The sequence below is a fragment of the Syzygium oleosum genome, unplaced genomic scaffold, assembly GCF_021117445.2.
Source record: "Syzygium oleosum isolate NSW1041296 unplaced genomic scaffold, Sole_v2.1 Sole_v2.01, whole genome shotgun sequence".
NCBI lineage: Eukaryota > Viridiplantae > Streptophyta > Magnoliopsida > Myrtales > Myrtaceae > Syzygium > Syzygium oleosum.
The window spans coordinates 23004461-23137320 of record NW_026607485.1 but is presented as its reverse complement, the minus strand read 5'-3'; the positions used below and the strand labels follow the sequence as shown (position 1 = coordinate 23137320).

The following is a 132860-nucleotide window of genomic DNA, read 5'->3' as shown; positions in this document are numbered from 1 at the left end:
ACATTCCGTCGCTACTAGGTCGTCGCAAAATTTTGCGACGGAAAATTTAAAAGTTCGTCGCAAAATTCGTCGCAAAATTAGTCGCAAATTAGCCACGAATACCATCCGTCGCAAATATTTCGTCGCAAATTTGCGACGAACGCTATCCGTCGCAAAATTCGTCGCAAATTTCGTCGCAATTTCGTTGCAAATTTCGTCGCAAATTCGTCGCAAAATTTCGTCGCAAATTCGTCGCAGATTCGTCGCAAAATTTCGTCGCAAATTTCGTCGCAAATTTCATCGCAAAATTAGTCGCAAATTAGCCACGAATACAATCCGTCGCAAATATTTCGTCGCAAATTTGCGACGAACCGTCGCAAAATTCGTCGCAAATTTCGTCGCAATTTCGTCGCAAATTTCGTCGCAAATTTCATCGCAAAATTCGTTGCAAAATGTATTCGTCGCAAATTAGCGACGAACTGTAATGATCGCAAAATTCGGCTTAAAATATTCGTCGCTATTTTTACATCATTTCGGCCATAAATTCTTGTCCATATCAAACAAAGGAGACAATGACATATAATTGAAACAGAAAAACGAACAAACCATAGATTCTGACAAACAAGCCACAATGACATATAATTGAAACAAATAACTGAAGGAAAGTTACCGAGTCTGACATGATGCTATTTGATATCCAATCTTACAATACATTCAAAACATGAACTAAGAGACGGGACAACCATAGAAGACGCAGAAAAACCATACACAAGAAGACGCAGCTTTGGTACGATGGCAGGACACCAAAAGTAGTCACTTTTGTCGAGACCTGAGGAAATGTCGATACATAAATCAGTCCAGAATATAAAAGAAGCGTTTATGCATGGATGTGGAACTAGGTGTAAAATAACAAGAGGGTTAACAAAAATACGTTTCAGGACGAACATAAATGTTCTTACATATGAATATGAGTGAAATTATGAAAAACCAAGATTATGAAGCAAGCTTACCCCCGATTTTGAGAATTTTAACTAGAAAGTCTGGAGAAAATCATCATCATCATCATCATCATCATCAGCATTCTCGGCATCAATGTGTTGGTCATCATTGTGCCCATCACCTATTGGATTGGCTAGAGGTACAGGAGGATCGTCATAGCGATTGAGGTTAAGGTGTCGCATAACGAGTATCATTTGTTGTTCCAAGTTATTTATTTGTTCGTCCTTCTGAACAAGTAAATTATTCAGACGATGCACTTCTTGGGTCAATTGCTCGTCTTGTTGTGACTTCCTTCGACCAGTCGCAGTGGATGATGAACTTCCAGGATTATTCGGCATGTACATCCTTGACAATGATCCCATCCCAAATATTTTCCCTTTTTTCACCCCACCCGTTGCCTCCATCCATAATGCCATATTATCAACTGATGGCCCGGACTCAGGACAATCATCACTACCACTAGCACTGCTCATTAAAAATTCATCATATTTTTCCTACATTAACAATGTAGATGAAAATAAAATCACTATATATATATATATATATATCTACCATAAATATTGAAAGCATTCACGGTTTTCATTATAGTTTACATATAAGCCAAAGTATAACCTTACATACCTTAACAGCTTTTGCTCGATCGCCAGTCCATGTCTTATCTTTCTTTTGAAATGTGCGTTCAAATGTAGCTGCAAATGTCGGTTCCGTCCCCAATTCTTGTGCCTACAAAATGTAAACATGAGTAATTGAATTAAATTAACTTATAACTCATTTAACAGACTTACCAGTCGTTTGCGATGCTCCGCAATGTTGATAGAGCCCCCAGCATATGTGGCTGACCCATCACTAGAGCTAGAAGATCGATTCTTCTTATTCTGCTCACAGAGTTGCCGACTCTGTTCAGATGCCCAAAATCTGTTAATTGCCGCCCAATTGTCAGCTGTAAAGAAAGACGGCTTCACTTGCTTGATCTTCGCTCTATTCATGACATTTCGCATAAAATCACCATTTTTCTTATCGAAAATTCTTCTCACTTCATTGTCTTCCGCTTCCTCCCACTTGAACTTCCGCTGCAATGAATAAAAACACAAATTGAAAGTTATTATGATGATCACATATCCATAACCATGCACCAGACAAATATAGACAAATTTTGTAAAGTTCATATCGGGGAAAATATCTGGTCCTTTAGATATCGAAAACTACAGAGTTGTTCTGGTCTCTTTACATCATTCTTGACCATCAATATACTACACCAAACTTAATTGGTGAGAAAATAAAATATGTAAAACTTATCTTGAACTCATTCCACTATATTTCTTTCACTTCTTGTGGAACACTTCTGTGAGTAATATACTCTCCCATCCAAAAGTTTCTTACTATTTTGTTCAATTCCCTCACAACAGACGGAGCATCCGTGAATCTGCAATCATACGGATATTGTGCAACATCGACAATTCAGTTGACATCAATATCTAAAGCCCTAAATATTACATATACTAAAATAAAAATGAAGTACTTACGAATCTCCAAATGGGCATATGAAGAATTGGTTATCTTCTTGACCTGTGTTTCCGTCAATATTCGATTGTTCTGCCGAATAATGGGGTGGAATGGAAGGAGAGGGAGCTAAAGGAGATTGAACTGGAGGAGATTCAGTTCGCATGTGGCCAAGTCCCGTAACATGTTGTTGAGTGTTGGAGGAAGGGCCAACGTGTCCATATTGTGACGGACCATATTGTGGTTGAGGGTTAGATGACGGGACAGGGGAAGAGGAAAGGGCCGGGGACGAGGACGAGGAAGAGGCTTGTCTTCTATACAAATGACCTCCACGTTTATACTGACAAGTAGGAAGGTTATGCAAATATGTAAAGAACTATTGACACGTATTACGGACACATAATGATGTACATGACGAAGCTTACCATTTTGATGGAAAGACTGAGAAAATGTTTCCTTGAAATGAGCCAATGTCGAGTGCTTATGACGTGCAATTTCCTACGAACAAATATACTATGAATCCCATTCATTTTGATATGAAACATCAATATATGAGCACGATATGGGTGGCCACAGGTATCAAACATCACTATATGAATCGCATTCATTTTGAATAAATTTTTTTTGACCACGTACAAAAATTTAAATTTCACTGAAAGTGGGTGGCCACAGGTATTCTAAGTCATTCTGTAAAGTTTTGAAAGAGAAAAATTGTTATTATTGTTAAATTTTTTTTGGGACCTAAAAAAAAAATTTCACTAAAAGTTGGTGGCCACCGATATTCTAAGACATTCTGTAAAGTTTTGAAATTTAAAATTTTTTAGAATTTTTAAATTATTATTTTTTAATATAAAATTTTTTCCGTGAAATAAAAAAAATTTCCATACTAAAATTGGGTGGCCACAGGTAGTCTAAGCTAATAGGTAAAGTTTCCAAATTTTTTTTTTTTGATGACCCAGGGAACCCCCGCACGGCCGACAGCCGGGAGGTAAACCCTGGGGGCGAATTTTTGTCCTTCTTTATTTTAATAATTTTTAGGGCACGTTAAAAAAATTAAATATAACTAAAAGTGGGTGGCCACAGGTATTATAAGCCATTCCGTGAAGTTTTGAAAATTTTTAAATTCTAATTTTTTTTGGCAACCTAAAAATATTTAAATTTCACTGCAAGTTAATGGCCACATGTTTTCTAGGCAATTCTATGCAGTTTTGAAATTTTTTATTTTTTTAATTTTTTTTTCGCCCAAACAAAATAAAAATTTCCCTCACAATGGGTGACCACATTTATTTTAAGCCATTTTATAAGGTTATGAAAAATTTTAATATTTTAATATTTTTTGTCCCGGAACATTAAAAAATCTAAATTTCACTAAAAATGGGTGGTCACTATTAATTTTTGTCATTTTGTGATATTATGAAATTTTAGTTTTTTAAAAATTTTAAAAAACTTTTACGGTCAAATTTCATATTTGTTGCCAACATATACCGTTTTTTTATTTTCCGTAATTTTTCATGATTTTTTATAGAATTGTTCAGTTTTCAAGCATTTCTGTGAAAACGCTTAATCAATCACCCTATCGTCATTTAACGCTTAATCATCCACATAATAGACAAATTAACCAGTCGATCATCGATCAAAGCCACATGCAATCCTGAAATCGACCCGTAACTTAGCCAACGAAAAGTGATCCTAAATAATCCCTAAACAAGTCCGACTAATTACCTAATTATACTAACTAGGGTTTAGGGAGTTGCTTACTTGGTTCAAGACAACAAAAACCGACCGATCGAACAGTGACGGTCCCGGCGCGGGCGTGGGCCAAAATGGTGACTACTCGGCCAGGCGTTCGGCCACGACCGTGCGAACGCAGCGGAGCTCGGCGGCGACGGTGTCGGTCGCCGGCGCGGGCATGGGCCCAAATGGTGACTAGTCGGCCAGGTGCTCAGCCACGACCGGGCGAACAACGGCGGAGCTCGGCGGCGACGGCGTCGGGCGGCGGCTCGGCAGGCCACGGCGTCGGCCGGCGACTAGGAGGTAGGTGGCCGGCGGCGGCGGCACGGCGGCGCCCGCTGCGGCCGGGCGGCGGCGGCGACGGTGACGACGCGCCGTCGGCGGCCGGGCCGGTGGCGGCGGTGGGCGTGCTCCCTGGCGAGGGTGGCAACGGGCGGAGGGTCACGCTCCGGCGAGAGCCTCGGCCGGGCAGCCGGCAGCGGCACGGCGGCTGGTCGCGCGGCGACGGTGGCTGTGCTCCGGGCAGGGCGGCAACGGGCGGGGGTGCTGCTCCGGCAAGAGCCTCGGCCGGCCGATGGTGGGCGACGACGATGACGGCGGCGCCGCCGGCCGACGGCGTGGGGCGGCTCCCTGGAGGGCGGCGAGGCGGCGAGGCCGGGCGGTGACGGGCGCTTGGTCTCGGCTGGTCGGGGGCGGCGAGACTTCGGGCCGCTGCTCTGGACGGCGAGGGCGGCGAGGCGGGGGCGGGCGAGGGCGCGACCGGCGGGGGCGGGCGACGGGCGGGAGGCTACGGGGGTGGGCTGCCCGCGATCGCGACGGGCGGGGGCCTCGCGAGGCGACCGGCGACGGCGGGGGAGCTCGCGGGCGGGCTGCGAGGCCGGGCGGCGACGGCGACGACGGCGAGGGCGCACGGCGGGGGGCTCTGCGAGGCGACCGGCGACGGGGCGGAGCTGCGGGGCAGTGCGAGGCCGGGCGGCGACGGCGACGGGCCGCGAAGGCGACGGCGGCGGGGGAGCTGCACAGATCGAGCTTGAGCGGCGTCGAGGAAGGGGGGAGGAGGAGGAGGGGGTAATAATGTCGCAAATTTGCGACGGACCTAATGTCCGTCGCAAATTTGTGACGGAACTTAAAGAGTCCGTCGCAAATTTGCGACGGACTTTCTATATCCGTCGCAAATTTGCGACGGAACTCCACTTTCCGTTGTAATTTTGCAACGGACTTTCTATGTCCGTCGAAAATTTTCGACCGACAAAAAATTTCCGACGGAAATAAAAATCTGTCGCAAATTTGCGACGTAAAAAAAATCCGTTGCAAATTTGCGACGGAAATAAAAATCCATCGCAAATTTGCGACGGATTAAATTATCCGTCGCAAATTTCGAGCGGTAAAAATTCCCTCGCAAAATTTGCGACGGACCACTATAGTCCGTCGCAAATTTGTGACGGATTAAATTATGTCCGTCGCAAATTTTCGACCGACAAAAAATTTCCGACGGAAATAAAAATCCGTCGCAAATTTGCGACGTAAAAAAAAATCCGTGGCAAATTTGCCACGAATTAAATTATCCGTCGCAAATTTCGAACGGTAAAATTTACCTCGCAAAATTTGCGACGGACCACTATAGTCCGTCGCAAATTTGCGACGGACAGGTTGAGTCCTTCGCAAATTTGCGACGGACAGGTTGAGGCCGTCGCCAATTTGCGACGGACTATACTGGTCCGTCGCAAATCTGCGACGGACTCCACTTTCCGTTGCAGATTTGCGACGGAACTCCACTTTCCGTCGCAAATTTGCAATGGACTTTCTATGTCCGTTGCAAAATTTTGACCGACAAAAAATTCCCGACGGAAATAAAAATCCGTCTTAAATTTGCGCCGTAAAAAAAAATCCGTTGCAAATTTGTGACGGACAGGTTGAGTCCGTCGCATCGCAAATATGGACATACTACATGATCGTTGTAAATTTGTGACGTCTTTTTTTCGGTCAAAAATTTAGCATCTCATTTATTTGGGTCCTAAATTTGCTACGTCTTTTTTTCAGTCCAAAATTTTGGCATCTCAAATTTTGCAATGGAAATTAGAATTTCGAAAATGTTAGGGCACGTTAATAATATTTGACTTGTCGGCATTTAGGGACAAAATTTCGGACGATCAATTAAAATAAAAAGAATAATCGACAATAACAATAATAAAAAAGCACAATAACAATAATAACAAGAACAATAATGATAACAACCAAAATAGCACTTGTAGCATTAATAATTACACATATGTAGTGTTTTGTGACAAAAATTTTAATCTTCATCTTCGTCTTCGTCTCGTCTTCGTCATCTGTCTGAAAATCAGATTCTGAACATTCTTGTACATTTAATTCGCAAATTTCAGTTGGATCCACATCTATCATTGCTCCACACGGATCTCGTAAAGTTGGTATGTTATATTCCTTAATTTCAACCGTGTTACACACTTCCTCTTGTTGGTAGGCTCTATCCTTCCAGTGTTCCTCGATTTTCCTCCGTGCTTTGATTTTACATACAGCCCACCAATCAGCTTTGTCACGTTTCAAACTAGGATATGATGCATAACATACTTGAATTGCTTGTTGTGCCAAGACAAATGGTTCATACTTTATATACCTTTTCTTGTGATTTATTTCAACCAAATTGAACTTCGTATGCACCTTCATTCCTTTGACGGGGTCGAACCATGTGCACTTAAATAACACAACCCGCATCATTAATGGTCCAGGGTACTCTATCTCTATGATTTCATCCAACAAGCCATAAAAATCATCTTCTGAACTGCCACCATTGGATGACCGAATAGACACACCACTATTCATTGTGGATTTTCCCATTCCATATTCTTGAGTATGAAAATTATATCCATTTATGAAATATACTGGCCAACTTCGAACTCTTAACTGTGGAACCCATGACAGATGATATAGCAATCATTGCCCTCCAATTTTATCATAATTACTGTGAACCTAAGGTTACACATACAAAGTCAATAATATATATTATACTAAATGATGTATATAATTTTAATAACTTGGTTTTGGTCCATAGGCAACTTACATATGTCTTGAACCATGCTGCAAATTGATCATCGCACAAATGGTCAAACTCATTTGGTTGTAGTCCAAATATTGAAGTTTGGAAAATCCTAATATTAAAAACCATATAAATATTAGCAAATATTTGACACACAAAACATATATTTGCAAATTTACACTTACTTGAAGTATGGCTCGACTTCTGGGCAGTTCAGTAAAATATAAGTACGGGATGCATGAAATTCTTCGCCTGATAAGTAACGAAACTGACATGCGCCGCTTGGTCGACCCAGATAATTGAAAATAGAGAATGCTGTGCAATTGGGATCAATGGGATCCTCATCATTTCTGCCTGCTCTCCCCCTCTTGCACTGAACGTGCGGCTCAAAATAGTATGATGCAAATATTGTCACTTCTTCCACAATATATGCATTACAAATTGAAGCTTCTACACGTGCCTTATTCTTCACTTTTTTCTTCAAATGATATAAGAATCTAGTTGAAATAGAAAGAAGCTTATCGGAACATATTATATGATAAACTAATTTGAACTGTATTTTAAAAAAAACATTACCTCTCAAATGGATACATCCATCGAAATTGGACGGGACCTGCAACTTTGGCCTCATAAGGCAAGTGAACTAAGAGATGCTCCATCGAATCAAAAAACGCCGGAGGAAATATCCTTTCTAAGTTGCAAAGAATAATTGGAATATCTCTCTCTAGTTTTTCCATGTGTGATGCTTTTAACACTGTCGAGCAAATATCATGGAGGAAATTGCTTAACTCTGTAATGGCGCCCCATACAAAGTTCGGTAGAACTTCCTTCAAAGCTATTGGAATTAGTCTTTCCATCAGGATGTGACAATCATGACTCTTCAAACCTGTGAACTTGCATTCATTCAAATCAACACATCTCCCGAGGTTCGAAGCATATCCATCAGGAAACCGCACAGATTTCAACCATTGACAAACAACTCGCCTCTGCTCCTTATCCAATGTATAAACTGCTTTCGGTTTTGGTCCCCTGCTGCTTGCATCCACAGCTAGTATTGGCCGATCACAAATATCTCTCATATCTTTTCTTGCGTTCAAGTTGTCTTTTGTTTTTCTAGCGATATCCATCACAGTATTTATGACATTATCGAAAACATTCTTTCCTATGTGCATGACGTCAAGATTATGATGAATAAGATGGGCCTTCCAATATGGTAGATCCCAAAATATACTGCGTTTTGTCCACTTATGTGTACTTCCGTACGCAAAAGTCGTGCCGTGCGGGTTCTCAACAACAGTTGGAAAGTCCTGCACACGCTCCCAAATTTGATCGCCGGTCAACCTCAATGGTGGACGCGTTCTTTCAGTCCTATTCTTGGTGAACTCTTTCTTATTCCTTCTGAAAGGATGACTTGGCGGTAAAAATTGTTTGTGATAGTCAAAATAGCTGGGCTTCTTTCCATGTTTTAATCTAAATGACTTTGACCTCTCCAAACATATTGGACATCCTAAGATCCCAGCTGTACTTCATCCAGATAACATTCCGTAAACTGGAAAGTCATTTATCGTCCAAAAAAGGGCAGCCTTCGTTACAAATGTTTGATCGGTAGAAACGTCATACGTAGGGACACCTTCAACCCATAGCCGTTGTAACTCCTCAATCAATGGTTGCATATAAACATCTATCAACTTTTTCGGATTTTGCGGCCCTGTCACGATCAATGTCAAAAACATATAAGCTGTCTTCATGCACATACCAGGTGGAAGATTGTACGGCGTTAAGATAACTGGCCAACATGAATAACTTTTTCCTGTTTTCCCAAATGGAGCAAATCCATCGGCACAGAGACCTAACCTGATGTTCCGAGGCTCCATCGCAAACTCAGGGTATGTTCTATCAAAATGTTGCCATTCCTCCGCATCTGAAGGATGACACATTAGACTCTCTTCTATTTCATGATTTGCATGCCAAGTCATGTGTTCAGCAGTGGCTTTAGACGCATAAAGCCTTTGCAATCTGGGGATTAAGGACAGATAAAACATTTGCTTGCATGGTCTACACTTCTGATTACGACCCGGCCTCCTGTTAATCTTGTACCTAGGTTGGCTAGAGAATTTGCAAGATTCTGCATTTTCATCATCTCTCCAATATATCATACAACCCCTACTACATACATCAATCCTTACAACCGGAAGACCTAAGTTATCCACTAGCTTTTTCATATCATAAAAATCACTTGGCATGATGTTATCACGAGGCAATGATTCCCGCATTACTTCAACAAAAGAGTTGAAGCAATCCGCAGACACATTATGCTCTGCCTTGATATTTAATAGTCGGGCTGTCACCGATAACTTAGTGTGGTCCTCACAACCTGCCCATAAAGGTTCATCTGCTGCTTTCAACACATCCCAGAACTGATTAGATTGAAAAGTTTCATTATAGACATTCTCATCAAAACCCGTTACTCCTATATCTTCCAATTGTAAAGCATGACTAGTACCCACTTGTTCATGTGTAGGAGTAAAACTAGTACTTGCATGATTTGATTCTGTGACAAAATTATAACTAGCTGCATCAATCACCATCCTCTCGTATGGGTTCAATTGCTCATAATAGCCACATTCTTCCCTAACTGAAAATTGGTCACTTCTTCCATATCCTTCATCAGATATAAATGGTTCACCATGAGAAGTCCAATTATAATAGTTCGGACTAAACCCAAATCTAGTAAGGTGTTCTCTAACTTGATCACACACAAGAAATTTACCATTACCACACTTTTTTACACGGATACCTTAACTTATTTCCATCCAAGAACTCATATTTACTACTAGCAAAGTCTAAAAATAGTTCCAACCCAGTACGAAACTCATCTGTCAATCCTTGACGTCCAGGTAAGTTCTTATTATCCATCCAAGCCCTTTCTCTTTGCATTGTGTATGTATTAAAATAAAAAATTCTGGTAAAATATTTAAAATATCATATCTATTGTTCTTAATTAAAACCATAAAATTTTGGAAATTATAATTTTTGTTATTCACGCAACAATTAATATGAAATTGCAAAAATAGAAAAAATTACCATGTAAAGAAGACTTACCCAAATATTTGACTGAAATATTGGTAGGAGAAAGTGGTCAATTTGATGAGAATTGCAACGTCCACTTGGATTGCGAGACCTTCAATTAGACACATACCCAAAAAGAATAATCACTTAAGAATCATTTTTTAATAATTTTTAATGTGCGATGGAAACGGAATTCATCCCTCGCAAATTTGCGACGCATCCTTGATTCCGTCGCAAAATTGCGACGGATCCTTCATTCCGTCGCAAATTTGCGACGGAAAGTTAATTCTGACGCAAATTTGCGACGGAATTTTCATTTATTCGTCGCAAATTTGCGACGGAAACTATTTCCGTCGCAAAACGGCGTGGCCGTTCGGCCTCATCCAAAGGCCGGCGAGGTGTCGCCGGTCGCCGGTCGTTAAACCGGTGATGCAGATACGAAAAAAAAAACAAACATAAACATATATAAAATAAAAGAAATTACAATTCAACGATGAATGGTCACGAAGCTAGCTATGATACTTACCGGTACAAAAGCTTCACCGAGATTAATATGTGCGTGCGCGGATTTTGCTGATTTCAGACATATGAATGAGGGAGAAAAGCGAGAGAGAGCGAGAGAGAGAGATAGGGTTGGAATATCACGGGCTGATAAACTACAAATTTGCGACGGACGTTCGTTTTCGTCGCAAATTTGCGACGGATTTGGCGACGGTTTTTTTTTTCCGTAGGAAATTTGCGACGAACTTTTTGCGACGGATTTATTTTCCGTTGCAAATTTGCGACGAACTTCTTTCCGTCGCACATTTGCGACGGATTTTGCGACGGTTTTTTTTTCCGTCGGAAATTTGAGACGAACTTTTTTCCGTCGCAAATTTGCGACGGAATTAGCGACGGTTTTTTATTTCCGTCGCAAATTTACGACGGAATTTGCGACGGATAAAAATTCCGTCGCAAATTTGCGACGGAAAATATAATCCGTCGCAAATTACGTGTTTTTTTGTAGTGAAATATCACATAAACATGCCCAAATTTCAACTAAATCAATTCAGCCCAGCCTTTCACAAACAATTCCGAATTTCCTTTATTTAATCTATAAATCGACACGTACATTTTTCAATCAACACATCAATGATCACAGCTCATAAACACACATATAAAAACCACAATCGCGAGTACTTTCAGTCACAAGGACCCTCACGATTCAGCCACGACCTCACACAACAATCCAACACATATACACCACAAATCAAGCCATAAACACATTATTCCAAACCACAAATTCCCGCATGTATACTTCTCGTAGGCAACCCTTACTTACTCTCTAAATAACCCTCAAACCATCATAATTCCAGCCATAATTTCACCCAAGGTGAACTCAATAAATTCGTCCATGAAACAAACCCCAAAATTTGCCGAACACTAGTCCGTTAATACCGAAATTGTTATTTTTCTTCCACCAAACGACGCCAAATCGATTCCGATCCTTCACGGGACTTTCTCACCATAAATTCTCGGTTCTAAAAATCCAACTTGCGTCCCGATCGACCCATCACGGCCCCATGAACAGTAGACCACAGCCACTGTTATTTTTGAATTTCCAATAAATATTGCCCGAATTAAATCCTAAGGCCCGCCATAAAATTTCCACTCCCTATTCATGCAATTCCGCACCTAACTTTTACCAGATTTTGCCCAAAAATCGCCAGTCGATACCCGACGTCCTAAGTTGGGTTTAGAGCGCGACTTACCCGCGTTCTAGGCTATCGCGGCTAGAACGGAAAGCGGCGGCACTTAATCGGGAACGGCGGCGACGACGTACGGCTCCCGGGTGGCAGCGATCGACTTGGGTGGCGACGGCGCGGCTTGGGCGGTGGCCGGTGAGGCTCACGGCCAAAGGGGGACCGAGAGAGAGAAAGAAAGAACGGCGGCTTGGGGGGGGGGGGTGAGGCTCGGCGGTGGCGCGGCGGCGATCCGGCAGGCGTGACCGGCGGCGGTGATGGCGCGGCGACGACGGCAAAAGGGAGAGAGAGAGAGAGAGAGAGAGAGAGTACACGGTGGAGGGGGCTTCACGGCAAGGGGGGATTTCACGGGGAGAGGGGAGAAAAGAAGAGAGAGAGGAGAGAGAGAAAGGGGGTCAAGGGCTTATCATCTAATTTTGACCACATTTTTGGCAATTTACCAAAATGCCATTTACCCTTAAAGCTTGTCCTTTAATAAATCCTAGGGGTATTTTGGTCACTTTCTCCGTTTCTTGTCCAAATCGAATTTTTCCGAAGGAATTGAGCGCACCAAAAATTCATACATGTCACGTGCAACGTCGTCCTAACATTCCGGCGTGACTTCCTAATTTTCCGGTGTCCAATTTGGGCTGAATTAAATAATTCAATTTTATTAAACGTAACTCGAGCGTTTCTCAAACTAACGGGTGGCTTGTTGGGGAAATTCGCTTATTCGACCCGTGACTGACACTAAATCGAGTCACGTGCAATTTATTCAGACCGTCACGACTTCGGTTGTCAATAAAATCACGAGGATCAATTACTAGATCCGCGGGGCACGATCGTTTGGTATAGGTTCAGGATCGTTCGTCAATTCATTTCGTGGTCCAGCGGTATCACCCGCGATCCACTACTGTGACAGTGGCGAACTGACCCCTGACTATCCTTAGATCGGCTAACAGTGGCTCAAAATATCACCTCGGCGATTTAATGGTCGAAAGTCAATCCACGATCGAATTTTCTTTAGTCGTACGAATTTAACTCCCCGATTAGCCTTTCCCTAATGGTTAGCATCCCAGGAATGATCAGTTCCGGGCGAGAACTAACTACGAGCACATTCATAAAACTCAGTATTTTATAAATCCCAAATGGACTATTTTTCAGGATGTCACAATTCACGCAAAATGGAATCCCAAATTTTAGATAGACCCAACTGCCCATGATGTCTCTGCAGCATCTTCACGTAATAGTTAAACAGACATTCAAGCTGATAACTGTTACTTCTTCTCTTTGGACAGAAGGAAAACGAATATCCTATTAACATATAAACTAAAATGAAAAACTAAACCACCATAAAAAGTTAAATCCAAGGATGGAACATGATAAACACATTTGTGTCATGCCTAATTTCGAGCCAAAACACGGTAGATATTTGTGCCTCCATCCTCTATCACAGTTGTTTGCAGTAGGATAACTAAGTCAAACACCATTTACACCAAAAAATGATGATTTCAATGCTTTTAATGCAGATAGATATAAACATAATGATGCCCGCACCCTAAGCCCATATCACATAATTCTAGCTTTATCTTAACCAAAGGCTTTTAAAAGCTGGCTGATGCAATACAGAGAGTCAACTGCTTCTGTCCATTGTTCAATAACATCAATGAGTGTAAACACGCAAACGCTTAAATGCCATTCTCCACAATGGAACAGAACTTACTCGTGAAATTCGATCGTTACCATGAATGTCCTTCATGTACAATTACGCAGATGCTCATGATCACGAGAAATAATAAGCTCAGCAGCATCGATTATTTGGAGAAAGCTCTACTAAATAAATGACACCGAGCTTTTGGGTTACTGAAAAACCACTTTTCAATACGGATAGTTTGTTAGATCATGTGGACTCTCTCTCTCTCTCTCTCTCTCTCTCTCTCTCTCTCTCTCTCTCTCTCTCTCTCTCTCTATGTAACTTTTGTATACGGGGGCACCCCCTTGTGTACCTTTCGTGTATAAATTTTCCTTTTAATCTCTCCCCCGCCCTCCCCCTACAAAAAAAAAAAAAAAAGTTACCTGGAAGCACCATTGAAAGAGCTAGATCTAAAACCTCTATACCTGTTGCCCATCCACTAGTCAACTCCTCAAACAAAGCAGCTGAAGATGCAAGAGCAACAGACTGATCGTTCACGGAACCACACGACCCTGCTGAATGTATTGTTCTCAATCTCTCTCTAAACCCCTGGCGCGCTCTAAGCAGTTGCATCTGTGATGGTTGGCATTTGAATGAGCTGTACGCTACACCACTCGCTAGGCAACACAAAATATGCATTGCGCGAAATGACTCTTGATCATTGATATGATTGCCGCAAAGCTCTACTTCAGCATACCAGAAATATAACAGTGGAGCATCATACTGTCGTTCCTGATCAAAAGCAGGTGAAAATTCAGTGGCAAATAATAATTCATGTACTATTTTCTTCGGATAAATAATTCACGCACAAAGAGAGCGAAAATTCTTTCATAAAGTTTCTAGCAATTCCAAAAATAGAAATAGAGACATGCTTCTACCAGAAAGTGGAGCTATAGATTACCCACCAAAAAAAAGGTAAAGAAAAGAGGCAAAATCACAAGACTCGTTTGGCAGACAGGATGGCCAAATCAGCCCTGGACAATGCACTTCAGAATATTAATAAAATTCCAGCGCTTTTCACTGGCATAACCGAGGTGCAAAACAAGTTATGCTCTCAATTTTAAGCAGACACAATGTTCAGAAGATGTAAGGACCTCGGCCCCACCATGCTTCCGCTGCGTCACTCCTTGTGTAATATTGTCCGCTTTGCACACTAAGTCCTCACGAGCAATGCAATCCCCTCGCCATCGGCGAATTCTGCCGGGAGCCGCTCCTTGTCCGAGCCCTCTCTGGCTCCGGCGATCACTCCCTGCTCTGGTCGGACTGGGTCGTCCGCTCCTTGTCCGAGCCCTCTCTGGCTCCGGCGATCACTCCCTGCTCTCGTCGAACTGGGTCGTTACATTCTCCCCTCCTTCGAGCACAGCGTCCTCGCTGTGGCCCCACACGCGGTCGGGAGTCGGCTCTGATACCATTTGTAAGGACCTCGGCCCCACCACGCTTCCGCTGCGCCACTCCTTGTGTAATATTGTCCGCTTTGGACACTAAGTCCTCACGGTTTTAAAACGCGTTACACAAGGGTTAGGGGCCAAACCTTATAAACTCACCAAGATCTCACTCCCTAAGCAATGTGGGACAAGAGCAATGCAATCCCCTCGCCATCCGCGAATTCTGCCGGGAGCCGCTCCTTGTCCGAGCCCTCTCTGGCTCCAGCGATCACTCCCTGCCCTCGTCGGACCGGGTCGTTACAGAAGACCAATAGCACGACTTTCTGATGTAAAAGCATGAGTCAAGCTGCTTTGTTCGGGATCTATATCTGATACTAAAGGAAACTTCAGAAACCACTGGAAGGATGTGGAAGGAGACCGAAACCTTACCGGAAGAAGCGCTTTGGTAGATAACAATGCCATGTCGAACACTTTTCTTGCGAGATCAATATTCCCAGAAACAGCTTCTCTCCGTGCATAAACTCCGCAGAGTAATATATCCTACAACACCAACAAAGCAAAAACCAGTAACACTCGAATACAGTCTTTGGTCAAACCATGAAAATATAAATAGACATACTGTAGACGAGTGGCCCCATAAGAACAGCATGCGCACGGATATCAGGTTCACATCCCTTAGCTTGAGCCATTAGACATCTAAAGCCAATCCTGATTCACGTATTGATTTTCATATTCCAAAACCTTCCACTTTTCTGAAAAGCAAGTACTTGGAAAAGATATTTATGCATAATTTCTTATTACAATGAAAAGCCTGTATACGGGGATTTCAGAAGTCCTAAGACTACCAATCTTGCACCATCAAGTTCTCCTTTAGATTTATTTTTCTTCTCAACAAGTCAAAGATTTCCTAACATTCTATATAAAGCAAGACTGCTGATCTCTGCATAAAAATCGCTTTTTTCCATCCCCATCCAAGGTTTGAGGTCAAAATCCTTAATCCCCTTCCAAACAAGGGAGATGCCACAGATGCACATGATCCTCATAGATTGCTTAGCAAGAAACATGTAATGAGCCTATTCTCTCTTCTCTATTCACTTCAAAATATCGATTATTGATTAGTGCATTATCAAAAGCGTCTAAATGTACACCGGAATTAATACCTGAAGATCCCATTTTAAGAGGCTCTTTGCAAGTACTCGACATGGTGTTCCGGGATAGCTAAGAGAACTCATTTTCGTAACGGAAAGCTCTTCAGCAATGAGTGCTGCTTCTTCCAAGACATAGTGTGACATTCCGAATTTTGGTCCATAGTTGGGATTTATAAAACGTGTAATTCGTCAGTGTGCTTATAGGAAAATCTCGCCCGGGAACTGATCACTCTCGGTTATTATTTTTAAATTAGAGATTTCGCTAGAATCGCACTCGATCGAATTTGGCCGTTATTTAGAGTCCAAACTTTGGTGTCGAATTTCTCGGAGTTCCAGGACGAATTTAATTGGACGGTGTCAATATTATTGTGGCCAGCGTCGCTATTGCCAGGAATATGTGAAAAGTGAATTTTTGACCGGGTGCCGATTTGGACTAGTAAACCTTTCTCGTAGTGTGTTTTGGGTTATTTTCTTTTGGCCTTTTTTTCTATATTATTAATTAAGATTTTCGTGGGCCGTTAGATCGTTTTCGAGCTCGAACGTGGACCGTTGGATCGCGATCATTAGGTTTGACTTTGTGGCTCTCTCTCTCTCTCTCTCTCTCTCTCTCTCTCTCTCTCTCTCTCCGGTCACCTGCCCTGCGCACGTCTATCCCTTCCCCTGTCAGACCCATCTACTCCTCTCTCTTTCCTTCTTTCTCTTTTTCTTCTTCGTTCTTTCTTCTTCTTCTTCCTCCTCCTTCGCCGCTCGATCGTTTCTGCTTCTGCTCGCACCAGCCGACGCCGACCGAGCTCGCCTCCACCCCCGTCGCCGTCGCCGCCGTCGCCCAACCGAGCTGTGCCGCCGCTCGTCGCCCGCGACCGCCGCTCGTCGGCCCTGTCCGCCTGTCGCCGGCCCTGTCCTCGCTGCACGCGAGCAGCAGCTTGCCGTTGCGTCCGCCGCGGTCCGGTGTTGCCCAGCAATCCACCGGCCTGTCCTCCGTCGCCCGGCCGCCCGTGACGCCGCCGTGCCGCCTCCGGCCGCCGCGCGACCCGCTCTCCCCCTGTTTTTTTCTCTTCCCCGGCGCCTTCCCCTGTTTCGACCCCTGGCTTATCCGCCGTCGCGAGCCGCCGTTCCGGCCGCTGCCGCTCCGCCTCCACTACCCAGTCTCTCCCCTCAGCCACCTCCGCTGATCTGCCGCTTTCCCCCCGGCCGCCACCACCTCCCCTTTCCCCTGTTTTTCATCCTCCCCGACGCCTCCCCTGTTTTGGGCTCTCCCCGACGCCGCCTCGACCAACCACCGCGCGCCGCCGTTCCGGTCGCCGCCGCTGCTCCGTCCGTCACCACCCGGCCCCCGGCGACCTTGCCCAGCCACTTGCAGCAGCTGTGCTTGCCAAGACCAGTCCAACCGCCGTCGTTGTCGTCGTCGCCCGAGCGTCCCGAGCCGTGGCCGAGCTCGCCTAGCCGCTGCCCAGCCAGCCCGAGCGTGCCCAGGCAGTGGCCGAACTGCCCTGGGCCGTGGCCGAGCTCCGATCGTCACTGTTCATCCGCCCGTACTGTTCATCCGCCTGTTACTGTTCATCCGGCGTACTGATCATCCGGCCCGTTTACTGTTCATCCGCCTGTTTTGAGCCCGTGCGGGTTTTTCCCGAGCCATATTGAAGTAAGTGACTTTCTAAACCCTATTTAGTACTTTGAGTATTTTATGACTTGTCTCGGGTTTAGAACGGTTAAAGCGTGATTTAATTTAATTATATTATGATATAATTGTGCTAATTGGATTGGATAAAATAATGTGTATGAATCGGGTGATCGTACGTGGCCGACTTGAACGTCGGGTTTGTGGATTGACGTGGCGAATTGTGAATTGGATTGAGTTGTGAATATGGATGGTTTAATGCAATTGGCGTGAAATTGATTGAATTGAATGGCGTGTGCATGCCTGTCGATTATAAGCCCGGATTGATCGGAGGGCTACGGACTTGGGACATGTTGACGGCGGTCCGTGTGAAGGCATGAATGGCCGGTGTGCCAAATGGATGCGGGCTTGAGACGTGTTGACGGTGGCCCGTTAGAGGTGTGTTGGACCGGGACGTATTTACGTCGGCCATTGGAAATTGAGCCCGGATTGATCGGAGGGCTACGGACTTGGGACGTGTTGACGGCGGTCCGTGTGAAAGCATGAATGGCCGGTGTGCCAAGTGGGCCTGAGGCGCAGTGGGCGCAGCAAGGAGAATGGACCCGAGCGCAGGGCGCGGGTCGTGAGAAAGATGTTCGGCCACGCATGCGAATTGAGTGTGAATGAATTGGCTGGTTGAATTAGTTGGATTGATTGAGTGCAAGTGTGGTTGGTGTTTGAGCGATTGTGATGTGTTATTTAATTACTATTATTGTATTATCACGTTGTGATTAACGTGTAGAGTTGGCATGGGCTTGATGACGAGGTAAGTATAATGATGCGAATTTTATATGTTATGGGGTAGATTGCATGTACGACTTGTCTGGGTACGCATTGGCCTACGTGGGGTATAGGGGGTTGCTTATTGAGACTCGTTCTCACGCTTATTATATAACCATTTCAGATCCGCGACCGTGATCGATTCGGAGATGCCGCCAGAGCACCACAGGGATTGAAAGATAGATCATTTACCCTGTCTTTTGAGTACCTTTTGTAGAGGAGATAAGTTTGTCAACCACCGCCCCCTTTTGAAAATTGTGGTTTTAAATTTGGTAGACTGGGTTATCGTTTTGTAATAGTGACTGCTTTATGATGTTAAGCAATTACTGTTGCGTGCTATCTCTTTGTTATTATTTATTGTCTGGGTTAATTAATTTCGCTTCCGCTTGCCTTTATTGTTGGGTGTTTCGTTTGGGTCGGCGACGCGTCCTGGGACGTCGCGTTCAATACGACCGTGGAAGGGGTGTCGCGAGCCCGTTGAGGTTCGGAGCGTGACACATAGTTTCTCGAAAAAGCAGTGAGACAAAGTAGGATAGCATTCCGCAGAAAAGTCATCATGGGGCCCTTTCCAGAAATGTCATTGTTGCAGCTTAGAAGGTTCCATACTGCAACTGTTTGAAGTACTGTCCACTTTCTTTAATGTATTGTGGACTCTTCTAAACCAATGTAATAAAGCACCAGGCAATTCTTCAAGGCTCAGGATTTTCTCCAACCAGCTTGAGTTGTTTGTGCAAATCCTAAGACAGAGCCAGTATTATTATGAAGTGACAACATAATGAATGCATGCAAAGGTGCTATCACTCATCCAAATGTATGGCAAAGACAAAAGATGATCGACACAGTATCGCTACACCACTCAAAATTAAGCAAAGAACTTGAATTTGATTCTAAAAAGCTAGAGATCAGCACATGTTTGAGATGCCGCATACCCCAAATTCCTAATGAAGTAGAAAAGGTAATCAAGTTTCAACAGAAAAGCCCATGATTCTACATGATAAGCAACCGGTTGGTATGAATTTATGTATTAGAAGGAGGTTTCCACTGATAAAAAAGCCAGTTCGACTAAAGAATCATCTTCCATTTCAATTGAATATGAATCCAAATAAAGATAAATCAAGCCATGTCATAAACACAAAAGCTAGCATCCTCAGAAAACTAGACTTCAGCTATGTTCTAATCAAATACAGTCAAATTAATTTCTCTAACTATGATCCCTACTTTTCTTATTTGTGAACAGAGTTGCATCCGTTACTAAAATCAGTTAGCATCAGGAGCACCTTGCTGCCTAAACATACCGATGTCTCTGTTTCGATATCTAATATAGCCAAATCAGTTACACATCAAACAACTACCAAGAATTTCAACGGATGCCCTGAAGATCATCCGAACTTCCTGCACAAGGATTGACAGACTACTGCCCAATCTTTAATCACATGGGAGCTCCTACAAGTTCTTAAGCATCCTCTGAATGAGAAGTACTGAATTGGTTGAAAAATGCCAAGGGATGCACTAAAGTGGACATGACATTTCCAAATATGACCCAAATGACCAACCCCAAGCAATGATCTCGTTCAACGCATATTAATAATGACTAAAGTTGGCAGTAAATTATGTATCACTTGATATCATTGCCATTAGGAGATATGAAATATGATGCAATTTAATGCAAAGAAGAGGACAAAATTGTCATGCATTGCTAATCTAGTGCAACCTACCTCTGAGATATATTTCCACCAAAAAATTCAACGAACTGTGTCACTAAGAACAATCGGCTCTCTTCTGAGCACAGCGAGAACAAGTATTCACAAACATCCTCATACAGAATGACCCCAAAAAGATCTTCATCCTCCTCTTCTTTGTCACTATCCTCATTAGTACTAGACTTCCCTGCTGTTTCAGAGTAAAAACTCCTTTTAGTATCAAATGGGAAAAAAAAACCAAAGCATGAAAGCTTATTCCTGCTGGACCGGAACCTAGCATCTAAACTGAAAAAAAAAAATTCAAAGAGAGCATTCATTAAGAAATAAGAGAATTATAAGCAAATCATGTCGCGGAGTACCGTCGGCTTGTCGCATCTCTGTCCCCATCAGTGTCCTTTGATCAGGCAATGAGAATTGGCCGATTCTTCACGCTTGGTCACCGCTCGCACGCGCACATCTTCGCGCCGCCAATGCCCTCGTACGTCCGCCGGCCTTGCCCTTTTGCCACCTTCATTCTCTTTCTTTCTTTCTTTCTTTTTTGGCCTTATTAGAGAATGTTTAGATTTAGAAAAATTTATATTTAGACCACAATGAAGACGTTTTAGCCCTATCAATCATGTTTTAACCAAGTCGGTGCCACGTTAGAGAGAAAAAATGGCATAAAGAAAAAAGCCATGTTGGCATTTTCCGTTAGCCAAATTTGATGGAGTTAACAGAAGGACTCAAGGGTACTAATTAGACAAGTTTTCGGACTTGATTGTGCTATTTATAAGTTTTAAGACTCGATTGCATTTTACTTTTAGGACTCAATTGTACATTCGTGATAAGTTTAAGCGTAATTATCATTTTCTCTCTCTTTTTTTTTTTTTTGCTTGATGAGATTGGAGTGCGGCTCTTTACAAAGGACTTTATCTATCCTATAACTCATCGTACTGGTTTTGCTATCGGACAGATTTGAGAGCTTTGGATACTACCTAAGTACATAATTAATCCTCCAGCGACTTAATATGTCATCTGCCATTAGGCATTCAAGTTCGCTATAATCGCCTCCTCCTCCTTTGACATGCTCTCTATTTTATCCAAAAAGTCCTAAACACATTTTTCGGCGATCAATTCAATCCTTAAATTAGCCGGAAATCGCCAACATTAGTATAACACTTTTAAAATTATAACATCATTAGTCATAGATAACATAATTACATCATTTATACTCGAACCAGTACATTGTTATTAAATAATCATATACAAAGAAGTAGCATTCTGGACATTACGTTACACAGTGAAACCGCACAAGATATTGGCTCGAACCAAATTAAACCGCTTCAAACCAAAAAGCCCAAAACTATTTGTAAGGACCCGGGGTCTATACTGTGTAATATTGTCCGCTTTGGGCCCACTGACCCTCACGGCTTTAAAACGCGTTACACAGAGTAGAGAACCCAAGCCTTATAAACTAGCCCAGGACTCCCCCCCTAAGCGATGTGGGACAAGAGACATGCCCCCCATTGCCATCCTAGAAGCCTGCCAGGTAATGTAACGACCCGGTCCGACGAGGGCGGGGAGTGGTCGCCGGGGCCAGAGGGCCTGGACAAGGAGCGGCTCCTGGCAGGCTTCTAGGATGGCAATGGGGGGCATGTCTCTTGTCCCACATCGCTTAGGGGGGGAGTCATGGGCTAGTTTATAAGACTTGGGTTCTCTACTCTGTGTAACGCGTTTTAAAGCCGTGAGGGTCAGTGGGCCCAAAGCGGACAATATTACACAGTGTAGACCCGGGTCCATTGGGTCTATACTGTGTAATATTGTCCGCTTTGGGGATCACACACCCCTCAAGGCTTTGTTCTCAGAGCCGACTCCCGACCGCGTATGGGGCCACAGCGAGGACGCTGTGCTCGAAGGAGGGGAGAATGTAACGACCCGGTCCGACGAGGGCGGGGAGTGGTCGCCGGGGTTCAAGGACCTGGACAAGGAGCGGCTCCTGGCAGGCTTCTAGGATGGCAAAGGGGGCATCTCTCTGTCCCACATCGCTTAGGGGGGAGTCCTGGGGTTGCTTATAAGGCCTGGGTGGCCTATCCTGTGTAACGCGTTTTAAAGCCGTGAGGGTCAGTGGGCCCAAAGCGGACAATATTACACAGTGTAGACCCGGGGTGTTACACTATTCTTCTTTTTTATTTTATTTCAGATTTTGTGCATTAACATTTTGTTATTATGTTATGCTAGGAAACGAGAGAATTGGCTTGAATTATAAGCAAATTATGTCGCGGAGTACTGACGGTTTGTTGCATCTCTGGCCCCATCAGCGTTCGACTAAGCACGAAACTTCAAATATGAGCAAGAAGAATGACGAATTCCATGAGACCAAGTGAATTGGTATGAATAACAGACATAGACGATGCCAAGGCAAGGAACAAATTCATAACTCATATCAGTCATAATTCTTCATTAACTCAAATTAAGTCTGGCCTTATTCTCAAAATTTGGAGTGTAGACATAACAGCATTATTTGGAGAAATCTGGTAGCTCAGGCCTCGTGCCAGGTAACAGTCTCTTTTACGGTGGAGTCCAAGGACAAACAACATCTCCGCGTGAATCAAACAGGTCAAGAACGCATCGATCTTCGACGCTCTCATCCGGTGTCGAGTTTTACAACCTATCTATGCAAGGCAGTCGTGTCATGGTCTCTTTGTTGGTTGTTTAAGTGGATCGCAGTGCCTGAACGATCATTCATAAGCTATATATGAAGTGGAAGAAGTAGAAGCAGGCTAAGCACGTCCTGAATGAGGACACAATGTTCTTCCCATTCCTGTCATGACCGCGTTGTACTAGTTAGCTTTGGGCTCAAGTCCAACAAACAGCACTGAGATAATTGCAAATTACTGATCACACTTATATAAAAGAATTTGTTAAGATTATAAATTGACATCAAATTACGGGGTTTTGGCCGAAATTGTGGCATGCCCATTTGATAATTAGGTGGGTAGTCAGGTGCCTTCGAGTTGAAGAAATTGTTAACTGGGTGTATTCAAGTTTTGCCTGTTGGCGTTTCATAGTGGTCCCGGTCTTCCATTGACGAGAGTTGGAAATTCCTCATCTTTTTCGCTGAAAGGACTTGCAATGTTTTGATAATGCTCCGTGACGAAATTGAAGAACAAACACGAGAAAGGGGAAAGTTGTCCAAAAAGTCCTAAAATTATTATACTTTTACCAATTCAATTTTAAACTTTTTCAATTTTGCCAATGAAGTCCTAAACATTCTCACCCCTTTTTGCCGATTGAGTCAATTTTGGCCGGATATCACTGAAGTTGACGCCGGCCATCCTGCGTGGTGCGGTTGGCACTGGCCGTGCCACGTAAGACAGCTGGCCTCCACGTCAGCGATTTCCGATTAATATTAGCCAGATCAACTCATTTGATATAATACGAAAATGTTTAGGACTCAATTGGCACAATTAAAATATTTAGGACTGAATTAGCAAAAGTGCAATCGATTTAGGACTTTTTGGACAATTTTTACACTAATTTAGTCTTAAACCTTTTTGACGATTTGCCAATATAATCTTTCTGGGCAATTTTGACAAGCAATCGTTGACGTGAATGATGGCCGTCCCACTCCCACGTGGCATGGCCGATGCTGATGTGGACAATTGTTATAATTTTTAAAAAAAATTCTGAATTTTCCTCTTCTTCTTTTTTTTGGGTAAAATGTAAGTACTATAAAACCAATGAAGTACAGCAACTTATGGGCATTCCCCAGCATTACAAATAGAGCTAATGATTCGAAAATATTGAGGTAGGAAGTCTCCATATAGTAACCAATACAATATTTGATTGGGAAGGTCTAATTTTTTTTATAGAGCGAGGCTCTACCTCTTACATTTTTACGCACATTTGCCAAAACGATATGACTGTCAGTAGACTTGTTTTGAAATCGTCTTCTATTACGTTCCATCCAAATGGAATAGATGGTTGCTAGAAAGGACACTTTGACGAGTCTTGTCGCCAAGTCTTTGCCCTTTGTTGCTCTAATCATCCATTGAAGTTCCTCACTCCATCCTCCTAAAGGACGCCTAATCCCTTGTTGTGCAAGGATACTACGTCATATGATGCCTGTCCACTCACACTGGAAGAACAAATGTGTTTTGTCTTCTGCACTGGCCCTACAGAAATGACATTGGATATCAATGGAAGACATCCATTGGGAGATGATCTCTACTGTCGGTAATCTGTTTCTGCAAACTAGCCAACCAATAAAATTGTATTTGCTAATGTCGTTGTACCAAATTAGGTTATACCACTCCACAGCTGGTCCCACATACCTGAGTTCGTCATATACATCACGGCAACAGTAACTTGAGATAGGGATAATCGGGGTTAGAACGGGTTGCAATTTCAGGAGGTAGCGCCAACTCCATGCCATATTGCCCTTAATGTTGACCTGCATAATTGGAGTGCTTCTGCATTTGGTGCTATAAACCCATATACTCCAAAGCGAAGAGGATGGACGATTGATAAGGTTCCACATCATGCGGCCCAACAATACTTCGTTCCATTTGTTCAAATTTGGTAAACTCAATCCTCCTTCCCTTTTAGGTGAGCAAACTACTTGCCATGCAACCTTGTGTGATCTATGATCTACTGCATTACCGGCCCATAAGAATTGTCGAATCCTCTTTTCAACCTCGTAGATAGTTTGTTTTGGAAGTAAGAACATTTGCATCGAATAAGTGCATATGGAGATGAGAACTGATTTGGCTAGCTGCAAACGCCTTGCATAACTTATGTGCTTCATGCCCCAGCATTCAATTTTCTTAAAGATCTTGTTAATAAGACTCTTACAGTCAGTGTGAGTGAGTCTTCTGGTAACTAGGGGGACACCCAAGTATCGAATAGGAAGAGTACCTATGGAAAAAGGCATGTGGTCCAGTATAAGGTGCTTCTCATCCTCATTCAACCCAGAGAAAAAGATTTGGCATTTATCAGGGTTAAACCACAGTCCAGTGAGAGCTGCAAATTCGTCAAAGGCATCAACAAGGCAAATGACTGAATTTACATCTCCATGAGCAAATAAGAACAAGTCATCTGCGAAGCATAAGTGCGCAATATGTTGCGTTTTGCAATGCCAGTGATACTTGAAAGTAGAGGCAGCAACTTTCATACTAACAATTCGATTAAGAATTTCCATAACCAGGACAAACAAGTATGGAGAAAGAGGGTCACCTTGCCGCAGTCCATTAGTACTGTCAAAATAGCCAACCTGTTCGCCATTGAAATTAACTGAAAACCTCGGAGTAGTTATGCACTCGGTTATCAGATCCACTAAGTACTGGGGTGTATTTATAGCTTTGAGAACCCCGAGGACTGCATCCCATCTTACCATATCATAAGCTTTCATGAGATCTATCTTTATTGCCACGCGTTTACCTTTCACGCGCTTGTGATAGTTGTGTAATAGATCTTGGCACAATAGAATATTCTCTGATATTTGTCGTCCAGTAATGAAAGCAGTGTGATTTAGCCCGACGATCAACAGAAGTATGCAACTTATTCGTATTGCAAGTAGCTTAGATATGATCTTGTATAGGACATTGCAGCATCAAATGGATCTGAACTCCTTGAGGTAGGATGGATTGTGGAACTTCGGTACAAGGCAAATCAATGTGGAATTTATAGACTTCAACATTCTTTTGGACGAGAAAAAGTCCATGACAGCTTCCTCAATGTCTTTGCCTATGATGGGCCAGGTGCATTTATAGAATAGACAGTTATATCCATCTAGACCTGGAGCTTTGAAATCATTGAAGCCCTTTAAAACTCTGAGGATTTCTGATCTTTGAAACGTAGGAAATGTAACCAGAGCATTAACATCTTCATGAAATAAAGAAGCATATCTATCGGAAGGAGTCCTATTTCGATCGGAGTTACCAAGAAGGTGCCGATAATATGATATAATTGTATTCTTCTTCTTTTTTTACTTTTTTACTTTTTTCCCTTTTTCCTTTTTTGGATTTCTGACCGGCAAATCCTTTGGACGGCTGGCCATAGCCCTCGCGAGATCTGATGAGGGGATCCTCACCCAAGCAAGGCAAGGCGACCTTGCTTGGGGTTAGCGAGGACTACCCTCGCCAGATCAGAGGAGGGGACCCTTTGCGCAAATGAGGACAACCCTTTGGTTCACCTCAACATGTTATATGATCCCATGTAATCAATGGGTCTTATCTCAAAAATATAATAGTACAAAAAAATAAGAATTCTGGCTCCCTTTGTTTCAGAAAAAATTGTCCAAAAAGTCATAAATCTATTATACGACGGCCAATTCAGTCCTAAACTTTTTAATTTTGCCAATTCAATACTAAACATTTTTAAAAATTACCAATTCAGTCATAAACCTTTCAATTGTGCCAATTTAGTCCTAAACCTATTGACTATTTGTCAATTTAGTCCTCAACCTTTTAACAAATTGCCAATTTAGTCATTCCGACTAATTTTGGCCGGAAATCGCTGTCGTCGGCGCTAGTCGTCCTACATGACACTAACGTGGATAATTTTTTTTTTTTTTTAAAACAACAAAGACTTCTTTGATCAGAGCCTGGATGAAATAAAGCTTCTCAAGTACGTCAACAAGCATGATCCTGCCGACAAGTACCACATCCTCTGTTTGTCTGATTATGTTTAGTACCGAGTAAGTGGAATTTTCTGCTTAACTTTGTGTTTCGTCCTTGTGGAAAAAGAGATTTTTTCTTTTTCAGAAATTGTGCTTGATTACTTTGTTGGTGCTGGAGGAATTTTCTTCTTAAGTGATACCGTTTAATATATTATTCTCTACCAAGTCGAATTTTTAGTTGGTTCGTAGGTTTAGCGTCAAACATTCCTGGAGACAGTGCCACACGGGGGGGGGGGGTGAGGGGGGGCGCGGGGGGCGGTGTTGTGGTTGCCGAGGCGGTGGCGCGCGGAAGTTTCTAGTGTACGTGCTTTGGAACTAACATGGCTCCGATCTTGGTCAAGCACATATGAGATTCTTGTTTTAAGCTGTCGACTATTACACATTGCACCAAGACTGGCGTAGATGAATAATATAGTGGGGTTGGTGTTCCCTGGGAACTATCGGCCTTGATGTTTTTGTCATTCATGATTTGTCTGTTGAGTTGCTATTATTTTCTGCACGGTAACTTGAGGCTGTAGCTGCCTGATACAGTATCTGTCATGTAGAAGTAAGACAAGTTTGGTAGCAATATTCTAGTCCTAGGATGAAGATGTTTGTTTCTCAATGAACGTCAATTTGAGGATGTGTTTCCACTGTAACCGTATCTCTCATGATGCATTTGAGGGTACGTGGGAATAATAAGCGAGTGGCTGAATATTGTTCCTTCTTTATGGTAATTCAAATAGGCGATTATTAGTGGCAAAAAAAAAAAAAACAAACAAAAGAGAAGAAAGTCAATTATCGATTGGAGCAGCTACTAAAATTTTAAGCTGCCTATTTTTTCCGTGTAATACATAAGTTCCTTTGCTGCACAAGATCCGTGTTTTGTAGAGCTATTGCTTTGCTTCTAATTAGTTCCTCATGCTAGTTACCAGCTTACTTACTGCTTGAAGGTCACAGTCCAGCTGCAGTTGGTCGTACTTGCATCATGCATGCTTGTTAGAAAATTTCACTACTGGCTCTTCAATGCTATTTAAGCACTAAGCAGCTTATTGCTCGTTGGTGTTCTTACCTGAGGGTAACTATGCATATTTTGTTGTGCAAGATTTTGGTGGTTTTATTAGATCATAGCAAAGATTTGCTGCGTTGCCTTGGTCATATTTGACCTGCTTGCTATTAATCCGAAGGCTCCTTAATGTAATAAGCTTGCTTGCTTTGCAGGAGCACCTGTTGATAGTATGCGAACTACTTAAAGCAAACTTATACGAGTTTCACAAATTCAATAGAGAGTCTGGAGGGGAAGTTTACTTCACTATGCCTAGATTGCAGCTTGGGCAGTTTGCTATTTCATTTCGAAGCATGTTTTGTTTCAAATGTGGACACCTAATGTTATGTTGTAATGATCTGTCCATTCAATAACTATTCAGTGTTTGGAAGCACTTCAATTCTTTCATGGCCTTGGCCTCATCCACTGTGACCTCAAGCCTGAGAATATATTGGTAAAAAGCTACAGTAGATGCGAAGTGAAGGTCATTGATCTTGGGAGTAGTTATGCTCCTATGTTCAGTCGCGATCTTATCGGGCTCCAGAAGTTATTCTGGGACTGCCATACGACAAGAAGATCGACATATGGTCACTTGGCTGCATACTGGCAGAACTTTGCACTGGAATTGTAAGTTCTTATAAATGTGAAGAATGAGGATATAGATTCTCCTTTGGAGTGGCTAAAGTGATGGAAACTTCTTTAATCCGTTATTAAAATTTGTCTACGTGTACTGCTGCAATTTCTCATGTTGGGGAGTACTATTGAGATTACTGTTGGGATGCAGTGACAATTTTTTATTCTTCTCTCTTCTTTTTCGTTACCTTTTCTTTTTTTCTTTTTTTTTCCTTTTCCACGGGATAGAGTTGAAAGGCTTCAATAGAAACTGGCTACTGCAGATATCTCTTGAGGATTGGCTGTGGAGTTATAAGTATCAAGTTAACGTGGATTACCAAAATAATCTGTTTCGTTTACAGGTTTGTTATTCCTTGCAAATCATTATGCTTGATCGATTCACTTGGGATAATTCACCTGTTATGGTGACTGGTGAGTGCCATGAAAGTGAAGTCCTTAGCTGCAGTTTACCCGTTATCTTAATAATCAGTGAAGCAATTTGTTTATTTGCCTTGTATCGGCTAGTGAACCAAGTAAAAAAGAGTACTTATTATTAAAATTCAGCTTTAGTATTGTTTTTACGATAAACAGTCTTTCTTGTGTAAATATTGCTTCATTCCACTGCTGGTTTGAGAACTGAGATCTTATTGATTAGTCCTCATCGCGTGCAGGATTCGGCATGCGTTGGTGGGATTGGGTACAAACAGAATGACATAGGTCATACGCTTAAAATGAGCATGCCAAGGAGTGAGAGGCACTGCTTTACATTAGTTCCCTTCGTTTTGTTACTTGTAACGTGTCAGCTAAATGAAGGTTTGCGATCTTGCCAAGAGTTTTACATTATCTGTTCTGTTGCATTTCCCCCCATTGTTTGCGAGGAAATATATGACAGGCAAGTGTGCAGAGAGATGCAACTGAATATCTTAATCCTGATGAATAATCTTACAACTGATAAGATCAAATAGTGCTTCAACATTGAGCTAGATGATAGGTATACAATTGCCTTATGTAAACACCTAATTTGGTTGCTTTCATGAGAGAGGTCACTGTAAGGACCTTGCATTCTCATATGCTGCAACACCAATATGATCGAAGGCTCTCCATGAAAAGCAAGACTCTCATGCATGAATGGTTTTTTCAGCATAGTTAGTGACCATGGTAAGTGGAGAGCATGCTCATGCTTGTGCTTTACACTCCTTTTCCTTTTGAGAACATTCTCGGCAAGTGCATCCAGCCATGGACATTTCTGAAAGTGCGATTTGCATTTCTTGGAAGTGGACACAATAAAGATGGAGAAGCTTTTGGGTTTTTGAGTTTCTGTTATGACCGTATACGTTTAGCCGGCGGAGTGAATAGGTTTCATCCCCCAATGCCAAGATGGAATTATAGCAGAGAGTAGAAAGACTACTTGCTGATATTCATATAAGGTAGACAGCAATTTGTTAAGTTATGCTTCTAGTGTTGTAATTACGCAATCGTTCCAACTCTAATGAATGATAATCAACACCATTTGCTCATTGATATTTGTCACTTGAAATGTATAGAGATTCATTTTTTCTCCCGCTACCAAAGTATTGTAGAATTCTTTTTGTGGTTTATGGGTCAAATGTAAGCCTAATGCTAAGAAAGGAAGTAAAGTAGTTGACGAAACTTGAGAAATCAATACATTTTCATCTCTTCATTGTTTCTTCCTTGTTCAAAGTTCTAACACTATGTTTTGCCTTCCCTCTACCTTCGGTAGAACAGACGTTATATCATGTAAGGCAGCAGACAAAACAACCCAAAGTAGACACATAGACAGCTATAGCAAAAGTTTGTCCTTATTAGGTATAAAATGTGAAGCATCGAAAGCACAAATTCAGATTTGACGAACTTAACAATATGGGCACCATACATGTGAAGCAAGCAAGAGTTATGTACGTCAAGGAATTTACTCAAATTGGGAAGCTTAATAATATGGTTGCGGCTAGACCTATTAAATGGGTGAGTCGGGTCGGGTCAGGTTTGGGTCGGGTCATAAATAGTCTAACCCAAATTGACCCATTAACCCGTTCATAACCCATTTATTTGTAATGTAAATATCCCGACCCATACTAGACCAGACCCGACCCGACCCATATTACTAAAACACTTCTATATTTAACTCAATATAGGAAAACTTATTTCTTATGACTTTTTTTAAAAATTATACTACTAAAACATTTTCATACAATACAATTTTTAATTATTTTTTTTATTTTATTAATTTTAATATTTTTTTAAATCCAATTTTTAATTTTATTTTTATTTTAAATTTTTTAAATTTTTCCTTTATTTTTGGCTGGTGGCTGGCCACGACGGTGGTCGGCATCCAACCACCGGCCACAGGCGAGGACGAGCTTGCCGGAGGCCGGCGAAGCTCAAGTTACCTGATCTAACAAGGCCGAGGCTTCGCCGGCCTCAGGCGAGGCCTCGGGCTCACCGGATTCGGCGAGGTCGAGCTCGCCCAAGGCCAGCAAGCTCGAGTCTTGCCGAATCGGCGAGCCTGAGGCCTCGCCAACCTGTGGCGAGGTCGTTCCTCCCCTGTGGCCTATGGCCGGCCGTCGCAGTGGCCGGCCACCAGCAGAAAAGAGAAAGAGAAAAAAATAAAAGAAAGAAAAGAAAAGAAAAATAAAAAATAAAAAATTTTGATTTTTAAAAAATATATTTTTATAAAAAGATGGTGGGTTTAACGAGTGTGTTGGAAATGGGTTCCACACTCAACCCATTAAAACCCATTTATGATAGGCTTAAAACTTTGAGACACATTTAAGATGGGCTCTTCAAAGTTGTATTGACCCATTTATTTTTTGAAATGTGTTATATATGGATTTTAAGACTCATTTAACAGGTCTAGTTGCGGCCCAACATGGGATTCTTCAGCATGTGGAGTTCCCCCTCTCTACCCATCGTCAACATCCAACCTCGTGAATAGAAGCATTTCTTCCCCTTTGCTTCGGGCAAGAGCACTTTGTGAACCGGGTGGCATGAGAGGCAAAAACAAGCACCACAGTGTCCCCTTTTTGTCCGCGAGCATCAACCACGGGACATTGCACCTCTCTTCAGCCGCAGCAAATTGCCGCGAGTGGCATATTGCTCGAAACGCCGACCAATCCTTCGGACAAAGGCGTTCCAAGCATAGTCCTGGCAACTCTTGTGGGAGATTTCCAGTTTCTCGCCGTTCTCAATTTTATCGAATTGAAATTAAGCAGAATTTCACAAGGGGAGATAGAAGGTAACCACTCGTTTATTGAGAAAAGTGTCAAAAAAATCCTAAACCTTTTGCATTAGTGCCAATTTAGTCCTAAACCTTTTTTTAGTGACAATTCAGTCATAAACCTTTTGCATTTGTTCCAATTTAATCCTAGACCTTTTTTTGGTGCTAATTCGGTCCTTCCGGTTAATAGCTATTCACGTATCGAAGAATTGAATTGGCACCGATACAAAAGGTTTAAAACTGAATTGGAATCAAAAAAAGGTTTAGGACTACATTAGCACAAATGCAAAAGGTTTAAGACTGAATTGGCACAAATAAAAAAGTTTAGAACTAAATTGGCATAAAAAAAAGTTTAGAAACCCACCTGTGCATGGCCGAGTTGGTAGGTGTTTTCTTTCCCTCTCCAGAGGTTTTGGGTTCGAATCTCCGCTCGGTTCCGTAATTTAAGTGGGGGGCCCTGGCGGTGGGTTGCCGAGCTAGTCTCCCCTAAGGTATAGGCGCCCCGATTACCCGTGTGGGCTTGTCCCCGGGGAATGGTGGCGGATCCTCGGTTACAAAAAAAAAGTTTAGGACTAAATTGGCACCAATGTAAAAGATTTAGGACTTTTTTGACAATTTTCCCCTCGTTTATTTGATAATTGATAATAACCTAAATTCTCACTTTAAATAGGAATCCCAATTCTAAGGAGAGGAAACAAAGTGACCGTTATGTTTATCGGACTAGAGTTATATTAATAAACAAGTGGGGAATATTCATCTAGTCAAAAGAGGAAACAAAATTAGTTCGAATTTTGTCCGATTTTGGTGTGACAAAGTAAAGAAGACATGGCCACGGTTGGTCACGTCTATCGATTAAGAAGACATGGCCACGGTTCAGGAACCGCCGGTTCCGGTTCGTGGCCATGTATGAACCGGAACCGCATTTGCGGTTCCGGTTCGTAATTTAAAAATTAATAAAATAAATTATAAAATAAAAATTGTCCTCCGTCGGTCATCGCTCGGGCTTCGCGGCCTTGGCCACGGTGGCGGAGGAGGGATTCAAGGCGGCGAGGAGATGAAGCGGGAGACGGGGGCGGCGGCGGCGGGGGGGAGAAGGAGGGGGCCGGGAGGGGGACGGGGATGGGGACGGGGAGGAGGAGCGGGGGGTCCTCCTCCTTCGGGGGCTGGGCGGGGTCGGGAGGAGGGGAGGAGGAGGGGGCGTCGGCGTCAGCAGCTGCGGCCATGGGCGGCGGCGGCGGCGGCGGGGGTCAGATCTGGGGAGACGGGGGGCGGGCAGAGGAGAAAAGGGGAGGAGGCGCAGGGTAGCAAGGGGGGAGGAGGAGGGGGCGTCGGCATCGGCGGCTGCGGCCATGGGCGGGGGCGGGGGCGACGGCGGCGACGGCGGCGGGGGTCAGATCTGGGAAGACGGGGGGCGGGCGAAGGAGAAAAGGGGAGGACCAGAGGAGACGCAGGGAAGAGGGGGGAAGGAGGGATTTGGAGGAGGACCGGAGGAAGTGGGCGTGGGTGGGGGTGGGAACGTGGGGATGCAAACTCCAACTTCCCAGAAAAAAGCTCTTGGAAAATTCAAACAGAATGAATAAATAAAGCAGAGCGAGGAAGATGAAGAAGCCATGGAAGAGGAGGAAACAGCTCCATTTACTTGTCCGAAAATCCCCACTTCTTTTCATTGCATGTGTGATGGGGACGTGAAGATGCAGACCAGTTGCAGATAATCCCTTTTCGACTTTTTTCCTGCGGTACAAAAGGGTGTCGAAAAGTAGGGCATTACCTGCAGCAGCAGTTTTTTTTTTTTTTTGAACCGGTTTCGGTTCCGAACCGTAGGCCCGGTCAACAGACCGGTCCCGGATTTGACCCGGGCCGGTTCCGGGCCAAAACCGGGCCCAAAATTATTGGAACCGGAACCGGGCCCGTAGGCCACGGGCCGGTTCCGAACCGCAGGCCCGGTCAACGGGTCAGTCCCGGGTTTGACCCGAGCCGGTTCCGGGCCAAAATCGACCCGTGGCCATGTCATTAAGCAATTGATTCACACACTGCCGGTGCATCTCATTGACGATGTGACGGGTACTCCTGTTGCATATACGTGCATATGCGGGTGCTTCCAACTATTTAGGAGAATTAACTAAAGGAAGGGTATGGCCAATTGAAAAAAAAAAAAAACTAATGGAGGGTGTATTAAATACCGAAAATTGAGGAAATAAAGATTTTCAAAAGTGGAAGGGCAATTGCACTACCTGGAGATTTAAATTTTGTTTCCTCTTTTTTGGTCAACAAAAATAAAACTTGCTTGGAAAAATCCGCATACGGTATGACCTAATTCTCTAAAAAAGCACAAGCTTTAACTCGTATGTCAATTTTGATTGAAACTTTTCGTTTTATCATATGAAAAGTCGTCAGTTTTATCTTGGTCTCAATTCTGATAATGCTACTCAATATCTTAGTCCAAATTATTCGCAAATAGTTCATCTCGATTTAATTTCTAATTTCATATAATTGACTTGTGTTTTTTCGGTAGACATCGAGTTCCGGGTATGTTGACGCTTGTCTTTACCGTGGTTGGATGCTATGTATGAGGCGATTCCTCTCAAGCCGACACCCATTGCTTCGGATCATCTGGTCATCATGATTGTTGAATGGACAGAACAACGCAAGAAAAGAGGAGTTCCTCTTCCATTAATGGTTGCACATAGGAAATCCATACAGCCTTAGTAATTTCTTTGTCATTTTCCTTTTTCCACTTGGTTTTTTCTTTTTCTGCTATCGGTCGGGGTATAGTTATTTCGATTGACATTATTTATTTTTCAAATCCTCGTTTTCCTCTCCTTTATTCCCTTTAATTTTTGGTGTTGGGCGGTTTTCGCAATTTTCCAATGGGCCTAACCTAGACATTTTCAATTGATCGTGAGACTTGGGCAACGTGATTTTCTTTTAAGTCTCAGGGCCCAACCCAGCCCGATTTCTATCGATTGGACCTTTTGTAGAAACTTTTATTTAGTAGTGGGCTTAGATGATGTATTTAAGTGAAAATACCAAATTGATAATAAGTTCAGATGAACTTGTGTTTGAAAACTCAATTACATGATTGGGGTTGATTGGGGTATAGTCGGATGACTAACCAAGCTACAACATTTCGCAATGACAACAGTTGGCCTAACTTTAAATCCAAAATTTGATGCGTAACACAAATTAAAAGACATAGAAAAAGAGAATAGTCGATAACGAAGGAGTAATGACTATAGCAATGACAGCAATTACATGGCATGATAATAATATCGACAAGGCCGTCACGATCTTTAAAAAATATGGTGCTCTTTAGTAAAACACTAGGAATGCCCCATCTCACCTAAATTGAGTGAATGCTCACCTGGTTCATCCTAAATCGGGTGAATTTTGAATAGGTATTCGCCCGGTTCACTCGAGTCAGGGTAAACCTTTGCCCCGTTCAATCTTAACCGGCTAAATCGAACATAACATACTACGACCGGTCTATATGAATGGATGACATCTCATGGTTAATCCCACACGTGTTGTCGAGCTACTCGATTGAGATCGTCTTGGTATCTTCCCGAGGTTTGGGCCGATTTGGCTGGACAAGACCAACTCAAGGATTCTGGAAATTTACTTCTCCAAGCCCAATTATCGAACCAGCCCTAAGTTGAAGTGGGTTTTTTCTCCATTTCAACTCCATAATGTAATTCCATTGCCTTGCGTACTCAAAGTAGTAATTATCTATAAAATAAAGGAAATTTTTTTCTCAATTTATATTGAAATAATTTATTTGGCCATTGTCCTACATCACTTAATTTAAAGTCACAAGATGAGATATTGACTAAACAAGGAATCTCCTAAATAAATAAAAAGAGTAATAGCGAACAAAATAAAGGAAACTAAATATTCCTTATTATAAATATTTAGAATTAAAGATTCTCTATCTAAACAAGACAACTGTACATTTGGTAATCAAGAAATGTATTGTGACATTCAATTCAATGATAGAATACTTCTATCTTTAATTAAGGCGCAATCTATGACTTGCCCCTTTAGTATCATTGCGATTGCTCCGCTTTAGCAAATTATCATGTTACTCCTCAAAATGCACTTTTAAGTTTATTTAGAGATCCTATTAGAGTGGCGCGGCCTTTTCTCTCTGAGAAAGCAAAAAGATCCTATTTGTTTACTCATATAACTAAAAATTTCCTTAAGAAACTAATTATCTAAAATAGGCGAACCAATTGATAAAATTTCGCTGCATGAAAAACATCGAATCTCTTCTTTTTTATAAAATGTGTCAACTTATTTGATCAAAATTAAATCTATTTCTTTTATAGATTGAAAAGCATATTATATCAAAAAAATTACTAAAACGGTCGTATTTTCCATAATTTTCTCGCTTTTACTCAAAACTTCACTATACATGTCCGCCTGTTTGCAATTTTCTCCACTTTATGATACCAAAACCGGACAAAAATTACATTATTTGATTTTCTCTTTTGGCTCGACCATATATTCCTCACTTGTCTATTTTAGCAATTTATATCTCGAAAGATAGTTGTGATGTCATAAGCATAATTCAAACGAGCACTCTCTTTCCTTTTTCTTTTTGATAAAGAATTTGGATTCCTATTTGGTGGTATCAGTATATCTTATATTCTCTCCCCTTGTGGAATTCTGCACCATATAAATCCTCCTCCTCTCTTTCTTTCTCGCACAACCCCCCAATTTCTGCTTTCTCTCAATCTGTGAATCACAACAATGGCGGCGAGTTGGGCCGATCTTCCCCCAGAGCTGCTAGAACTGTGCTCAAGACAACTTCTTCTAGAGGACTGGTTTGCATTCCGTTCCGTGTGCTCGACATGGCGTGCTGCCGCATTCAAAGAGAGGTTCGATTTCCCGTGGCTGATGCTCGCGGATGAGGACAAGAGCGCCGAGAGCAGGTGGGCCGAGTTCCGCTGCCTCTTCACCTTGCGAATTCACAGAGTTCTATTGCCGGAAGCGAAGAGCTGCCTCTCTTCGCGGGGTTGGATCTTGACTATCGGCAAAGACTCAGAAATGCACATGCTCAATCCCCTGTCTCGTGCCGCCACTCGCTACCGCGACGACATCATTGTTCTCCCTAGTGTGAACAAAATCTCCGGCTCGGATTATGATGAGGGCTCGGATTATGATGAGCTAGTCGTAAAATTTATCTTGTCTGCAAGCCCAGCTTCATCTCCAAACTATACGGTCATGGTCATTTACTGGCCCTCCGGACCATTATGCTATTGGAAACCCGGCAATGAGGAGTGGAAACTGTTGACTCTCCCGGACCCGCTCGATCCTGTTCTTGAAAATGTTCTTGATGTCATACATTATCAGGGCCAATTTATTGGAGTTAATTCATTCGGTAGTATATTAAGGTTTGATCCGGATGGACCAGATCCAATAGAAGTTCTACTGGAGAGGCCTCAGGAATTTCGTGATCTCATAAAATTTTGCGTGGATCTTTATTTGGTGGAGTCGGCGGGCCGTCTGTTGCTGGTCTCGCACTTCAGACTACTAGAAGATTCAAAAGATTATACCACCGGTTTCAAGGTTTTCGCCGTCGATTTAGATACTAGACAGTGGACGGAGCTTGAGAGCATAGGGAACGCGTGCCTCTTCGTGGGTTTTAACTCTTCCTTCTCAGTACATGTTGATGAGAACCAGCACAGTATCAAGCCGAACTGTATTTACTTTACCGGCTGCTGTGACATGGGAACATACTACATGGAAGACGGAAGAATTGAGTTTGATAAAAAAGCTGATTATAATCCTCATCCGCCCCTATGGATTGATTCTCCGCCTCTATGGATTGAACCAAGTTTTTGATGTAGCACTATATCAATTGTCCCTCATGTTCAAGTAGTATCGTTGCTAGACATTTAGAAGCATCTTTCTATTAGTAATTATTTGTGGTAAGATTTGCTTATATTAAGTTGCTATAGGGCTTGTTTTTTCAGTTGGTCATGGAAATTTACATATTTTGTTTATCTTTCTGTGTAGTGTATGACAAGTGGAAAGTGTTGCTTTTGAGATTGCACATGGTATGTAGAGATTGTGTTCTTGACATGCTCGGTAGGTTATGAAAATATTATCTGAATTATATTCAAGTCAACTCGATAAAGCTTATTACTTTAGTTCGATTCCACTCGAACATCTCAACACTCAACTCAAGACTCGAGCTTGATTGAACTTTGTCAACATTTATTTGGACTTTGCCACGATATTTGTATAGTATCAGATTGAATTAGATTAGATATGCAACAAAGGAAGAACCATACTAGAAGAGAAAACACGGACCAGTGCAAGTGGGGAGATAGTAAGCGGGTCAGGAAATCCGTAACACTCTTGCATCGGTTGTAGATCAATGAAACATCAGTTGCTGTTAATAAGGGTAATGAAGTGAGCGCAAGTATATAACGTGGCGGGGACGTGCTTACGAAGACACCAGAAATTTGGCCACTGAAGCAGACCATTTGTCCTTAATTACTACAGTAAAACTTGTATGCAGTGGAGGTAGTTTCTTTTGTTTTGCTTTCTTTTAGATGTTGGAAAAAATAAAAGTATGCAATATCATCCCTGAAATACGGTCTCTGAACTTTAGCTCAATATGCAATATCATCTATAAACTTTTAATTTATTCAGTTTGGTACACGAACTTTTGGTATATATATAATTCAGTCCATGGGCTACATAAAAGTGTTCAATGTTGTTTTTCCATTAATTTAACTTAACGAAATTTGCTGATTTGGATTTCAATCCAGTAAATTCGAATGATGCACAAAAAAGAAATTAAAAAAAATTCACATGTTGATTATCCACGTAGGATATTCAACTCATATTAGAATTTAATCATCATTTTAATTTTTTTAATTTAGAAAAATGATTATCCATGTTATTCGATGATTGTATGCTGAATTTGAGTTGAATGTCTTATGTGGATATCCACATGCACCGTTTTGTTTTTGTCCATAGCTCAAACTTTACCGGGTTGGAAACCAAGTTAAGAAATTCCATTAGCTTGAGTTAATGGAAGGAAAATATTGGATATTTTCACATAGTTTAGGAACCAGATTGAACATTTACCGAGAGTTCAGGGACTGCATAGTACAGAATAAAAATTCGAGGACAACTTAGAAATTGGGCCAAAATTTAGGAACCGTTTGTGTAATTATCCCAAAATAGAATACTAACAGTGCACAAGGCACAATGGAATTGCATGAGAAGAGGTCAATCATGTAGTTTGGGTCCAAAAGAAGTTTTTTTTGTTTATTGGGTGTGAAGAAATGGAAAAAAAGAAAAAGAAAAAAGAAAGTAGATATGTTAACGAAAGTAGTTTTTTAAGTTTTGGTCAATTTGGGAAGATGAATTCCAACTTTTGTGAGATAATAAGGATATTAATTTAAAAAAGATAAGAAAGATTTATTTAAGCAATAGAAAGTGATGGGGGTTAATGAAATCGTGATTTCAAATGTTAGGATTCAGTTTACTTTTGAATTAATAATGTTCTGTCCCTAGTTTGAAATTACATAGGGAAAAGTTTGAGATGATCTTTAGGATAATAATAATAATAATAATAAAAAGAGAAAAGAATAGTGATATAGTCATGGAGCCTTGGACAGGTCTACTGTTGGTATAATTCTTTTTCCATTTTTTAATGAGTGTTGTACAATTTGTGAAGAACTGCTTATATATCCGCTGAGCATATCCGCTGAGCGTGACCAAACAAAATTTGGACGTCTCAAAAATCATAAATCTATTATACGGATGCCATACTTATTATATAAATGCCAATTTAATCATAAAACTTTTAATTTAGTTAATTTAATCCTAAACATTTTGATAATTTATCAATTTAGTCTTTTCGGCCAACAATTTTAGGCAATTAATTTTCCAATGCCTTATTTTATAACAATTCAAATAATTTAAAAAATATTTCATCCTTTAATTCATTTGAATTATAAAAACTAGACTACTACAATTTTGCAAAAATCCCACACCTATCAGCTCCCTAAGAACGCGGGGAATCGATCTCCCCACCTCCCTTGCAAATGACAAAAATGATGCAATGAGATTTTAGCATTTGATTTTGTTTATTTTTCCATTTAATTTTTTTCTCTAATTTGGATATTTTAAAAATTTTGAAAAAAAAGAAGCTTTTTCCAGGCCTACTTTCGGCCTGCAAACACCTCATAATTAAACTTGAAAAATGAGAAGTTAAATGTATAAATTTAGATAATAAATAAATAAAAAGTTCGGATGATTTTTTTAGCAGTAAATGCTAGGATCCAGATCGTGTGCACTTGAGTAGCTCGTGCATCTGGTTTTTGAGAGAAACAAGCGACAGCATGATTATGCCCTATGATCTGCGCTAGTTGGATCGAGCATTGATCCGACGGTTGGCGTGAAATTTCCGTTCCACCGTGGAGCCTCGGTTTTTTATTTTATTTTTCCCTTTCTTTTTATATTTACAGCCGATTTGGCTTTATGATTTGGTTTTAAAAATTTTAATCCTTAGCTTTGGAATTATTAGAACCGTATATTTCACTCGGGGTTCTTCATCGTTGGCCAATCGAAAAGGAGATGGTCAGCTCATTTCAGTCCAAAACATTGCAACAGTTTGACCTGAATATTAGAGTCGACCCTCGCTCGATGCCGGCGAGGGCAGCCCTCGCCCAACCCCAACACCGGCGAGGGCCGCCCTCACCGACTTCCCTCCGCCATGGCTAACGGAAGGAAGAGAGAAGAAAGGAAAAAAAATAGAAAAAGAAAAAAGACGAAAATGTCCAAGGAGAAAGTATTATGAGGTAAATGTGTCACAAGTGGTATAATTTGGGGTTTTTCGTGTTACAAAAAAAAGTTCGGAGTAAATTTGTCATAGGTGGCATAGTTTAGAGTTTTTGATAATTTTTTCCCAAAAGCATCCCGAGTATTTGTTAAAAATAACCAGTTAATGATTTAATTGGTCAAAGCTGGTCAATTTGATTGGTCAATGGTCATGTGACCAACCTCTTCTTTTATTTGCTTTTCTTCCTTCTCCAGTATATTTATACATAAGATATCAAGTGTATATATATACAAGAGCACGCGCACCTGTACACACACATAGCAGTTAGAACTTTGTAATGAGAAAAGAATCCAACCGCAAAATCTTCATTGAATCAAATAAATAAACATACCTATTAATCATGAGAGATTGACAGTTCCTTATTAAGGATAAACATATTTATTTATTTCACTGATCATAATGATTTTCTTTTATTGTTTACACAAAAATGTTGTGTAGTGTACAAGTTCAAGTAACACTATATCCTTCTCCTCTCATGCGACCAAGGTTCTTGTAGTGAAAAGCCTAATGTTGAAAACAGAAGAGAAGTAGTTGACCCCGCTTAAGGAATCAATATAATTCCAACTCTTCGTTGTTTCTTCTTCCATGGACGAATTACAAACACACTAATTTCGCGTTTGCGTATAAGAGACCTTAAAGACATGTAAGGCAGCAGATAAGACAATAGAAAGCAAATACGCAGGCAGCTATTACGAAAGGTTCGTCATTGTTAAGTGTAAAATTTGAAGCGTCGAAAGCACAAATTCAAATATAACATTTAACCCTTGGGGACCAAGCCGTCAATAACATGGTTGTGGCGCGACATCGGACTCTTCAGCACGTGGACTTCCCAATCTTCGCCGAGGGTCAACACCCTCACCTTCACTTCCAGCAGGAGCACTTTGTGAACCCGTTGACATGGGAGGCAGAGAAACTATAGCGCCACAATGTCCCCCTATTATCCGCAAGCATCAACCCGGGGACATAGCGCCAGTCTCGGACCACAGAGGAGGATTGCCACGACCAGCACACTGCTCGGAATGCCGACAAATCCTTCAGACACAGAAGGTGTTGGGAGCGTGGTTCTTGCAAGTTGCAACATTGACATTGTAGCAGATCTACCCAGTTTTTTGTCATTCTTAATTTTATAAATTCGTATGAAGCATAATTTCACAGGGGGAGATAGATAATCAATTTCTATTATGTTAATTAGTGACCACAAAAGCTGTGTATATGTATATAGAACTTTCTTATTTGCTAATCGATAATGAGCTATACTCTCGGTCCAAATAGGAACCTAAATTTGAATGGGAAAAGAAAACAAAGTGCTCGTATGTATTATGCATATTATTACAATTATCTTCCAGAAACACAATTGCTAAAATAAGCATGCAAGGAATATTTCATCGTGCCAAAAGAGGAAACAAAATAATGTGAGTTTTGTCTGATTTTGGTGCGATAAAGTGGAGAAAGTTGCTAGTAGACCAACATGTATCCTGCATGTTTTAGTAAAAGTGACAATATTATACATGTATGTATACAGATGTAAAGGCCAAGGGAAAAATAGAAAGGGTGAACTAAAACTTTTGTTTTAGGAATTTTTTTTCAAATAATATGCTTCCAAAATTCATAAATAGAATGATTCTATCATGAATAGATAGATTGATATATTTTACCAAAAATAGATTTTAACATTAGCCGATGGTCGGCCTTTTTTTTAAGAAACAGTTAGTTATTTTAAGGAAATTTTTAATTGTCTGATGGTGGACTTTATAAATTTGTCACGCCTATGTAATAAGTATTCCCAGATGAGATTTAACCTTCTTGTCTGTAGCTGACAAGCGGTTCGCGTTGATTCTGCTGACGATGTGAATGAGTTTGCACTGAAAGCGGCGCCTTTGTGGAAACCAAGCTGCTGGTGACAGGGAGAAGATGTGCAACTAGAGTGGGGCTCTTGAAGATTTATGAATTAGAGATCTATGTTTTGTTCAAATCTGTTGTGAGGTTGGGATTGTGCAACTATGGTGGGGCTATTGAAGATGCAAAAGATGCCTCAACATCAGCTCCTCGGCACACTGTGGTCAGTGAGTTTCTACTTCAGATAAAAATTGATTGACATGATTGAAGCATTTGTAACCTTAATTTTTCTAAACATGGATCATTTCCCATGAGGGGCACACAAAAGAGGCAGGCTTTAGGAGCAGCCTAGGTCTCCCTGCAAGGGACGCAATTTAGAAAGTAGAGAAAGGGGAAGGAGACGGGGCAATTGCTGTTTATGTAGCGAGATTCAAATAATCTAATGCAGTCACGTGATTTTACGATATACATTTTGTTAGGGAAGGGTCTATTTGGACCTGCATGTCGAGCAATCAGAACACACTCATCTTCAAATTTTCTAATTACTCTACCATTAGACGTTGCCCCATGGTTTCAACAACTAAGAGAATTCTCTTTGGTTAAAATTGGATAACTCCATCAGTATCTAACCTTAAAATCATCGAATTATATGTTTTAGATATTAGAGACCACGCCACATCCTTACATCAGTGGTGCGGACCAGAAATAGAGAGGGAGAGAGAGAGCCTTGTATTGGTGAGAATTTTGGCTGATATTGTGTTTCTAAAGCAGATGTTCTTTCCTTGTTCCAGGATTACTTATGTCAGGGCGATGCTCTCATGTCAATGGAATATTTTGATGAAGCTGAAAAGTCCTATTCCATTCCACGTCCTTACAGATAGATCCCTCCATTCATCGGTCCAGATCTTTCAAGGTATGCTTTATTTTCTAAGTTTGATCAGTGCAGTTATTCTCCGGTCTTTGATAATGCTGGTTTATCGGTGTCAAATTCTTGTGAGCTCTATTCTATTGTCTATGCTGTGAGTGGACATCTACTTGAAGGGTGTATTTCTGTTTTTAAGGTTCATCTTTTGATGATATGTATGAGTTGTATTCCTTAGAGGTTCTTCTATTCTTTCATCATTGATGATACGAGTACTGGTGATAGTTTTTATGCTTATGTGTGTATCCTTTAACAGTTTTCAGTTGACATGAATGCATTGAATAGAAATTTACTTGTAGAAGCTGTATTTATAATTTCGGCAGTGATAAGTCCCTCAAAATACAGGTAAAAGGTAGCGGAATGCTTATGTAGTAAAGTGGAAAACATATGTTTTTGTCTTATTTGGATGTGTTTTATCAAATTCTGGTTTACTTAAAAGAAACATTTACTGTAAGCATGTCTGTAAGGATCCTTTTAGGTGCAAATATTTAATTTGAGCATTGATAATTCTGCTCTAGATAACCTTTAACTGACTTTGTGTCTTAGAAAATATGTTCTTCATTGACGTTATGAGGTGAAGGTGCAGTTGTAGCAAATTAGGCCGCATCTACCCAATAAGACTTGGGCATCTATGACTGTTCTAAGGGAAGATACACTTCTTTCCTTTTATCTCTCTCTCAAGTCATGCCTTCAACTTTTGTTGTTGACGTTTAATATCTTTAGGCCAAACCACAAGACTGAGGGGAAGCTGATGAAGTTTTGCTTCTTTAAAATGTGAAGAATTGAGGATAAGTTTCTCCTTTGGAGTGGCTAAAGCGATGGAAACTTCTTTAATCCGTCATTAAAAATTTATCTGCGTGTGCTGCTGCAATATCTCATGTTGGGGAGTACTATTGAGGTTACTGTTGGGATGCAGTGACAACTTTCGATTCTTCTCTCTTCTTTTTCGTTACCCTTTTTCTTCCTTTTTCCCCAGGATAGAGTTCGAAGGCTTCAACAGAAACTAGCCGCTGCAGATATCTCTTGAGGATTGGCTGTGGAGTTATAAGAATCAAGTTAACGTGGATTACCAAAATAATCTGTTTTGTTTACAGGTCTGTTATTCCTCGCAAATCATTATGCTTGATCGGTTCACTTGGGATAACTCACCTGTTACGGTGACTGGTGAGTGCCATGAAAGTGAAGTCCTTACCCGCAGTTTACCGGCTATATTAACAATCAGTGAAGCAATTTGTTTGTTTGCCTTATCTCGGCTAGTGAACCAAGTAAATATGTTTGTGATTTAAGACGAGGCGTAAGTACATTAACCCAATGTCGTATCACCCAAAAATACAGTACCCGTGGTGCTGCCGAACAGGGAATGGGGTACTAGAAATATGTAAGAAATGCATGAATGTTCGGTACCAGGAAGCGCAGAACCGCAGACAAGATGACATACTGCTCATAAATCCATCGAGAGAACGATGAACATATGGCACGAACTCAACATCTTCCGGACACAGATTTATTCTAGCATTTAGATAGAGAATAAAAGACCATGCGAACGCCTTTCCCAGGGAACTCTTTTGATTATTGCACCAGGAGAAAGCAAAAACAGAGTTCCAACAGGAGCACATCCTTTTCAAGACGGTAATTAGCTCGAATAAAAAAGACAGCATTGAACATATGTATGCTAGGGTATACATCTTCCCAGAGAAAAATTCATAGTACTGGAAACAAATGACACCGGAACAAAAGTATAGTATATCAACAGGACAACAAAACAAAATCTCCCGACGTTCTGGTGGAGAGAGCAGTTCACCTATGAATGTATTCGATATGCCTCTCACCTGGAAGGGCCTTTAAATAAGGGAATACTGACAGGCCCGAAGCTGAATTTCCCCTGCCAAAGAAGTTTCCCTGCAAAAGAGTGCGTTGAAACAGAAGTCATACCTATTGTTGCAACTCCATGAAAAACCGACCGTGCCCAGAAGCATAAAGTTTGATTACACATTTACTCTCTCTCTCTCACATGTTTTTCCCCTTTCTGATCATAAAGTACTTACCATATAGAATGCCTTCCGATAATAAAACAGAAACATCTGCCTAAGCCACTGTATGTTTACTTACACATCTATATCTCCAACAAAGGAGAACAGAAGTTGACCTTTTAAACATCATTCCACCAGCACATTACTTTAATGTCAGTTGGGTAATTGTGCCATTAAGCAAAATTTCATAGACAACTTTCTTTTTATATCTGTCTATTTGATCTATTCACCAATCGTCTAAAGATATACACATTAGTTCAAATAATTATTCGATATATCTGAGGTCTGCTGACTTAGATGTCAACAGTCAGAAAGCTATGGGATGCCAATTTCAGTCACTGTATGCAGTTATTGGTGTCATATATGGACACAGTGCCAATCGATCAAACTTCCACATTTTATTACAGAAGGTTACAGAAGAATATGAACTACCACGAAGATAAAGCAAAAAAGTCTACAAGTTACGCAAGACGTGGACATCGAACTAATGAAGAAGTTGTAGGCTGACACTTGCACTCTAGAAGTGTCCTTGACCCTAATTGACTCCTTCAACAAAAGTTCTCCAAAGTGTTGATATGCCGTGATCACATTCTTTGTTGAAAATTAAGACTAAACTATATGCTAAGAAAAGAAGAAACAGTGGAAATCAACATAAAACTATGTGAGTATGGACCAACGCAGAACGTCGATACAAGAAGACTATAAGAGAAACCACAATAAATAAAATACCTACAATCAGAGTATCCCCTGAAAATGAAAGCAAGTAGAAAGAAGACTAGCATACTCAATTGCCTCCCTCCCAGAAAGGGGCAGCACATAGTTGCGAGATAATTAGCATGCGAGGTATAGAAGGCCTGAGCTGAGACAACTTAATAGGACAGCTGGAGGAACCATAGCAAGATAAGCACAGAAAATATAAAGATTCTGGTGCTAAAGGAACCACACCAAGCCTAACTTCTTTGATAACTATCTCAATTACTGAGAAGAAGATGCTGGGAGAAGATATACCTTAAAGCTACGAACAAGAAAATAATTGGAAACAAGTAAGAAATAGTCAAAGTATAGGGCTAGATGTGAAGCACTAACACAAACTAATACTAGACGCAAATAAAAATCACAATAATTCATTCTAATGATCTAACCATGTTCGCCAGCCTTATGATTTACTCTGGTAACAAAACCAGTAAAAACAAATATCAACTGTCGCAAAGTCGAAAGCAAAGAGACAGTGGCAGAATTCTTTGGCTCACTAATCTGGATCTGCGGATACAGGAGGAATACACAATATTGCTTGTGAAATGGAAAACTGATCATGAATATTTTTCTATAGATGTCAACTAAACACATAAAGTACCAATTCTCTCTCTTAAAATTGTCTACAATAAGGCATTGAAGCCCCCCATCCCACCATTTTACATTGTGGAAAAGCTACATATACATGACAAAGGAACATGTGCCGCCATATACATATGTATGCATAGTTATACATGTTTATATAAATAATAGACTCTAGTAGTGTGATAGCATCTTCTGCTGACAGCAGTCTAACTTAATCAGTACATCTACAGAGTGAAAAGGCCCGCCGACTATGTTCTGGACACAAGAGACCTATATTTCTCCAGCACCACATAGAGTCTCTTGGAGGAAAAAACAATGCAAGAATTGTCACATCTTTTCCAGAAAACATGAGGCAAGTGCCCAAAGTAGACAATACAAAAGCTGCCTATCATCTTCCCCACAACTTCTCTCGATCCTACAATTCTGCCACTTCCAGTCTTCCCTATAGTTCAGTTTGTGTTAAGCTTTTTTAATAAACTCTTTCCCTCAAAAATTTGGGCAAAAACACAAGGATTTAGTGTATTACTACTTCTAGAACATCATATTCCATCATGCATTAGAATGCCATTGACCTACCAAACCACTAGCTCCCAATGTTGTTCTTTTTTTTATCTTTTAGCTCCCCACTTTAAATAGTCCTTTAATCCACTCTGTGGAAAGGATACTAGCTTGATAAGTCTTAAAAAGCAAGAGCCATTTGCAAACTGGAGCACCACATGGAACAGAGACAGCAATTGAAATAAAGAAGGAGCTTATTCTTTTCTCAAGGTTTCTCAATGAGAGATTTTTTTTTTTTTTGGGTCAAATGATGAGAGACTATTAGACAGTTCGGTGGAGCCTTCATTTAGTCACGGGCATGATGATTGTGCCTATATGAGATATTATCACCTACACCTCTACTTCATATGTCAGCGACAAGAATTTTCGCTACATTTCAGAGTTCTTTCCATGAAATCCTTCATCCACCAAAAGCAAAAACTCTAATTCATCCTCCATTAAACATGCTTTCTTCCCAGCCTCTCTTTTTCTCCCGAGTAAGAAGTTACAACTAGAATATCAAGTCTCGACACATATAAAATGTTAAATCTGCTGTAAGAACATCCTTTGATTAACTAATACATCATAGTAGTCAACCAAGCCTATTGAGTATTCTGAATCCTCTCTTTTGACAACTAGACTATTGTGTATCCCTGTCCTAGATGAAGAAATAACTACTCTAACCTGCACTTGTGCTAATTGATATTATCACCTACACTCTACTTAAGTTTAGAGGACAAAAGCAGGAATAAGACGAACCAAACAAATTGAAAACACAACTCACTCGTTCCATGATGACAAGCGCCACAATTCCTCAATCAAGATCTTCCTGTCTGGTTTCCGATTCAAAGTTCCGATTTACACCACCATCCCCAGCATTTGAATTCCCATCGTTGTTCCCGTTATTGTTACCACTCCCACTGCCACTATCACTTGTCTCTGCAGGAGAGCCAAATGCCCTAAACGGCCAGGGGAAAGGCAACGAAATCCTGAATCGCCGCTCCATTGTTTGTGGATTGTCTCCAGACACGGGAGCACCGGACGAGTCACTAGACCCATCAGATTGCATCCGATTATCAGAATCTTGCTGGGCCTGGAGACCCCTATTCCTTTGCTCGTAATCAGGATCATCAGTGGGTAATTCATATCTACAAACAGGGCAAGAATTGTGCAATTCCAACCAGGGCAAAATGCAATCAGAATGGTATATATGCTTACAAGGCATTTGCTTTGCCTCCTCACCAAGCTCAAACGTGTCCTTACAGACCGCGCACTGCGAATTGTCTGAGGCGAGCAATTCCTCGGTGATCTTGATGACCGGAAGCCCATTAATTGCGGACTTCGACGCGGGGGGCGTGCCGTAGCGATTGGGATCGTTCTCTGCGAGCTGCTGGATTAGTTGCTCGAGATTGGAGCCAATAAAGTAGTCGCCGAGGTTGATGTTCCCCGGGATGCGGAAGGAGCCGCCCTCGCCGGTATTGTTGTCAATGACGAACTGAATGTTGGCGCCACCGGCTCTTAGGGTTTGGAAGTAGTTGTGGAGGAAGATGAGGGGGTTGAACGCGTCGGGACTGCTGCTGTTGCCGTCGTCGAAGGCGGAGGCGCCCCCGAGGAGCGCCGCGAATTCATCCATCCCTCCCATCCCTCCGCCCAGGCCGCCGCCGCCGCCGCCCGCCGCGGAGGAGGACGTGAAGACCAAGGGAAATCCGGCGCCGGAGCCGAAACTCACGCCGCCGCTCGAGCCGGCGGAGCCCCCGCCGAAGGAGTCGAAGGGGAAGAAGGGGTTGAGCATGCGGCTGACGTCGGGGCCCTCGACCTCCTCCAGGAAACCGCCGTTGCAGACCGGGCAGGCGAGATCGGAGGCCGGGGAGGGCCTGATCGAGACCGTGCGGTTGCACTCGTGACAGAAATAGAGCTGCGGAGGACCCCCGCCGCCGGTCCTGCCGCCCGACGATGCCATGGGGGGAGAGAGATTGTAGAGAGAGAAAGGGCGGCTGTTTCGGGCGGAGAGGGATAAATATCGAAGAGAGAGAGAGAGAGAGAGAATCAGTGGACGATGACGCGCCGGTGAACAGGTACGATGAGGGGGGGGGGGGGGGGGGGGAGGTGGGATTGGCTTTCGTTGGTGCCGGACTAGAATGTCCCAACGCTCGCCCCATGTTCAAAACGACAAGGCCCCCCATAATTTTTTATTTTATTAGGAATGATTCTCTTAATAATAATAATAATAATAAAAGGAGATATTAGGCAATTAGCAACTCCTCCAACTTTAAAAAATTTAAGAAAATAGAAGAAGAGATTTTTATTTCTATCCGTTGGCAATTTACTTGATAAAGACTTTGATTTTGGATACATTCCATATGGAGACGGAGTCGAGTTTAATTAATTAGATCGAGTTTTTTCTGTTATCGGATCATCCGTTTAAAGGTATTGATAATTTGTACTGGATATATAATTTAAAAAAAGAAGGATTGGTTTCTTTTTTTTTTTTACGGATAAGACTCTTTTGCATAAATCGGTTTGATTATGACTTTACGAGAAAGACACTCGTACGATGGATAATCTCACCATTTATCACTTCTTTTTTTCTAAACGAACACGGAGAGAATAACTTCTTCTTTTTATCCCAAAGTTTGTGTTTATTCTGTTTATTTATGTTCAGCATTGGACGAACTTAATTGTAGGTTAGCACTTAGTATAAACTTCGTGTTCCTTAGTAGACTTATTAATGGTTTTCTGTATAGTGGAAACAAATCAAAGTTCCATATTTAAGTTGATTTGTAACTAAACTTGTTGATATATATATATGGAAAAAATTGTCCATAGTTGGTGTAAGTTGAAAAAGTCTCCAAATATAACCAAAGCCATAAGAAGGGTAGCTGTACTCTACTCCTATATGATTTTCATTTGTTTAGGAATTATTTTCATGGTTGAATTCGCGCTATAATATAATATTTAAATTTAATTAAATGTGCATGAAGTATTGTCAAGCGGGGATAGCTCAGTTGGGAGAGCGTCAGACTGAAGATCTGAAGGTCGCGTGTTCGATCCACGCTCACCGCACTTTCCATTTTTTAATATTTTATTTTCCCAAAATCTCTCGATCTATTTATTTTTTTGGTTGTTCTGTCACAATTATTCATATCTTCATAGGTTCTTCCATGCTATTATCCGCGAAAGAATTCTGAATTCCGCTTAACGAGTGCTTTCATGATAACGAGAAATCAAAAGTTTAGGACATATGGATTCTTGGTATATAGAGGATCGGTAAAATCATGACATCAAAACCAACTATGTTAATTGTTTGGCATGTACATAAGGACGCGTTTTATTATCTGGATTATTTGATTGGATGCGATATGATGGAATCTATATGAGATTGAACATCGTGTTTTATGATCACTCGATCACTGACTCATTTAGGTAACCACCGCTATCGATGATGAATCCAAGGAGGGCTAGCTGACTCCCTCTTTCCGAGCTGTCAAGTAAACACTTGTTATATCTTAAAACTTGGCATTTTCCATCGGTTACAACGGTGGTGACCACCCCTTGGACCACCCCAACAAGTTGTGGTGACAAACACCATGCCAATGGTCATGGTCATCTAGGCTGCGTTTGATTGTCCGAATTTCTAAACAGGATAGGACTGGATAGAATAGGATAAGAAATCTTGGGATTTCTTCATATCCTATCCACTATTTGGTGGACTACGGATTTAAAGTCGGACAGGATAATTTTTTATTTTTATTTTTTGCTATTCACGGGTCCGGAGGAGTCGGTGAAGGAAAAAAAGCCGAGAAAATTTTTTGGTGAAAGCGCACAAGGTGTGGGAATGAAGATGACGGCAAGTGGAGTGTGGGGTTTTTGGAAAAATAGGCATTAGAAACTCTATTCAGGTCTATCCCACCCCCCCTCGGATTTTTTTATCCGGGCTATATCCAGTCTATATCCGACCTTATCCTATCCTGGACCACCACCAAACACAGGATAGGATAAAACATATCCTATCCTGGCTTTTATCCGATCGACCAAACGCAGCCCTAGGGTTTTCTAGGCAACCTATCACATTGTGGTGGCGCACACACACGCACAAAGACCGTCTCGACCATCACAGCCGGCGGGTGCCATGTCACCATCGTTCATGGGCACTCTCTCCTTTTCCGATCTCTATAATATATTATATTATTTATTTTGTTTTAGAGTGTGATTTTTCTAATATATTCTCTCTTATCCATAAAAGTTATACTATCTTTAGATAGCGTAATTTTTTCCGAAACTATTCTAAATATCGGATGATTGTGGGTAACAAATATGAATGTCATCTACATTCAACCTCAACTTATAATAAGCATGGATGATGTTTGTTCTTTGTAATCCATCAATCATAAAATTAACTGAAAAAAAAAAAAAGGTTTCCTTCAACTTGAGATGATGGAAGAAAACACAACCATTTTCTACAGGTGTGAATTTTATTGGGAATAGACTCGTCAAAACAAATGGTTCGGGTCGAGTAAAAAATGGTCCAACTTAAATTGACCCACTTAACTCATTTTGATCAATTTATATATAATACAAATCTAGTGACTCATACTCGATCCATATTCCATCAATACCCAATCCGACTCATATTACTAAAGCATTTCCATATTTGACTCATTCTATGAAAACTCATACTTAAAATCAAGATAAGAGTGTGAAGTAAGCGAGCGCGAGATAGAGTGAGAGTAAGAGAAAATGAAGAGAGAGTTATAAAAATGAGTTGGATTTACGTAAATTGTGAACCCATTTAACACCTATTTTATTTTGGGTTTTACCATTCTAAATTCATTTACTGAATATAAGGAATCCATATAACAACTCAATTCATCAAATATCGATTAAAAAATGAATTTATGATCTATCTTGACAAATCTTATTGGGAATATATCAAAGTTTTGACGAAAAAATGAACGAGTAAACTTTTGTTTAATATAAGCCAAAACAAACTAGTGTCTCAAATGTTGCCTTTATCGATGTCTTCTTACGCATATCAATCAGTTCTCGTCAAGGTGGTTGGTTTAGTGGGGTCACCTGTCTCCCAAGAGTATGACGAGTTTGAATCATGATCTAGCTCGTAAGGGGAGACTTCGTGGTTGCTATCCTTTTGATGGAGCTACGGTGATAGGCTTGTCAGACTTCGGGTTTTTCGACAGCGAGTGGTGCGAAATAGTCATGTAAAGTTCAAACCAAACATTCGATTTTCAAGAAAATGTATTTTATTTGACTTTTGACATCGGAGAAGAAGAAGAAGAGAGAGAGAGAAAGATTTGACCATGGAGGCTCCCGCCAAAACGACGCGTCAGCCTCGCTAGGGAGGATGATGGAGATAGCACGAGCTGGCAGGGCCACCTCCATTCCAGGACACTCTCAACCGTCTCCTTTCCAGGGCATTCTGTTCATCCACAGAGACTCTCTCTCTCTCTCTCTAACCCCATTTCTCTCTCCTCCTCTTTCTGTGGGGGGATCCAGTTCAATCTCCCTCGCTCCTCCTCCTCCCCCTCATCATCCTCCTCTCTTGCCAGGAGATGAGTCTCGATCTCCTCGTTTGCCTTTCCTTTTCGTGAGTGATTGGATCCGATCGCCGAAGCGCGTGCCGCGAGCCCGGACGACCAAAACGAACGATGAACGACAAGGCATTGGTCACCAAGGACCTCCACGCCAGGCACACCAAGGTCCATTAACCCCCCCTGGTTTTGGGTTCCGTTGCTTTCTTACGGTTTTCGTCTTTCGCGCCGGTTTTCAACCGGAGCAACTGCACGTGTTTTCAAACCGTTGCCGAGGCCGACCATTGTACTTTGGTGAGAGAGAGGCTGTCGCTTTGGGAGAAAATGGCGAAAAAACCTTCGATTTGCTAGTACGATTCATCATGTTAATAATTTTCGTCTAAAGATGTTGTATCGTGTTAAAATGACTGCATGGAACAAGCCACAAGAATAGTCCAAGCCCAAATTTTATCGGCATTGTCGCTTCTCCGCGATTCTTTCGATCACGAGATGAAATGTAATGTAGGTTGTCTTTTGTCCCAATGCTTGTTTTTTAGTCCAAGACGCTAGAGTTTGTCGCGGGCCAAAATGTATAATGGATCTCGGTCGTTATCATTCTTGATTTACATAGTTACCTAGGATAGCAATCAGACGTCCAATTTCCTGCTAGCCGAAATGTGCTCGCTTGTTTCGATTTGTTCCATCTAGTCTCGGGAGCTAGGTTTAGTGGCTTAAAAAGGCTGGAAATATTTCCTGTGCTTCCGATTTCGAGTTCAACATTTGGGAAGCTCCAAAACAACTATGGCTTCTCCTGGGTTAGTTTGGAGGCATATGCCTGATTGGAGTCGCTGATGCTTGTTTTGTGATTACGAGATCCTGTAAAACATAAAGAGCGAGGAAACACAGAATCACTTCTGCTAGATAAGATACATCTCAGTTGAACTTAAGTTGCTAAGGAAGTCAGGGGTGTCATTGCTGTCAGCATTCTATTATCGTGGATGTCATGTGTCTGTGGTACAGTAGCTTTTGAGTGTGGGGGTGTCGAGGAAGTGATCAATTCTAGTCTTTTATCAGCTAGTGTTATTTGTGGTTTCCTTAAGTTCTGTTGACAACTACTCTTTGCTATCTGATGATACGACTTCCAAGATTTGCTCTTCATGACATGGCTATCAGACTTCTCTTCAAGAAAGGGAATGAAAAAGGCCTCCTACTGGCCCATCAACTGCATACTCAGATAATTTTTTCCTGGAAGTTAGAGGATCAAAAGAAGGGTATACTCGATCCTTATAAAGGAGAAATGAGATCATGTTATCAAATTCGGCGTTATCTTCAATTAAAAGGATTTGTTGCCCTGGACCAATCGACAGCTTTTAGCTTTCTTACCAGGCTTATTGCACATGAACTGTGGATCCATGAATTATATTTGAACAGCTTAGTTTCTATGGACTTGGTCTACTTTTTGTGCAGCTATAGAGATGGTGTTAGACTCTGCTCAGTTGATCGCCAACTGATAATATTATTTCTTGATTGTCACATGCAGATACTCGAGAGTCTTCTCAAACTTCCAGAAAATAGGGAGTGCGCAGATTGCCAGAGCAAGTGTGTCATATGATCAATATCAACTGTGATATATAGTATATCATAAGATTTGTGCAGATTGCTAGAGCATGTCATACAATCAATATCAACTGTGATGCCTATGTCAGATGATTTCCACTAATAAAGAATTGAATCTATGGTCTTTAAGTTTACTTGAAACTCAGGAAAATTGCATAATCATCTTAATATGTTGATGTGCATATTTAGCACATAACAGCTTATGAATTCCCAGATTACCAATTTGAACTAGTATCAAGGTTTTCAATTCCATAAGGTTGAAACCATGGTGTGTGGACATCTATTTTTCTTAATGTTCTGTAGTTGTTGTTCCTTTGTGGCTCTTTAGTCCGCTTGTTAGAGGCTCAGCTCGTTCTTCTTATCTCCCGGGCCCCTGCAGCTTGTAGCGCCCGCTAGCTTTAGTCAGCCGCTACACCTTTGCAACTATCGCAACACCTGTGTTGCGTTAGGTACGAGGTTTTTGTGTACGGCTTTTCTGCTGTATCTTGTGAATTGAAAAGTATATAATCCTCTTACCTTACCAAAAAAAAACCATGGTGCGTGGACTTCTTTCTAGAGCTAGACGGCATTCAGATGGAAATTGTTGCATTATCTTTATGCGTGCTTTTAATTCCTTGATAGTACAAATTGCTTTGCTTTCATCAATGTATTCAGTCTCAACTCAGGACTACTTTTTGAAACACATGAAGCATTTTTTCTCTCGTTTCACCTAGAGGATTGTTTGGATGAAAATGAATGCACTGCTGGAGCTTCCATTGCCTCTGCATGAGAAAATTCGGTCATGTTGGTTGCTTGCGTACAACATATTACATGTTCCAGGGGGATCTTTGCGGTTGACTCCCAAACCTAGCTTCGATAGATAGATTATACTTGTTGATGTAAATTGGATTTCTAGCTGGGCAAAGCTGCTCGAAGAGGGAGATATTTGCAACCTCATGTTAGTAGCTTTGGGGTACCTTAATTAGGGCTTTTCCTGAAGAGCTATTTTGATGAAGCATCTCAAATGCTCTGACATTAGATGGACCTATATAGAACTCTCCTCTGATGAAATTGCTCACATTAAATGGACAGCTTTATTCTTGTCTATTTGTTTGAACATCTCTCTCACTGGTCTATTAGATGGAACCAAATTTAATGACATCGGATACATTGTACTCGATTTCGCAGGTTCGAGCTTTTGCTTCTTGTATTCTTTTTCCCATCAGTCGTAGATATAGTTGATATGTGCAGAGAAATTCATTTTATCCAATATCTTTTTGACCTAGCAATCTGCTTAGTTTCTTTCGGGCATAAGCTGTCTACTCATTTCGCTAAGTTCGCCACACGTCCTCATTTTACTTCACATTCTAAGCTGTGAAATTCTAGTTTGTATGATACATATATCAAATACTTTTAAAATACCTCTTTTGTTCTTAATGAACTAAAACTCTTTTTAGGGCTCCCCGATGGGCAAGTGTGAATCTAGGAATTTTTATATGCATGCAATGTTCCGGGATCCATCGGAGTCTTGGAGTACATATCTCAAAGGTACTATCCTCCCATTCTTTTTCACTAATGTGCTTTCTTGATAATATGCTCTAGTTCAACAAACAACGCCTTTGAAGAATAACAAAGAAATCTCAAACCACCCTAGGATGGACGACAGAAGCAAGCTTGCCGTTTTTTTTTTCTGTTTTTTTTAATTAAGTTGCTGTTTACTGTATTAGATTTCAAGGTGGTTAGAATCTACATGGGGTTATGCCAGACGGTTTTGATGTGGTTGCTTCTCCTCTCATGATAGGAATTTGGTGTCCTGTGCACTTTCTTTTGCAGTACCTTAGTTCCCTTCCGTCTTGTCTGTATAGAACCAAGTCATCACTTTCTGAAACTCCTAGCTTCAGGAAATGCATCCCTAACATTAGGGAAGTAACACTGTAGTCATTATTAGTTACATTCTTGTCATATAGTTGTAAAGCTTTGTGCATTTGCTATTCCGGGTGCTTTATAAGCTGTTTGTTGTTTGTATTTAGTCACTTTGAACAGAATGCACTGAAATTTAGAAAATGAGCCTCAGTCAGACCCCTTTGTTACAAGGTTTTAACACACTGATGATTCCTGTGTGTTTTGTGGACATTGCTGTCGAAATGCTGGTACTTGTCTATTGAGTTTCAAGTTTGAGTGGTTTTTCCTCCACATGCCAAGTATCTTGTATTAAGCAGTAATCCTTCAGGATTTGAACCAATGCTACTGAATTCCAGATCTGTATACTTCTAGGAGTCCATTTAAAAAAGAAAATTACGATTAGGATATGAAATATTTTTACCTCCTCTTTGATTCTCCTCAAACCCTTATCTCTTCATGTGGAGCTTGAACGTGGTTATACACTGCAACCTCAAACTCTGGACATATACAGAGATTTTCATTGTCATGCTATTGTTACTATTCTTATCCTAATCATCTCTTCTGTCTGGCTACTGCATGATATCCGATAATGGGCTTGATTTTTCTTTGTAAGTAGGTCAGATCAACTACTTTGGATACATGGCTACCAGAACAGGTTGCTTTTATGCAGTGTAAGAAAATTTGCCATCAACTCAGTTTTTCGATGTATTCTATGACATAGTCGGAGTCCTCCCGTCAAACTTGAGAAAATATGGATAGCAGCACAATGACGTGATTTTCTTCCCAAGGAGCAACAGTAAAAATGAAATGGGCCATTACTTTTTACAATTCAAACAGTCAGTGAAATGCGTCTTTTCTTGTTGCTAGCTTGTAAATAACCCTTCTATATTCTTCATTAAGTAAATCATATCTACAGACTAGTTCTATTTGTCCTTAATCTTTCTCTGTGGTTTAGTCTAGTATTTCTGATTTAATTGTGCAGTTAAGTTGCTTTCCATATTATTGGTATCATATTGGTATAATATGTTTTGATTTTCTTTTGCTTTATATACACAAATATTTATAACTCTGTATATTGTGAACTACTGCGAAAGGTATGGGAAACAAGAGGTCCAACAAATACTGGGAAGCAGAACTTCCACCAGATTATGACAGAAGTGAAATTCAGAAATTCATTCAAACCAAGTAAATATCCTGCTCTGCCTTATGATTAATTTAACAAAATGATATGATTTCCCGTGTCTGTTTTGTTTACAACCTGCTTGCTTGTTATAAGGTACGAGGAGAAAAGATGGGTTGCAAAAGATGCACCTCAGCCAGGTTTTGAAGACATCAATTTGTGCCACGTCCCCAATGAGCCTGTTGAAGGTGAATCAAAAGCTTGCATGCCAAAGAAGATGAGAAACTTTTCTCTGGAAGAAGAAATTCTCACCTCGCACGCGGCACCAGCAGCTCCACCTCCAACAAGGCAGCGAGGGGTAGCTTCAAATTCCTCTTAGCATCTTCTTGAAGAGATTCATATGCTAGTTTTTCATTGACAGTAACACCTTGCGTGCTTCTTTCTTATTGCCTATAAACTATTTTTCACCTGACCTTGGGCACACGGCCCAGTGGTCAACGGGGTAAGGGGGAACGAAACTGGGTTCAAATCCCCAATCAAACTGATGTATCTCAACTTGTGTAGGGAAAAAAAAACATGTCTTAGCAGGCCAAGAAGAATACTCAATTTAATTACACAAAGTATATTCTTCTCTTCATTCTTTGGTCCTGTTCCTGATATAATCTAACTCTTTTCTGAATTTTCCGCATTCAATAAGCTGACTTGGTGGATCAGTTCGCGCCCAACTTCTCTTCCTCTCCTCTATGTTTTGTGCCTTCCAGTGTACTTTCTTGCGATTTTCTTAGATTTTGCATCATTCCAGTACGCGTTTTGAATATCAAACTGAAAATAGAGATGGACTACAATCATCTGTTAAGTAAGAGCTGTATCTTATGGTGGATATAAATGATAAGTCTGTCCGGCAGTTACATGGCAATTCTCACCAAACTAGCCAAATGATGATATTAACCAATGTGAAAGGTTCCATTTCTAGTTTCTTCATTGTATGTTGAGATCCACATTTTGACTAGCTTACTAGCCCCAAGACTTATCTTACTTCTTGCCCTTAATTTCCTCGGTGCAGTTTTCATTAGATATGGAGGACAATGGAGCGGCCAAGTTACCCCCATTGAGCGAGTCTGATACATCCATAAAACCGATTGACGGAAAAGTGGATCTCTTCAGCCTGCTCTACTCTCGTCAGTCACAACAAGACCGTAGTTCCAAAACTCCTCCAAGCTGGGCAAAATTTGAATGTAAGAATTCCAGGCTTTGCCAATGGATCTTGCTTGCGATGGTTTGTTTTATTCTCCTTTGAACTTGAGAACACGGGAGTCGAGAACTATCTCCAAGATTTCATGTGCATGAATCAGATCTTTTAAATACGTGTGTTGAAGTTGTGTTAGTCAGATAGACTTTAAAGAAAGAGCTGAGCAAATCTAATCTGGTTTTAGCTGAAGTGATCGAGTTTATCAAACCTGATCTCTTCTTTTGTCTTTCCAGGAGCTTAATCTTCAAAAGGGTAGTGCTGGTTGTCCACATGGAAGTCAAAGGATTATCAGTCGGACAAGGGACACATCTTCTGCGGATGGTATGAAACAAAATTTGCATCTCTCTTTATATGTTTTGCAAACCAAATCATCAGAAGTAGGAGGTACAGCAGTGAGTGAACGTGTTTTTTAGGCAGAAGGTATTCCTTTTTGCAATCTTCTAGTTTGTGCACATCCATACTTGATTGATCAGTAAGTCGTCATGCATCACCATGGTGCCCACACAGCACATTTTTTGAATTCGGTTTTCTCATGCTATCCGATTAGACTATCCCATAGAAGGAATCGTTGAAGATAGATTCTTGCAATTTACATGAATTAATATATGATTGATTATATTCTTTCCGCTTCCTTCATTTTGCAGTCCAGCATGTTTAAATACAAAATCGTCACGCTGGACATGGCTAACACGGTGGATCCTTCAATATATACCTTTTAGTATAGCTCCCTGTCGACGACGGGTACTTAGGAGAAAAAGATGATGTCTGGCTTACTGACGACTCGGGATAACTTACATTCGGCTCCACGTAACGTGGGTTTCGATTACTCGACCAAAAAAAAACGTGGGTTTCGATTGTGGTATCTTCCCTCGAAAAAAAATGAATCCATTCTTATCCCTTTTCACAGTCTTTTGTTGTTACCTACAGTCTCACCACGTCCCGGGTTTATGTTGTTGTTGGCTATGGTACGTGGAAGGTCGTTTATTCTTACTTTGACGATGCCTTGTCATGCAGAATCAGCTTATGATAGAAAAGATTAACGCTCTGTTCACGTAGAAAACTTTGCCTCTTCAAGCGTAAATACTTAGTTATAGGCAGGAATGCGAGCGGTTGCTTCATGGCATGGTTCACTAAATCAATTCTCGGAACTTAATAATTGACCAGAAAGTAAGAAGGATAAGTACTCTATGGTGTATGAAAAGGTTGTGACTTGCAAGTAATTGGCAATTACTTAGTAATAACCAAACAGCATTTACTCACAAACTCAATTTCATATATATTTGAGAAATAGGAATGTGTATCTCTTTATCTTTCATAATAAAAGATTTCACGTTTTGTTTTCTTACTAGTCAACTTATATAATTAGCTTATTACTTATTATCCAACATACATAATTAATTGGTAATCTCCTCTATTACGTGAATCAATTTCAAAGTATTCTTTTAGTGATACTAACATCAGATTAGTAAAATTATTAACCTTTTTTTCTTATCTAATCGGTGTAAAAGGTAATGTTTCTACCTTACCAAAAAAAAGGTAATGTTTCTAAGTTAGGCGAAGGGAAGTGGAAGGGGTTGTAGATTAGATAATTCTAATCTAATAAACATAATTCAAACGAATATTTTGTCTCCTTTTCCAGTTAGAATTTGGATTCCTATTTGGACCGAGAGTCTTATCCTTTTTTACGATTAGCAAGTAACAACTTTTGCGGTTAACAATTAAGGTCATCTCGAAACTGATACTCTATCTCCCCTTGTGAAATTCTGCTTCATATCAATTCAATAAAGTTGAGAATGACGAGAAACTGGACAGATCTCCCACCGGAGTTGTTAGGACTATGCTCGCAACACCTTTGTCTGAAGGATTAGAGCTTTGGAAACCTGGCAATAGGGGGTGGATAGCAGTGAATTGCCCCGGCCTCGGATATTATATTTGGGATGTCATATTTTATAAGAGGTACTTTCTTGCTCTTGATATTGACCGTAGAGTATTGAGATGTGACATGGATGCACCAACCCAGTCGAAGCTCAAGTAGTTTTCATGATGCCGCAAAATGTATAGATTATGAGTACGCGGATCTAGTGCGATAGATACGGTTGGTACAAAAAGTCAGCAATTCATTTAAAAAACATGAAATTGTTAGGCCATTGGAAGTAAACTTGTACTGAAATTTTAATTTGTACTTTCGATGGTTCGAATTTTACACCTAATAATGACGATTTTTTTTTGTATTGCCACACTTAAGGAATCATGTCTGTTCCACACAAAAACAAAGTAGAGCGGACGCAAAACATACGGTTGGAACTTTGAACAAGGAAAAGCAATGAAGGGTTTGAAAATATATTAAATCCTTAAGTGTGGTCAACTACTTTTCTTCTTTTTCTATACACTAGGCCTTACATTAGATTCACAGACCTGAAAAAGAATTCTACAAGAACCATGGTCGCATGAAAGAGTGGAATAATTTAATTGTATTATCTAAATCTCTACGCTACACATTTCAAGTACACAATAAATAAGCAAATCATCATGGACAGTGAAATTAGTAACTATCCACGTTGTTAATGAGGATCTCGCCAATCTTAAATGATTGATTGCTGTTTATTTGATTCGATGAAGATTTTGCGTTTGGATTCTTTTCGTATAGCTAGCTCTAGCTGTTAAGTGTAAATGTCCAAGGATCTGTTAATGCTTCCACCACCAATTGGAGCTGCAGCCACGAAGACAAGTTTGGGCATCCAGTTGATCACCCAGAATGGACCTCGGACGCTTAAGTTAACGTTTGGAGGATGGCGGAAACGTATGAAGCTTAGATAGGGGTAAAGAGTCTTCGCCCGTCGGGTTAAGGTCGACGGATGATGACTAAATTGTGATGAGCGTAAGTTGGTCATAACGAATGGCAATACATCATGACAACTGTGATGTGTCTCGACAGTCAAACCGTCCACGGTACCAATAGATGCTTGGTCTTTTAGGTAGAGGTTTCGCTGATAATTCCTCCAACATGATAGCTCATAAGTAGAGGTCTTGTCAATGTACTCCCTCCCAGGTTTGACCGGTCTAGACTCAAAACCCGAGTTGCATCGTTTCTTAGTCATTCCCGTCGAGTAGGAGTACACTCACCAGACAGGGTCAGTACGGACACGTGTCCGCCTAGTGGCTTGCCAAATCCGTCATTATCAGAAACAATCAGAAGTCATATACGGACGACACCAGAGTGAAGTTCCAGAGTGAAAGTAAAGACATGGATGATGGACTTGCAACAGCAAATGTTGTTGATTATCAATCAATATAGTCAGAATGATTCTGCAAGTCAAACACTTAATCAATCTTATATACCAATAACGGCATAACTTACAAATTGCTATCTACCTTGTATGAATATCAGCGACAGGTAGTCTTTCTACTCTCTGCTATAATTCCATCTTGGCATGGGGGATGAAACCTGCTCTCTCCACCGGCTGAACTTAATACGGTCACAACACAAACTCGATAGCCCAAAAGCTTTTCCATCTTTAGTGTGTCCGCTTACAAGAAAAGCAAGCTCCACTCACAGAAGTGGCAATGGGCAGATGCTCACACAAATTCTATCCCTGAACTTTGGAATAGCAAGTTAACGCTGGATGCTTCTTTGGTAGACCTAGAATGTTCTCAAAAAGAAAAGGAGTGCAAAGCATAAGCACAAGCGTGCTCTCCACTTATCATGATACTAATTATGCAGAAAAACCTACTCATGCATGAGGGCCTTGCTTTTGCTGGAGAGCCTATGATCATTTTAGCACTGCACCACGAACATGAGAATTCAAGGGACCTTCCAGTCACCTCTCTCATGAAAGCAACTTAATTAGGTGTTTACATAAGGTAATGTACATGAAAGTTAACTGCTTTGTCTTATATACCTATTGTCTAGATTATTTATTAGGAATAAAATAGTCAATTGAATCTCTCTAGCACTTGCCTGTCATCTATTTCTTGATAAAAAAGGGAGGGGGGGTATGCAACAGAACAGATAATGTAGAACTCATTTTAAGTGTATAACCTATATCAATTGTGTATGTACCCAATCATACCAACGCGTGCCCAATCCTGCACATCAATGAGGACTAAAAAATAGGATCTCAGTTCTCAAACCAGCAGTAAAGTGAAGCAACATTTACACAAGAAGAGATTATCGTAAAAACAAATTATTTTACATATTGCAGCAATAAGGGTAACATTGTAATTTTGGTTTTTTGGCTTTATTATAAATAGATAGCTTGGGGTCAAATAGACCTAACCAAGCATTCAGTTCAGTTTTTTCTCTCAACATGGTATTAGAGTAAGATCTGAACTGAAACCCTAACCTTCCTTCTCATCTCTCCTTTGCTCTCTTTCACAGTGTAGGGTAGCGCTAATGAGGTGATTCTTTGAATCTAGTGTTTGCCCTAAACTTCACCTCTATGAGAGAACTAAAAATTCTTTGCAGTCTGCGATAGGTGATTTAACTTCTTTTGCGATTTTTTGGATCTTCTTGTCTGGAATTGTTTCTGCGTTGCCGCTGGCCTACAATGCTCTCGTGTGTGAAGACCAAAGCACTGCAGTTTGTGGACCACCATATTTTTTCAGATTCTTTGAGATAAATTAGAATTATCGATTTTTTTCAAGTTTTCAAAACCTTGAAAAAATCAATTTTTTTCTTCATCTAATCTAGCTGATTTTTTTGGAGGATAATCCTAGCCTACTACCAGTGACACAATGTCTAACGGTTCAGTTGAGAACCCTCCACTTACAGGAGATGGCCGTACAGATTATATTACGTTTGCTACGATCTCTGTGAAGCTTGACGGCACAAATTATTTGATATGGTCTCGATCTGTATTCTTGACCATTGCAGGCCGTGGGCTTACAAGTCATATCAACGGCACTTCTGTGAAGCCGGAAACATCAGGTGCTGCTCAAGACAAGTGGATCTCGAATGACTCTTTGGTAATGTCTTTTTTGCTTAACTCGATACAGCCACATATTGCAAAAGGATATTTGCTTCTTGACACCGCGGCGTAGATTTGGTCGGCTGCTAGGGATACTTATAGTCAAATCTGCACAGGTGTATGAACTTCGAAAAAGGGTTCATGACACTTCTCAGAAGGAGATGACTATATCTCAATATTATGTTGAGCTTCAGAGTTTGTGGCAAGAGCTAGATCATTATACCAATTATCAACCAACCAATGCTACAGACATTGCTGCCTACAAGAACCATGTGGACAAGATCAGAGTTTATGATTTTTTGGCAGGATTGAATGTTGAATATGATCAGATACGTGTTCAAGTCCTTAGCCGGTCTCCATTCTCCACTCTGGAACAGTTCTATGCCTAGTTCACTCAGAAGAAAGCTGTAGGACAGCAATGCTCCACTCCTCTACTATTGATCGATCTGCTCTTCAAATCAGTGTTCTCTCGATTTAATGATACCCCTAAGGAAGTTGTGAAGTGTGAATATTGTCATAGGCCTTATTATACTAAGGTTACCCGCTGGAAGTTACATGGAAAACCTGCAGATTTTAAGGAAAAAAAGGCACAAAGAAAGGCAAAAAACAAAGCAAACCATACTGAAGCTGTTACTGGTACACCTACTACTGATATCGGTTTATCCCAAGAAGAACTTCAAGCATTTCGACGTTTACTGAAAGCTTCTACTACTGCCACTTCCTCCACAGTTGCCAATTCGTCTTCCCATTTTGCTTCAAATCTAGCCACTTCAGGTATCTTTTTTGGGGTTAATACATCTGTTGTTTCCAGCCCATGGATAATTGATACAGGGGCTACAGATCATACAACAGGTTCTTCTAGTCTCTTTCATCAATACACCCCTACTTCCGATAGAGCCAAAGTTCGTGTAGCTGATGGAACCCTCTCTTCCATCGCTCGAAAAGGGACTATCAATTGTTCCTCCACACTCTCCTTGTCTTCTGTTTTACATATTCCATCATTCTCTACTAATCTCCTTTCTATTAGTAGTTTGACTCGAGACTTAAATTGTAAAGTAACTTTTTTTCTTTCTTACTGTATTTTCCAGGATCTGGTAACGGAGAAGGAGATTGGATATGGTAGATTGGATAGTGGTCTTTATCTGCTCGAGGGTAGTGGGGTTTCTACTTCTATTTCGTCTACTATGCCCCGTCAAGTTAATTCAACATTGACAGATGTCCATCGGTGGCACTGCAGATTAGGTCATCCTCCTTTAGGAACTTTAGAAAAAGTTTTCCCGAGTCTCGTTTCAGCTTGTAATAAAGATGAGTTTTTTTGTGAAGCTTGTGTCTTTGCTAAACAAACTCGTTCTACATATTCATCTTCAAATAATAAAAGTCATTTCCCTTTTCTTGTGATTCATACTAATGTGTGGGGTCCTTCCCGACGTACTTCTATTTCTAGTCATCGATGATTTGTTACTTTTATCGATTGTCATTCTCATGCAACTTGGGTTTATTTGTTAAAACATAAGAGTGACGTTTTTCGTCATTTTCAAATTTTTCACAAAATGATTCAAACTCAATTCGACGCCACTGTGAAGAATGGCACTGAGTACACTGAAGGTCCGTTTCAACGGTATCTCTTTGATCATGACATTATTCATCAGACCAGTTGTGTTAATACCCCAGCACAAAATGGTGTTGCCGAAAGAAAAAACCGACATTTGTTAGAAGTCACCAGGTCTCTTATGTTTGCACGTCATGTCCCCTCTCAGTATTGGAGTGATGCTATTTTAACCGTTGCCTATTTAATCAATCGGATGCCGACTAGAATTCTTGATTTCCGCACACCTATTGATGTTTTATAAGGATCATCAACTTTTATTCTTCCCCCAAAAATTTTTTGTTGTGTTTGTTATGCTCGTAGCACTTCCTCTAAGAGTACGTTGGAACCCCGCGATCTCCGCTGCATATTTCTTGGGTATTCAGCTACTCAAAAGGGTTATAAGTGTTATCATCCTCCTTCTAGGCGCAGTATTATATCTATGGATGTAATTTTTCATGAGTCTACTTCTTATTATTCAGTTCCACCTCTTCAGGGGGAGTGTCCTAGTATAAAGGTGTTGCCAATTTTAGATGTTCCTGAGGATATTACTTACTCTTCTCCTTCTCCTCCTCCTCCAATAGTCTCTGATGGATCTACTCCTTCTCAAGAGGAGAACGATGCAACACAAGTAGAGAATAATACAATACCTCAGGGGGAGATATCAGAGGTTCAGGGGAAGACCATACCTGTTAAGCAAAGTATTGGTATCTTTCAAAGGCGGATTGATAGTGAGGAAACATTGAAGACATATCGTCGTAGAAATTCCACTACCAACACGCAGGATAAGACCACTGATATATTGCTTATTTAGTCATTATCTTCGGATTCGGATTCTACTACTCCTTTTGGTGAGGTTTCTCCTTCTAATCTTTCTATTGCACTCCGAAAGGATATTAGAACTTGTACTCAACACCCTATATCCAATGTTGTTTCATATGACTCTTTGTCCAACTCTTATCGTACTTTTGTATCTTCTCTATCTTCTGTTTTTATTCCACGGAATTGGCAAGAAGCTTTTGCAGATGAGAAGTGGAAGACAGCAATGGTGGAGGAAATGCATGCTTTGAAGAAAAATGACATGTGGGATCTTGTTGTTCTTCCTCCTGGGAAACAACCGGTAGGATGTAAGTGAGTGTTTGTAGTCAAACAGAAGATGGACGATACTGTGGACAGATATAAAGCATGGTTGGTGGCAAAGGGATTTACTCAGACTTATGAGATTGACTATCAAGAAACCTTTGCTCCTGTTGCCAAGTTGAATACTGTTCGAGTGTTACTTTCGTGTGCTGTAAACCAGGGATGGGATCTTCAGCAGTTAGATGTGAAGAATGCTTTCTTCATAGAGAGTTAGAAGAGGAGGTATATATGGAGATTCCTCCGGGTTTTTCTTGTGACAAAACCCGAGGTAAAGTGTGTAAGCTGAAATGTGCATTTTATGATTTAAAGCAATCACCTCGAGCTTGGTTTGGTAGATTTCAGAAAGCTATGATTTTTGTTGGGTATAAACAGAGTAATGCTGATCATACTTTGTTTGTGAAGAGATCAGGTGCTAAAGCGACTATTCTTATTGTCTATGTAGACGACATTATTGTCACAGGGAATGATACTGATGAGATAAGCCAGTTGAAGAATTTTCTTGGACAAGAGTTCAAAATAAAGGATCTTGGAAAGCTCTGATACTTTCTTGGGATTGAAGTTGCCAGATCTTCAAAAGGTATCGTTTTATCCCAAAGGAAGTATGTCCTTGATCTTTTAACAGAAGTTGGGTTATTAGGATGTCGTCCCTCTGATACACCTATTGAGGTCAATACTCGTCTTCGAGAAAAGGATGGTGATCTCGTAGATAAGGGTCGTTACCAACGGTTAGTGGGCAAGTTGATTTATTTATCCCACACCAGACCTGATATTGCTTTTGCTGTGAGCCTAGTGAGTCAGTTTATGCATGATCCATACTCTACTCATATGGATGTTGTTCTTCGAATCCTTCAATATTTGAAGTCTGCTCCTGGAAAAGGGATTCTTTTATCTCCTCATGATGGCTTGAAAGTTGAAGCCTATACAGATGCTGATTGGGCTGGATCTCCTGACCGAAAGTCTATTTCTGGGTATTGTACTTTCTTAGGAGGGAATCTTGTGACTTGGCGCAGTAAAAAGCATAATGTGATTGCTCGATCTAGTGCTGAAGCAGAATTCCGTGCAATGGCACATGGAGTTTGTGAACTTTTATAGCTTAAAGGATTACTTGAAGATCTTGGTGTATCTTCCTATGATGCTATATTGTGATAATAAAGCAGCCATTAGTATTGCTCACAATCCTGTACAACATGATCGTACAAAACATGTGAAGATTGACAGACACTTTATCAAAGAGAAGTTGAAGAGTGGCTTAATTTGTATGCCCTTTGTTCAGTCCGGTGATCAACTTGCTGATGTGTTGACTAAAGGATTGAGGAGTAAATCGTTTCATCTTGTTTTAGTCAAGTTGGGCATGTGTGATATCTATGCTCCAACTTGAGGGGGAGTGTTGAGAGTACTTGGCTAATAGGGCATATTTGTTTATTTCCTTTATTATTTTACGTATTGCGGCAATAAGGGTAATATTGTAATTTTGGCCTTTTGACTTTATTATAAATAGATAGCTTGGGGTCACATAGACCTAACTAAGCATTCAGTTCAGTTTTTTCTCTTAACAGCAAGGAATAACAAACCTGTAACGAAACATATTATTTTGGTTACTTCACATTAACTTGGTACTTACAACTCCAGAGCCAATCTTCAAGAGATATCTGCAGCAGCTAATTTCTGTTGCAGCCTTTCAACTCGATCCTGTGGAAAAAGGAAAAAGGAAAGGTAAAGAAAAAGAAGAGAGAAGAATCAAAAGTTGTCACTGCATCCCAACAGTAATCTCAACAGTACTCCAGACATGAGAAATTGCAGCAGTACACGTGGATAAATTTTTAATAATAAACTAAAGTTTCCATCACTTAAGCCACTCCAAAGAAGAAGCTTATCCTCATTCTTCAAAATTGAAGAAGTAAACCTTCATCAGCTTCCCCTCCTTACCAAAAAAAAAAACCTTCATCAGCTTCCCCTCAGCCTTGTGGTTTGGCCAAAAGATATTAAACATCACCGACAAAGGTTCAAGGCATGGTGAGACTTCAGAAAGAAAGATAGTTTGAGAAGAAAGAAGTGAATCTTCCCTTAGAACTGTTATAGAAACCCAACAACATTAGCTAAAAGTGCACCTTTACCTCATAACAACAATGAAAAACACATTTTCTTTGAGAATCTGTCGGTTAAAGGTTATCTGTTGCAGAAATGTCAATGCTCAACTAAATATTTGCGCCCAAAAGGATCCTTAAGGACACGCTGACAATAATTATTTTCTTTTTTTGTAAAACAGAATTTGATAAAACACATCAAAATAAGACAAATAAGTTTTCCACTTTACATGAGCCTTCAGCGACCTTTAATCTGAATTTTCAGGGACTTATCATTGCCAAAATTATAAATACGCCTTTTACAAGTAAATTTCAATTCAATGTGTTCATGTCAACAGAAAATTGTTAAAGGACACACACTTAGTCATAAAACTATCACCAGTGCTCATATCATAATGATGAAAGAATAGAAAAACCTCTAAGAATTACACTCATATCATCAAAAGATGATTCTTAATAGCAGAAATACACCCTTTAACTAGATACACTCATAGCATACACTGTAGAGGAGAGCTTACAAGAATTTGACACCAATAAACTGACAATATGAAAAACCAGAGAATAACTGCACTAGTCAAACTCCGTAAAGAATACCTTGAATGATCTGGAACGACGAATGGAGGGATCTATCCGTAAGGTTGTGGAATAGAACTTCTCAGCTTCATCAAACTGTTCCATTGCCATGAGCGCATCGCCCTGACATAAATAAGCCTGGAGGAAGGAAAAAGCATTTACTTTAGAAATATAACATGAGCCAAAATTCTCACCAATACAAGGATCTCTCTCTCCCTCTCTATTTCTGGTCCACACCACTGATGTAAGCATGTACCGAGGTCTCTAATATCTAAAACACAAAATTTGGTGATCTTAAGGTTATATATTGATGGAGTATATAAAGAAAGAAAATTCTCTCATTTCTTGAGATCACGGGCAAGGTTCAATGGTAAAGGTTTTAGAAAATCTGAAGAAGAGATTGTGTCCTGATTGCTCAAGATGCAGGTCAGACTAGACTCTTTCCTAGTTAACACAATGTAGACTTTAAAATCATGCACCCGCATGAAATTATATGAATCTCATTACATAAACAGCACTTGCCCTGTCTCCTTCCCCTTTCCATCCTATCAGTGAAATCAGAAGGGGCTATAGGTTCAGGTTTTAGAATTGTTCCTGAGATCAAGCTCCCAACTGACAAAAAGTCTAAATTGTGTCCTTTTCAGGGAGACCTAGTCTACACCTAAGGCCTGCCTCTTGTGCGCCCCTAATGGGAAATGATTTATGGTTAGAAAATTAAGGTTACAGATGCCTCAAGCCTTTAACTATGTCGATCAATTTTTCTGAAGTAGAAACTCACTGACCTCGGTGTACTGAGGAGCTAATGTCGACGCTTTTTTTGCATCTTCAAGAGACCCACTATAGTTGCCCATTCCCAACCTCGCAACAGATCTGAACAAAACATAAACCTCTAATTCATAAATCTTCAAGAGCCCCGCTATAGTTGCACATTCCCGCCTTTTCAGCAGCAGCTTGGTTTCCATAATCAAAACGAAATGTCAACATAAATCTCTAATTCATCCACAAAGGCACCACATTTAGTGCAAACTCATTCACATCGTCAGCAGAATCAGCGCGAACACCTTGTCAACTACAGGAAAGGGGGTAAAATCTCATCTTGGAATACTTATTCCGTAGTCGCGACAAATTTAGAAAGTTCACCATCGACGGTAGCAAGATGCATAAAATGTCTGAACCTCAGGTGATAGGAATTGTTGGACCAACCTGTCTTTGTACATCACATGAATCCCACCATATGGCCTTATTGCTATAGCCTGCGTAACAAAGAAATAATCATCATGAATAGCCATTCCTCCATCTCCTTCATTGGATCAGCTACGGTCTATTCAATGCACTCATTCTCTAATCTCTATCAGCATAAATGTTCTTAAAATAAGCAAAACCAACCCAATTGAATCACCAATTAACCCACACCATACGACCATTCCCATAAGAATGAGCACAAAAATCACCGAATTGCAGCAAAACACGCGTCAACCAGAACCTACCCGAGTTAGCAGGACCTCGGCATCGGAGAAATTCCCCCTCTCCAGCTCGCTCTCGGCTCTCTTCCTCAGCGCGAGCGCCTCCAGGCTTCTCAGCACGTCGTCTTCGGCGTCGCAGAAGACCCGGGCGGCGCGGGCGGCGGTGCCGCAGTGGCTGACGATGACGCCCTCGGGCAGGAGGGCGAGGTTGGGACCGGAGCCGCACCGGCCCAAGCAGCCGCAGGCCCTGACGGCGACGCCGGGCGGGGCGAGGGCGGAGAGGGCCTCCAGGGTCTGGAACGAGCCCTGCTTGCGGCAGGTGCGGTTGGTGCAGACCCTGACCTCGGCGAGGCCGGACGAGCCCGAGCACGAGGCGGCGGCGGCGGCGGCGGCCAGGCGGCGCCGTTTGGGATGAGGGAGAGAGAGTGAGCGGCCGAGGGGAGAGATTACGGTGAGCTGCGTCATCTCCTCCGCCTCCTCCGGCCGACGGTAACGGCGTCGCGGTCGCTGCTAGAGTAAAAGCGAACAAGAACTGAATTCCGATCCTCGCCGAGGTTGTCGGGAAAAGAAACGGGTCTCGTGATGGTCAACGCATTGTGCTGAAGCATATGCTGTTTGTTTGACCTCCACGGTGTCAACCTTAATGTACATATACATGTATAATACTAATAATTTTACGAAACATGTATTTGTAGTAATAGCATAAGAATTGCCAACCATTTATTTTCTCATATAGTTTTTTTGTAAGTAAAAGAACGGGAATAGACAACGAGCTGCGTATTACTATGAATACCCTATTCTCGTTACGCAATGTCGCATTGAGCCATAACTATTCCGTACCGCCTAAACATTGAGATTGGTTGAGCCCGTCACCAGAATCCCACCAATATATCAGCAGCAGGATGTCTCTTTCACACAAAGTTTGTAATAGCCACACAATGCAGCACCGCTCTTTTAAAAATTCTCTCACGACGTGAATCAAATTTGTAACCTCCAAAATGACTCTTTTTGCGGTGACCCTTTTTACAACTGGGTCAATCACCTTAGAGGAATCAACTCTCATGTGATTTGGCTACAAGTACTTAGTCATCCAATTACCCGAATTGATTCAATTTGGCCCATAGGAAAACATTGAAAGAACTCTCATTTGATTCCTAATGCTGCTACTAAAATCACTGTTGTCCCTTTGAATGGTGGAAAGCAGCTTATGCATCGTTTATGACATCGATGTTGTGCACGTTGTGATTGATTTCTCAGATTGAGATTAAGATCACACCTTGGATCAGAGTCGCACAAATTACTAGGCTTGCAAATTGCGAGGAATTAAAGCTTTTCAAACTTAACAGACCTGTTGATTAGATCAAACGACAGTCATGGAAGCATACACATACATGCCAATGCTAATCCACGCATTCCTTAGGAAGCTCAGAAAACCTGAGTTTGTCCTCGCAGTAATTGTAGACCAAGTGCTTCTTGCGAACCCACTTGAGTTGGCGGCTCCGGTGCCGACCTAACTCATCGAACGACGGCTTGTCCCACCAGTATTGCCCTAATTGTCCACATTTGGTCACGATATCATCCGTCTCCAGCGACAGCTCGCAGGCATCAATGTCAAAGGACCGAAATGAAGAGATGAAAGGCGAGTGGCTCCAGTTCGTCTTCACCCTTCCTCCTTGTGTAGCCCAATCATCGGCGTTCCACACCGAACCACGGACTCGCATAGGCTGGTTTTTCGGATATGGCACACCGTGTGATTCTTCCACGTTCGTGAACACTCTTATAGAAGTTTTATCAACGAGAAACCTACGTTGTTTGACAAGAATACCAGTGTAAGCAATGTGATAGGCCATTGTCCATTTCCATACAAAATCAAACGTACAAAACGCGTGCAAATAACTATCTATTGAGAAAGAGTATTAGGAAGGAGAATCGAGGACGACGTACATGATATAATGTCGGTTCCAGAACAAAGAGTAGGTATGAAAATCCGAGGTAGGATCGAACCAAAGACTATGCCTTTGCTCTCTATCTCCCGTGCCGTTGACATAAACATTGGTTTGTACAAGGTAAGGTTCTCCAGATTGATTTCCCAGAAACTCGAAGTCAAGCTCATCATGGTTGGGCCCGTCCGACGACATCTGCAGTGATTTTTCATCCATCAGTTTTCGCATATCGGAATTCGGAAACAATATAACTTATATAGAGTCGGGATGGTTACATACGTAGAATGCCGTTACTGTTCCGGCTGAATCGCCTTGGACTAGCTTAATTTGCACACTTGTCAGTCCAAACAGGTACGTCTTCCTGGACCCGAACCCACAACCTACAGGAAACCACGATGATTCTCGATTCATGAGTGGGATTATGGTAAACGATGGAGCTGTGTTTAGCACTTAACGAATTCAAATTGATTTCAGTCAAGTTTGAATTTGAATACAATAACGCTTGAACTCAGTTTCTTCAAAGTCTGATAGTAGTTGGTTCTTTCTTGTGCATAGTTGGTCATTTCTCAATTCTTCAATGCGACACGACACAAAAACCAAGCTTCACGAGCTCTATACATATCGTTCTTATTCCGTGTCGGCTTTGAAGATCAAAGTTTGTACTTCAACTGGAAAGGGTATTTAGACCGTTAGTCGTGATGATAAGTTGAGGACGAACCGGCTCTAATCGTCTCCTTGCGAATCATCGTCTATAAGTTGAGTATGAGAAATGGGACCAAATCAAGACCAGGGAATTGAGAGGACTACTGAACTGAGAGTCAAGAGGGAAGGAGGTATGTTTTACCAGAAGAAGAATCAAGAGTCAACTTTGTTTGGTCACCTTCACACTTGAAGTGCTCAGGAGCCCAGTTGGGTTGAAAGAGCTCGTCGAAGCCATCACAACCGGCTACTCGCGGAACCATACAAGAACTCCATAACCACGACATCGCCGTTAAGGCGATCAAGGAACACAAAGGCCACTTCGAGATCACCATCTGAGTTCTCATATGCACATCGCCCAGAAATCCAAATTTAAAGAACCAGCGGTGAGGAGACTCATGGAACGACGACCATGTACTATATATAAAGCCTCATGAAACTCTCCAAACATCGAAGTTTTTTATTGGTTATTATCATGGGGAAGTGGGGGTATGGTCATTGATGAAGTGGAGTCCAGCCAAAGTGGGCAAGTTGAAATGGATTCCCAAGGCCACGTCAGAGAGCCACTAACTTGAGTGATGCCCACTGTTTTCGCAGGGATCAAAGGAAAATGGTACAGCAGAATCAGAAAGCTTTGCTTTATGAGCTGTTGATTCTTAATTCACCTTCACCTCATTACACATTCAGAAGCAGATTCATCTCTTTAGTAGCCAGAGCAGAATCAAATCTTGGCAAATACCAGCAAATCATACCTAGAAAGAAGCCATGTAATTTCTGGCGTCCCGCTACATTCCGTTGCCTATTATTCTGAACGACAGAGGAGCAAATTAGGTTCACGCATTCTGATTCGGGATGTAAGAACATGGTGCAGATGTCATTTGTCACAGATGTTAAAGAAAAACTCACATGTCAAAGCACTAAAACTCGGCTCATACAGAGATAAGGAGAGCACTAGCACTATTCAAAGTCTTCAGACTAATTCAAGTTAACATTTAACCAAAAGGAAAAAAGGAATTGGACATATGAGACATATGATAATGGGTCGGTGCATCTTGCAAAGATAACATTGATCAACTTGGTTGTGGATTACATTGCTTCCGCATAAACTATAGCACAAGCTCAGCTCAGAACATTAACAATTCCCATATACGCATGTCTCTACGCAAAACAACATACCAAACACAGTATGCTAAAACAAACACATAATGGAAAGTGCTTTGCATATATAAAGGAGAAATGGGTTGTCATCAACTTAACTTGATGGTCGCATCAGCACGGGGCATCCATTAAAGGCAAAGCAAAGCAAGAATATTCCTGATTTGAGGCCTTTTTGGACCATCATTAGTGGGTACCTCCTCAACTACCTATTTGGAAATTAGCCTCAACAGATTCTCAACTAGTGTGTACATACATGTCCCGATCTTGGGTTGCTCTACTATCTCAAAGTAGCGTAACAAGCATCCTAATAAATCAAACTTATTATTGGCCAAAAAGAGGCAACCACACGGTCCGATTTTGTTCCAATGAGGTTCTCAAACAACCAGCGCAAATCAGGTAAGCTCATGATCCTTGAAATTCCAAAGCACCTCTGCAAAAGCTTAAGTGGATAAAGATAAAAGAGAGTAGCTTTGAACTAGAGTTTCCAGTAACTTAGCTAATTAGTGTGTCACATGATAATGAGATGACAATCACAGAACACTTCATCAAAATGTGAAAGTAAGAAGGGCGAAGGGAAGAAGGCAAAATTTTAAACACCACAAAATATATATGGAATGGCACAAAATCCATTTAGAGTCTTTAAGATGTGTGACCCTCCTCCGCAGCAGCCTCAAAAGTCTCCCCAGGAACAAGTTCAGGGACCTCATCATCATCATCCTCCTGTGTTGCGGTTGCGCCTGCAGCGGCAGCTGCACCAGGTGACTGCTTCTGGAACTGCTCGGCCAGCTTCCTTAAATTGTCCAAGTTATCTGGCCCCAATTGGTTGATTATTCCCGGGAGAATATCTTGCAATTCTGGAAGGAGCATGATAAAAGACAATTTATGTGATTAGGAATTGAAAAGTTTAAAGACACTCGTGTGCCCATGCACATAATTCTGCAGACAAAAATATCAAGCACCAGGCACAGAAGCACAATTGGACACCTCCGACCAAAGTATTTACCAAAATATCATAGATTTCTCCAGGCCTCGATGAAAAACTTAGACAAGTGAGATTACCCAAAAGCATTAAATGAGTAGAGTTAGCCCTAGATGTTTTACTCCCAGTAGTTTGAAATTAAATAGATATATTTGAGACACACAATATGAAGCTCGAGACAATGTTTTTAGGAACAAACAAATATAAATGCAGTGGCACTTTATACTATTCTTGGTTCTCAACACAAGCACAAAATAAGCTTCTAGAAATGGTTCATGAAAAAAAAAATTGATACATACTCTTGGTCTGAGGAGCACCGCTAACAACCCATGTATTGGCTGCAATAGAGGCTTGAACTGGTCCAAAAACAGAAATAATATTACCATCACTGAGTTCAGCAAAGCAATGCACCAGGCACTTCTATTAGAAAGTAGGTTAACCTTTGGGATTTACGAATTGGATGACGACATCATCCTTGAAAATGTTGACTTCCTCAATTGCAGGAATAGCATTAACTCCAATTCTTTTCAGGGTGCTTTGGAGCCTTTTGTCATCCGTGGTAGTTGTCTTGTGCACGGCCTTCTTCTTTCTGCAATAGAATGCAAAAGAAATTTAAAAATGCATGCTGCCGGAAACAACAATTGCAGGTAGGGGTGTGCAAAAAACCCAGGACCGCCTAGGACCGCCCGGGACCGGACCGGAACCGGTGGTTCCCAAGGGGACCGGTCCGGTTCCCGGTTCTAATTTTTTGGAACCGGTGGGTATCGGTCCGGTTCCCGGTGTGGAACCGCCCACCCGGACCGGACCGGACCGGACCGGTAATATAATAATAATATATTTATTTTTTAAAATTTTAATTAAAAAAATCTGACCAAAAAACAATTAAAAAAAAAGAAAAGAAAAACGTAACTAGACACTCATAACTCTCTGCTCTCTTATCTCTAGACACTCATTTGATGGGTACCCACTTGATTTATGGATGATGTGGTTAATAGAACCGATCATAGTATAGGAATTGTATGGAAAGTTATGTTCTTTTCTTTTTGTTCCGTTGATCCGATATTGGTCCACATATTTTTTTTTTATTTGTCCAGGAAAACTTGGTGGGACCGGTTCCATAGACCCGCCCAGAAACCGGACCGAACCGGCGGTCCGGTTCCCGGACGGATCCATGGAACCGATAGGCGGTCCTCAGTCCCAAAATTGAGGACCAACACTGTGCGGGTTGGTCCTAGGGTTAGGGGGTGGACCGGCCCAACCCAGACCATGCTCACCCCTAATTGCAGGCACAACCAAGGGCAAGCACAAAAAGTAGAATTAAATAGAATCAGATAATCTCTCTGCATTTAACATATAATTAACAAAGCAAGTGATCCTAATTAATGAGGAAACATAGTTTTGTTTTTTTATAATTTTAATATGAACAATGCAAAGCAACAAGATATGCACCTCAGCCCACACAAAGCACCATCACTATCGTACTTATTATCAATGATTCATATCTTTGAAATTTAATTTTGAGATCATACAAAATATGGCCAGGACAAGTGAAGCAACATCCGCAGGCCTATGTTTTATCAGTCAAGATAATCCTTGAGTAGAAACTTGTAGCTCTGCTTGTATTCACAGGCCACAGTTATCAAACTAGAACAGACTTCATACCTTCTCATGGTACCCTTTCCACCAGTGCGGACTGAACCCGCCATCTTCATAAGCTTCTCTACGTTCATCTGCGCATGGAATTGTCGAGTGTAAGCATGCCACAAGAATGCAGGCAACAGAACTTAGAAGAACAACTCAAGCATAAACATTCACTTTGAAACTCATTACAAAGCTGCTAGCTTTCACAGAATTACCAAGTCTCACACCTGCCTACTCCCTATATCGGGCCCAAACGTCTTTAATCTGCTTTTTGATACAGATCAGATAGCACAGCCTCTATGCCCTTTACTAAAATCTATATTGCCAAACATAAGAGAAGGATTAATCATGAATGCATGCAAATGAGCAGCATAAGAACTTTGGTAGCTGAAGTTATTTCCAAAGCAAGGAATTATAGTTTGGAACCTGCTATTGAGTAAAGTATTTTTCTTTTCTTTTGGGTACGTGCCTAAGAAACCCCTTAACAGGAAACTATATCTAGCGCCAGATAAGGCACAGAGTTCGCATGTTCGAGAATCTCAGCTCAAATCTTGTGAGGAAAACACGAGCTCCGCTATCGACCCGAAAACAGTCGGAAAGCTAGCTTCACTTCTCTAGCAAATCGATCAATCAAACTGTCCCTACATAAACCGGGCTCCCACAGCAACATCGGAGGGAACCCATTTTCCACCACCTCCCCCTCTTCACGACACACCACAGCTAACAGATAAAGATGACAAGATGGAGGAACAACAACCAGAACCAAGAATGCTCCGAGGAAACACTATCAAGCGACAACGAACCGCAAACACAAAAAGCAAACCAACCAACTCCAGGACAGCAATGCCCAAAGGGACCCCAGCTCCAACGCCACAAACATCAAAAGCAACACTCCGACCAAGTAAAATCTCCAACAAAAAAAAAAAAAAAAAGACAGCATCAACCGATATCGAATCGAAAGCGTTCGGCAAGATCGAAAAGATTTTCAGGAGCTGCCAGCTCCACCGCGGCCTTAAACCCTAAAAAGCTCAACTGCCGAGCCACGAGAAATGAAGAAACCCATCGAGGCGCGAAGCGAGATCGGAAGAGGCGCGAGATCGGGGGCATTGGCCGTACCTTTACTTGGCTCCGGAGCTCGAATCGATTTTGCGGGGTCGAAGGGTTTTAGGAGGAGCAGGAGAAGATAAGTAAGAGAGAGAGAGAGAGAGAGAGAGAGAGCTCTTGTTACCAGACGGCGCCCGCAAAATTATAGCCCCCGCTCGCTCCCCGTGAGGTTTTCCAGAGGATGACGCTTTGATAATCACCCCGACCGCGATCCCACGGCGGACAGGGCTCGACGCGACACGTGTCCAGATCATGGCGCGCGGCCCTCTGGGTAAGGGAACGAATATTGCCGTACCGGGTGAAAACAACATGGGTCGTGGACGGGTCGTGGACGGGCCGGGCTTGGTCCAAAAGGATCGATCCAGATTTTTATGGCCCGTATGTGCAATATGGTTCATGAATTTTTAATTTGTTCAATGCAGTCCATGAATTTTAGCCTGATGTTCAATATGCTCCCTGAACTTCCATTGAACAATTCAGAGACTACATTGAACATGAGAGAAGACATTAAACAAACTAAAAGTTCAGGAGCCACACTAAACGTTAAACTAAAGTTCACGGACTACGTTAAAACAATCAAAGTTTCAGGGAACACATTATACATTCGGCCAAAGTTCAAGGACAGTTTGCGTCATTTTCCCGATATCGCCATACGGTGAAAACAACATTGGTCATGGACCGGACGGGCCGGGCCGGGCTTGGTCCAAGAGGATCGATCCAGATTTTTATGGGCCACGGTGAGGCTTGGCCCGAATTAAATGACCTTATTAATGGATCCGAATTGTCCAGGCCCGGTTGCCCGTGATCCGACCCGCGGGTCACCCGCCCACCAACGGACCGCGAGCGCGCGCGTCGACGAAGAGGAGCGCATCATCTTCTTCGCAGAGGCTGATGACGATGAGATAAAGCATGAGCCTCACCGGTTCGTTCGCCGCCGCGGCTCTTCTCCGCGACGTCGCGGTCGCTCCCGCGTTCGTTCGCCTCCCGAGGCTCAGGACCTCCGCCGGCGGCGAGAATGGCGGCGGCAAACCCGTCTTCCGTTGCCGGAGGCCGCGGGTTCGCGCGTGTTCGGCTTCGGCCGGCCGTGGAAGAGCTTCGCTTCCTGCTGTCTCGCCGCTCGGACGGCGAAGGAAAAGCGGTTCGAGCGCGATGCGCGGCTGCGCGGCTCTTTCTCCTCGAAGTAGCGCGAACCTACGGCGGGTCTCCGGAGGAGATTTCGTGGTCGTGAATTTCTACCGCTTCGTGTGCGTTGAAAATCCGGAAGAGGAGGTCGCGAAGCACGTCGCGTTCTTGAAGGTAACGCCTCTGGTTCACGGGCTCTGGACCGTTTGTGCTTGACGATCGATTCGCATAATGCTGCTGCGGTTGGTAGTTTCAAGTTTCAACACTGCAATGAATCAGGTGCTTACTCTGATGCTGTATGTGTCTAGGATCACGATATACACGGTCGGATATATCTCAATGAGCAAGGGATTAATGCGCAGGTATTCTTACAGTTTGGTCCATTTGGTTTGCATTTTTGGTGGTCGTTGCCCTCTTTGCTTCTCTAAGTAGCACCGTTTTCAGTCTCGTGTTCCTTTTGAGAGCTCATTAGAAGTCCGTCACCCAATGGTGGCACTTACTACGGCTTGCTTTCGCGTGCAAGATGATAAAGCAAAGGACGGTGTTATCGAAAGTCTGAACATTTCGGTCTGGTTGTCATGGTCTCCTGGTTTTCCGCCATCTCTGAGTGTATTGGCAATTAGAGAATGCTGTACTGTGTATCAAAACTGTAGCCACAATATGCCAGGAACTCTTATGCCTGGATGTCACGTTAAAATGCCTTTCTTTTACTATATTCTGATCAAGTACACTCATAGCGACGTGTAAAGGTTGTTCCATGTACATACATTACCATGAGGCAGGAACTGATGATAAGTGGAAACAGTTTGTCTTTGAGTGTAAGCCTTTTTGTGTGGGAATTCTGTGAATGAACGGCATGGTACAAATTACAGGTGAAGTAAACTGGTCAATACAAGTGCCTACTTACCATATTCAGTTTTGCTTGTCATTCTTATTTCTTATTCATTTCCCCCTTATGCTTCACCGTCATGCAGTATAGTGGGCCACTTGCAGATGCTCGCTCGTATCTCGAATGGTTGAGAGAAGATGACAGATTCTCTGATATATTGATTCAGATCTCTCCTGCTCTAAGTGGGCATGCCTTCCCGAAATTAAAAGTGCAGTTTAAGCCCTTGGTACAGGTGAGCTGTTTCTATTGCTTCTTCTTTATCTATCTGAGCAAGCTCTTTGTCATTTCTCTCTTTGATTGAAGATTTTCAATTTAATTGTTGATTATGCATGTACCTACATTAACGGGGAGATTAATCTGTTTAAGCTATTTTCTTCTCAGGTGGATGGAGGTATTGCACATCTTCCTTTGCTCAACCCTACCATGAGAGCAACACCTTTAGAACCTTCTGAATGGAAGAAACGAGTTGAAGCACTAAGCAGAAGCCGTGATGCATCCACTGGGAATATGGATTCAGACTGCATTATACTGGATCTAAGAAATGGTACCTGCTTTTGTGTTAAATCTGTATGGATTGAGTGGCATTTAATTTATGCCAAATTGAATTTTATTTTTATCAGTTATGAAGCTCAATCATAATTGATATTGCTGGTTAGCTCAAAAGAACCATATGAAATAGGGAAAGAGTGGGGAAACAGAGCAACCCAATTGTTCAAGTGACCTCCTGACTAATCGTGAAAACCTACATTTCATCATTATTTGTGCCAAGCCTGTGTTTGTTTTTTCTTGGTCTTGTACTTCAGAGAAATGAGTCATGTCTACGTTTTTAAGCAGGCTACGAGTGGGATATTGGCCATTTTCGTGGGGCACAGCGTCCTGAAGTGGACTGTTTTAGGAGCACTTCATTCGGTCTATCTGAGACAGAGGTATGGTTGAATTCACTCTGCTTGTATACTTTTGTGTCTCATGTGCTGAACATGTTCTCAGTTAGCATTATTTGAATTTGCTGGAATTACTGTCATGAAAAAATGTTTTGTGATACAGTAAAGGGACACATCCAAGCTGCTATAATTTCCATCAGAAAGACCATTTATTATGTCTAGTGTAGAAATTTGATATAGGACTTTGGAATCATTTGTGCCGCCACTTGATTTCGACACCTGAGCTTTTCAAGCAGGTTTGCACGTATGCGCAGGTGCATCGGTTAGAGCTGGCAAAGTTTGGCATAACCTGATACCATGATCTGAATGAGACATGATCAAAGTAGGAACATAGAAAGTGTCCAGATCTGACAAAATATCAGCACAAATTGACACCTTTTTCTAATAAGTAAACTTTAAATACCAATTGATACAATGGTGAGACAGCCGTGATAAGTTGAGACCAATTGTCAGCCCTAGCATTTTTCTCTTGCTACTTGTGCTATGCTAATATGGGCCTGCAACATGTAATTTCATAACCGCATAATGATTTGTATGAAGAGGCATGTTTATGTGGATGCTCCTGATAGAATGTTGCGATGTTTACTCATTCTGATGAAGGGTTTGTCTGAAGTGTCTGGACATTACATATGAAAGCTTGTGCTATTCTCACACTTATTTGACCACTACAGCGTACATGTCAAAAGTCAATTGTATTTCAGGCATATCGGTAACTTCAGTTATTTCAGTTTGTAATTCTCTTGCATCCAGGTCAATAATTCAGATCCATTAGCAGATGTCGATAGAGAGAAAACAGATGTACTTATGTACTGCACTGGCGGTATCCGCTGTGATGTGTATTCTACCATGTTAAGGTATTATAATGATCCCTGTAAGCATCTTTCTTGTTATGACATGATCTTTTCCACATTAAGATTGCCCCACCAGCTCGTGTAGTCCTGTGCCCCAGTGGATTCCTCTTAATGCATGGGTCTTTGTACATAGCATTGGTTGGCCAAATTGGGAATGGGGTACTTCATTTCTGCTGTCCACTGCTCATGAAAGCTGGCAATATCAGCAGTTGGAAATCTCAAAGATACTTTGGCATATTTATCCATTGAATATGGGAAAACTATCGAATATGCTTGTTTATGCCTGATAAACCAAAAGCAGAAAGCCACTGGCCAACGTTGAACTAGTTTCCATCAGTCAAGACTTTCATGTCTTAGAATTAAAATATGTTTGGTTTAAATTACTATGCCACTTCATATGTTCGTTGACGTAGTGATTTAGGAACTCTAATTGGGTTGTTAGGACTCATTGGAAGCCTCATGTTCTATTGAATGATGTCCTGCATAGATTATCCTGTAAACCTGCCTCACCAATCCAACTTGCTTTCCTAAAACATAGACCTTACATTCAAACTAGGTGTGGAGCTCATACATGCTGTCACATACTCTACCACTGCCTGAAAATATCAATTTACTTGTTCACTGTGCAGAAAAAAGGGCTTTAAGAAGTTGTACACCTTAAAGGGAGGCGTCTCTCACTATCTTGAGAACGAAGGTCCAGTGGAATGGGTTGGCAACTTGTTTGTGTTCGACTCCCGTCTCTCTCTACCTCCTGCTGCATACAATCCTAGATCCACGGCACAAACATGTGACCTGCAGCATGCTTTTAAGAATGAAAAATTTGCAAGATGCTATCTGTGCGGTTCAGTAGTCCAAGAGTTGAGACATCGGAATTGTGCAAATCTTGATTGCAACCTGCTTTTTCTGTGAGTACTTTATTGTCTCTCCTTTCCTTCTGATCTATCTACCACAGTATTGCTCTCAGTGCTTGTCAGTCAATTTATGGATGGCTCTCAGATTTCTTACAGTAATCTGTTGTCTTGCTGGAAATAACAAAGCTAATTGAGGAGAAGTTATTTCTCCTGAAAAGATTTGTTCATAAAATAAAAAAGTTATTTGGCCTGAAGCTATGTTGTGCTTGTTAATTAACCTGTGCAACACAAACCGTTGGTCTTATTTCTTTTGCACTCGGCCTTAATTATGACCACCTATTCTGTGCTTATGCCTGGTTCTCTTTGTAGATATGCTTTCAAATGGATGTGTTTTAAGTTGAGTCGGCAGTGGTGAATGAAGTTGGCTGAGTTGGAGCTTTGGGTTTCTTTATAAATTGCAGACTGGTTACCATTTGTTTTGGCATCTGATAACCCTAACTTTTAGTGTATAGTTAATCATGAATTAATTTCTTCGGGGAGTTAAACTCAAATGACTGGGTAAATAATACTCAAAAGTGCAATATAGTCATCCAACCAAAAATAAAAGTGCAATATAGTCTAACACTCGATTGTTTGATAATAAAATAAGAGATCGACAAAACATGACTAGGTTGTGCAATTTTGTATTTTAAAAATATTATATGATATGTTGAATGTCAACTAGGCTGAATCTGGTGATCTAAATTCTTGATAAATGCTTTTCACATTGTTCTTTTATAAAATTTTCAGATGCTGTCCAGACTGTGTGAGCAATTTCAGAGGATGTTGCTGTTCAACTTGTATGACTGCTCCTCGAATTAGACCTGTTTTGCCTGGCCACCAAAGATACAAGAAATGGCATCTTTATAGAGATTTGGAAATACAACCAAGTTGACATTTTAAGCTTCACATGGTTATTCTGTGGAAAATCTTTGAGGGCGACATATTTCTGCTTCTCTCTTGTTTCTGCTCGAAGAGTTGAGTGCTGGCGGATCATGATCTTGGAGAAGACTGATGAGGCACTCCTTGATCTTCAGGGGGAACTGCTATCGAAAGTATCATGGAGGAGAATCCGATAACTTTTTGGGGGTTCCATGTAAGCCACTTTTCCCCCCTTTTTTGGGCATATTGTAGTTGTTTATATTGATAGCTTCTTTTTTTATATTGAAGGGACCCTGCCTTGTTTCTTGGTAATAACATCATCGGATTCACTTTACAAGGTCATGGACTGCGTATTATCCTCATCTTGGATGATTTTACGCATAACAAATCCATAGTGAAGTGTTCAACCTTCTAAGGTCAGTCATTGGCATTGACCTTAACTTCATTAGACTTGAATGCCCGAGGCACACATCTTTTTATATCTGCTCTACCGTTGCTTTGAAAAACCAGCTTTTGTTTACTCTCCTGTGTCAGTTGTGGAAAATAACCTGTTTGTGTTCAGTTTCATGTCGGGGTGGGAAACTGTTAATAAGATGGATTGAAAGGGTGAATTTGATGTCCTTGTGCTCTCCCAACCTGGGAACGGAACACCTGTATCGAATTGCTTTAAACTATCAGCGAAGACCACATTCTAGTACCAGCAAAAGTGCAGGTTTTTCTCAGATTTTGAGAGTCCGGGGAAATGCGTGCTTTGTGCCGTTACGAGCACAACCGGTTGTTCTTGAACTTTTTATCTGTTAAAAAAACGAAAGAATTGGTCTGTTAAAGCTCGTTTTAGGCTCCTCACGCATATGTGGTGCTATATCAGACGATTTAGAAGAGTAATTGATTCCAATTCAAGCAACATCGGTGAACTTAAAAGCTGGACCATTGGTGTCTGCTCCCGTGGATGGTGGCCGGTTTTTTTTCCTATTAAAGATCTTATCAACTAGTGTCCCCGGAGCACTAGTTAATCATAGTAAATAGAAAAATATTTTCATTGTATTGGTTGTGCATAACGTGAGAAGATTAATGCTTGAAATGAGAAAGTTACTTTTTGTCCATTCACCTTGCATATAGTATCGTCATAAAACATTTTCATTTATGGTTACCGAGATTTTCGGCTCTTCTTGGAGTCATTTGCCTTCCAACACTGTCAATAGAGAGGCTTCTCCGCACACAAAATGATTAGGTGCATCGCATTGCTTCATTCGGGTTAGCCTTCGTCAAATGAAAGTAAATAGGGATGCTCAGTTCTAGGGTGGGTCGGTTCCCGGCACCAGGTCGGTCCCAGTCCGATTCCAAGTTGGATCGGGACCGGTGCTCACCCCTAAGTAACAGTGGGTTGATGAAAACAATAAGAGGTCCTAGCCCATTAGATTGGATTGGAACCACACATCATGTACTTGATTTGGAATTAGTCCATGTACAACAAGCAAAAGGTGGTGCAAAAAGGACTCTCTTTTCAATATTCCCCAACAATAGATAGATTGAATTCAACATGGAATTGAAGACGCAAACCCGAAACTGTATAACAATTCCTAAAGCAATGGAAAAAGACATGGAAAAAAAAAGTTGCAAAACTTATAACATGTTTTCAAAATGAAGTAAGGATCCTAGAATGTGCATACCCAAAATGGAGCGATTCCCTGTGTTAACTATGCTGCTTGTGATGTTGATGCGGCCGGCCTAAGGACCCGCTGAGTATCAATGATGACGGAAATAAGTCAGCCATGAATCGCTTCGAGAAGTCTCAAACAAACAGAGCATGCTTCATTTAGTTCCGCAATGTTTCTAATGGACTAGTAAATCATAACATACCTGCAGTCGTGTGGAATGCTCCAGGACGGGGACGGTTTCGCGTGAGGGAGCGACTTCATATATTTCCTCCAATTGCCTAGCAGAATCTCGAGATCGTGGATCTTGTTGTCAAGGCCGACGCAACAGTTGGCGTGCATCGTGCAAACCAAATTCAAGTCCCTGCTCGGCTCACAGAATCCCCCAAAGTACACCGTGTCTAGGAACTTCATCCGGAGCCCAATGTCGTCAATGAAAGGGTCCATCTTGATCCTGTTCAGCACGTCCTGGTCATGGCTCCCGGGATACTGTTCCCTGGAGCGGTACCAGTATTTGTAAAACTTGATGGTCCGGTTGTTCGACTTCACGTAGGTGAACCCGCCATTCGGCGCATTGTTTCTATCGAATGGGTTCCCGCCGAAGTGATCGCAAGCGATTTGGAAATCCGCATCAGCATAGAACCTCGGAAACGGATCGCGAAGCCACACAATATCCGTGTCCTGTCAAAACCAACGACAAAAACGCTGGCATCTAACTAGGAAAGACCAGTAATACAAAAACATGAGTAGAACTAACGCATAGTTCCTCAACGAAATCAAATTCAATTTTTTCTTCCATACCGTGAAGACGAAGCTATAACCCTTTTCAAGGATCTCTCTCAGGAAATCGATCCTCCTCCACATCATCTGCAGATAGTCAGGCGACATGAAGTCTGCCTCCCCAGAGAAGTCGGTGCCTCGGGTCAGGAGGGCGTAGCAGTGTGGATGTATCTTCAAGCAACGGACATAGGCTTTGTGGTCGAGCGCGATGATCACGAGATGGTCCAAGAGCTTGTGCGTCCCGTTGCCGATCTCGAAGCCCTTGAGGAAGACGTCGAATATGGAGCCCGGCTCGGCCCACGCGTCATTCAGGGCCATCAATATCACCGTCTTGTCCTCCATGGACGCCTCCTCCAGGATTCTGTCCAAGTTGTTGATCGTGCCATTCACCTGCAAAATTAGTTTTTGCAGAAACTCTTACTTCTCCTAGTCTTACAACCTCAGCAATTCACATGTAAATCTTAATAATTGCATGTTCCTCATCAATCGACTCGAGCCGAGCGCGACTAATCTATACTTATGTCCGATATTCATGTTAGTCTTCTTCGTCATTCGAGAGTTTTTCACTTAACTCGATCAAATCTTACTATGAAACGAGAGAAATGGGCTTCAGACATGCAAAATCCTCACTATTTGGAGAAGTTCCACACACCCAATTCATCATGCAAAGTACAATGATACAGTAAGAAGATAAAATAACTTCACCAGATGATCACATTCGCAAGTGGGTTTGGTTGCGATGAGAGATCTAATCATCGAAAAATACCATAAAAATTACATTAATTATTCTCATAATGTCAGATATCGAGGATAAACAAAAGGGCACCATCATCAAATCAAAGGTGGAAGATCCGGTTCACACTAGCATGAGAACAAGTATAATTAATGCCTTGTTGACGGATATACCGGCACGGTTCGTGACGTGGGACAACGATTGAAAGAGACAACCTTGATTGATTTATCTTCTTTCTTTTTTCGTTATAATTAATATTTGATCTTCTTTTTATAGGGACAGCATGCCCCTATTGGCCAGTGCCCATCGTATGCCTAGACCCACCAATGGGATTGAGTGGCTTCATGTGCTTTGGCACTTTTCTCAGAACTGGAAGACAGGCGGGCCACGTGCCCTTTAATAGATAGATGCATTCCATTGAAATTTCAAATTGAAAAAAGAAAGAAAGAGAAATTTGGCATCGCCAACCTGGGATAAATTAAAGATTTTCCAAGGTTAGGTGGCGAAAAACCCAAAGAGAGACAGCATAAATTTCTCGCCACCTATGGAAATTTTTCTTCCTTTTTATTTCCGAATTTAATTCGACAATATAGTCATGGACGTATCTTTTCAATGGCCTGCGATTGCCGTCGCACCACGATGTGGACTTCATGAACATTCAGTATGATTTTATTTCATCTTGGCTTTTCTCTATTGTCTTCTTTTGAATTGGACGTAACCTTCTCCCATTTTCTTCGTTATTTTTTCCTTTTCTTTTCTTGATTTAATAAATAAGAATGTGCGTGGAATCTACCATGTGGGCCGAGCCTACGCCTAGAATATTATGACTTCAATGCATCATATCTTTAATATTCTTTTAATGGACAAAATCTTTTATGGGTCTCTTACCGGGTCGGTTCATCAAATCGGCAGCGTACAAGAACAATTTCTCACTTCGGTCAAACCAATGCTATTCTAATCAAACTATTGAAAATCAATTAATCTAAGGTTTGTAGTTTTTATTTTTGGAGGGGGGATGATGCAATTATGATATTGTGGTGGGCACAGATTGCAAATGCGGGGAATTCTTTTTTGTGGGTGTTTGATTCAGCAGTGAAGATTTTGGATAGAGAGAGTGGATCAAAGATGGGGTTTTTGACAAAGACAGTCTTGCAATCACCGGATGCATCCTAACCACAAGATTAGCATGCGAAGCATGAGAAGATAACGACGTGGTTTTCACATTGTCCAGTGACCAAGATGCATTTGGATCACACATTCAGCAAGAATTCAAGTGGAGTGGAGTTTCGAAGTTCTTGAACCCAAGAAAGTTTCGGAAATTTGATATCTGAAAGTCGAGAATCCCCAGGCCATCCATGTCGGTTACGTGGCGATTGCTTTCTCGATGGGGCGTGATAGCGAGACAGATTGAGAAAGCATGTGGTTTTCTTGGAGGCTTTTCGGTTGGTCTGATGAATGCTGTCCTAAACATACTCAAGCCTGTCTAAATTACTTCTACTAAAGAAATTACAGAAGAGAGTTTAACATGTACCTAACATGAAAAGAACGAGAGAGAGAGACTGCTGCAACTTTTACTTTATGGAGGCTTGACTTTTGTCCGCAAGGTGGAAGCTTCCAGGGAAGACCAAGACCCGCTGAATCAAAAGCTCCCACCTATTTTTCAGCCTCCATTTCACTGCCTCCAAAAGGGTCTAATCTTAAGCTTAATGTCTCTGAACAATCGTGCAGATATTTTCTCTTTGCTATAGCAGAAAGACTGTTCATTCCCCCCCACCCCCCCTTGGACAAGAGCAAAGACTGTATTTTTATTTCAATGAAGCCTGTGTAAAGAGGGAGGCGAACAAGTGGGGCGCTTCAATCAGCCCCATCGTAGATACTAGTCATGAAATTCGAAGCCAAATTGGGTCTAACGATTGAGGTTTTGCTTTGTCCCGTGAAAACTATCTAACGGGGGTCGGCGGAAATGCGCAAAAATTCATTACGGAGACAGAGACAGGAGGAGGAGGAGGAGAACTGCTTGCGCAAGAATCAGATACCAACCTTGGGAACGGCGTCGACAGGGTAGGACGAAGCGGGCAAGAACGCAGCGAAAGGGTTGACCGAGCCGTAGACGAGCAAGCACGAGACCCCGAGCCCGGCGAACAGCAGCACGACCCTCAGATTGCGCAGGACGAAGAAGCCGCTCCCGCTCGACGGCACCGGCGGAGCGAACCCATCGGACGCCTGCTTCCCGTTGTCCCCGTTGCAGCTACCGTCGTGGCTACTCGTCCCGTTAACACCGATCACGCAGCTGCCGCCGCCGCCGCCGCCGCCGTTCGGAGCCGTCGATGAAGAATCGGTGGACTCGACCATCGTTGTTGGCGTCGACCCTTCTCTCGCGTTGACGTCCGTCTCGCTTTTCGCCTCCGCCCTTAGCGCCAGTCTTCCATCTCCAGCCTCCTCCTCGGTTTGCTCTTCATCCCCAGAAGGCCACAAGTCGGACAGTTCCCCTCATTTCTTGCTCGTTTCTTCTCCTGACGCAACCGGACCCCCCATCAATTTATAATCCCCCCCCTCTCCAGCAGGAGGTCCACGCAATGAGCTGTCCCCTTAAATAATAATAATAATTAATAACAACACTGACGGACCTTAAGGACGGTAAAGAACGCTGCCCTTCAGGACTCGAACCGTGTGTGTCGTAGCAAAACTCGATCAGACAGAGCGAGAGACAGAGAGAGAGAGAGAGAGAGAGAGAGAGAACAGGGGAGGAAGATCAGCGGACTTTTCCAAGAGAAGTTTCGGCCACTCGTCCAAATTGCCGAATTGGGTTTTGTCGTAGAGTAATCATTCTCGTTGCGTGATGAGACTGGGACGTGAATTTCAATTCAAAACAGAGGACCCGATCCGTCCACCTCTCGGTTACAGCAGGGGCCTCCCTGTTCTCCCTTCGTCTAGTTTGCGTGCGCGGGCGTGTAAATGGACTTTTTGTCTTCCACTGTGATGCTCAATCACGTGCCCCTTTTCGTTTCTACATGCATTGTCTTTCTTCCTCCCTCCCGTTTCCGTTTTCGATGGGGGGACGTCGGTCTTTGCTTCGTCGCCCCGGTTACATGGCGAAGATCGCCATCTCCTCCGGTGAGTTTTCTAAAAAATTTTCGAGGGCGACGCGAGAGAAGTGACCAAAACTCCTCTTCCAACTAGGTAATGCACTAATCCAGCACGCCTAAGGTGATTTGGAATCCAATGAGCTTCGTTTCGAAATACCTAGTGCAGGGTTGGAGAGGGTAGAGGCCTTCCCCCACATGCACGCGATGATAGAGTGGAAAAGCGATTTTTTTGAATTCATCAGCCAACTCGTTCTCTCTTGTTAATGTCAAGTCCTGTCCTAGAAAGCACCTGCTTTTTGAATTCTCCCATCTTATTTTTTGAATTTTCTTTTCTTTTCTCTTTCCCTCTTAATACTTGGAAAAAGAAAAATTGATTGTGAAAGTTTCGAATGGGACCTGCAACATAAAGGGGTGGATCCTGAGTCAAGCCGAGAATACCCGTGTGGATAATTCAGTTTCAATGAGGGGGGCAAAAATTCGAGTTTTTAATATATTTCCAGAGAAAAGTTAGCATATGTTAAAAGAATTTTGTAATAAAATATTCTTGAGAAAAGTAATCCGATATTTGAAAAGATTGAAATTTTCGCGTCCTGATATATGCACGGATGGGTTTTGGTGCATGCCTCGCTGATAGATTTATCCGGCGTACGCGTATGTAAGTAATGTTTTCATCCAACCCCTCTTTTGATTGATCGGTTATAACCAGGGACATCGCCCACATTTACGATGGGTTTATTTTGAATGTGGGCGATGTTTACAATTTCTCAAATGTACACATACAGAGATCGTGTTTTATCGAATCGTTGTATTTATACGTATATATAGTTAATTTTGGATGTGGATAATGTCCATAACTTGTAACCCACCAATTAGAGGATTGGAAAAAAATGAGAATGCTGTCCGACACACTAATTAGTCCGAGTGGACCATTAAATGAGCCGGTCCAAACCCGGAATAATCTGGATTTAATGGTTTGGGGATGGACTGATGATTGAGATTTGCTAAGTGCTTGGCCCTGTGGCCACTTGAATCCCATCATATACCACCCACCTTTCTTCTTCCCAGGCAAAAGGAAAATTCCCTTACTCACACTGAATTAGGCGCGGGATCAATATCAGTCATTTTTGCTTGTTCATCTGAGTGAAAAGGAGAAGGAAAAAGAAAAGAAAAGTATTCGATAATCTTGAACAAAGTTAAGAATTTGCGAGCGAGCGAAGTTAGTTTAGTGGAGTTCAGGACCGAACTTGACTTGAGATCGACTCGATTTGAAGGTTAAAGACTGAACGATCCAACTCGAATTCGAGCATAATTGAGTTTTCAAGTGGAGTCCGATTCCCTATTACGTTGTTTAAAGTAAAAGTCGAGCCAGACTCGAGCCGCAAGCCCATGTTTCCAAAGCACAATGGGAAGTATAGGTAACATCACATTCATATTCCAATCGTTTCGTATTTGCTCATGGGAGCTTTCTTTAAGCTCATTACTTATCAAAGGAATGATAACCGACATCAGCAATGTGAGTAGCGCACACACAAATGTATAAAATTGACTAATAGAATGATATGCTGATAAATAAATGCTCATTTAAGTTACTTTCCTAAACTACTTTGTAGCTTGAGCACAACTTGATGCAATTCATCACCCGGACTTCTCTAAACCAGACTCAACTATCCATTAAGCTGGCTCAGTTATCGATGTTCACTCGAGTTACACATAAGCATGCTAGATCTTTGATTCAATCCAAAAGTCGAACTCTTCAGGCCCGACTCAAACTTTTCGAGATTTTTCGATCACAACCAGTTAAAACTAAAGAGCTCGGAAACTAGTAAAACGCCGTCTGCAGCAGTTAGTACAAACTAACGCGTAACACCATTGCATCTAATTACTCAGCCTCAACTCAGATGGGCCCGACCTTTCTTTATATTGCCTGAATGATTCAGGTAAATCCCAGTTGTGACCGAGTAAAAGACATTTTACTTGTGAGCTAAACCAGAGAGCCTGCCCTTGATAAATAAATTAAGGGTCTTGAAATCATCCCTAACTTTTTAGCATCCAAACCCTAGGGGGTAAAGAAAACCAAGTACAGGATTCATTACAACTATCAAGCAAATGCCTCAAACCTGCCCACCAAAGTAGCAGAACATTTTCCTAAGTAGCAAAGAACAAGAACCATAACAGGTTTGAAGTCCCACATAGTTTCAGTTTCAATAGCTATAGCCATGCCGAGCGAGTAACTCCACGTGAACTAATTGCATAAACGTTCAGACATGCTAACAGTAGAACATGACCCTCTTGACATTTTCTTTGATTGCAGGAAGGGGTTTCACGGTAGCAACTGCAGCTGGTCCACGTGTGCTCTTCGGGACCGCCCCCCCAGGACCTGCAGGCCCACGTCCACCACTGACACCGCTCGTGGTTGAGCCACTGTCTGATGTATCTCTCTCCATGTAGAAGCGGGCTCGGAATGCCGCTAGATGGGCATAATATGCAGGAGGTACTGTGGAAATTGAAGCAATTATCAGTTTGAACATTAAAGCAGATTTTCTGGGAGAGAGAGAGAGAGAGAGAGAGAGAGAGAGAGCTAACCAATGGACACAGAACGAGTGCACCTAGCATACCTGCAAAAACAGAATACCACATATACATAAGCCAAATTTTATTCATCATCTTTAGGTTGGAGTCGCATCTAATTCTTTCCTTTAAGCCTGACTTTTAGTGATGGAGATAATAGAGCAATTTGCTTAAAGGCCGCCTCATCAAGCAACAGCAAAAGACGTACGTGTAGCAGAGCTTATTTGTTAGAGATTGCAGTCCATCAGCACTGAACCCATTTTCATCCCATAAAACATGATAATGAGCTGGACGACTTGTGCCCTGCATTGGCATTTTGAACAAGTACATAATTAAAAAGCAAGGCCGCAGATATTTTTAATCATTTTAAATACTTTTCCCCCTCCGATCTCTGTGAGTGGGATAGTGATGAAGAAAGAGCAGTTAATGCTTACCTTTATACCAGCATGACTGCAAAGGTAGAAGTCAAACTCAGTTGGATGGCAGATTTGCGAGTCTACGACAGTACCTGTCACAAGCGGAATGGTCGTCATAGAATTCACAATTGACATTACCCATTAATTACTTTAAAAGAATTGAAACTAAATGGATGGTCTACCAGGCAATATATTTCCACTCCTGTCAACTGTTCTTTCGTCCGCATGGTTGTTGGCAAACAACCTTGTATGGTGCCGTTTTTGCACCACAACAAAAGTTACGGGAGGCTGATAATTTGGCTCCAAGTTGTTACAAGCCTGAAAAAGAAAGAGCAAGAGCATCTGAAAAAAGAAACTGATAAAATGCACTCAAAGAAGAGGAGTTTGGATCGGGTGAGGTAAGAAAAACTAGATGAGGGGGTCCATCTAAGAATTCGTGAATTTCTGGGAGATAATGGCTAACCTTACGAATTGCTTCAAGTTCATGTAACAGAACTTGATAGAATTGTCCTTCACTGACACCATCCCTACAACTCATATTGGCGCTATCAGGCACATATAGCACATATTTCCTGGAAAGTAAACCTGCTGACTTTGAAAATGTAAAGGGTACCTGTAGAAAATGATGCGCTGAGGTTTATGTCCAGTTTCTCTCCTAAACGATACAAGTAGCTCCCTGAGTCATTAGGAATGCCAGTTAATCCTCTTATACGATTTATTATAGACCAAAAAAAACACTATCCTTCTTCCATCTTCACCTTCCCAAACTTTCCTATCAGGGTTAGTTTTGTTCTTCCTTCATTTTTATTTTTGGTTGGGGGAGGGGATGAGAGAGAAAGATTAGTCATACTTGATCATTCCACTATCTACAGTCCCTCTCACAGGATCCTCCCGGGGTTTGTACAAGTCTTGAATAAGTTCCTCGCGATGAGCTTGAGCACAAACTAGGCCAGCATACTTGGTAATTTCAGGCCAATCTTGAGAGGCCACGACCTAAATAAAATGTGTTAGGAAAAAAGCCATCTTATAATGTAATTACGGTATCATGATCAGATGATCAAAGCAAACAAAAATAAGCTAGGAGATACGAGAAAGAAACATACAGCAGCTATAGAAGGGCTAGAATCCTCTCCAGGAGGAGGATGAGTAACATCGGCACCAAAAACTATAGTAGGTTGGTCGCTGACCACAGGCAAGCTCCTATATATAGCATCAACTAGCACTGTATTCCGTCCGCCAACCTTCACATTAATCTTTAGCGCAACATTGGCCAAATATTGTTTAGTCTTCTTAAAAACCTGAGTTGTCAAACAACACTGGGAAACAAGTCCAAGATCTGTCTCACAGACGCGCTTAATGTCACCTGCAAAGAGGTAAAATCAAAGAAAGTATCAAACAAGCAATTAACCAAACCAATGGCATTCCATTCACTAGAGCTTAATGCATACCATACAGGGGACCATTGTTGTCGGGCAGAATTACAATAAGGAGGTCGACAGATTTGCCTATTGGCCTGAGATTAGTCATTGCCTCATTATATCTAGATCTCAAAATCTTCTCCGAGTATTCGGGACGGCCACTTGTAGGTGGTAAAACTGGTACTGGATTAAATACCTGTGTGTCCGAATTCCAAAGTTAGTAAAGTGCCCTCAGTCATGCAAAGAAAAAAAAATTTGGATTCGATCACGAAGTTTCCCAATTCTACCATTCCCGATGTCTTGCACATCTCCGCAAGATCAGAGCAAAAATCACGAGCAACAGTATCTTGGACATTTCGCGAGAAGCTGATGCACAACCAGTGGTTAACACACCCACCATTAACCATTCGCTGCGATGGAATTGTTGAAAAGATAAGGAAAAATACTGAACAACTGACAATTGCTAAAAATGACTAGAGAACATTTCTTTAGGCCAGCATTTTAACCTCAATCATACCCGAACTGTCAACAATCAACCTAGCACAAGTATTTTAGAAAACCTTACTCCACAATATATTCATGTAATCTCTCTCTCTCTCTCTCTCTCTCTCTCTCTCTCTCTCTCTCTCTCTCTCTCTCTCTCTCTCTCTCTCTCTCTCTCTCTCTCTCTCTCTCTCTCTCTCTCTCTCTCTCTCTCTCTCATGAGCCCCCATAGCATAAAAAGATTCACCTTCTCATTCTCTCCCAATCAGTCCCCATCCTTTCCCCCAACTACAATCAAGTAGAAGGCAAATGGATATAAGTCATGTCTATACAGTTCACTCATCTACTCAAATTGCCTGCCCCCTTCCCCCTTCCCCTTCTTCTTTCTCCTCTTCCGAATTAGAGATTTCGGCACAAGGTAAAAAGGTAAAAAGCCAAAAGTTCTTCTGGTTTATATTTTAGAGATCATTTTTGCATTATAAAAGGTCAGAAAATTAAAATAACTTCAAATGCATATATATATATATATATGCTTTAAGGATTTGAGATGTTTATTTGAAATTACTAACATTAACTCATCAATTTATGAAATAAGAGTCGGACCGCAAATGCCAAAAAGTTTGAATAAAGCAAATGGCTACAGGTAAAGCCACAGCCACCCCCAAAAATGGGGCACTCCAAGCTTCAATTTTCAAGCTCCAGCTTGGCTCATACAGCAGCTTGGTATGCTCAAGCTCAACTCAACCGACTCACTATCCTAAATCGATTTATAGTCTAGACTTTGTACTGACCTAGTATTGAACTCGAAACAAGTCCTCAAAGCACAGAAAAGTCGTAAATCATAGTGTACTGATACTCTATCCGTCAGTAGCTACAAAATATGCACTGATATGATTGATAACTAAGTGCCAACCGCTCATTTGGCTTGCGAGACAGTGAAGTAAATGACAGTCAAAATTGAACTCAATAAGAATTGAGTGACAGTTCATGAACTTCACAAGGAGTTAATGGGGGATCTAAAATAAGAAGGCTAGCCTAACCTTATGCATCATGTTCCAACATCCAACTTCCGGACGACAATCCTTGATCTTGCCGGAATCATGATATTTGAGCTGCAACAATTAGCTTGCAGAAATCAATAAGGATTCCAAACCATTTGACAAAACTCATGGGCAAAAAGAAATAGAGTTCCTAACCCGAGGTGCAGGAAGAACTCGAGCTTCCACTCGCGCAAGGCTCCTACTTATTTTTATACCAAATTCTTCAGCGTATCTGTCTTGATTGTATCTATTGCAATCGACAGTCTAAAAAATGTTGAGAAAAGAAATATCAGACCATCTTATCAAAAAAACCAATCCTGAGCGAGATTTGTCTTGTCTTATTCACATGCATATGGTCTAATAACTTTGCAGCAAGTTCAAACATCAGGAAATGTCACCAAAATTTTGCTAAATCAAGGTAAACTGAAAACCTACTGAACATATTTTAGTTGCGTTCTAACAGAGTGCATATATTCACCTTCTAATTGATGATGGTGATGAAGATGGGGAAAATTACAGGTTAAACTAGAAAATGTTTCCAAAATCCCTGTACAGCCCCCAACAAACAAAGAAAAAGAAAACCAAAACGCTATAATTTGAAGACGCGATGCTGAATTTCAAATGTGTGAGGAGACCCTAACAGCTGGCAGCTTGTGTAATGAGAAGCTCCAAGAAAAACTTAAGATTCTTAAGCCACTAAAGAAAAAGAATCATTATCCCGTAAATGAGCTCCCTTTTGGTTTTCAGAGCTGTTTTATATAGGGCTTCAGCTTTTGGGCTCACTTGCCATATGGGTTTGAACAACCCCCCCCCTTGGTGCCCTAGATTTAAAGCGCTTATCTATTGAGAAGAAAACCAAGGAAAAAAGAATCCCCTATGCACTCAAAGAAAAGAAAAGAGCAAGGACTGAGACATTCTCAGTTCATATGGATGTGCTTGAATGAATAATTCCATCCATCGAGAATACCACACAATGCATCATATAACAAAGATACATGGGGAAAAGTATATCTCGGATGACTAATCTCTAAATTCAACAGACAATCGGCTTATGCACATCCTATCTCCAAGAAAGGAAAAACACAGAGTGATGCTGAATGTGCCCATTATTTTTCTCTGCTTTGTACAATAGGAAAGTTAAACATATCCTTTCCAAATGGAAGCACGTGAATGAGCAACCACATCATGTCAGCACACCTTTACAATATTATTCTCTCTTTCTTTGGGGCGTTGGCAAGTGACTCTAAGCAATGCGGTGATTTGTCGTTCATTTAACCTCTTGGAGTACCTTTGACCCTCTACAATTTTGCACACCTGGATATAGTAATAACAGAATCAGAAGTCGGAACTTTTGAAATGTAATAATTAAATTAAGTAGAGAGGTCAACAAATTTGCAAGAAAAGGACCTCCATAGGCAGATAATTAGGTTTTTGTGGGTTTCCAACTTGCAAACAAGGCCATTGAGTATGTTGAATATTAAAACCGTAGGTTTCGGAAAAGTACCGAATGACAGATTTCATCGTACCTCCTTCATCTACAGGAAAACTGGAAAAGAAATGTAAGAAACAATTCTGCACATAATAGAGCATGCTACTAGGAATGAATGGACAGCAAACTTCCAGGAAGGAGAGCTTGGATGAATAAATAACTGCTCAAGGAAAGTCCTCACGTCAGCTCTCGTGTTGTCTGTGATGTTAAACCAGAGATCCGATATTTTCTACGCATGTTGCCACGGTGTGTAACTTCAATTTTCACTCCTCTTAGAGCTTTTTTTATCTGTTCAGAGGGGTAAAAGTAATTATTACTGCATTTAGAAAGAGCAGATAATCTGTCACTAAAAAAATAAGAAAGAAAGCACAGATAATCAGAAAATCACTCCGGTCATGAAAAAGTGACAGCACAGGAGTCCCAAGAAATACATGAACTCAAAATTGAGTCAAAGATATCATCCAATGCACAACCAGATTGACAGAAGTACACACAAGACTGAGAGTATGAAAACGCCAAAGGGAAAAAACAATCAAAAGAATGAACAACTTCTCACCTTCACACGATCAGAATCGGCTAATGGTCTAGATGTTAAATCACGGTTCAGCAGCTTAGTGACAAACTCAACAACCGGCAACGGCTCTATAAAGGCAGTGGTGGACATATCTAGAGTGCAAAAAAAGATAATAAGGAGGTGACAAAGTTCTAACTCAACAGCTGTAAGTGAGTCAAAATGCCAAAAACATGCCATGGAAAATAGTCCAAATTCATGGAAGTGTTTTTTTCATAAAGAACATGTTACCTATATTTAAAGATAGCCCATTCTGAGTGGGACGAATGCTCTGATAGAAACCACGCCAACATTCCAGCCCCTCACCCAATGAATGCCTTTCCCCTAACTTAGGGGAAAAAAATGATCGACCAACGGCACAGTACCCAGCACTAGAGCACAAAAGGCGGTAAATAAAGAGCTAATTCCATACACCATGATTTGTTATTGACACGAGTGAAGAGATTGCATCATGTGAGGCAAACAAAAGGTACCTAGTAGAAGGTGATTCCCGCAGAACAATGTCAAGGACTTGCAGGACTTCTTGAGGCGCATCAGCTCGCCTCCCTTGCAAAAACAGATCCAAATGGTGAAGATCAGCTCGTGCAGCCAACTTAATTACGACTTTGTATTCCCTCTCTCCCCTATATGAAGGCAGACAATAGCAGCAATCAATAACCCCATCAAGTAGATAAATAAATAAATGAACAAAGCCGTATCATGACACAAACCTTCGGCCACCTGATCTGTCTTCATCATCTTCATCACTGAGAGTAATGTTAAACTCCTTCGATGTAAAAGGCAGTGGTCCAGCAGTATAGAGACTCTTCCGACCATCATAAACAGGAAGCCGCCCCCCAAGATGCGATTTATTGTATAGATTCTCCAGCTTCTTCATTATTTGGCGATTGAGTATCCTTAATGTGACCTCCGGTGTTATGGAGACCTTTTATTCATTAAAGCCAAGCAAGTTAGTACAGTGGTTAAAGACAAAGCAGGGTACAGGAGGCATGAGGCTCAGCTAAGTAGATTTCGGTAAAGCCCATAGGTACTCAATCATTCCCCTATATACAAAAGAGTCAACAAGACTCGAAAAGACGGCGCTAGCATCATGAAAACACTTCACTCGGGTGCATGAAACGTGTATGTCAAACAACCAACTTGTACAAGTATCTTAGACAAGAAAGCTCACATCATAATGGTGAAAATCTTTGTCGGCCAGTTCAGCAAAGAAGTGGTTTGCCTTGACAATGCACTTCTCTCCAATGGTACCTTTACCGGGGCGACGCGGGAACCTGATTGATTTGCTACTAGAGGGTACAGCAGTTTGGATTGCATGGCCGGGAGAACCCTCTTGCTGGATGCTAAGCTGCTCCAAGATTTGAGCAGTTTCACACGGTTCAGGTGGCTGCGATGATGAACCAGCATCGGATGGCATGGTTGGAGGATACATCCTGCCCTGTGTAGTCTGTGTTGCTTGGTGCAGTTCGGGAATTGGTTGTCTGGAGGGTCCACTAGGAGAAAGCCCTCCTCTTTGGCCACCACCCGTTCCATGACCACCACCATATCCTCCTCCAGCAAAATTTCCTCGACCACTCTGTGGGCCACGGTTTCTTCCACCCTGACCCCGGTACCCCCCTCTCTGCTGTTGGGAAGCAGTGGCACCAGCAGTATAGTGCTGGGAACCATGGTCGCCACCTACACTCGGCTCACGAGATTCAGAGCCCTCCCCAGCACCGGGAAATGGAGTTCTCCTCTTCCTTACCATGACGATAGCTGAAAAGGGAAAATCCGATAACAATATTACACCATTCTGGCAATTCTAAGGCTGAGGGAGGATAAAAACACGTGCCCGTGAATCCAACATCATGCAGATCATTATGAGAAAAATAATTGAATAATCAAACATGAATTGAGGGAAAGGAAAGGACAACTACGTGGTGGCCTTGACCGACTCCAACAGGCCTTCAATGCTCTTCAAGTTCAGATCCAGCGAAGGTATGGAAAGCCAGTAAATAAACAGTATATAAAATCAAGAACGAAAAGACAGCGATAAGAATATCAAATTGATAGAGAAATAAGCATCCGGATAGTGAATGGCCCTTTAACCTAAAATTTCCAAAAAATTAACTTAACCCCTTACAAGAGCAGCGAAATGAAACACAGCCCAGATTCGAGAATAACACTGGACTTAAGGCTCATCCCAATGACCCCATGACCTCACAAGATTCAACAATCGTAATACAAGTCCAAACATGTAAAGTGGCAAAAGAGAGAGAAAGTTTTCAATCAATCCCAACACCCACATCACTGGGAAGTGAAGAACACGTGATGATTCACGAAGAGAGACACAAAAACTTAAGTCCTACTTTCCACTGGTCCCAAACATGAAGACCCAAAAAATATTTTGTCACGTTCATCACATAAAGAGCAGAAAAAAAGCGAAGACGGACATGGAGTCTTAAGTTGCAGCCCCCTTGGAAGTAAAACTAGCGATTCTAGAGCCTCCTCGACCAAAGACCTAACAAAGAAAGAAGTCTACAGAAAAAAACGAAAAACTCAACGCCATTGTCAGACACCAGACGATCACGTCCAAAGATTAACACCAGACCAGCGATTTCCTCAGATACACTGCGAACCCGCAACTCCGACCGCGATGTCCACGAAGAAGCGACAAGCAGAAGAAACACCCAAGTCAAACAAAAAAAAAAAAACAGAGACGAACAGCACAAGAAACGGCAAGAGAAAAGAAACAGTCAAGCGGGGAGGCCCAAAAAAAACCGAGACGGCCATACCTGAGACCGAGAGGGGCGATGCAAGAAGAGACCACAATGGCGTCCGGCGACGAAAGCGAAGAAAGGGAAAAAGAAGAGGCCCTTTTGAGCTTCCAACTGTATGAGCTGTCGCTCCGTACACAGAGAAAGAGAGAGAGAGAAAGAGAGAGAAAACCACCCAAAAAGACAACGGGAGAGAGAGAGAGACGGAAGCAGAAAAAGCTGGTCCCTATTAAACAAACACCAACCGAGCCAGCGTCACTGCTTCTTGGTTTATAAAGAAGGCAGGAGAGAGAGAGAGAGAGAGAGAGAGAGGCAAGGGGGGGTTGAAAATGACGGGTTCGTCCCTCGATGGTCGTGGGTCGTAGTCTCTAATATCTCGAGTCAAGCCGACCGCACGCCTTTCGCTCCCTCACCAGTCCCCACTGCGCACGCAAACCACACCCACCCCCTCCCTCCCTCCCTCGTTCTCGCCTGGTCATCTCTCTGCGCACGAGACACAGCTCCTGCGCGGCAACGACGGTGGCTCCGCCAGGTGTCGCTGACGATCCCGCCAGCCCGCCACTTCTGCGTTTAACCCATCGCAGCGGAGCGCAGGGAGAGAGGAGATAAGGAAGAAGACGACAGACAACGATGGTACAGGTCGGGCAGGCAGAGAGACAGAGAGAGAGAGAGAGACAGAGGTAGGTTGTGTCATGTTCCAATGTTCTGAAATAGTAAAAGAGAGGAAAGGAAAATCCGTTTCTTTCTTTGAATAATTGCAAAGGAAATACGAATTCCACGGGCGCAATGATTTTCGTGAGTGGCAACCTTTTGGTTGCTTTCTTGGTCACTCTAGCACCCTTTTGATCTCAGCATTCAATTTGATCTTCGTGAATATCTACCTATATATATATATACACACACACACATAGATTGTGTTGCCATATCCCGTGAAATAAGTAAATTGGCATTCTTTACCTAGTTCCCTGCCAAAAAAAAAAAAAAAGAACCCTCCCAATATTTTGTATAGAACATAAAGATCAAGGTACGTCGTTCCACTCTACCTAATTAGTTTTAGGGAAATTGTTAAGTCCATTGCTTTATAGGCCATCGTGACCGACACGTGGAAAAATTGAGTTACATTGTTGTTTTCGAGTGTGCACACGCAACATGCGGAAGAATTCAATTGCATTATTAAATAATCTCGAGGAAGCTAATACTTTGAACATTTGATTAACATTTATTTACCTAAGTATAAAACGTACACACGATAAACATCCAACACGTCCATGTAAATCGAATTTAGACATGTGCAAGTACGTTTAGAAGCCTTAAATATTGTATTCTCTACCATTTATTACTACTACAATGCTTAACATGGGTAGGGTTGGTTTTAGTGCTCGACCGACGGAAATGCGCATGGATGAAGCGTGAATAGACACAAGCTCGATCATCCACGCTATCCAACATAAACAATTTCATGAATTTCGCCGCCCGCTCGAGCTCGAGCTCGAGCTCGTCCTTGCCCGACCCGCGAATCTAACCTGGTATTTCGGGGATTTCCAAAAAAGGAAAAAAAGGGACAGACTTTAAGAAAAACATTATTAAGTAAGGTCGCTTTTATCGCACCGACCTAGCCCTACGCGAAGCCATTGAAGAGGAGGGAAGATGCTCGCCATGAACTTTGTTATTATGGCAAATAATCATTCTCCTATGCGCACCCCCCCGAAACGCACTTTGTGGGTTGGCATGAATCTGACCTTTTTTGCTAAAAACGACGATGCGTTTCCTTCTCTCCAGCAGCACTAGTGACAGCCCAATCTAAGCGAAAAGCCCATCACGTGGACCTCTCTCGATCGACGCCACTTTGTTGTTCATCGCCCTATAGCCCATGACCATATTGTAAGATCAAAATAAGAGAAATCTTGGCAATTCGTGTGACGAAACCCTCCCAAACTATATACATTTCAAGGCCTAATTGGTACGACCCATCAATTGTATAGTTCTAGATTGCAAACCTAACCATTACTTCATTTTGGTGGTCGGTAGATACTCAAAACTCTTGTCCTGGATTTTCGATAGTTTCGCGGTACTCGCGACGCGCTCGAAAAGGGTCTCTCGATCGTGATTCGATTACAAAGGCGTCTCTCCCGATACCGAACCCCAAAAAGAAAAATGTTTTCTTTCTTCGTTGGTTTTGGTTATTTGGAAAAAAATAATTATAAAATAACAGGGAGACAAATCACATGATCCCAATTTGGAATTGGGACTTATCCAATTAGTGACCCTAAATATGCTCTCACCCTGTGGACAATGTGCAGAATCCAAGTCACCAAAGCCCAATCCCATTGGCTAAGGGGTCGCTATCCGAACCATTTAATAAGCACATTTGCATAATAGGATAAGATAGGTGGGCACTAAATGCTATTGGGGGTTTTTTTTTTGTTATTTATACTAAGGTCACTTCACCATCTTCACGTTCTTTAACTTTGTATTTGCTTGACTAATAAGGCAAGGGACTATTTCTTGTGAATTAAAAAGCCTAATAGATCAATGTGCTCTCCCCTAGCCCTTAGCCACATGACAAATTTCCATGACTCGTTTGCATCGTATGCCGATTTGGGATCTCCTGTATATTAATAATAAAGATCGACCTATTTTCTTATGAGCAGATACAATGGCGACCCTTCGTTATTCTCGAGTCTCGCTCGCATAATCGGACAATGTTCGGGGGTCGGGAAAGCAATTGGACCTCCTCAATCTCCATCGAGATTAACAAATGGTTATTGATATCAAACTGCTGATGATAATTAAAGGTTTTATGTGTAGCTCCTTTTGTGTCGCTGATTTCTTCTAGAGAGGAGCCGGTCGTTGTTGATTCTTGCTTTTGTCATGAATCGAGCTTAGTTGTATGATTGTCCAGAAGAATCTAACTGGACCGATCCAATTAGAGCAAAACTAGCGAAAGATTGAAGTGCACCACGCACTCGCCAAAAGCTCGGACCCGAGTTGATGTTTACTTGAGGTGGACTTATCTGATTTTGGTTCGAGCTCGAGTCTAGCTTACTCGGATGTCTTGTGGAGTCGAGCTTAAACTCATGTAAACCGATCGGATATGTTAAACTTTAATTGTTGTCTCGTATTAGATATCAGTAACGTGGAATATTAACGAGCTGGTCATACTCCAACAAAAACCTAATCACATAAGCAAATCTCTCCTTTTCTTTTTCAGTTGTTGGACTTGTTTATTGACGCGTGATCTCAATGGTGTCACCACCATCACCGTCCAGTGCCATTCTTCCAATCAAACTATAAAATCGTAAATTTCAATTGCTGCTAAAGTAATTATATATTAAATCACTTGTTCATCTAACAATTTAAACTCTTCAAACTTTTTTCAGCAGTCTCATACAATTTAACTTTGTAATAAACCAAAAGTGCCGAGTGCAAATCTTTTCAAGTCCCGTATATGCCTTTTCAATATATTTCTACGCTTAAGTCCAATTTACGTACGAGATAAGTGTTAGAGTAATTGAATATTAAATCATGCTCTTCGTCTAATGACGCGCCCTTTTAAAACAATTGATTGTAGTTTTGCAAATTTTGGCAATTGACTAAGAAAAAATGAAGCAAGAAATTAGATCTTTCAATGTCTGAGTCCTCTGATGATGTCGAAGCATCAGAGCCCAATCGTGGTATTGGTCTTAAATCTTAACCCTAAGGACCTCGAACAATGCCCAAGCCCAAAATCAACTAAAGTTCAGAAAAACGAATGAATGTTGAGGGGCCTTCTTCTTTCTCTCTACCAAGTTTCGAGAAAAGGGTCCAATTGAAAATTGGGAAATTGGGATCTCTCATTCTGAATTAGATCATCAAAATGAGAGGACCAAATCTGGTGAGTGTGAAAGAGAGATGCTGGGGGAGAGGCCAAGAAATACCAAAAGGGGAAAATTACTCGATCAATCATAAATTTGTTGTAAGAATGTCAATTCAGTTCTAAGTTTTTCAATGTTACCAACTTAATCAAAAACCTTTGCACGAAATTACAATTTAGTCTTTCTGGTTGATTTTCGCTGGATATCGCTGACGTGACTATCCAGTCATCGCCGGCCATCCCACATATCGCACCGCTACGTTAGTGCTTTTTTAGCGAAAATTGGCCGAAATGACTACATTGAAATTTCGTGCAAAGGTTTAGGACTAAATTTGCAAAATTGAAAAGTTTATGACTGAATTGGCATTCGCACAATTGTTTTAGCACTAATCGGACAATTTCCCATATGAAAAAAGTAAATCCAAAGCAGAATAAGGGCGATTCTTTGCCAAGTAATAATTACGTAAAAAGCTGGTAGTGGCTATAAAGAGAAAAGAAATAGAGTTAGATTGAATCAATACAAGGACCCTCCAAAGTGAAAAATTTTCTCCTCCCGGCATGCGGCTTCTCTTCTTCATCAAGATTTGACCTTCTTTTTGTTTTATTTGTCTTTTAATTTAACTAAGACTAGCTTCTTATTAGTTAACACAAGATCAACCGAAGCGATATCAATTATGATATGATAAGTGGGTTCTTATCTTTTTGGGGTACCTTGTAATCGCTTCTCTCTATTTCTTCATTTCCCCTAAAATAGTCTTGATGAGATATAATAGGAGTAAGATCTTCATATTGCGATACAATTATAAGCACAAAATAAGCATACTAGGTCCAAATGCATGTACATGCTGATTTGCATCCATATCACGGCATGGATCGCGAAACAGAACGACATCCTTACGAACTTATCAATCCCTACCATGACGTGATTTTTCAACACTTAGATGCCGTTATTTGTACACATGTTATAACTCGATATGGGTAGCAAATAAAAGGTTTAAATTGCTCTATGAAACCTGATATGTCGCCGTAACACATAAAAATGATTCAAACATGTATGAATTGAAATATGGATGACGCATAACATATCAATGTGTTAGGTTCATTTAAGCTTTATTCATAGTCATCTCAATAAGTTTCAATAAGACCCAAGTTAATCTCTATTCATTACAGTCTGTTACGTCACTTGACAAATCAATCTCTTGAATTACATCCATACACAAATTCAAACATTAGTTCGACCTATATTTATGGTCAGTCCACTGAAAAAACTGCTCATGGAAGCTTGATAGCTCTGTTGTCTAATGATCCAACACACAATTATCAGTCAAGATTGGCATTAGGCATGTTGGGTACTACTACTTATCACCTTTTGCAGTGCATGTACGTATGTGCATGATATTGTTTTGTGAGTGGTTTATTTCTCCGATCTGATCTTCAGGTCTATTTCATCGCATAGTTCTTGCATGTGTATGAACACAACAAAACCAGCTTCATTGCCGTTACTTGTGCAAGAATGGAGGGGATCGAGAGAAGTGAGCACGAAAGGGCTTATGGGAAACGTTTCTCTCTGGAGAATCTGCAAAAGCAGAAAAAGCGAAAAAGAACACTTCCAGACAAAGGACTTTGGCTCTCTCTCTCTCTCTCTCTCTCTCTCTCTCTCTCTCTCTCTCTCTCTCTGTCTCTCTCTCTCTCTCTCTCTCTTCATATAATATGTGTATATATATGAATGATCCATTACAACTAATCTTTCATAAACCAAAGACAAAGCAAGGAAGAGGGAAGAACCCAGGTGGCAGAGAAGGAACGAAGAAAGGCAAGAATGGCCCCTCTTGGATTGCCTCCTGGTTTTAGGTTTCATCCCACTGATGAAGAGCTTGTCAACTACTATCTCAAGCGGAAGATCAATGGCCAAGAGATCGAACTCGACATCATCCCCGAGATCGATCTCTACAAATGTGAGCCTTGGGAATTGGCAGGTCTCTCTCTCTCTCTCTCTCTCTCTCTCTCTCTCTCTCTCTCTCTCTCTCTCTCTCTCTCTCTCTCTCTCTCTCTCTCTCTCTCTCTCTCTCTCTCTCTCAGGTGTGGCTGCTTACGATAGCCTAATTTTGATGTTGATTGTTTCTTGTTATGTCATATGACTGATCTTGCAGAGAAGTCATTTTTGCCGAGTAGAGACCCGGAGTGGTACTTCTTTGGACCCCGAGATCGAAAGTATCCTAACGGGTTCAGGACAAACAGGGCAACGCGTGCGGGATATTGGAAGTCCACGGGGAAGGACAGGAAAGTCTCGAGCCAGAATAGACCAATTGGTATGAAGAAGACATTGGTTTACTATAGAGGCCGAGCTCCTCAAGGAGTCAGGACCGACTGGGTGATGCACGAATATCGCCTCGATGACAAGGAATCTGAAGACACCTCTGGAATTCAGGTACGCACATTGCCGAGGTCATATTGAAATGCTTCACGAGTTTTTCCCATCTCTTTGCGAGGCAATCGTATTGTTGCAACAGTTGCTTTTTCTGATGATCAATTCCAAGATGCAAAGGCAAGAAAATCTTTTTCCATGAAAAAAAGTTGGCTAATGAGTATGACATTCATCATCTTTATGATTATCTCCATATAACTACCTCAGTGTAGTTCTGATTCAATTCATTCCTTTAAGTCCGATCCTACAAGATTAAGAGAGATTTTTTTGTCATTCTTATGAAATACATATACATATAAATCAACCTGTATCTTGTAGAACCAACAAAACTTATCATAAATCCCATATCTCAATTAGTGATTTTTATTTTCCTCGCTGAAATTTTTTCATAATCTTGATTTGGGTACTTTCTTTGTCATCTTTGGATCACAAAAAAACCAATTTACATATGTTCCCATATTTTTCTAAACTTGTGATTGATTATTTCATCCCACAATAAAGGTCTTGTGTCTGATTTTATCAACAAATTAGACAAAAAATGAGCATTAGGCTAACAAAAAACTCCTGTATATCCAACAGACAATCAAGAATTGATGATTTCTCCAGTTTTGCTCGATGCTCATTTTCGCGTCAAATTCTCTCAGAAGTAGGGCTAATTGATGAGAATAAGAGCTAATCAATGAGAATTAGAAGATGGAATTCTTTTCTTTAAGTTCTTGTTGTCACGCTATCTTTATACATGTAACAAAATACACGAAAAGGTTAAAAAAGAAAACCATCATGATGAGGGCCTCAAGTAGATGGAAAGAACACAGGATATCTAATGAGGATGATGAACGTGAGAAAGTGCATGATTCTTGCATGCATGAAAAGCTAGGGTTTTGCCACTCTCTCACTATACTAGATTTAACATCTTTCTTTATAAACGAGGGTCACATAATCTATTTTATACTACTCTGAAATGCATGACCATTGGCTATTCTTCTGACATATTCTTTACTTGCAATGGTGGTGGTCGCCATCTCTTGACCGACAAGTGTCTGCCTTCGCTTTCTCTTCCATAATCAGACAAAAGTACAATCGTCGTCCCCCATATGACTCGATCTCTTCCCCTTGTCCCAAAAACATAAAATATTCACTGATTTCTCCTGTCTCTCTTATGTCCTCTCGCTCACTTTTCCAGTCTTGTAGATTCCAGGATTAATCTAATATTAATTCTGAGCTTTGCAGCTACGAAAGCAGTATTTTTGGCGACATAAGCAGAATTTCAGCTTGCACTTTCACTTTATTGCTTGTCCAAGGGGGAAAAGGAAAGTGTCTTCCTAAGTTCTAGAATTATAAGCTCGATTATAGTAATCATATTTCCCAAAAAAACAAATTAAAACACGCGTCGATCTAAATGTCATGTCATCGTCCCAAAAAAGTATGTATGGAGATTGGAAATCATGGTGGTCATCTTCTTGGCCCGGCTTATCGGATTTCGGAACATATCATCCAAAACAAAAAGGCTTTCTTAGATCTCGAGTCCGGATCATTAGGTGATAATAAAGTGATTCGAGGTCAATTCATATAATTTTAAACATGATATAGATCTATAAACTAGATAGATTAATTGATGCTCCTCTCTGTCGCACTCTGATCAGAAGTCCCTTTAGTAGCTTTCTTGACCGACCCACTTTTTCAGTCAATTTCCAACTCTCAGTCTCTCATCAAATCCCTAATTTGTAAAAAGCAAATGCAATACTGGAATACCGATTGGTGCCTGAGAAAACTTTAAAACTCCAAAGTCAGCCCAAATTGTTGACCACTCCTCCCAAGAAAGATCTTTATTTTTCAAATCACGGCTAAATGGAGACAGGCATCCCCATCCAAGTTTCTTTCTTTGCCCCTCCCAATTTGAGGGATGATATGTAAATGTAAATAACATTTACATGAATTAGACGGCGCATGCCGCGTGAAGAATTGTCAACTTATTTCCTCATCGACTTTGACCCTGAAAAAGAGAAAAGGAAGAACTGCATCCGTATGTCTTGACATAACCTCCTTTATTAATCAAATTGGTTACAGGATTCATATGCACTCTGTCGTGTGTTCAAGAAAAATGGGTTTGGCAATGAAGTGGAAGACCAAGGCCAATGGAGCTTGTCCTTCGTGGAGAGCTCACAAGGTGTAGTCATGAGCCATGAGTGGGAAAACAACTCACCAGATGTCCCAATTGCATCATCCTCGTGCATAGATCAAGAGGATGACAAGGATGATTCATGGATGCAGTTCATCACCGATGATGGGGGCTGGGGCACATCAAACCCTAATGCTCCTCCAATGGGTGGAGATTTTGGGGAAGAAGTGTCTCCCTTGAATTTTTCAAATTGAGGAGGGTGATGCCTAATTTATTGTGATTGGTGGGGGAGAATAACAAGGAAATTACAAGTTCTTATTCTGATTAACTTAATTACAGTGTCAGCAAGTTTATTTAATCTTTGATTTTTTTGGGGGGGATTTCTAATTTGGCATACGACTGTATCCTTTTCTTATTTCTTTCTGTTTAATTTTTGTCATTGTGGTCTCTTTCTTGGTGGTGGCTTCTGCAAGAAACAAAGCTGTGAGCATGACTTGGGTTATTTTGACAATCATGTGTTTTGTGGTCATCTGGTTTTTCACATGTGTAATAACAACAGGGGAACAAACAACATTATGAAACTCAAATTGTATCTTCTCCTCAATCAATCCTTTGATCTTTATCTTAGAGCAAGCAAGATGTTCACGTGGTGGCAAGTGTCTGTTCATATCATTAACTCCATTTCAGCAGTTTTTAGAGCCATGGAGTCTCTTGTGAGTAACACAAAGAGATGATGCCAAATCATAACAACCGAAAGGCAAATTAAGCAGTTTTTAGAGCCATGGAGTCCCTTGTGAGTAACACAAAGAGATGATGCCAAATCATAACAACCGAAAGGCAAATTATGTCTACATAAAAAGGGAACAACTGGGTGACAAACAAACAAATCGATTAATCAGAGGGGTTATCTAATTCACAGTCTACATGATATTTGCCGAAAGGGGCAAAGAAACAGTGTTTATTGCTGGACTTTCCATTGCTGGAACTCTGCAGAGCTTATCATGAACGAACTAGCATTTCGATGTCCACCCCCTCCGAAATTCTACACCAAGTATGCACAACCAGCTTCAAGACTTTTAAGTCATAGAAATAATTAAATGAGTGTATACTGGAAATTACACGCTACCAAGAGAAAAAATAAATTAATTACCTGCGAAATGGGTGTAGTGTCTTCACCATTCAGGCTCCGAAGGCTAACTTTCAGTAACTGATCGTTTTCAAGTTCTGGCACTCTGTATACCACAGCACCGATGCCCCTAGTATGAGGGAACAAGATTAAAATGAGCTAAACATCCATTACGGTATGTACAATAGAATAGGGTCAATCAGCATTGAGTGCAAAACCATAGTCAACAGACTCAGGAATTGCAACAAATTTGGACTGAAACTAATGTGACGTGTTAAACTACTGTAAATACAGGGAAATAAATAGTAAATGAACATGACCAACCCTAGATGATGGATGAACAGACCTAGACCTAACTATCACAAATTTTTTACTCCCCAAAGTTCAATAGATTCAAATGGTCAAACCCCTGGTGAACTTTGCAATAGAAGAAACCGATACAATGCCCCACTAAGTCGCATCCTCCTGGCAATACCAAATTCAGAGCCCGTCTTAGTCTGCCTCGGTCAGAAGCGTGTCAACATTGAGAAATCTTGCAAAGGTTCTCTTGTCCACTTTTGCAAGCTTGCAAAAGAGTTCCATGAACAATTTGGGAATTAGACATGCGGATAATATGATGAATATGGGGCTATAAGCTCATAAAAATCCTTAGATACTGTGAGAAACACCACTCACAACCAAATCAACAAACCAATCATGGACAAGCCAACAGTGCATATATCTGATGGGAAAGTTTCCAGTTCAGATTCCACGAACCTCAATTTTATCTTGTAACTTTTATCTGCCAACTGGTTTCCTAATTCACTTCTCAATTCCGATATCGAGTCTGCATCGACAGCCTATGTGATACCAAAAAAAAAAACCATTAAATCTAATATACATATTCAACAATACAAGTCCGACTGATTTAGGCAAGCACCAGACCAATCCCAAAGCAACAAGTATGCCTTCATGATAAAATAATCAGCTTCTACAGGAAACCAACATAGACATATCAATAACTGTAAAATGAGGTATTGCTAAAATTTCTCAGATGATGATTAAAATTACAGGCACCATACCAGACAATGTCCAAAAGCTCCCAGAGAGATTTCATATGACTGGTCAAGCGCGTCATCTATCAACTTTTGCTTCTGTGATAAGCTCAACATGCCTTGGTTAATGATGGCCTCCAAATCTAAAGAAAGCAACTGCAAAAAATACAGCAAGTTTCGTAAAGACACGAACCTTTTTTTTTCTTTTCTTTCTTCTTTGTCAAAAGGACATGTTTTGATTGAGTTAAGCTTTTATCTGTCAAGTGCTATTTACAATGAGTTTATGTTGATATGGCTTATTTCGACAGGACAAGGAAGGGATATACATAATACCTATAGAGAGAAAGTATGCAAAGCTCAAAGAATAGCATGCAATGATTAGAAATCAAAACAAACCATTGCTTTCAAATTTAAAATATCTACTGATACTCGAAGAAACTCCTGTCCTCCTATTGGGTTATGGTGAAAAAAGCTTATGCTTAGACAGGAACTGTCCACCCTCGATCACCCAGTTCAAGTTAGAGTTGGTGCATCATATAATTCAGATAACAGTGTAGAATAAAACATCGAGTTCTATCATTGTAAGCATCCAATGCTAGCCACATCCACCGTGGTGCCCACGCCTTTTACGAAGCATGCATACATATATGGGGAAGTAACATGATAATCTATCCGGTGCCTTCATTGCTTTTTCGTCAAAGTCCACAACTCTATGATCAGATGAGAATCTGGTAACTCTTTCTGTGCTCAAAGAATAAAACTGATGGTGTCCAAATCACCTGCTGAAACAAAGAGGGATTCAATTGGACATCAAATTCAATGTTCAAGTCCTTCAAACCGCTAGAGAAAGCTTTGCTGTCAGGGAAATGCCATCGCCACAGATCCCCATCTTCAATGTACTCAAACAATCTCCTCATCCTCTCAAACTCTCGAACTTTATCGTCCTCCGCAAGCTTCTCTTTGAAGTAATCATAAGCAATCGTAGCTCCACTCCTCTCCATATCTAAAATCTTAACAACATTTTCCGCAACATTGCAATCATCGCCAGTTAGCATCTCAAGGGCAGTCTTGTGATGATCCAAAATAACCACCCTACACCCACAAAAGCAAAAGGAAAATAAACCACAAAAGTTCTGCTACATCATCCCACAAAATTTACTTTGATGAACTGTGTTGGTCACCATTGTACGTCAGGCATATCTTTGACCCTCCCCTCACTCACAAACATCTTAAGAATATGTGAAATTCACGATATGAACCAAAACAAATTAATAGATAACTAAAACGGATCTTTTCTTTAACAACAAGAATCGAGAAATGAGGCACGACAATTAGAAATCAACATCAAGAAACAGACATTCATGATTCACCCAGAAGCCTGAGCTTGTGCCCATGTTGACCCAGAAAAGAATTTGCTCATCAAGCACAGAGTCTCAAACAAACATACAGATAAAGAAAAGGGACATTCTAGAATGCTACAAATCAAGAAATGAGGCACCAGAATTGGAAATCAACACCAAGAACCAGCCATCCACCCAAGAGCCTGAGCTCATGCTCCTGTTGACCCCGAACCAGAAGAAACATTGCTTATCCAGCACCCAAACAGTAAACACAAAGCAAGATACAGCTGAAGTAACTATAGAATGATTTACCTGGAGACATGGGGGGAGATTTCTCGGACGAAACCGGAGGGACCCACGAAGTCGAGAAGGTAGAGGTCGTCGATTTCGCGGAGAGGGAGGTGGCTGGGAGCGAGGGGAGCGTAGACTGTGTTGGGGAAGAAGAGAGCGGGAAGAGAAGTGGCGGAGAAGTAAATATGAGCTGCCAGAGCGGCAAAGGCGCCATCTGGGCATGGGTAGTGGTACAACACCGCCGCTTTCTTCGTGGTCCCGAGCGCGGCCATGGCGTTGTTCAAGCCCAAGCTACAGTTGAGAGCCATTGATGGACCATTTCATTGCTACTGCGGTTCTGCTGGCGGGGACCAACGCAGAAGTAGACGAAGAAGAAGAAGAAGGAGAGAGCGGGCCAATCGGGTTCTGTTGTCGCATAACGGGCTAGGCGCAGCCCGGTGCTTAGTGGGCTTGAGCGAGCGTTCCAATGGGGGCCATCTTACCTCTCTCTCTCTCTCTCTCTCTCTCTCTCTTCCCATCCTCCGTCAGAGGCAGTACCGCACGCTGAAGAAGCAACAATGGCGACTGGTGGCATCGTCTTCCTCGCGACGGCTCCGCCACCGTCGCTCTCCGGCGAGGCTCGTGTGGGGCGAAAGGCCAAGCGTCAGCACAGCTTCCCGCTTCTCTCGCGCTGCGCCCCTCGCGCTTCGCTCAAGCAGAATTTGCCCGCTTCGCCTCTCCCGCGTCGCGGTTGCTCTGTGTTGGCTTGCCTCCCTCCTCCTTCTGCTTCTCCTTCACCTTCTTCGTCGTCTTCGTCCTTGAGCAAGAAGCTCTATGTCAGTGGTCAGGTCACTCTTCCTCTTCCTCTTCTTTCTTTGGTCAGTCTTCAAGATGAGTTTTTTCTTGTTTAATTACTATTTCGCAGTCGTCCGTTAACTAATGCGGATATCGTTCAGCTGAAATTTGCAATACCCATTAGCATCCTTTACTTAATTATTGACTATCCGGACGGAGTTTGACTGAATTTGAGTTGCTGCGATTGTGTCACGATGTCCTTTGCATTTCAATTTGTGTAAATTGGCGGTAAATGCTCCGTTTCTGCTCATGTTAGCGCTTCGAATTCCGACTTATATGGCTTGGCTATTGTTTAATCAACTATGTAGAGTTTTCTGGATTGAGATGCCATGTTTCTTGAAGTGTTGATCTTTTCAAGTTACTTTCTTCGCCTGTTTTGGCATTGGATTCTCGTCATCCTTCTTCGTGTAATACATGTGATGTTTAGTGCAAACGATGTAGTTCAATTATCGCAAGACAGACTCGTGCATGCGTGAGGCCAATTCTGCGGATTTTTGCAGCGATCGATGGAAATATGATGGTTGGCGGTTTTTATAATGAGGGCTTACTGTTATTACAATAGCCTAAACAGATGGGTTTTGATGCCTCTACGTCTTTTTGAGTGTTGATGACTCAAATGTCTGTTATGCCGCTCCGATGGTCGGCGAATTGTCAGTTTCAACACTACTTTGTGGGCTGAAAGTGGTGATACATGATGTTTGGTGATAGTTATGCATCCCAAGTATGAAATGATGATGAGTTCTACCTCATTTGAAAGCGGAAATTCTCTCTAAGGCTACTGTAGAGAATCGTATGAGGCACGGTTTCTTCCGTAGTGATCTTATGTGGTTCAGCGTACTACACAGGGCTTTCTTTTCGGACCACTGAGGAGAGTTTAAGGAACGCTTTCAAGAACTTTGGTCAGCTTGTGGAAGGCAAGAAACATTTTTTCCTTATTCATCTGTTTTGTGGTTGTTTTACTACTTGATTGCTTCATATCTTCCATCCATTCCTACATAGATTCAGGTCCTGAAAAAAAGGTCTTTTGCTGCACAGTTAATCTGGTGATGGATAAGATTGCAAATAGACCGAGAGGATTTGCTTTCCTTCGATATGCAACTGAGGAAGAGGCTCAAAGTGCCATTGAAGGGATGCATGGGAAGGTAAATGCCGAATATCTTTGAAGCCAAAGAGTTCTATCTATGTATACAAAGTCCATAAGAAAGTAGATCACCTTGGCTTGGACATCAAGTCAATGATCAGTATTACATATATTTGTAATGTTACTTGTTATTTTGAGGGTTTCTGTGTTTCTTTTTACTCTTTTTTTGGGGGGATGGTGTGTCGAAAAGCTATGAAAATTAGAGCCCTCTATCTTGTGTTTTGGAACTGACTAGTTGCCAAGCAAGACAAAAACCATGAGTGAGTCATTTGTGTACTCTTGGAAACTATTCAACTGGTTGATTATGCTCTTCTTTTTCCATTGGTCGAATACTTCGAGAAAATGCAGTTACAAAAGTATTGAAATTTGTGGGTTGATTTTTACTTATCTTCTGGAGGATCATGCCCCTTGATGAAAGCCCCGTCTAATAATGCCTTGAAAGAATTTCAACCGCAAATCGCTAACATCTTCTTTCTCCAGTTTCTGGATGGCAGGGTGATATTCGTAGAAGTCGCAAAACCAAGGTCGGAGCTCCGCCAAATCCAAAAACAGAACCCGAGATAGCATTGAAGAACCCGAAAACTGCACTTTCTTATGTTTGCATCTTCTGTCTGCCTCTTCATTAGAGAGAGAGAGAGAGAGAGAGAGAGAGAGAGAGAGAGAGTCAAAAGCTTTTTAGGTTATGCTCTCTGAAGGCGATATGGTGCTGTAGGAACACAAATATGATGCATTCTTTCTAACTTTTATTGTTTGTCCTCTTGATTGAAAGTCTAATTTCTTTAGCGGGCTTACAGTTCTATAGACATCTTGTATGAATTCCGAGTTCGAAATGATCAGTATCCTCAGAGCCACTGAATATCGAGAACAGAGTTGTTCTCACTCTGAAACTGCGGACAGCTAATCTTTCAAGGTCTCTCAGATCAACTTGATAAAGGTTCCTCTGCAGAGCTGAAAAATGAACTTGGCTAAATCTCGCCACGATGCTTGCCATATTCATGATAGTTACTCGTTCGACGTCTTCTTTGTGTCAATAATGTATCGCGCCTGTCTTAGACATGCAATGCGTCGTGTAGAAGACACTCGACAAGCGAAAGCCCGAGATGAGGGGAAAATAAACTATGGCATAGGCTTCAAACTTTTACCGCCTCAAAAATGTTTGATTGCTTTGGAATGAATTCTGGTCCGTGTCTGTCTTCCTTGCAAGCTCCGGGATTCGCTATTCGCTTTCTCGGCGCGGCCGGAATAGGAGGTTTTCATTTCATTTTTTGTCCCCAGGTTGTAAGGACTCATGTAATCTGCTCTTGCTTTGGCTGTCAAAACGAATGGATGCTAGGAAACGTTCGTTTGGCGGAAAATATTCTCTTTTTGGAAAATATTTTCCCGGAAGTTATTTTCCTGAAAAATGTTTTTTTGGAACACAATTTTTCTGGTGTTCGGCTAAAATCTGAAAAAGTTTCGGAAAATATTTTTTGGTGTTCGGCGACCGGCGGCGGCGGCGGGCGGTGATCGGCGGTGACCAATGATCGACGGCCGGCAGCGGCGACCTGTGGCAACCGGCGACGGGCGGCGGCGGCGATCGGTGACCGGCGACGAGCGGCGGTGGCGATCGGCGACCGGCGGCGGGGATCGCGACCAACGGCCGGCGGCGGCCGATGACCGACGGTGGACTCGGCGACCGACGATCGGGGGGCGGCGGCTAATGATCGACGGTGATCACGACTGGCGGCGGCGACGGCGACGGCGATCGGCGGCCGCCGATCGACGGCGGCGACCGTCGAACGCCGGCGGTGGCGACCACGCGGTCGGCGGCGGCGACCGGTGGCGTGACGCGGTCGCTGCTGACAAAGTGGCGCGGCGGCGGCGGCCAAGAACCGCGGCCGCCGCTAACCAAGAAGAATGGGCCGACTGGCTGACGGCGGCACGACGGCAGTGGACCGGGCGATCAACTTCCTCTCCCACGGAAAATATTTTCCCTCCCATGGGCAATTTTGCCTTCCCTTTGGGGGAAAATGATTTCCTTTTAGGCAAAATTGCCCATGGGAGGGAAAATGTTTTTCGTGGGAAGTTATTTTCCGCCCCCAAATACTGAAAAATCCAGAAAATATTTTCCTGAAAAATATTTTTCGTCAAATGAACGGAGCCTAATTGTCAAGCTATTCGCCTTACAAGTCGCCCAAACAGAGACCAAAGACTTCCGTACTGTAGCTGCTGCCCATCGAAGTTCTTTAAGCTAGTTTGACTTTGATTCCTCCATTGTCATTTTATTCTTTTTGATCTCTCGTGGCCTACCATCCATGTGCTGTGTTTGACTTTGATAATCTGTGCGCTAGTCTAGCTCCATTACATTGCGGGAAATTTTCAATTTGGGGCCAAAGTGAGCCCATTTTCTCAAAATGGGGTCCCAAGTGTAATCAGTCTCAAAATGGGGTTTCAAGTGCCCAATCAGTCTCAATTTGATACCTGGGTTCGCCGGCCGGCCAAATAGTCACCGGCGGCGAGTTTTTTTACTGTTCCGGTGGCCGGAACAGTAATTTTTACTTTTTAATTTTTTTTTTTGCTTTTTTCTTTTCTCTTCTCTCCGCAAGCCCCGGCTATGGCCGGCGGAGGCTGCCCTCGCCAGCGTCGGGGAGGGCCGCCCCGGCGAGGGCCGCCCAGCCTTCCCCGATGGCCCTCGCCCGACGCCGCAGGCGAGGGCGACCCTTGCCCTCGCCGACGTCGGGGAAGGCTGGGCGGCCCTCGCCCGACGCCGGCGAGGGCAACCCTCGCCGACGCCGGCGAGGGCAACCCTCGCCCCGGGTAGGCGAGGGCGACCCTCGCCGGCGTGCGGGCGAGGGCCGCCCTCGCCTCACTGGGCAGCAAGGGCGACTTGCCTCGCCGACGTCGGGGAAGGCTGGGCGGCCCTCGCCCGACGCCGGCGAGGGCGACCCTCGCTAGATCCGGCGAGGGCACCGCGTCGGCCACACGATCGACACGAGCTAGAGCACGCCTGAGAACCCCGTCCCCGAGCCCGGCTCGGGCAGCTTCGTGGAGAGGTACGGCGAGCTGAGGCGGAAGGTGAGGAAGGAGAGGGAACCGGAGAGGGAGAGGAGGAGGTGGGAGGAGGAGGTGGGAAGAGGAGGGGGCCGCGGCGCCCACGCTAGCGGAGCTGAGGCTGTCGGAGGAGGAGCTGAGGAGGCTGAGTGGGATCTGGCGAGGGTCGCCCTCGCCGGCGTCGGGCGAGGGCCGCCCAGCCTTCCCCGACGTCGGCGAGGGCAAGGGTCGCCCTCGCCCGCCCAACCGAGGCGAAGGCGGCCTCGACCGCCCGGTGAGGGTCGCCCTCGCCGGCGTCGGGCGAGGGCCGCCCGGCCTTCCCCGGCGTCGGCGAGGGCGGCCCTCACCTGTGGCGTCGGGCGGCCCTCACCTGCGGCGTCGGGCGAGGGCCGTCGGGGAAGGCCGGGCGGCCCTCGCCGGGCGGCCTCCCCGACGCCGGGCGAGGCAGCCTCCGCCGGCCATAACCGGGGCCGGCGGAGGGAAGAGAAAAAAAAAAGCAAAAAAAAATAAATTAAAAAGTAAAAAATTATTGTTCCGGCCACCGGAACAGTAAAAAAACTCGCCGCTAGTGACTATTTGGCCGGCCGGCGAATCCAGGTACCAAATTGAGACTGATTGGGCACTTGAGACCCCATTTTGAGACTAATTGCACTTGAGAACCCATTTTGAGAAAATTGGCTCACTTTGGGCCCCAAATTGAAAATTTCCCTTACATTGCTGAACACAGTTATCACGACGGTACTAACGTTCAAAGCAATTCCAGATTTTTTTAATGTAAATCATCATCCACTGCGTAAACAGAAATGAACAGACTTTCACCGAAGGAGTCGACTTTTTCTTTCCATCCTTCTCATTTCCTTGCATGTTACAAGCTATTACAACTTCAAACCGTTAACTAATTCAATCCATCATCCATGCACACATCACTGGCTCCCACCACCTGGTCATTAGCATCCATGGCGGATCTCAGGCGAAAGAAGAACGTGAGCTTTAATCTCGAACCCTTCTGTAAAACACAAAAGCGTTGACATTGACTGAAAGACACTGCAAATTGAATCCATCACGCACGCGCCCTCGGGTACGCGACCAAATTTGATTAGCTAAGTCGCAAAGTTGGATTTGCTTTTTACTGATCCTGAGAATCTGAAGACCCTCCAAACACGGCGCTCAAGATCGACGACCCGACGCCCAAAATGGACGTAGACGAGGAATCCCCTCCTCCACCATTGCCACAATAGCCGGAGCCATCGTTGCCGCTACTGTTCCCGCCGCTAGTGCTGCCTAGCATCTCCTGCACAAGGGTCTGTGCCGCCTGATCGGCAGCGCTATTGATGAAGGTCTGCCACGCTGAACCCATCAGAGAGTTGTTTCCTCTGGCCTCTGCAGGCGGCGGCGGCGGCGGCAGCTGAGAGTTGGGTACGGCTCCCATGCTATAACAGTGCATGATGTGGTTAGGCGGCCCCGGTTGAGTCGTGGGTCCCGTGATGGGAGGCGCGGTCTGGTTAGGGTATTGATGCCAATGGCTATTGGTTGCTGCTGGAACTGAATTGTAGTGTTGTAGCTGCGACCGCGGCTGTGGCGATGATGGTTGTGCGACTGCACCTGTGAAATTCGTAATGACATAATTCAACTCAATCATTTATCTACTACCGATAAAAAGAAAATAACAAAGGGTTGGATGGACTTCAGTTTTTCAGGTCAAGTTTGATACTAAATTTAAGATCAAAACTACTTATCGATCTATCTTCTATGCTTATCTAAAATGTTTCGACTTCAAGCCGATTCAAACCTACGTGCGTACCTGTGGCACAGTCCAAGTGCGCGTCGAACTCGCACAAGCCGCACCGGTAGAGCCAATGGTACGCCCCGGCACCACGGCACACGTCGCACGAGAACCCGCGCGCTACGTACGGCGGGTAGAACGCGAGGCCGAGGGCGTGGGGGTGGAGGCGGTGCGTGACGGAGAGGGGCTTAGACGCGCAACCGACGTGGAGGTCGAAGTGGCACTCCCCGCAGTGGTAGCTGAAGCTGGTGGCGGCGCGGCGGCCGCACGCGTCGCAGTTGAAGGAGCCGCTGGGGTAGGCGGGGGATGGGAGGAGGGAGAGGGGGTGCTTGGGGTGGGAAGGGTGGGCGATGAGAGGGGGCAGCTGGGCGCAGGACGCGTGGACGGCGAAGCCGCAGGGCGGGCACGAGTAGATCCACGGGCCGCCCGAGGATAGCGGGTGGTGGCAAGCCGAGCATACAGTTGGTTGTTGCCGCCGCCGGTGGTGGTGGTGGTGGTGGTGGGGGTTGTTGCTTTGGAGGTTGGAGAGTTGCAAGGTGTGGGGGTGGCTGAAGTGCTGGATTTGTGGGTCGTAGCTTAGCCTTCCCATGCTCTCTCTAACTCTCTTCTCTCTCTAGATGGAGATTGTTCAGGCCGAGAGAGTTCGTGTTGTCCAGAGGAGGAAGAGATCATGCGTGTCTGAGAGAGAGAGAGAAAGATCGTTGACTTTGTGGGGATAGCCGCCGAGTCAACGTTTTGCGCGTCTGGTTGGCTCGTACAGGATTGCACATTTGGAACCCCGTTTTTTTTTTCTATTCCCACGAGACATAATGGGCTCCAGAGGTCAACGACGGGCCCAAGTCAACTGCGATGCATGCTCCTTCTACACCAGCCCAAGAGCACAAGATACGTCGCATTTCAGACAGGACCTACGCACCGCGTTCGAATAAGGGGAACATAGTTTTCTGAGTTCGAAACTACGTTCCCTCCGGTCGGTGGCGTGACCGTCGCACGACATGCTTTCTCGATTGGCCGGCGTAAATGATCACGAAAATGTCAGGACATTAGTGATGTACGAAGGCATTGAAGGGTTTTAGCCCACAGCTTAGCAGCACTGGTAGCTTTTTTTCACTATTACCTTTCTTCTGTTTCTTTTGGGTTTGAAGGTTCCCTCAAGAGTCAAAAACTGAACCGTGAAAAAAGTGATGTAAGATTGTGGACTGAGTGTGCTCTTGTGCTAGCGTTAAGATTGCACAGTGGTTTTGATTGCACTTTTTGGACGTGAGAGCCGAGGTTTGTACCTGTGTCCAGGGCCTGTCTCTTTTGCAGTACTCAAGTTAATGCTCCCCAATAAAGGCTTTGTCTACCCAAGTCCCTTTGCTTCGTTCTCTCGCGGCCCTAAGGCTGCGAATGATGACCATTCTGTTTCTCTATTTCTGTTTCAGAAATAGGTTTGGAACAGAAATCCGTTTGGTAACGCAATTTCAATTTCTATTTCTGGAACAAATTTTTGTTCCAGAAATAAGTTTGGAACAGAAATCAGAAGTTAAAATTTTTAGCTTCTCTATTTCTGGAACAGAAATGAGAAATATAAATTTTTCTCATCGCTCGTCCTCGCTACTAGGCCGGCCACCCCCGTCGTCGCTCACTATTGCCACCGGCTGCCTCCCACCACCGCCGACTGTTGACCACCGGCCACCTCCCGCCACCATCGGTCGCCAGCCGCCTCCCACCGCCGGCTGCTGCCCAAAAAAAAAAAAATTCCAAAAAATCCTTAAAAATTGAAAAATTCCAGAAAAATTCATAAAAATTTCTAGAAAATAAAAAAAAGTCAGATTTCGGGAAAATACGAAATTTGTTCATTTTCTCCAAAAAAATAAAACAATTTCAAAACTTCACAGAATGGCTTATAATACTTGTGGCCAATCACTTTGAGTGAAATTTAAATTTTTTGAGGTGCCAAAAAAAATAAAAAAAATCAAAAATTTCAAAACTTTACAGAATGGCTTAGAATATATGTGACCACCCACTTTGTGTGAAATTTAAATTTTTTGAGGTGCCCAAAAAAAATCCAAAAATCAAAAATTTCAAAACTTCACAGAATGACTTAGAATATCTGTGGCCACCCACTTTGAGTGAAATTTAAATTTTGAGGTGCCCAAAAAAATTTAAAAATAAAAAATTTCAAAACTTGACAGAATGGCTTTAAATACCTGTGGCCACCCACTTTGCTTAAAATTTAAATTTTTTGAGGTGCCAAAAAAAACAAAAAAATTCAAAACTTCACAGAATGACTTAAAATACCTGTGTCTACCCATTTTAAGTGAAATTTAAAATTTTTAGGTGCCAAAAAAATAAAATAAATAAAAAAATTTAAATTTCACTCAAAGTGGGTGGCCGCATGTATTCTAAGCCATTCTGTGAAGTTTTGAAATTTTTTATTTTTTGATTTTTTTTGGGCACCTCAAAAAATTTAAATTTCACTCAAAGTGGGTGGCCACAGGTATTCTAAGCCATTCTGTGAAATTTTGAAATTTTTGATTTTTTTTGGAAAAAATGAACAAATTTCCTATGTTCCTGAAATCTTATTTTTTTATTTTCCGGAAAATTTTATGGATTTTCTGAATTTTTTTTAGATTTTTAGGAATTTTTCAAATTTTCAAATTTTTTTATTCTATTTCTAAAAGAAATGAAGTGATTGTCCGCCGCCTGCCGTCCACTCGCCGGCCACATGAGAAGGAGAAATTTTGTACCGTTATCAAACAAATTTATGTTTTTGAAATAGAAATTTGGTGTCGTTATCAAACATGTTTTTTAGCTTAGAAACTCCTCCAGAAACAGAAATAGAAAAATCAATTTCTAGCCAGAAATTGATTTCTGAAATAGAATGATTATCATTCGCAGCCTAAATCACCAGCAAAGAAATGTTTTTTTGTGTCGAACTCAATCGCTAACTCCTTGTTATCGGACATCATAGGACATTAAATGCTCATCACTTGGTGTCCCGTATCTTGAGAGCAATTTATATACACAATCCATCGTGTCACGTTGCGACATTGTGTCATGTAACGAAAGGTTCAAAGTGCACTCTCATAAATCATTAGACGACTTATCTAGAATTAAAAAACGTGACACAATCTTGTGAGAAGTCCATTTTCTTAGTTAGTGTATGTTAAGTTTATCTTTAGTGAAGAGATTGCAATGTTGGGAAATTTCGTGAAGTGAAGCAAATTTAAGAAACACATGTAATTACAATACTTATGTTACACAATCGATCATAGAGACGTACTTGGTTCGAATTCAAACAATCCCTCTCTCCCGACTTTGCTAATTAAGCCTTCAACTTTGTTAAGCACGTATTGATATTATTTTCTTCTTTTTTTGGATTAACAACAAGAATTGTTATATTACACCCTTTTTAAGCCAATTGATGATCAATAATGAGTTGCTACTTCCCTTAGATAACACGAATCGACTCTTGCAATCGAAGGGCAATTTGATCACTTAACATAAAGATGGTGTGTTTTAGCCAAAAAGAGCGCGAAAATAGCGTTAACCATCCATGACCACTAGGACAACTTCCTAATATGACATTGATTACCTCATGTGATCACTTTTACATATACATGTCAAGTTTATGCTTTTGACTTTTCTAGGGTTTGCTATAATAATAGTCTAGCAAGCAAAGAGTTATGTGTAGACGTGCCATGTACAGTTATACAGCACAGTGAAAAGGATGTGCAGAAACCATGAAGAAGAATCTCTCTCTCTCTCAATATGTTCCAACAATGGCATATGGAGGATGGCTGTTGCTAGTTTCAACAAGCCTCCTTTGGGTCACTTGTCATGGACGGATGAATATGTCAAACAGTCATGTTATGATGCATTGATCATCTTGAACCTAAAGTAGCAAGCTCACAAGATTTCAGATCTAGACTTTCCCGTTCTCCTTTGGGCCCTAGGCAAGGACTTATGGCACCCACATGACACTAGTAAAAGTGAAAAAAGAAGAAGTAAATTTTGCTCCTGGTTTCGAGTATATTTAACCCCTAATAATATACTTTACATGGTATACCTTACTTCATCGATTACAATGCTCATGCAAATGAAATACAATTCATAACGATTTCCACATTATTATTGGCATAAAATTATCAAAGGAATGGCTTTCTTCATAAAAATATGTTTGGCACAAAAGTTTGGAATAAACTCCCATATGCACTTGGAAAAGCTCATCTTCCTATTGTAATCGTGACATGTTGCACGCAAGAATAATAGAACCCTTTTGTAAGTATTGATCAAGTCGTGTCCCTCTACCACGTACCTAATGATCCAACGATCATTTGCAGTGTGCTTTCTATAGTAAAGCAAAATTACCTCAATGTAGTATATCAAAAGCTATATCACAATTAAGAGAATGGCATGCCTTGGATCGATGGAAATCCTTACCGTTTTAGTCTTATAATAGCTCATTAAGCAAAATTAAAGATAAGACAGAGAAGGCGGCTTTCATGGGTGTGATGATGATGAAATGGGTACGTTGGGGCCTAGTTTTGATGGCAATTTCAGGTAAGGACAATCAATTTCAAGGGCCGTCACATAACTTCAGCAGGGAAACCCATAACATGTTCTCCAAGAAACTGTGTCCCCATCTGGCAGCCATGCCAAAAAACTTCTCTCTTCCTTCCACCCACGTTTTTACTGGATAAATTCATCTCCTACCCACCAAGCAAACTCAAACCCCGCTATTCACTATGAATATGAGAGAGAGAGAGAGAGAGAGAGAGAGAGAGAGAGAGAGAGAGAGGGGTGTTAATGGAGCTCAAATAACATTCATCATATAATAAAAGTCCCATGAAGAAGTCAATGCCCGAACCATACAACCCCTCTTGATGTGTTGCTGCACAAGAAAGTGAAAAGAGACGGGAAACAGGGGGCCCAAGAAGTACAGAAGCGAAGGGGTCCCAAAAAGAAAAACTCTCACGCATATATATGGTGCGTTCTTGACTTCTCTTGAAACAACCAATGACACTCCAGTGTAAATTTCGTCAAAACTCCAAAAAACCCACAAAAAAGAGAAAAAAACCCTCTCGAGTTGGCGTTAATTCGAACAAATGAGTTTCAGCAGTAGCAGTAAATTGGTGTTGAGAATGCATTCAAAGTCTCCCAACTAACCAAACACTCCCTCCACCTTTTCCTTTGCATTCAATTCCCACCAGCGTCCCAAAATCGAACTCACTCCACCTTGAATTCTTCTGATCTCAATATTTAAAGTTATGGCACAGAGAGAGAGAGAGAGAGAGAGAGAGAGAGAGAGAGAGAGAGAGCGAGAGCGAGATGAAACAGTTGTTATTGTTGTGTTGTGGCAGAGCAGGGTGGTGATGAGAGTGATGATCCATATCATCAAGAGCCAGGACAGTTGAGGGCAGCCTTTATTTGGTGCACAGTGGTGGAGATAAGATTGTTCACAGTGGTCACCGACTCAAGGTTCAGCTTCGCCGACGGCAGGCTGCTCACCAGTATCTGGAACGCCACAGTCATCAGCGACCCCCCTGAGCGGCCGGTCGACCCCTGCCTGGCCACCACGGCAGAGCTGGACGACGCCCCGTCCCCAGGGTCAGGCCCGCCATCGGGGGAGATCGTGAACCCCGACGGGAGCAGGGGGATGTAGGAGGGGTCCTCCCCGCTTATCGCGAGGTTGATTGCTGGCAGGTCGACTGGGCAGTACACAACGAGAGACCCCGATGAGTCAATGCAGCTTTCTTGGAGTATCAGCATGTTGTTTTGACTCGTGTTATAGGCCTACAGTAACATTTAAACAAAATGCCCAGTTCACAGCTCGAATTCCAACTAATGATAATGTGAAAGAAGGGACCTAACGAGATGTAATATTAGAGAACTAAGAAACTAAATAATCCTGAAGAACTGTACCCTTAAAACAGATATGCAATTTCCAGGATGTGACCCATTTGCTATGTGTGCAACTTCCTGAACTGCATTGCCATTGGAGAGAACATCCCACTGAAATGAAATAATTTAAACAAAGAATAAATCGATAAATTACTAGAATTGGTTGATGCTGACAACATTGATCGATGGAACAGTAACCATTGAATACAGCCAGAAAATTGTCGGTACCTGAGCTCGAGTTCTTTCGTCTTTGAAGAAATTAAAGACGTTTTGTGGGGAAATCGGGAGCCAAATGGTAGTGGCTGCACTAAGAACAACACCGTTGGGTTGGCCTGGATCTGTGCTCTTATGAAGAGCCACGCGGACCCCGACCTCGCTCGAGCCGGAGAGTGTCGTCCAGTGCTGCTGCCTGCTAGAGGACGTGCTAATGCTGCCGCAGAAATTGTTCACCATCCTCTGCGCTAGTTTCATCATGCTTCTCTTTCCATCGGGCGACGGTATTACTGAAGAAAATGCATTAAGTAGATCCATTAAGGAGTAAAACAATTAACGACTAGCTAGGGGAATTCTGAGAGGAATTGTGAGGTTTACCTCCTCCGACGTCATGAGTCGAGCTACCTGTCACCATTAGACAGGCGATCCTCTCGCACATTCTCTCCAAAGTGGCGATCCATCGTTCAGCTCCAAATGCTAAGCCGCTGTAAATGAGGTCTCTATAGAGCCGATGAATCGGGGCTTTGTCTTCTATTTCCACATGTTCCACCCAAGTGACCTACATGAGCATCAATTCAAGTAGGGCCACACCCACCATTACATGAAACTTTCTCGGGGATTGAGGGGGCAAAGGAAGGAAGGTTTATTACGTGGGAATTCAATAACGACCTTGGAATACCCGTTAGGAAGGTCTTGTATCAAGCAGCCGGAAGGGAGTCTCTGAGATCTACTTTGAGAAGCAAATTGGTCATATCTTGAAAGGTCGAAGGAAACATCCACTATCGCCCACAAGCCTTGCTCGATCTGTTGGCAGTATCGGAGGAAGTAGAACTCTCGAGTTGGTAAAAGCGGCGAAAGAACTTGCAATTCTCCATACATCTGCATTTTCTCCCGTGGATGAGAATTTAATTTGAAGCATGTCGCAAAATAAGAAATCATAAGCGAAAGAGGACTTGCAAAATGTGTTACCAGTTGCAAAGAACCATGGTTCTTTCGACTAGTTAACAGCCCTGGTGATATCACTTCGATTGTTTTTGCAGCTGAAACAATTGCGGGAAAGAGCTCCGCCCATTTGTTCTGCAAGGTTGTTCGACCGACTAGTCAAGGAAAAGAAGCCGCCTCAGTTCAGCGTACGACAATACAAGAGATACCGGATGAACTTACCGAGTCCATAAACATGTCTATCAATGCCAAACCATTCATTATTACAACACGTGATTCTCTCGACGCCTCAGCGCGGATATCTGGATTTTTGAGGTGACTACTGGCCCTAGGAAACATTCTCTCGTAACTTTCGAGATTGAGAGTGTCCCTCCCATCGGTAGCTGACTTCATCCATAAAGGCTCATCTGTCTGAGCAAGCCTAAGAAATTCATCCAAAGCATTAGCTGCTACATCTGCCATTAAAGACTTATCCATGTCCGAGAAAACAACTGCTTGAGCAGGCAAATGTGGCACAGAAGATGAACTGCCAGGAAGTAGATCAAGGTCAAGAGAAGGGCCTGCCAGTCCATGGGCACTGAGACTACTCATCGTCAAATCCAGAGAAGCAATATGAATTGGTTGAACAGGTGGGAGTTGCGAAATTGGCCTCCCGATGTACTTGGCCGCAATGCTAGAAACTCGATCGAGCTAGAAAGATTACAACATGGATAAAAAATGGAAAATTAAACAAATGAGAGCCCAAATGCATGAAGTCAAAATACAAAACCGCAGGAATATTGTGGAAATAAGTATTTAAGAGATTCATTTTTGGGCAAGTTCAATTCACCTCTTCTTTCAAGTGTGCATTCTCCATCCGCAGTTTTTGTTCATCGAAGTAAGAATCTTCGCCTGAAGGCGCGGTGCCACAACTTGGGCAAATGACGTTCCTCAAGGTCTCTCTTATCACGATGTTTTCGCATCGAATCCTATCGTTTTCTGCCCTCAATGCACAATTATCAGCCCTTTCATGCTGGGCCTGATTTGGATAAAACAGAAGGGTTTAAGGTTGCAGTAAAGGCAAATCAAAACAACTTCTTATCATCTTCAAAACAATCCCAACCAACGAAAGGTAAAATAAATGAATTAAGTGAAGAAACCTTCATCTGGGTTCTCCTATTTTGGAACCAAAATTTAATCTGTCTCGGAGCCAATCCCAATTCTCGGCTCAACTCCATCCGCTGCTTCTCATCTGGATGAGGACATTCCTTGAACATACTTGATTTTTTCGCCGCGACAGTAACAAAAAGAAGCATCGAAAATCTCAGAACCTCAGTATCATTCAAAAGCAAAAAAAAAAAAAGAGGTAGCAAAACACAAAGACCAGCATCTGCAGAGCAACAAGCAGAAGCTGAAGTGTAACTTAAACGTGTACTAACAGCAAAATTCTCTTAGGCCCACAACTAGAAAAACAAAAGGGGCAACAAAAAAATCCACACAAGCAGACATAAAGCATTCAACTTTTTGAATGAGAAGCAAGAAACATGGGAAAAAAAAGGGTAGTGTGTTTTCGTGCAAACAAAAAAAATGTAAAAGGACCATAAAGAAAACTTACGCTTCAAGCCTCTGAATCTGGTGAGCAGTATGGCGGTGGTACCGCTTCTTCCTCCTCTGGGGGTCGGAACCGTCGTGGTCCCCGCCGGAACCGCCGCCGAAATCCATTCCTTCTCTCTTCCCTCGCCTCTCTTCGCCCTCAACACCGCAAGCACGTGCAGAAACCGTCGTCACGTGAAGCGCCACGGTCGCCGACAGTCCTCGCGAACATCGTCACGCACGAAGCAGAGAGTTACGAGGACGAAGCAGAAGAACAACCTTACTGGCGACAAATACACAATCTTGGACGCCACCCAACACGCATGCCAGCAAGAGCGAGTCCTACATAGAGAGCCCCCGAGTACAAATTTTTTTTTCGAGAGTGATCATCTCTCACCGCCTGGTGAATATAAACGTACCCAGAATCGAAGATTCGGCCATGATTCTTGTTCCGGGGGAGGAGCGAGTTAAGGCCCAAATTTAGCCAAAATTTTCTCTGATTTTGTTTTTCCTCCAAAGGGAATAATGCGCAATTATGAAGGGAAAAAACAGCACCAAGACACAACACTCTCGCTCTCTCTCGCGCACAAACTCGAACAGGCTCCGCCCGCCCACGTAACTGACGATGGGTTTTAAAGCCAAAGTTCTTTCCTTTTCTCCTCGTCTCTCTCTCTCCCTTTCGACCCCAGAGAAGACGAAGCAAGCAGAGAGAGGAGAGAGAGAGAGAGAGGTGGGATCAAGTTCTTTTTTTTTTGCTAGAGAGGTGGGATCAAGGTGGGATCAAGTTCTTGCACACGGGTGTCTCCAATTTCACTGTTCGTGCTCGACACTGTGGTAGGGGCGTGATTTATGAGATCTTAGAGACGTACGACAGCAGCAACAGATGACAATAATAATAACACAAAAAAACGTGTACAAGACGAGGCTTTGCGCTTCATTTGGAGATCAAGGCGTGGTTGTGCCGGGGAGTTGAATTCCCGGCTACCGGCATTATGAGACTCAACCCTCCCTCCTCTTTATTACATGGAGACACACACGCTCTCCCCCTCTCTCTCCAAAAAAAAAAAGAAAAAAAATAAGAAGAAAAAATATTCACGTCATACAAACTCGATACCGAACCGAACCGAACTATACGATAATTACTTAAAGTTTGTAGATTTAAAGAGTCTGTGGGATTTCCTTCTGCTGCTTTTGCGAGGGTTGATGCTGTTTTGGGGACGCAGGGGAAGCTGCTGAAGTGCCGAGATAACTCTCTTGATCTTCGTTTCTGGTTACAACTTAACTTGCAAGGTTTAGAGAGAGAACTTGACATGTAATCTTTAGTCGTGGTTTCCATTCTTAGTTCTTCTTACACACGCTGCAAAGAGCGTCGATAAGTCAAACCCCCGCACCTTTTCAGTAGGGCGAGGAAAGGGAGGGGGGGGCGAGAGTTTATCCGCTGCGGGTAGCTGTATCCAGCCCCGGAATGCACCGAACTAGCTAGGCATGGGCAGCGCAGTGTAGGCGCAATAATAACATTGTTATATTCTAAAGTGTGTCATTCTAATCCCATCACTACCTTAGAAAAAAGATAAGATGAAGGGGCTAGTTATCTCGACATTTTGATTAGATGATGGATGATATGATATCCCCAGAATTCTGTTTTTTGAGATCGGAATCGCAGGGTTCGACGTCGAAGTATGGAAATTTCTCATCGAATAAATCGTGAGGAAGGAGCGAAACGAGAATACGCTCTTAGTATGTTCGTCGTACGGAGAAATCAATGACGTAGAAAATGTTTTTTCTAAAAATAATTATTTTTATTTCTTGTAGAGTTAGCCAATAAAAAACATTTTCATCATCGACAACAATGTACATTGTACAAACTCTTTCGTTGAGAATGAAAATAATATTGTTAATTCAATTTTTGGGAAGCAATATAAGTAATTGTGTTTTTGAAAAATATTTTATAAATTATTGATTTTTCGCGAAATGGACCCATTCAGTAACATTTTTTTTTGGGTAATAGTTCATGTAGGTAGAAAAGGATGGAATGAGCTCCGGCCGCCTCGTTCACATTGAATTGGCACTCCTATTATAGGTGGATACTCCTAAATTTGTTGCTAACCAAAGGGAAAAAAAAAAAAATTACCTGGATAACCGGTGCAAACCGCAAGACTATTGACCCATGAAACCATAAATTGTAGACGAAACTTGGTAACTTCATTTGATTTCATAGTTTGGTTTTCGAATTAATCTATAAATGTGCCGAAAATTGATCATTCACTTTCTCATAAGAAAAAGCTTTTGATATTGCCTTTTCACCCACACTAAAGATTTCCTAATTTTGTCACGGCGATTAAAGCACGGCCGATATCAACCTTAAAAGTCCTTGATATTGCATGTGAAACATAATTAGAAGAATGCTTTTGTGGATAAGTACCCAATTAGTCCAAACCTATTATATGAATGTTAATTCAGTCATATATTTTCAATTTTGTCAATGTAGTCCTAAACCTTTGCGCGAAATTCCATTATAGTTCTACCGGCCAATTATCATCATAAATCGTTGACGTGACGTCAGGTTATCGCTGACCGTCTTATGTGGCACGCTAACGCGTACAAGTTTACTTATGCTACATTAGCAATTTCAAGCGGCAATTGGCCGAAAAGACTACATTGAAATTTCGTGCAAATGTTTAGAACTACATTGGCAAAATCGTAAAGTTTATGATCGAATTAGCGTCCGTATAATAAATTTAAAATTGAATTGGTAATTTTTCCCACTTTTTAAGAATTGATAATACTTCAATTGAGATTACATGACACCCTCCATCTTCTTAAACTTAGTGACCCTCCTTCCCCTCTACATCGAGTTCTTTGTAGAACTGGACATCACGTACACTTTGCAGTCTGCATGATCAATCATCTGATCTTGACTCATCTATTTTAATGTGCACGAATTAATAATGAAAAGTACATTGATGTGTGTGTCATAATTTAACTTCATGAAAGTGCTACGTGCTCCCTCCATTGAAGAGAGTCCATCTATTCCATAGATCCTCGGTATTAGCTGTTAGCCCCACTTCTTCACGACTTTAACCGTTTAAGAAGCGGCTTAGATTAGCCTAATGCAAGTGCTTAACATTGGTCCAAACTCTATGCCCTAATTTTCTATTTAAGTACATCAATTCCATTAGTATAATCTCTTTCTCGTTTGTAATAACTAGGGTTTCTCTAACCTTCTTTGGACAGTGTCATTGCAAGGTTCTTCTCCTCCTCCTTAATTGATCACAAGCTATTTTGAGCTTCTTTATGGCCATTCTATAGTGCCATTTAATCACACACCTCCACCATTTAAACCCTCCATGCTTTGCCCACACAAAGCATCTCTTACCTCTTCATAATTTTCTCTTCATCAATTGCCTTTCCTGATTGATTCGCCCCATATATTCCTTCACTTACTCCAAAGCACCATCATTTAACTTTCTTGAATGATAATTTCCAATCATTGAACAAGCAATTAACAACATCCACCATATGGAAAGTATAGTCATCATCCTATAGACTACATCATTTAATTTTTATCAAAAGCTTTAAATGATTCTTCAATCTCCCAGAAAAACTATTGTTGCAATTATTTGCGGCATGCCTTTTCTTGTATTTGGTAAAGTTTCTTTAATTATCTTCCTTTCTCGTGTGGTATCGAGCTCTTCGCAGTGCAATAATCTATAAATAAATTAATTAAAAAGGTTACAATAAGACCCTTTTGTGAAAAGCTTAAAAACATATGATAGAGAATATTATACTTCAATGGTAGATCTTAAATCTTATTAATTGCCACATCCTAAATGATGCTTGGAGTAAGTGGAGGAATATATGACAAATTAAACAGTATGCTTCTTCGTTATGGGCTTCCTATCCATACCACTGTGAACTTTTCTATACACCTCCAATGGAATGATCTTTAATTGTTATTTTTATCATTTGTCAATCATTACAACTCTTTCAATTTGATTTTTATGTAATGACGAATACCTGAAACATTTCAAAAGGTACAAATGTTGAGTTATGTAATAATTGCATAATTTTTTTTGTAACTCTTTAACTTGAAAAAAGTATATTAAGTTTTGATAGGAAAGTCAATTAGTAACTTTTCGCTTAACAAAACAAACATAAATTGAACTTGGAAGACTACTAAGAGGGCACCCCCCGCCCCCCCCCAAAAAAAAAAGAAGAAAGAAAAGAAGGCTACTGGAGACATTTTAGGAAATTTTCGGCACCGGTGACGTAATGCGAAATTTATATTAAGACTGGTCGATGAAGTTGGTATGTTAGGCAATAACAGATTGCAAGTGGAAATTTAAACAAGTGCATTATACACAATATTTGACATTAATCTGTCAAATTTATCAATGTTGTAAATCAATTTTAGTATATGTAAAATGATTAGATATATTTGGACTACAATAAACAATCACGACCTCTTTATAATGCAACAATCAGTATCGTAATAAGT

General features: G+C 41.9%; 15 protein-coding genes, 1 long non-coding RNA gene and 1 other non-coding gene across 27 annotated transcripts; 6 read left to right on the top strand and 11 right to left on the bottom strand.

The window, feature by feature from the left end:
• Positions 1–13687: 13687 nt before the first annotated feature.
• LOC130137323 (uncharacterized) lies at positions 13688–16424 on the bottom strand. Its single transcript, XM_056308110.1, has 4 exons — positions 16293–16424; positions 15562–15672; positions 14061–14320; positions 13688–13697 (listed from the first exon to the last, which is right to left on the bottom strand). Exons 1-4 carry the CDS (start codon positions 16422–16424, stop codon positions 13688–13690), a joined length of 513 nt encoding a protein of 170 aa, XP_056164085.1.
• Positions 16425–36695: 20271 nt separating this feature from the next.
• On the top strand, positions 36696–37790 carry LOC115676236 (putative F-box protein At3g25750). Its single transcript, XM_030599111.1, has one exon. The coding sequence runs from the start codon at positions 36696–36698 to the stop codon at positions 37788–37790; it is 1095 nt and encodes a 364-aa protein (XP_030454971.1).
• Positions 37791–45115: 7325 nt separating this feature from the next.
• Positions 45116–49522, bottom strand: LOC115676084 (E3 ubiquitin-protein ligase RING1-like). Its single transcript, XM_030598952.2, has 2 exons — positions 48257–49522; positions 45116–45466 (listed from the first exon to the last, which is right to left on the bottom strand). Exon 1 carries the CDS (start codon positions 49430–49432, stop codon positions 48287–48289), a length of 1146 nt encoding a protein of 381 aa, XP_030454812.1. The 5' UTR covers positions 49433–49522; the 3' UTR covers positions 45116–45466; positions 48257–48286.
• Positions 49523–50462: 940 nt separating this feature from the next.
• TRNAF-GAA (transfer RNA phenylalanine (anticodon GAA)) lies at positions 50463–50535 on the top strand. The gene has a single exon. It is a non-coding gene; the product is annotated as a tRNA-Phe (tRNA).
• A 2380-nt stretch (positions 50536–52915) lies between these two features.
• Positions 52916–59766, top strand: LOC115676173 (probable ADP-ribosylation factor GTPase-activating protein AGD15). Its single transcript, XM_030599057.2, has 9 exons — positions 52916–53186; positions 54538–54596; positions 56051–56141; positions 57112–57166; positions 57590–57680; positions 57772–57973; positions 58679–58850; positions 59098–59185; positions 59509–59766. Coding segments are annotated over exons 1-8 (723 nt in total). The 5' UTR covers positions 52916–53135; the 3' UTR covers positions 59100–59185; positions 59509–59766.
• A 2355-nt stretch (positions 59767–62121) lies between these two features.
• LOC130138191 (uncharacterized) lies at positions 62122–62881 on the bottom strand. Its single transcript, XR_008816629.1, has 2 exons — positions 62647–62881; positions 62122–62554 (listed from the first exon to the last, which is right to left on the bottom strand). It is a non-coding gene; the product is annotated as an uncharacterized LOC130138191 (long non-coding RNA).
• A 2-nt stretch (positions 62882–62883) lies between these two features.
• On the bottom strand, positions 62884–71285 carry LOC115676273 (uncharacterized). 2 transcript variants are annotated; one of them, XM_056310822.1, is made up of 6 exons: positions 70701–71285; positions 70417–70466; positions 69996–70083; positions 69235–69351; positions 68128–68245; positions 62884–62967 (listed from the first exon to the last, which is right to left on the bottom strand). In XM_056310822.1, the coding sequence occupies exons 1-5, from the start codon at positions 71139–71141 to the stop codon at positions 68195–68197; spliced, it is 747 nt and encodes a 248-aa protein (XP_056166797.1). In that variant the 5' UTR covers positions 71142–71285; the 3' UTR covers positions 62884–62967; positions 68128–68194. The 2 variants fall into 2 exon arrangements, with proteins under 2 accessions (XP_056166797.1, XP_056167173.1); XM_056311198.1 differs by having other exon boundaries at positions 62885–62950.
• Positions 71286–71940: 655 nt separating this feature from the next.
• On the bottom strand, positions 71941–74023 carry LOC115676143 (xyloglucan endotransglucosylase/hydrolase protein 9-like). Its single transcript, XM_030599024.2, has 4 exons — positions 73464–74023; positions 72899–72999; positions 72621–72814; positions 71941–72479 (listed from the first exon to the last, which is right to left on the bottom strand). The coding sequence occupies exons 1-4, from the start codon at positions 73663–73665 to the stop codon at positions 72077–72079; spliced, it is 900 nt and encodes a 299-aa protein (XP_030454884.1). The 5' UTR covers positions 73666–74023; the 3' UTR covers positions 71941–72076.
• A 902-nt stretch (positions 74024–74925) lies between these two features.
• Positions 74926–78357, bottom strand: LOC115676153 (nascent polypeptide-associated complex subunit beta-like). Its single transcript, XM_030599038.2, has 5 exons — positions 78213–78357; positions 77118–77185; positions 75896–76044; positions 75755–75811; positions 74926–75330 (listed from the first exon to the last, which is right to left on the bottom strand). The coding sequence occupies exons 2-5, from the start codon at positions 77183–77185 to the stop codon at positions 75116–75118; spliced, it is 489 nt and encodes a 162-aa protein (XP_030454898.1). The 5' UTR covers positions 78213–78357; the 3' UTR covers positions 74926–75115.
• Positions 78358–79044: 687 nt separating this feature from the next.
• Positions 79045–84263, top strand: LOC115676088 (rhodanese-like domain-containing protein 8, chloroplastic). Of its 5 annotated transcripts, XR_008816997.1 has the most exons (9): positions 79046–79496; positions 79631–79684; positions 80297–80443; positions 80593–80755; positions 81043–81137; positions 81903–82006; positions 82633–82908; positions 83644–83989; positions 84064–84263. XR_008816997.1 is itself a non-coding variant. In XM_056313381.1 (8 exons), exons 1-8 carry the CDS (start codon positions 79110–79112, stop codon positions 83786–83788), a joined length of 1365 nt encoding a protein of 454 aa, XP_056169356.1. In that variant the 5' UTR covers positions 79045–79109; the 3' UTR covers positions 83789–84263. The 5 variants fall into 5 exon arrangements, 4 of the variants coding, with proteins under 4 accessions (XP_056169356.1, XP_056169351.1, XP_056169360.1 ...); XM_056313381.1 differs by having other exon boundaries at positions 79045–79496; positions 80297–80437; positions 83644–84263; XM_056313376.1 differs by having other exon boundaries at positions 83644–84263.
• LOC115676089 (uncharacterized protein At4g15970-like) lies at positions 81663–89845 on the bottom strand. Of its 4 annotated transcripts, none has more exons than XM_056313395.1 (5): positions 88984–89698; positions 86232–86600; positions 85636–86111; positions 85446–85514; positions 81663–82183 (listed from the first exon to the last, which is right to left on the bottom strand). In XM_056313395.1, the coding sequence occupies exons 1-4, from the start codon at positions 89293–89295 to the stop codon at positions 85469–85471; spliced, it is 1203 nt and encodes a 400-aa protein (XP_056169370.1). In that variant the 5' UTR covers positions 89296–89698; the 3' UTR covers positions 81663–82183; positions 85446–85468. The 4 variants fall into 4 exon arrangements, with proteins under 4 accessions (XP_056169370.1, XP_056169369.1, XP_056169372.1 ...); XM_056313394.1 differs by lacking the exon at positions 81663–82183 and adding an exon at positions 82492–82795; XM_056313397.1 differs by lacking the exon at positions 81663–82183 and adding an exon at positions 83644–84569.
• Positions 89846–92030: 2185 nt separating this feature from the next.
• LOC115676082 (protein argonaute 1-like) lies at positions 92031–100924 on the bottom strand. The gene is made up of 22 exons (XM_030598943.2): positions 100789–100924; positions 99186–99769; positions 98725–98939; positions 98488–98637; positions 98246–98385; positions 98000–98109; positions 97625–97731; positions 97362–97500; positions 97152–97268; positions 96111–96218; positions 95955–96026; positions 94719–94841; positions 94462–94627; positions 94117–94376; positions 93864–94006; positions 93627–93689; positions 93477–93540; positions 93196–93331; positions 93032–93105; positions 92806–92900; positions 92613–92644; positions 92031–92523 (listed from the first exon to the last, which is right to left on the bottom strand). The coding sequence occupies exons 2-22, from the start codon at positions 99759–99761 to the stop codon at positions 92297–92299; spliced, it is 3117 nt and encodes a 1038-aa protein (XP_030454803.1). The 5' UTR covers positions 99762–99769; positions 100789–100924; the 3' UTR covers positions 92031–92296.
• A 5465-nt stretch (positions 100925–106389) lies between these two features.
• On the top strand, positions 106390–109696 carry LOC115665341 (NAC domain-containing protein 54-like). Its single transcript, XM_056319275.1, has 3 exons — positions 106390–106599; positions 106774–107051; positions 109116–109696. Exons 1-3 carry the CDS (start codon positions 106443–106445, stop codon positions 109419–109421), a joined length of 741 nt encoding a protein of 246 aa, XP_056175250.1. The 5' UTR covers positions 106390–106442; the 3' UTR covers positions 109422–109696.
• Positions 109697–109965: 269 nt separating this feature from the next.
• On the bottom strand, positions 109966–113266 carry LOC115665342 (uncharacterized). The gene is made up of 6 exons (XM_030587216.2): positions 112980–113266; positions 112107–112419; positions 111355–111483; positions 111050–111132; positions 110318–110423; positions 109966–110209 (listed from the first exon to the last, which is right to left on the bottom strand). The coding sequence occupies exons 1-6, from the start codon at positions 113264–113266 to the stop codon at positions 110126–110128; spliced, it is 1002 nt and encodes a 333-aa protein (XP_030443076.1). The 3' UTR covers positions 109966–110125.
• A 68-nt stretch (positions 113267–113334) lies between these two features.
• LOC115665340 (organelle RRM domain-containing protein 6, chloroplastic) lies at positions 113335–115736 on the top strand. Of its 2 annotated transcripts, XM_030587213.2 has the most exons (4): positions 113335–113780; positions 114638–114706; positions 114828–114934; positions 115414–115736. In XM_030587213.2, exons 1-4 carry the CDS (start codon positions 113516–113518, stop codon positions 115495–115497), a joined length of 525 nt encoding a protein of 174 aa, XP_030443073.1. In that variant the 5' UTR covers positions 113335–113515; the 3' UTR covers positions 115498–115736. The 2 variants fall into 2 exon arrangements, with proteins under 2 accessions (XP_030443073.1, XP_056175260.1); XM_056319285.1 differs by lacking the exon at positions 114638–114706.
• Positions 115737–118710: 2974 nt separating this feature from the next.
• On the bottom strand, positions 118711–120410 carry LOC115676178 (uncharacterized). Its single transcript, XM_030599063.2, has 2 exons — positions 119765–120410; positions 118711–119565 (listed from the first exon to the last, which is right to left on the bottom strand). The coding sequence occupies exons 1-2, from the start codon at positions 120333–120335 to the stop codon at positions 119090–119092; spliced, it is 1047 nt and encodes a 348-aa protein (XP_030454923.1). The 5' UTR covers positions 120336–120410; the 3' UTR covers positions 118711–119089.
• A 4131-nt stretch (positions 120411–124541) lies between these two features.
• On the bottom strand, positions 124542–129092 carry LOC115676028 (homeobox-leucine zipper protein HDG11-like). Of its 2 annotated transcripts, none has more exons than XM_030598876.2 (10): positions 128385–129091; positions 127930–128047; positions 127620–127808; positions 127013–127480; positions 126818–126925; positions 126518–126727; positions 126227–126407; positions 125864–126138; positions 125657–125746; positions 124542–125527 (listed from the first exon to the last, which is right to left on the bottom strand). In XM_030598876.2, exons 1-10 carry the CDS (start codon positions 128489–128491, stop codon positions 125129–125131), a joined length of 2145 nt encoding a protein of 714 aa, XP_030454736.1. In that variant the 5' UTR covers positions 128492–129091; the 3' UTR covers positions 124542–125128. The 2 variants fall into 2 exon arrangements, with proteins under 2 accessions (XP_030454736.1, XP_056158652.1); XM_056302677.1 differs by having other exon boundaries at positions 125273–125442; positions 128385–129092.
• Between the last annotated feature and the right edge of the window lie 3768 nt (positions 129093–132860).

Coding starts and splice junctions, on each gene's coding strand:
- LOC115676153 (XM_030599038.2), bottom strand. CDS start 77,185: ATGAACGTAGAGAAGCTTATGAAGATGGCGGGTTCAGTCCGCACTGGT. Junction 75,812..75,895: donor CCAATTCGTAAATCCCAAAG/GTTAACCTACTT, acceptor TTTTTGGACCAG/TTCAAGCCTCTATTGCAGCC. Junction 75,331..75,754: donor CGGTGCTCCTCAGACCAAGA/GTATGTATCAAT, acceptor TGCTCCTTCCAG/AATTGCAAGATATTCTCCCG.
- LOC115665340 (XM_030587213.2), top strand. CDS start 113,516: ATGGCGACTGGTGGCATCGTCTTCCTCGCGACGGCTCCGCCACCGTCG. Junction 113,781..114,637: donor CAAGAAGCTCTATGTCAGTG/GTCAGGTCACTC, acceptor CGTACTACACAG/GGCTTTCTTTTCGGACCACT. Junction 114,935..115,413: donor TTGAAGGGATGCATGGGAAG/GTAAATGCCGAA, acceptor TTCTTTCTCCAG/TTTCTGGATGGCAGGGTGAT.
- LOC115665342 (XM_030587216.2), bottom strand. CDS start 113,266: ATGGCTCTCAACTGTAGCTTGGGCTTGAACAACGCCATGGCCGCGCTC. Junction 112,420..112,979: donor ATCTCCCCCCATGTCTCCAG/GTAAATCATTCT, acceptor TTGTGGGTGTAG/GGTGGTTATTTTGGATCATC. Junction 111,133..111,354: donor GAGCTTTTGGACATTGTCTG/GTATGGTGCCTG, acceptor GGTATCACATAG/GCTGTCGATGCAGACTCGAT.
- LOC115676084 (XM_030598952.2), bottom strand. CDS start 49,432: ATGGCATCGTCGGGCGGCAGGACCGGCGGCGGGGGTCCTCCGCAGCTC.
- LOC115676089 (XM_030598959.2), bottom strand. CDS start 89,295: ATGGTCGAGTCCACCGATTCTTCATCGACGGCTCCGAACGGCGGCGGC. Junction 86,112..86,231: donor GTTATAGCTTCGTCTTCACG/GTATGGAAGAAA, acceptor TGGTTTTGACAG/GACACGGATATTGTGTGGCT. Junction 85,515..85,635: donor AGCATTCCACACGACTGCAG/GTATGTTATGAT, acceptor ATTGATACTCAG/CGGGTCCTTAGGCCGGCCGC.
- LOC115676236 (XM_030599111.1), top strand. CDS start 36,696: ATGGCGGCGAGTTGGGCCGATCTTCCCCCAGAGCTGCTAGAACTGTGC.
- LOC130137323 (XM_056308110.1), bottom strand. CDS start 16,424: ATGTCACACTATGTCTTGGAAGAAGCAGCACTCATTGCTGAAGAGCTT. Junction 15,673..16,292: donor TCTTAAAATGGGATCTTCAG/GTATTAATTCCG, acceptor TTGGTGTTGTAG/GATATATTACTCTGCGGAGT. Junction 14,321..15,561: donor CTACCAAAGCGCTTCTTCCG/GTAAGGTTTCGG, acceptor CAACCATCACAG/ATGCAACTGCTTAGAGCGCG.
- LOC115676173 (XM_030599057.2), top strand. CDS start 53,136: ATGAACGACAAGGCATTGGTCACCAAGGACCTCCACGCCAGGCACACC. Junction 54,597..56,050: donor TGCGCAGATTGCCAGAGCAA/GTGTGTCATATG, acceptor AACTCTTTTTAG/GGCTCCCCGATGGGCAAGTG. Junction 56,142..57,111: donor TTGGAGTACATATCTCAAAG/GTACTATCCTCC, acceptor CTTTGTAAGTAG/GTCAGATCAACTACTTTGGA.
- LOC115665341 (XM_056319275.1), top strand. CDS start 106,443: ATGGCCCCTCTTGGATTGCCTCCTGGTTTTAGGTTTCATCCCACTGAT. Junction 106,600..106,773: donor TGAGCCTTGGGAATTGGCAG/GTCTCTCTCTCT, acceptor CTGATCTTGCAG/AGAAGTCATTTTTGCCGAGT. Junction 107,052..109,115: donor AAGACACCTCTGGAATTCAG/GTACGCACATTG, acceptor AATTGGTTACAG/GATTCATATGCACTCTGTCG.
- LOC115676028 (XM_030598876.2), bottom strand. CDS start 128,491: ATGGATTTCGGCGGCGGTTCCGGCGGGGACCACGACGGTTCCGACCCC. Junction 127,809..127,929: donor ATAGGAGAACCCAGATGAAG/GTTTCTTCACTT, acceptor TATCCAAATCAG/GCCCAGCATGAAAGGGCTGA. Junction 126,408..126,517: donor TTCCTAACGGGTATTCCAAG/GTCGTTATTGAA, acceptor ATGCTCATGTAG/GTCACTTGGGTGGAACATGT.
- LOC115676273 (XM_056310822.1), bottom strand. CDS start 71,141: ATGACGCAGCTCACCGTAATCTCTCCCCTCGGCCGCTCACTCTCTCTC. Junction 70,467..70,700: donor CCGAGGTCCTGCTAACTCGG/GTAGGTTCTGGT, acceptor TTTGTTACGCAG/GCTATAGCAATAAGGCCATA. Junction 68,246..69,234: donor GTCGTTCCAGATCATTCAAG/GTATTCTTTACG, acceptor CTTTTTCCACAG/GATCGAGTTGAAAGGCTGCA.
- LOC115676088 (XM_056313376.1), top strand. CDS start 79,110: ATGAGCCTCACCGGTTCGTTCGCCGCCGCGGCTCTTCTCCGCGACGTC. Junction 80,444..80,592: donor AGTTTAAGCCCTTGGTACAG/GTGAGCTGTTTC, acceptor TTTTCTTCTCAG/GTGGATGGAGGTATTGCACA. Junction 82,007..82,632: donor GTGTATTCTACCATGTTAAG/GTATTATAATGA, acceptor TTCACTGTGCAG/AAAAAAGGGCTTTAAGAAGT.
- LOC115676178 (XM_030599063.2), bottom strand. CDS start 120,335: ATGGGAAGGCTAAGCTACGACCCACAAATCCAGCACTTCAGCCACCCC. Junction 119,566..119,764: donor GCACTTGGACTGTGCCACAG/GTACGCACGTAG, acceptor CGAATTTCACAG/GTGCAGTCGCACAACCATCA.
- LOC115676143 (XM_030599024.2), bottom strand. CDS start 73,665: ATGAGAACTCAGATGGTGATCTCGAAGTGGCCTTTGTGTTCCTTGATC. Junction 73,000..73,463: donor GACTCTTGATTCTTCTTCTG/GTAAAACATACC, acceptor GGTTTCCTGTAG/GTTGTGGGTTCGGGTCCAGG. Junction 72,480..72,620: donor TGGAACCGACATTATATCAT/GTACGTCGTCCT, acceptor CAAACAACGTAG/GTTTCTCGTTGATAAAACTT.
- LOC115676082 (XM_030598943.2), bottom strand. CDS start 99,761: ATGGTAAGGAAGAGGAGAACTCCATTTCCCGGTGCTGGGGAGGGCTCT. Junction 94,842..95,954: donor GTTGGAACATGATGCATAAG/GTTAGGCTAGCC, acceptor ATTCCATCGCAG/CGAATGGTTAATGGTGGGTG. Junction 93,332..93,476: donor AACTTGAAGCAATTCGTAAG/GTTAGCCATTAT, acceptor TTTCTTTTTCAG/GCTTGTAACAACTTGGAGCC.